The following is a 144179-nucleotide window of genomic DNA, read 5'->3' on the forward strand; positions in this document are numbered from 1 at the left end:
TAACGAAAAGAATGAGAGATAATTCAACGATCAATGATGATAAAATGTTTGAAGTGGTCCTTGGTCTTGGAAATTAAGACTGGTTATTTTGTACGTTTATGCTCTTGAAAAAAGTGTCACTGATTATTTTATTAGGGTCAGACCTTATATAGTCTAACCTAGCTAATTAAACAAGTTGATAGCAGTAAGTTGGCAGGTGTTTTCCAGTGGTTTCATTAGGGTTTTACCAAAAAGTTTCATGATTTTCTTGACTTATATATAATTAATGTCAAGATTGTGTTATCTTAGGATCACCGTCCTTATACAGTCTCTTCCTGCTCGTTCCTTCAATTTTGACAAAAAAGATAAATTATAGATAAAAAATTTATCTCACTACGTAAGAAGTTTGTGTTGCCTTATTATATTAGTCAATCAGTTTTGTTTTAAATCACTTATGACATTGGTGAGTATTAAATCATCTGATAAATAGTTATGTAGTATCATCACTCATACTTCACATATTTCTTAGTTTTACTTGAAATAGAACCGTCATGTTGGATAGCTTCCAATGTGACTAAAAGTGTAGCATATTTTTAAATAATTTGGAAACATGTGTAACTTACAAGAAAAAGGACAATATAAAGAATAAGGGTAAATTACATTAGCACTCCTAAGATTTGGTAAAAGGACAAAAAAAAATAGTGACACTCAAGACATACTAGAAATGACAAACACTTCCCCCAATAGCAGAGCCAAAACTTTGGGTGGGAGACAATTGTGTGAATATCATAATTCACAAGTTTGTTAATAAAGCAATTTCATAAGAATTTTTAACTATATTATATGAAACCCCAAATTTTTAAGCAAAGTCAATAACCAATAATAGAAAACCCTATAAAGATTTTTAAAAGAAATTAAGTGAAGGTTTGCTCAATTGTCATGTACAAAGTCATTATATTCTAGAATCATTGCATAATTGGCTCATTGATAGGAGTGTTGAAGTTATCTTTTCAATACATGTGATCAAGTTATTGTTCCATTGAGCATTGACTTTTAAAATATTTTAATCTTTTTAAGTTGTATTTTATTTCTAGGTATATTAATTTTTTTGTGAAATTTTTATGTAATTATATGAACTAGGTGTAACAAATTGGGACATCTTAGATTTCCCTATGGACCCTTGCCATCTCCATTAACCTCCGTTGCTATTAGCTTGTTGCATAAATTAACAATTTTGTCTTCATTTTTAAACCATCCTCTCTCTCTCTCCATCCCATGGAATCGGATTTGACCCTAGAGACAAACTTAGCGTCTCATGCAATGATGCAAGCCCCATCTTTTTCGATCTCTATCTTAGCCCACTCTTTCTATATCTTTCAAAGACAATTTTAGCATATACAATGGGTTTGATTTATTTAAGATCCGTCAAACCTACTAGGGTTAATTTGCAAAGCGCTTTTCTAATTGAGATAGAACGAGAAAGAAAAGCCAATTGCAATAAGGAAATTTGCCAAACCAAAACTTATAATACTGGGATGGAGAAAGAAATTGTTGGTTAGAGACCCACAACCTTGAAGTGACACAAGCCAAGAGAAAAAGATAGGTCACTATACCAAGATCAAATAAAAATTTGTCACTAGAAAGACTATTGGTGCCACTAAAAGAAGGAGGCCTATCATGCTACCACTTAGGTCATTACTAAGATCAAATAAAAAGTTGTCACTAGAAAGACTATTGCTACCACTAAAAAAGAAGGAGGCCTATCATGCTACCATTGCTATCAATGGAGAGAAAAGCTTTGCTAACTTTTTCTTTTATCTTTCTCTATCTTTTTACCCTTATTTCTTTCCATGAAGAATAAGGACCAATAATAGGTTCTTTTGCCTACGTAGTCACAACTATTTTTTTTTTTTTTTTATTGACCTTTGATCATAGAAGAAGGGTGTTTTTGACATTTACTAAAAATTAGTCATCATTTTCTCATGGGAAAGGAAAAGTGTTGCACAATTAGTAATCTCAACGGAGGTATTTGTTATTTTTGATGCATTAACATTCTTATATTTTTCCTAAACCTTAGAGGTACTTAATATAATTTACCTAGAAAACGAATACAAACAAAAAGATTGACAGGATATTTCACCAAATTACTTTTTTACTTGCGCCCCTTCGAAATCATTTAAAAAAGAGTAGGTTACAATAAACATTCCTAAAGTTTGATAAAATGGCATCGACTCCCATGAGATATTAGAAATGATATGAACCTTCTTAACTGATCTTCATTTCTCCTATTGATCATGATTCCAAGCACTATGAGCTTTTTTATAATGCCACAACCAAGCCACCACTATCATCCCTTCATCCAACATTGCTAGTTTTGTTTTCAATTTGTCTCTAGTCTTTGTTACCTTTTCTTAGTCTAACATTTTCTTTCTCTCTCTCTAATGAGAAAAATTAAAAATAATAAGAAAATGTACACTGCGTTGGTCTCAAGAATAATAAGAAAATATCGAGAATGACAACTACCATCACTATCAATGCTACAACCACTAATGTTTTTCTTTTTCTTCTTTTTTCTCTCTCACTCTCATTGTTGTGAAGTTCTTCAATTTGCAAAAATGATATAGATGTCATCGTTGGAAAAAAAGAAACAATTGCAAGACGGATGGTCACGAAATAATAAATGAGCTAGAAGACGTAGATAATGAGAGCAAAATAGTTATTTTATATAACAACTTAATAGCGAAGAGGCCTTTGTCATTTTTTATATATCAAGAAGATTTACGTCGTATAATCAAATCTCAAAATTAATCGGTATAATTTATTTTTAAAAAAATGAAAATGTTACTTCAATATTCACGACTAATACTCCTATATTAATGTATTGTATACTTTGGATTAATTAAAGACATAATACACTAAATATATAAGAGTATCACACTAAATATAATTTTTAACTGTTTAAATAATATTTTTATAAAAAAATAAGTTAACCTATGAAAAGAATTGCCACGTCATGTACTTCCGCCACGTTTCCCATTCTCACCGTCCAAACCTGAAAAGCGCGGATTTACAGATTAATGGAGTCGGTTCCCGACTCACTGCTGGTTTCGGGGGGCCCACGTAACGGTAACACGCGATTCCAAGAGTGACGGCGAAGGTGAAGAATTCACAGTTAATAGCTGACGCAACTTTCCGTTAACGCCTCTCTCCGACACGACACCGTTTGCTTCAACGCCTCTTCCCCCGGACCCCCTTCTCACCAGACATCATCGTTTTTGCACGTCTCTATATATACACACCCAAATCACCGATTTACATCGATTCTAATTAGTTCTATAGATACATACGAATCCAATTCCGTTGTTTCTAGGGTTCTGGTTTGCTCTGACTTCTCTCCGGCCAGTGCGACCCGTTGGGCGGTGGAAAATGACGTACATCGGGCACGACCAGGACGACGATTGCGTGGTGCCGGAGTTGAAGCTCAGAGTTGGGGGTGACAATGGGGATTACATCAAACTGAGGGAACCGGAGGACTGCGACACCGCCGGAGGTGATCCACAGCCGCCGTGTTTCGGCGGAGGATGGTGTCGTTTATTCCGGTGGGCCAAGATTGTGGCTCTGTTGATCCTCGTGGGGGTTTTGGCCGCTGTTTTTCTCATCTGGGTCGGTCCCTTCTTCGTGGACAAGGTCCTTGTTCTTTCCAACAAAATTCCACATATTTTTTTGAATGCTTATTTATATAATCCAGAGAATTTGTTCGTTGTTTGTCACTGTGATGTAGCCCATGTGGCATTGGGTTGAGTGTTAATGTTTTCAATAATTCCTGTAATTGGGATTCTATCTTTTGTTATCCTGTGCCCAGAATCTGGTAATAGATTGGTTGTGCTAACATGTTTGTCATTTTTCCTTTCATTTTCTTTTTTCATTTTTTCCCCCTAAAAACAAGGACATGAATCTTATGTGAAAGAAAGATTGGTAATTTTGGTGTCTTTTATTGAGTTTGTTGGTAGATCAATGTGGCATACGGTATCACAATAAAATATAGGAGGGTAGAGGTTGACTTCTTGGATTTCCCTGGTTATCTTTCAACCATTGACTAGTATAATTATTTTTCAAATGTTTCAGCTGCCTGAGGATGTTTGGTATATTTTAACTCAATTTACATCATGTCTCATGCTGATTCTGAGTAAAGATCTTAGGTATAGATATCCAAGTGCATGAATTTTCAACTCTAGTTATATCTTATATCAGGATAATTGGAATTGGTATGGAATGCACTCTAATGTCTCTAATACATTTCTCCAACTTTGAGGTGCTTGGTGATGTTACTTCCAATAGATAGTCAAGAGAAAGTGAGAAAAGCAACAATGAATTACTTGTTCTTTGCAGGAAATTATCCCTATCATTAACTGGGAGAGAGGTACATTCAGCACACCAGTTCTAGCTATTTTAATCTTTGCTTCTGTGGCATTATTCCCTGCTTTGCTGCTTCCATCTACACCCTCCATGTGGGTAGCTGGTATGACTTTTGGCTATGGGTTTGGATTTCTGCTAATCATTGGTGCGGTAGCTATTGGCGTATCTCTTCCATATTTAATCGGTTCACTCTTCTATCATAAAATTCAAGTGCGTAATTTCCTTTCCTTCCTGACTTTTGTTTGAAAATAACTTTTTCCCCCATATGGTTTTTCAAGCTAAATGGTTTTGGATTCACATGCAGGGGTGGTTAAAAAATTATCCAACAAAGGCCTCCATTATAAGATTAGCTGGAGAAGGAGATTCATTTAACCAGTTTCGAGCTGTCACTTTAATCAGGATTTCTCCATTCCCATACATAATATACAATTACTGTGCTGTGGCGACAAATGTCAAGTATGGTCCTTACTTGTTGGGATCATTGGTTGGAATGCTGCCAGAAATTTTTGTTGCAATCTACACGTAAGAGTCTCTCTTCTCTACTTATTACAGTGGGATAAGTTCCACCAAAAGTTTTTGACCAATATTACTTTTAACTTTATAAGCAGCCATAAGTGTGCAGCCAGAGGTTAAAAAGAAAAAAAAAAGTTGTTTGAACTGATGTATTATGTATACATATACTGAAACAACAGCCCATTGTTTTCCTAGGATGTCTAGGTGTTTCATTTTCATAACTTTTTAAAATATGATTGTCATGTTGCATTCCTCATTTACTTGATCCTTGCCTGCCTAATGCCATTTTGGTGATGTTTATAGGCGTGAAAACAGCAGAGCATGACATTTCTCTTTCCTAGTGATCACTAGAAATATTTTTGTTTGACTAATGCAAAATAAAGTATACAGGGAGGTTACGGAAATCTTATAGGATGGATATGGTATGATACAGAAAATGAGACATGAGACAGATATGCGGAACGGACAAGAAAGTTCTAAATTAGGGGTGCACATAGGCTTCCCCAGTTCAGGATGATCTGCGGCCCAGAAAGAGACCACCTTTCAAATAGAGGGTGTGATCATTTAGAAAGGAACCAGAGTTCCAAAACATGTACATGAAAAGCTACATTTGCTCTTATAGATGCCAATTTCAAGAGTTCTTTATTATTATTATTTTTTTTGTGCGTGTGTGAAGCCCCTATGTCTACCATGGCAGTCTGTCTCCTCCAAAACAATCTCTGTTATCTGCAGTTTGACATTTCCCGTGGTAACTTGTTAATTGACTAAAAGATTTTCGATGAATTAGATTCTGTGGAAGACTGCTGCCAGAGCCCTGTTATAGAAAGCTAATAGTCCACCTCTAGGCTGATGTATGCTTCTTGGCAGACTGCCAAGCCATGTTATTTTCTAGTGTGATAACTCAAAATATCTCCTGGGATAAGTTTATGTACTGCAATGCAGGTTACATAACCCATCACTGATTGACGGATAGATAGTGGGTTGTGATTGCTGGCCCTGTTGAGGCTGCTGAGATGATCTGTGAGGCATGTTTGGGATTGGACTTATTCTACTCTTGATGAATGTAGCTCCTGCTTCAGCATAGTTATCATTATTTGGTTACAAATAGTCCATGTAACTGGCTGTAGCTTGATTGTAAGAAACCTTTTGTGATATTTCTTTTCTTGTCAAAATGAAAATTTCATAAAACGGTTAAATCCTGTGCAAAAGAGAAATAAACACACCTAAGGGGGATGTCTATCTGCATAAGAAATCAGTCATATAAAAACTGCATAAAGAACTAGCAAAAAAAAAAAACTGCATAAAGAAGATAGTGGAAAGGAAGAAACATGAAATGTGTCTAGAATTTTGAACCCTAAGCAATGCTACCTTTTACAAGCCTCCAAACAAAGGTGGGCGTACATTGGTGTTTCATCTGCAACCATTCCCGGATTACTATTCTGAAGTTTGCAGATCACATGTACAGATAACTATATCATTTTAGAACAATTTGGTTGCCTTCAACTTTTTATTGTTATTTTTCTCTGAGACTGAAAAATTCTGTTTCCTTTTTGTTCTCGAACTCTTTTCTTAGGTTACTAGTGTCTTTCTTTTCTAATGTACGCCAATGCTTGTTCTTTCTTCTGTTCGTGTCAATTGATAGCTCAGATGGTTCGTCATATCTCTCCAGTGTCTCCCATCTAATAATGCTTTTTTTGTCACCGTAGTGGCATACTAATACGAACTCTGGCGGATGCTTCTCATGATCAACGAACCCTTTCAGCTGCACAGATCATCTGCAATGTTATTGGTTTCTTTGTAACTGTGGGTACAACAATAGTAGTCACATTATATGCAAAAAGCCGTCTCAAGGAACTGCAGGAAAAGGAGGAGGACCCGCTACTGCAGTAAGCATATTCTTCATTCTGGTAATGGTCGGAGTTAAGGTGCCAAATCTTATGCCAGCCAAGCAAGGTCAGACCTGCAGAAACCTGACGCATTGCGGGATGGAAGCCAGCCAAGACAGGTCAGCTGAAACTAACACGTTTATGACTAAGCTGATTCACTTGCATCCATTTCCATTTGTAAAAAGAAAAGAAATAGCAATTTTAGTAATGTTGTTGCTCTCTCCTGGTTTCTCTTGTACATACTGGAAATGTTTGAAAGGATTAATTGAAGGCATACAAAATTCTTAAGAGTTCCTGCTCTAAATTGATGCAGAATTGTTCTGATTTGTGGGGTCATGAAGTTGTAGATACGTATGCTATCCTCCTCAGCCTGACGGAGGCCTTTGGATTTGTTACCTTCTCAAATTTCACCTATGTTTTTGAGTTGTTGCTTTTGTTTCTTCTTTTAGTTGACAACTTGTTTCCATGGAGGCATAGGTTCAATTTTTTGGAGTGAATACTAGATATAAATAATCATAAGCAAAAATATAAATTTGAAAAGGCTAAACTACACATATATTGTATTCTGAGATTAGTATAACAGACGGAATACCTTAACATTTCAGGAATTACAATTAAAACCCTTTAAATGTTCAAGACTTGTACATGTTGCCCCCTCGCTGACTTCAAACCAAAAACGATGATGTAACAAAATTAATGTTCAACTTCCCAAAATGCCCCGTCAGTGAGTCGAATGTCTATTATACCCTCAATAGAAATTACCAATCTGCTTGATGAGGATTTTTTTTTTTTTTCTGTAAATGAACAATGGATGGAAACGAAAAGAGCAATAATGTACACAGCTTAAGCTAAAGCATATCTCAAACTAAACCACAAAACAAAGAAAACAAATCGGGCTCGAGCAAAAGGATCAACAAAAATAAAGAAGGCCATACCCGGTAAACGTCACCAAAGTCACTTCGGAGGAAGACTCCAACAATGAAAGAACGTAGCCCCTTGCAACAAATAAGGGAACTGAAGCGTACAGAACCTGGTCCACATGCCATTATATAGATTTGATGTGCCAACTGCATCTCCGTACACTCCTTCCCATAAAAGCACTTGTTATTTCGCTCTTGCCAAAGAAAGTACACCATTGCATGAAGAATGAGGTGATAAGCAATCTACCAAGGTCGCTTCACACTCCACTTTCATGTTGCCCATAGGAACACCAAAATCTCTGCCACCACCTTGTTAAGGAAAGGAAGGTAAAGGCTGAGACGATCCAAGGTGGATAGCCTTTACCAAACGGCAAGCGACAAAATGAGGGCATAGGAGGGAATCCTTGAACTATGCCACACCATTTTACTCCAAGGAACCTTATCGTGCTGCACTGCAAGGACAATGAAAGCAGACTTCACAAATAATCCCATTCCCCACAGGAACCCGCTACAACACATTCAGTCGACCTGTCAATCCGTAGGCAAGCCAAGCATAGACCCCCCTAGATCTCCATCAATGCTTGAGACTCCACCCTTGGCGACTGCCAAGCGCCCTCCTCAATAACATGGACAATCCCAATTCCCAAGGTAATTGCCAAGAGTATTGGTTAGCAAGACTTCGAGCGGATGCCAGCCACAAGCACATAGACTGACCATCCCCCAATATGCCATTGAACATGAGGTCACATCACCTCTCTCAACTGAAGTAGCATTGGCCAGTACCAAGGACAACTGGATGGTGCTCAAAGAAGCCAAAAACACCGTCCCCTAATATGGTAATTGTGGATCCACTTGAGCCAAATCAACTCCTCCTCCCCTTGCATGGTGCACCAGGTCAATTTAAACAGCAGCGCTTTGTTCCAAACAAACAAAGGTCAATGCCCAAGTCACCCTGATCTTTGGGACAACAAACATCCTTCCAAGCAACTTTAGCCTTATGTGTATTCAAGTTAGAACCACTCCACAATAAAGTCCTCAACACACCCTTTTAACTCCCACCACACTCTCTTTGGCAAAATAAACAAAGAAGCCCAATACACATGAATAGTGGACAAGACTGATTGCATTACACCAACCGCAAGCACCCTGCATCCATGGGCATGGCATAAAGATAAAGTACAAAGAAGATAATAGAAACATCAGAGGTTCAAATTCTTGTGATGTCTTATAAGATAGAATTATTGTTGGAATGTAGCATTAGTTGGAAAGCAGTAGTAAAGCTGGAAAACAAGTCACCCACGTGGATGTAAGGTTATGGTGTGTCCTATCATTCCTCTAGAAGTCCAGTTTGCACGACGTAAAGATAGGATCCACAGGGAAAGTAGTCATTTTTCGAAAGTCCACTCCGAGTGTATATAGACTGTAATCGCATATGAATTTACCCGGATGACGAATCAAGGGGAAATATTGCTCTTCTCAGGATTAGTCGGGTAAAATTCAAACACCTAAGTCAAAAAAAAAAAAAAAAAAACAGAAAAAGCAATCAACTCTTTGAACCAGACACCAAGGACCGTTTTCAAGATAGACTTACAATCCCAATAAGTCAACTTCATAGTAAATAAAAGGGACCCCTAAATAACGAATAGGCAGGGACTCCCTCCAAAACCCTGACAACTGATACAACTCCTCGTCCGAACCCCCGTCCAAAGAAACAAACAAATAAGTTACTTTTCCAAGGATTAACCATGAAACCTAAAAAGGAGGCAAATTTTTCCAAGCACAACTTCATAGTAGCTACCAACTCATTGTCATCGTGAGAAAACAAAAGCAAGTCATTGACAAGCATCTTCATCACTGTGCAAGTCATCTCACACCTCCAACAATACTAAAAAGAATGAGCCTTGAGTGTGACGAGCAACAATCCCTTTCAAAAGATAAGGAATTAGAATTAATAAGTTTATTATTTAGATTTATCTTATTTTATTTAGTTTTAGACTTTTAGACTTGACTTGTACATATACATATACATTTCCAGAAGTGATTCATAAAGACATTCCCAAAATCCATTGGATTGTTTATTCTCGACAAGTCTTTTAGGCTTAAAGATTTCATGTTTTACACAAAAGAACAAATAGTCTTTTAGGATCAAAACAAAAGAGACACGAGATCAATAACCCAGGTTATGAAACCATGAGTCTTTCTTTCTTTTTCTTTTTTTTTCTCTCTCTCTTTTCAACTAATGGGAACGGATTCTGGATGTGCTATTGAACTAATGATTACTCATTTTGTATTATGTGCTGCTAAGCAAATGAAGATTGAATTTGTTTTGATGTGCTAATGAAAATTGAGGAACTGATTTTGTTGGGATCCAGCCTAATTGTGCCAAAATTAGGTAGCCACCAAATTGCAGCAAGCAGTTTTTGACAATGAAGCAACAAGTTTCTCTTGAAATCTTTGGGTTGATAAATGAAGGGGGGGGGGGGGGGGGGGGGGGGTAAGCTTCAAGTATAAATACCCTTCTCCCATAAGATTTAGGCATAAAAATTTGAGGATCCAAGAAGCAAGAACAATCTTTACGATAGAGGAGAGGCAAAAAAGCCAAAGGTTTCAAAGTGAGGGTCTTTGAGAGTATGCCACTATATTTTGTTATTTAAGTGTGTTTATTTGAGACCTACATTTCTTTCTTGGAACTTACCTGGTGTACTATTCACGTACATATACTATTCCAGTATATGGTTACTATTCATAGTGAATAGTTAAAGTTAGTTCAAATATGATGGAGGCTAGTACAAGTAGAATAATTAGTTTGGATGGAACCAACTATCACGCATGGACAAGAAAAATGAATGATCTCTTTTACTTTACCAATATTTACTACACAATAGCCCGAATCGAAAATCGATGAAAACTGAAAATTCGAACACGCTCAAGTATGTGGTTTTATTCAACAATAGGTAGATGACAACGTGCTCAATCATATTTGTGATGAGACGCATGCTAAGTCATTGTGGGAGAAACTTGAATCTCTATATGCTCGAAAGACCGGCAACAAACAACTTTTCTTGATTAATAAGATGATGAATTTATACTACAAGGAGGATAGTACTATCTCTAATCACTTGAGTGATTTTCAAGGAGTTTTGCAATAGTTGTCTTATATAGGTGTAAAGTTTGACGATGAGATTCAAGCATGCTGCTCGGTATTTTACCAGACTCTTGGGAGACATTTAGAATGTCTCTTTGTAAATTCGCTCCTAATGGTGTAGTGATGATGGAACTTATTAAGGGTGTTGTTTTGAACAAAGAGATGAGGAGAAGATCTTAAGCTTCATCTTTGCAATCTAAGGTTTTCATCACCGAAGATAAAGGCCGAAGCAAGTTAAGGCCTAATTACAAAAATGTAGAGTGTCACTATTGTGGCAAACTGGGACACATTAAAAAGAAGTGTTTCCAGTTCAAGAAAGATATGAAAAAGGGCAACGTTAAAGAAGAAAAGAAACATTGTGACCACAACGATACAGTTTTCATTGCTGACCTTGCCACCATTTGTGATAAGGAGGTAATTAAATTTTCTTGTCAAGAGACAAGTTAGGTCATTGATAGTGGAGTTGCTTTACATGTTGCATGAAAGAAGGAACTTTTTTCATCTTATACGCTCGGTAATTTTGGGGTGGTAAAGATGGGTAATGAGAATTATTCAAGGGTTGTTGGCATGGGAGATATCCACTTGGAGACCAATAAAGGAGCATGGCTAATTCTCAAGGATGTTAGGTATGTGCCTGATATTCGCTTTAATTTAATCTCAGTGAGAAGGCTTGACGATGAGGGCTATTGCAACACCTTTGGTAATGGATAGTGAAAACTTACTAAAGGTTTATTGGTTGTGGCATGAGGAAATAAAAGTCCTAGCTTGTATGTGACACAAGCTAACATTGTTGGTGACTCCATCAATGATGTGGAAGATGAGAAGATAGCCGAGATATGGTACAAGACACTTAACCACATAAGTGAAATGGACTAAACTTCTTAGCCAAGAAGAATCTGCTCTTAGGTGTAAAGAGAGCAAGTTTAAAGAAATGTGTGCATTACATGGCCGGGAAGCAGAATAGAGTTGCTTTCAAGAGTCACTCTTCTTCAAGACAATCAGATTTGCTAGAGTTGGTGTATTCGGATGTTTGTGATCCCTTGAAAGTAAAATCCTTTAGTGGTAGAATTTATTTTGTGACGTTTATTGATGATCATTCAAAGAAACTTTGGGCTAATGTTTTGAAGACCAAAGATCAGGTGCTTGATGTTTTCAAGCAATTTCATGTATTTGTTGAAAGAGAAACTAGTAAGAAATTGAAGTGTATTCGTATTGACAATGGAGGTGAATATAGTGGTCCTTTTGACGAGTACTACAAAAAGATGGGCATTAGACATCAAAAGACACCTCCAAAGACTCCATAGTTGAACGGTCTGGCTAAAAGGATGAACCAGACCCTAATGTTTGCTTTCAGAAGCAAAATTGTCAAAATCTGTTTTGGGGGTAGGCTTTGCTCATAGTAGTACATGTTATCAACCTATCTCCAGCAGTTTCTCTGAATGGTGATGTCCCGAACAAAGTTTGGTATGACATAGAAGTCTCTTATGATCATCTACGAGTTTTCGAATGCAAGGCGTTTGTTCATGTTCCGAAGGATGAGAAGTCAAAGTTTGATGCTAAGACACGATGGTACATCTTTATCGGTTATGATCTTGATGAATTTGGCTACAGATTGTATGACCCGATTGAGAAGAAACTCGTTCAAAGTCACGATGTAGTATTCATTAAAGATCAAGCCATTGATGATATTGAAAAAGCTGAGAAGAAAGTGTCTAGTGGCAGTAAAGGCTTGATTGATCTAAATCCAGTTCCTATAGTGAACTTGTCCAATCCAATTGATAATGATACTCAAGGTGATAATCAGACTAATGGCTAGTTAAGGATAGATGATGATCCTACAGATGATGCAGGAAATGATGATGAGGTTGTTGAGCAAGGGGAGCAGCCCCCTCCACCACTGCTCAAAAGATCAGAGAGAGAGCGACAACTTTCTTCTAGGTGCCCTAGTTCAGAGTACATCCTTCTTACTGATGAGGGGGATCTAGATAGCTTTGATGAAGTTCAAACTCATAAGGATAGAAGCTAATGGAAGAGAGCCATGCATGGCGAGATGAATTCCCTGCAAAAAAATAATACTTATGAGCTTGTGGAACTTTCGAAAGGCAAGAAAGCCTTAAAAAACCAATGGGTGTTCAAACTTAAGAGGGATTTTAACATGCCAGTGAAGTTTAAAGCTTGCTTAGTCGTGAAAGGTTTTGGACAAAAGTAAGGGATCGATTTTGATGAGATTTTTTATCTGGTTGTCAAAATTAGCTTTATTAGAACAGTACTGGTTTGACAGCTAGCTTGAATCTAGAGCTTGATCAACTTGATGTGAAGACTGCATTTCTCCATGATGATTTGGAGAAAGAAATCTACATGATTCAACCAGAAGGATTTGAAAAGAAAAGGAAGAAACACATGGTTTGCAAATTGAAGAAGAGTTTGTATGGACTGAAGTCAGCTCCAAGACAGTGGTATAAGAAGTTTGACTCTTTCATGATAAGTCAAAAATATACTAGAACTAACGCAGATCATTGTCTATATTCTAAAACTTTTTCAAGTGGCAAATTCATTATTCTTCTATTATATGTCAATGATATGTTGATAGTGGGGCAGGACAGGGAAATGATTGGCAATTTAAAAAAGGAGTTGTCAAAAATGTTTAACATGGAAGATCTAGGGCCTGCAAGGCACATTCTAGGAATACAAATTTTACGAGATTGAAAAGCTAAAAAGCTATGGTTGTTACAGGAAAAATATGTGAAATGGGTTTTGGAAAGATTTAACATGCAGAGTGTTAAACCAGTTAGCACATCGTTTGCCAGTCACTTTAAACTCAATAGAAAGAGTTGTCCCACCAATCAAGAAGAAAATGAAGACATGGCTAGGATTCCTTATTCCTTTACAGTCAGAAGTTTAATATATGTCATGGTTAGTACACATCCAGATATCACTCACGTGGTAGAAGTAGTCAGTAGGTTTCTTTCCAATCCAGGTAGAGACCATTGGAAAGTTGTGAAGTGGATCTTGAGATATCTCAAAGGTAATACAAAAATGTGCTTATGTTTTGGAGGATTTGAACCAATTTTGAAGGTATATATAAATGCAGATATGGCAGGTGACCTGGATAGTAGGAAATCTACTTCAAGATTTTTATTTACTTTTGTAGGAGGAGCTGTATCATGGTGGTCTAAATTACAGAAGTGTGTTGCGTTATCTACAACAGAGGTGGAATATGTTGCCATGACCGAAACAGGAAACAAAATGCTTTAGTTGACAAGGTTCCTTCAACAATTGGAAATGAAGTCGAAAAAGACTATCATTTACTGTGACAGTCAAAGTGCTTTAGATTTGAGCAAGAACGCGATGTATCACTCGCGCACAAAGAACATTGATGTAAGATACCATCGGGTGCGGTTAGCAGTGGAGGAACATCAATTCATATTAGAAAAGATCTTTATTGATAAAAACCCAGTTGACATGATGACCAAGGTTGTAGCTCGGGAGAAGCTTCAACTAAGTGTCGAGTTAGCCGATATGGACTCCATTTAATTGTTTCTATCACTATTCTCCTTACTTATAGACTAGAGGGGAGAATTGTTGGGATCCAGCCTAATTCTGCTTAAATTAGGCAGCCACCAAATTGCAATAAGCAGTTTTTAACAATAAAGCAACAAGTTTCTCTTGAAATCTTTGGGTTGATAAATGAATAGGGGGGTAAGCTTCAAGTATAAATATCCCTTTCTCTCCATAAGATTTAGGCATCAAAATTTGAGGATCCAAGAAGCAAGAATTCAAGGTAGATGAGAGGCAAGAAAACCAAAGGCTTCAAAGTAAGGGTCTTTGAGAGTGTGCTACTATATTTTTTGTATCAGTTGAAAGAGAGTAGAGTGTGTGAGGATATTTGTAATTATTCTTATAATAGTGAAATATTTCTTGGAGCTTGCCCCGTAATTTTTCCCTTAATATGGGAGGGTTTTCCATGTTAAAATTTTATCTTTTGTATTTATATTTGTATTCTATTACGTGGTAGAAAAATGTGATTTTGATAAGCTTCTATGGTTTATCAAATCTCTATTCAATTTTCCCAACAGATTTTCAAATGCCCAATTACTTATTATTTTCAGAATCAATCACCTATATATATAATTTGGAGCCTCCGATGCTAACTTATACTGGATAGAGGTAATATCATCCTGAATATGTGTATTGGATACCTATACATATTGTATATCGAAAATGTTATTTAGGTAATCAGTTATGACAATTTTTATATTTGTATTATATGTTCTATTTTGTGTTATATCAATATCAATATAAACATAGATCACATTAATATGTCATTGTCACAATTGAGTATTCAAATAACATTTTCTTATTGTATGTACCTGAATGAGTGTAAATACATAGAAAATTATTGAGTAAATTACATTAATCATTCTTGAGGTTTAGTATAATTATAGAAACCACACTTATAGTTTGAGAAATTACACCAACTTCATTTAAAGTTTAAAACTTGTTTCAACAAATACCCCTACTATTAAAAAATGATAATTATTATTTTTTTAAATATCATAAACACCATCTACTTAAAATTTGTATGATGGTTGCTCAAAATGTTCTTGGCCTTTTTATCTTTAATTTCTAATTTGAGAAATTAAGAAAAGCTTGGTTAATTTTAATTTTAAATAGATTTTAATTAATGTTGTTTGTTCCTTCCTGACAAAATGATGGTTAGAGGCGAGCCTGCAATCGGTGAGGGATGGGCCTCGACGATTGGTCTGTCAAGGGGGTGGTTGGCATTTGCAACCATTCCAACGCTCGAGTAAGTAAGAGGGTAAAAAGTGGTAGAGTATTAGTGAGCCAAAGAAAAGAACATACCTTGCTCTGAAGAGAGTAGGTTCATATAGAAAGAGAAGAAGTCCTTTTGCATGCATGCGTCGTGTGTTTGCGGGTGATAAGATTGAGTATCCGGAGTCGGTGGAGGTTCTCAGGTGGTAGCATGGTGTCGACGGGACCCTCATTAATGTGGATGGGATCCGCTATTAATGAGGATGAGATTTGCCATAAATGAGGATAGGAATTGAGTGGGCGCACAGATACCAGTATCATGCTGCAATGATGTTGTTGCAGGTTGGCATAGGGCCAGGGTTAGGCCGAGAGAGATGGGCTTAGATTAGGCCAAGAGAGATGGGCCAAGATTGGGCTAGGACGGTCCACAGCCTCCCAGGTCAGATGCTCAAGAAGCGAGCGTTCGAGCTAGAGGAGGGGAAGTCTAGACAAGTTTTGTTGTATATACCAGTGATGGTTGAGTTGACGCATGGTCTCGTGTGGACGGATGTTGGCTCTAAGGACACTTGAAGCCAATTTGGCCTCTATGGTGAAACAATTCTCTTTGTGCTTTGATTTGTGGTGCACGTGGTTTCAAGATTCGAGGCGTTGACAGATAATTGATAGCCCTTTAAATGTGTGACAAGTGGTGGTTTCATAGCGGTGGATCAATGATGGGTGACCCTTAACCGTTGGCTGTGTCGTAAGCGCTATTCAACAATCTTTATAAAGATCCCTTTTGGGCCAGGGTTTCTTCGACTTCTTGCGATTTTTTTGAACTCTTGGCGTTTTCAAGGCTTCTGGTTGGGATTGTGTTTTCCGCTTGTGCTTTTCAAACTACTTGGCTCAAGTAACTCCCTGAATTTCAAAATCCTTTTGCTATCGTAGATTTGTAATAAAAGGGAGTGCGGGGGTTTTGTAAACCTTGCAAGCGGTCATTTCTTTGTTCGTTCTCATGTCCACATACTCTTTTTTGTAGGGAAAATGACATTCGCATTTCGTAAGAAATATCTTAGGGAAGAGATGGAGATACTTGGCAAGGAGGAAAATGAAGTTGCGTCGGACTCTATGCCGGCGGATAAGGCAATTGGGAAGGCCTTAGTTGTGCTGGTGTAAGCTTCCTCTGTTGCACGACCCTCTCATTCGGTTGTTTCCACCAAGCCTTTGGCTCCTAGGCCCGGGGAGCTTACCATTTCCGAGGAACTGGCTCACCACAAAAGGCTGCAGAAAGGTTCCGAAGGGAGACTCTACCATCTGGCGGTTCGAGTCTCGCTGGTCCCAGGAGCTACTTGGTGTCATTTCGGGACCCTGAATTCTGAAGCAACCTTTTTATCGATACTTATCTCAATCCGTTGTCGAATCAAAGGTTGCTGGATCTGGGGAAACCAGTCACGTTCCATCAGGTCGAGTGTCAAGTGCTCCAGATTGCCAACTGCTTGAGGTGGGTACCGTGACCAGTCTTACCAAGATGAAGGCGGATTATAAAGAGAAACTGAATCGGGCCCAAGAGTCAGTACAGGGGGAAGTCAAGAAGGCTGTAGAGGCGGCTACTGTTGAGGCTAAGAAATAAGATGACGAGGCCGATCGTACGGTTGGCATTCTTCAAATCCAGTTGGACGTTGCTAGCACGAAGTTGAGAAAGTTGGACGCGGAGGTGGAATTAGCCAGATCCGAGGAAACGACGATGAAGATGAAAGCGGAGGCCGAGGTGGCGGTTGCTCGATCCGAGATGGCGAGGGCTAAGGTGGAAGCGGAGGAGTCGAAAAGGAAGAGGTATGAAGTGGCCTTGTCCCACGTCAAAGCTATTTTCCCAAAGCTAGATCTCTCGACCTTCGACTTTTTCAAGGAAATCTAGGACTGCTGTCTTATAGACCCGATGGAGGAGAGTCAAGTCGAGCCATGATTTTGTGTAGTAGCATAGGTTTTTTTTGTGTGAATCTTGTAACCTTCTTGGGTGCCCCTTGCTTAATAACAAATTATTTCATTTTCTTCCCTTTTGCAATGTTTTGCTTATGTTGGAATTTTCTTGCGTGTCTTGCTCGGCCATTGTGGTTTTGATGCTTTGGTGGGCTTTTTATGCCCGGGATTTGGTGTCTGTGGGGCGAGGTCGAGTTGGCCACTGTCTTCTCGAGATGTTTTCGAGGGATTTGGTGCCTTTGATTGAGTTAGTGTCGTTTTGGCACCTTTATTTGATTGGGCACGGGCTCCGCAAGCTCTGGGAATAAAGGTGTCTGTCGGAGAATGTGAGGCGCCGCCTGCAGGCATGGAGTGGCCCGCTACCCTAGGTGGGGCAGGCTCGTCAGGGTATTCATTATGGGATACGTGGCGAGATCGCATTGGTTGTTGCTTGTTCATTGGGCATCTCGCACAATGCCTATTAATATGTGATGTCTTTGCATGTGCGTATCTTCTATATTCATCTTCGAACTATTCCCCTATCTTTCCTCTTCTTGGGTTTGAATTTTGCTAATTTTCCTTTAGATTAGTTGAGTGGTGTGCTAGTTTGTTCGCCAATGGCCGTCTTGGCTTCGAACTCTGTTTGCGCATACAACTAGGTAAGGGAAGAGGTTGCCTAGATTGTGTCGAAGTAGACCACTGACAACTCAATGGAGGTGATGAAGAGGGATTTGTCCCTCTTTGGGACTAAGAAAAGGGAAGATAAATTCATCTGTCGTCCTTGTGGTAGGGAAGAGTGTGTTTGCCATTCGGTCTCGGACCCCGGGTTTCTTTATATATACGAGGTGCTCTTTGCAAAGCTACGATTGCAGCTTCCTCTAACCGAGTTCTAATGTTCGATTTTAGAGGCGATGAACGTTGCTCTGAGGCAGTTGCACCCGGATGGTTGGGGCTTCATTTGCGGTTTCGAAGTGCTGGTTGAGTTTCTTGGCCGCAAACCTACCAAGCCGATTTTCTTCCACTACTATTACTGGAAAGGGGCCTGCAAGGGTAGTTGCATTTCCTTAACCGGACGCATGGGGAAGTTGTTGTTGAAGGCCTTCACCTCCTCCCTTAAACATTTTAAGGACGGCTTCTTCAAGGTGGCCTTGAGCGAGAAGGAGCCTAGCTTTTTCCTAGACAATCTTAGCAAGGAGAAATACCCTGTGTTGGCAATCAGAACTGAACTCCCCTATGGAGGTGGAGTATGAGGGTCTCGATTTGGAGAGCCAGGCCTTAGTGGATGCGTTTTTGTCTTCACCCCAACTCAAGTTCGCAAAGCTCGTAGAATTTAGGGGAAATCCTCGGGCTTTATCTGAATACATGGGTACGTTGTTGCTACGTGCCTTTGTTTGGTTTAAGCTAACCATGGCTCTTAATGGCACTTCATGTTTCAGGGAAAATGGTACCAGAGTTGACAGTGAAGGCGGTGGCGAGGCGCGTGCTGAAAAAGAGCGTCGAGGTGACCTCCGAGACTACTATAAGTAAGGGGAAGGCCGTTGCTGCGATGTCAAAGGGTCTTATTCGTACCTGACCGATTTCTGTGGTTGTCACTGGTACTCTCTCCTCACCAGAGGTCGAAAAGGCTCATCTTCAACGAAAGAGGCATCGAGTGGCCAACAAACCGGGGCCTTCAAGTTCGAGTCAAGCTTCTGATGTGCTGAGCTTCTCGAGCTCCAGGCTGGTGTGACGCCTTGTTCCCATTTACGGCTGCCACTCGTGAACAATTACTTGAATTGTCCGTCTGCGGGGCCATCTGTAAAAGGCGGACTATGTTTCAACACGAAACGCCCTAGGTGGGAACTAGGTTTCGTCCTTCCCTTCCCTCAACCCCAGGATTCACTAGCAAAATTGGGTTTTAACTACACTCCACTTAGCAAGAAATTCTCATTAAGATGCTCAATCGTCATTTTTTTTATTTATTTTAATTATTCTTTCTTCTAAGAATTTCACCAGGCTCCATAAATTCACAATTTCAATCAACCCATCAATTTATATCAATTTTGGAGGAAAAACTCATATAATTTAAACTTCTAAAAATTTTTGGCATTTTCTCCAAAATACCCAAAATTTCTTTATTTTTGAAAAATCCTCCAGGGCCCATAATCAACCAAGAATTGCCCTAAAATCCCCCCAAAATTTCAAAATTTTAAAACAATTGGCCAGCGGGGCCTGCTGGAGCACCCGAGGCCCTGCGGTACACCAACTACGCAGGTCGCACGCCCGCTCGCCCAGCGCACTCCAGCGCGCCTGTTGTGCCACCCGCTTCTCGCATGGCCCCCTACCGGCCCCGGCTACTATTTAGGCTATAAAATCGACTTTTTGTAGGAGACTTCCAAAAAGTTAAAGGAAGCCTAAAGGGGCTCTGGTTTTTCGTAATGAGCAACCCTTCAGTAGTTTCGGGATGAAACAATAGCCCGGTGAGGACACTGGGGCGAAATCGTCATTATCGAGTAACTTCGAAGTTATTAATTTTGGATTTTCAGTATTAAAATGCAATTTAATTCAGTGTTTGAGGGCATATATGCAATTAGAATTTTTTTTAAATGGAATAGAAATGAATTTTTAAATTTAAATGTATAATTTCTTTATTTTTATAGTATAATACATAGTTGTATAGATATATACATATATATACGCATAGGAGAAGCCACACCTCTGCATTTCAACCCATACCCTGCAACCTTCACTCCATGTCCTGCAACGTGATAGAGCCTTTGCAAAATCTTTCATGGTCGAGCGAGATTTGCACAATTTGGAAGAGAAAGGTAGCAAGATTTGAGGAAATAACAACAAGATTTGTAGAGATTTTCTGACTAAATGATGTGCGTGATGGGCAAGCATTCAACAGTGATATATATATATATATAAATGTATACGGATGGAGTGGTGGCCAAGGCAGTGGGTCTATAAATTGGGATACATTTTGGCTGATTGAGAGCAGCAAGCAAGTGGGAGATTGAGAGAGAGAGAGAGAGAGAATGGTGGCAATGGAAGCAACCTTGCAATGGCCGAATTCGGCCATGGCAGAAAGTGGGCGACGCGACCAGCTATGTAGAGGAGGCAACACGGGCAGTTGGTGGCGACCTAGGGTGGTCAACGAGTGGAGGCCCAAGCGGGCAGAGTTGGTGCAGTTGTGGCCAGCCATGGCCACCATGGAAATAGGTAGCGAGTAAGGAAGGGGCCACGGCGGAGCAGGCCGTAACGGCGGGAGGTCGGGGACGGCCGAAGGTGGCGCAACAAGCCACCGAAGCGGCCGACGGAGGTCGACTGGAGCGCCGACGGAGAAGCTAAGTTAAGGTAAGTAAAATTCCCTAGAAAATTTTAGAAATTCAAGAATATTATTTTATGAATTGTCATAGTGAAATATTTGAGAAATATTTAGTTTGGATTTATTGAGAAAAAAATAGGAAGAAATAGAGAGAAAAACAAAGAAAATGCAAGAAAGTATGGTAAAATAGGTTTTAATACTTATTTAATCAAATATGTTGATTAAAATGCTTTGAGACTTAAAGTTGAAGTGACTTGTGCGAATTTTGAGGTTAACACGCAAATCAAGGCGATACACAAATTTCGAGATAAACACGAATATCGAGGTAGTCTAATAAGCTTGAGAAGGTAAGTGGTACTTCCCAACTGGATTTAGTTTTATGGAAAATGGTTAGTTATAGGTGATTTATGATTCAAACCTCGATCCTCGGGAATGCTTTCATCATATTGACATGCTCTGATATGTATCCATCACGTAGACTGCATACATGACATGCTATGAAATGCATATGTACACGTTGATATCATTGATCATGCGCATTGTGGCCGCAGGGAGTACGAACTGGCACCGCTGCTTTACCAAGGGTGCACCCATACACCCCGGCTTCGAAAGAGATGGCTGCAAAAATGGTGAGTAGCATGAAGGGCGCAGTTGACCCTTACGATGAAGTAAGACATTGCATTCATGCACGAAATATGTTTTCCGTACCCTCACTTAGATGATTCATCATCTAACTTGGGCTTTACCCTGGAATATTCAAACGTTCCAGATGGAGATTGTAGCAGATACGAGGATGAATGAGGCAGGGAATGACACTTAGCAAAGTGCATGATGAATTAAATGATGAATGAAACGTATGTTATGTAGCCCATATATTTAAGTTATGCTACTTTGAAATCTGAACGGTTTAAGGAATGATGATGTATAACCCTAATCAGGATTAATGTTAGTTGAGGACTTATGCTTTGTATTAAGTTATGTTGAGAAACGATGATGTAAGATCTGAATTTCGATTAATGTTAAGTATCAGGTTCGATCCTTGCTTCCGCATTTGATGTGTATAATAATTCTCTTTCGAGAAAAATGAATGGGAATTCTGGGACGGATTCGAGAAATGATGTGATTTAGGATTAGTTGAAAGGAAAAAAAAAATTTATTGTCCCAGAATTATCCCAAGTTATAACGCGCCCGAGAAAGCGAGGCGTTACAGTTGGTATCAGAGCTTAAGTTTATTGGAAGCCCTAAGTGACTCGGATATAGTTGATATCAGAGTTAAACCCTATTTGAAAATTAGGGAATAGCAAGTTGGAGACTTAAGGGGATCCGATATTGATAAACCCAGTTAGTAGGAACCCTAAGTAGAGGCTTAGGGGAAAGAAATTAATGGTTCGTAAGACGAAATCCTTATTTGGAGATTTGGGGATTATCGGTTGAAGGCTTAAAGGTTATTGGATTTAAGTGTTGTGTAGTGGAAGTGCATGTCTAGGAAAGTTCTGGCTAAGAAAAGACTTTGTATTTAAGTGTCTCCATTTGTGACCTACCTCTCTTTCCTGAGAACTTACTTGGTGTACTATTCACGTACAGACACTATTCCAGCATACGATTACTATTCTCAGTGAATAGTAAAAGCCTGATGGGGGCTAGTATAAGTAGAATGATCTAGCTATTGAAGTTAGATTCGGGTGTAAGGTTGACTTGGTAACCATAATTATGGATCCGAGAGATTTAGAGACTGTTGATTTGAGGTCATTAGTCAAAATCCTTGCAATGAAAAATAGGATAACTGTGGTTATCGAATCATGATGTGACATGATTTAGTTATTGAAGTTATGATGAAATGATAAGTATTTTCGAGGATCATTTAGTGTCTCAGAAATGGGATGTAAAGATCGGGGATTCAACGGATTAGGTTAAGCAAGAGGTCGTAGATGGCCAAATGATGGCGTATGAATTACATGAATTGATGAGGTGACGGTGGTACAACCAAGGTGACTCGCAGAGACGGGATAAGGAACCCTAGTAGCGTGACGACACTACTAGTTTGGTGTTCGCAGTGACGGATCTGAATCTAGGGACCCACGGGCAGAGGGCTAATGGATGGCTTGTGGTAAGGTACGGGAGACCCGTCGACCAAAGCATCATAGCAAAAGGCTTAGGAGACGATCAAATGCTGAAGATCTGGGACTACCCAGTAGGGTCTGTACCTTATATGGGTCTAAGTTTCAATGGTCTAGGGTGCAAGGTGAGCCACTAGCTAAGGTTGAAAGAAGCCTAAAGCCTAGAGAATCAACCCAAAATATGATGGATGGAATACAGACTGAGTGTCATATTTAAAGAATTGTATTAGGGTTCGTGGTCATCTTGAGAGTGGGTGACACAGTGCAAGGCTCGAGGAGTAGAACACCTCGATATCTAGTATGGTAATGGGATCATGAGATGGTCGTGTTTTGGGTGGCACAAAGGAAAAGCTACCCGACATGTGAAATAGATATGGTAGATGCTCGTGAGCCTTGTAAGTGCTACCTATGTGGTGACGTAATCACCGGCCATATGAGAGTCAACGAATAGTGTAGGAATAAGCCTATGTGATCGGGTGGATGGTAGTAGCTTGTGTGCTGGCTGACATAGTGCCTAGGAAGAACTAATTTAATAGGTCGTCTGCCGATAGTCAGTTGGATCTAAAGAATGAAATGCGAGAGTCAGTGGATTCTCAATAAATGAGAGTTTAGGTAGAGGAGTAAAGTAGACCCTCGAAGTAATATTAAGGTCATGTATGACACTAGATGAGAGATAAGTAGATCTTTATTGTGATGCTTGAGGGTAAATGGTCCCGAGATTCTGATTGGACGATAATGATGTCACAAATTGTGTGGACGTTAGAGTCGAGGAGCAAGTATAGAGATTGCGAGTTGGCAAATGAACATGTGCTACGATTAACTAGAAGTTAAAAGAGCCGATAGTCAAATGCGAGGAAAGAAATCAGATGATTTCCTTAGGGTAAAGTATGATTATAGTCAATTGGCATGAGATGGTGCCTTAAGGATCGAGCATGATTAAAGTTAGTTGACATGAAACGTTATTACTCGAGGATTAATTTGAGGATAAAATGATTAATCTGATGATATAAAATGTTATTTGAGGATCACTTCGAAAAGTACGAAGACTTATTTGAGTTATGGGTATGGATGAATAGATATTAGTATTGCTAGATTGGAAGATAACGTTAGGTTTCAAATTGATATTAAAAGTTATATTACAAAAGAAAGATTTGGAGACAGATAGAATCTATTAATTGTAAAGATTTCTTGATGAGATAGTTATACGACATGATTAGAAGATGATTGTGGTCAATTGTCAGGAACTTGAGGTTATATCAAGTGATGAATACCTACGAGAATGAGGAAACAACAGTTATAAGAAACCTTGAATAGGTTGGCTCGAGTAAAGATAAGCAATGATTAAGTTTGTGATGAGTTAAGGTGAGGCATAGCAAGTTTCGAGTAGAATCTTCTTTAGTTATTTGATCAGTCAGGTGTTAATTTCGAGGATGAAAATTTGAGATTTAGCATATGTGGCAAATTTCGAGGACAAAATTTTTGTAAGAAGAGGAGAATGTAAGACCCCGTTTTGGCATAAGGCTGTCAGCCACGTAATTTAAGCAATGTTTAAACATCGAAAAATAGGCTTGACAGTAGTTATAAGTACCGAATCGACTACAGGGAGTGTCTTAGAGTGAAATTGTCCAAGGAAAATGATACGACATTGATGAGCATCCCGAGATAGGATTTATGCTATCGAAAGAAATCAGATCGGGAACGACTTTCGGTACAGTTAAAATGCAGCTGCTATTTAGGCTATAAAATCGAATCTTTGTAGGAGACTTCTGGGAAGTCAACGGAAGCCTGAGGGGGCTTCGATTTTTTGTAATAAGCAACCCTTCAGTGGTTTCGGGATGAAACAATAGTCCCGTGAGGACACTGTGGCAAAATCGTCATTATCAAGTAATTTTGAAGTTATTAATTTTTGATTTTCAGTATTAAAATAGAATTTAATTCAGCATTTGAGGGCGTATATGCAATTAGAAAATTTTCTAAATGGAATAGAAATGAATTTTTAAATTTAAATGTATAATTTCTTTATTTTTATAGTATAATATATAGTTATATAGTTATATACATATATATACGCATAGGAGAAGCCATGCCTCTGCATTTCAACCCATGTCGTGCAACCTTCACTCCATGTCTTGCAACGTGATGAGGCCTCTGCAAAATCTTTCATGATCAAGTGAGATTTGTGCAATTTGGAAGAAAAAGACAACGAGTGAGGGTTGTGGAGATTTTCCGATTAAATGATGTTCATGGTTGGCAAGCATTCAACAGTGATATATATATATATAAATATATAAATGCATACGGATGGAGTGGTGGCCAAGGCAGTGGGTCTATCAATTGGGATACATTTTGGTCGATTGAGAGCAGTAAGCAAATGGGAGATCAAGAGAGAGAGAGAAAGACAAAGAGAGAGAGAATGGTGGCAATGAAAGCAACATGCAATGGCCGAATTCGGCCATGGCAGAAAATGGGCAACGTGACCAGCGATGCAGAGGAGGTCGATCAAGGTGAGGAGGCAACGCGGACGACTGGTGGCGATCAAGGGTGGCCGGCAAGGCTGGTGGCGGTGAGCAGAGGCTTAAGCAGGCGGAGCTGGTGCGGTTGTGGCCAGCCATAGCCGCCATGGAAATAGGCAACGAGCAAGGGGGGGCGAGCAGAGCAGGCCGCGATGACGGGAGGCCGGGGATAGCAAGAGGTGGCGCAGCAGGCCATCGAAGCGGCCAGCTGGAGCGCCGACAGAGCTAGGCCGAGTGCGCGCATGGCAGCGCGCGTAGTAGGAGGCAGGGCAGGAAAAAGAAGGGAAGAAAAGAAAAGAAAGGAAAAGAAAGGGAAAAAAAAAGAAAAAAAAATGGAAAATGCTAAAAAAAATGCTAAAAAAATTCTCAAAATAGGAAATTATGTTTCGGTAATATTCTGGAGATTTTGGCAAGAATAACGGTTTGGGCACGCGTTTCGATGTTATGACACGCATACCGAGATAGCCGAAGAAGCTAAGTTAAGGTAAGTAAAAATCCCTAAAAAATTTCAGAAATTCAGGAATATTATTTTATGAATTGTCATAGTGAAATATTTGAAAATATTTAGTTTAGATTTATTAAGAAAAAATAGAAAGAAATAGAGAGAAAATGAAAGAAAATGCAAGAAATTATGGAAAAATAGGTTTTTAATACTTATTTAATCAAATATGGTGATTAGTATACTTTGAGACTTAAAGTTGAAGTGACTTGTGCGAATTTTGAGGTTAGCACGCAAATCAAGGCGATACACGAATTTTGAGACAAACACGACTATTAAGGTAGTCCAATAAGCTTGAGAAGGTAAGTGGTACTTCCCAACTGGATTTGATTTTATGGAAAATGGTTGGTTATAGGTGATTTATGTTTCAAACCCCGATCCTCGAGGATGCTTTCATCATATTGACATACTCTGATATGTATCTATCACATAGACTGCATACATGACATGCTATGAAATGCATATGTACACGTTGATATCATTGATCACGGGCATTGTGGCCGTAGGGAGTACGAACTGGCACCGCTGCTTTACCATGAGTGCACCCATACACCCCGGCTTCGAAAGAGGTGGCCGCAAAAATGGTGAGTAGCATAAAGGGTGCAGTTGATCCTTATGATGAAGTAAGACATTGCATTTATGCACGAAATATGTTTTCTATACCCTTACTTAGATGATTCATCATCTAACTTAGGCTTTACCCCTGGAATATTCAAACGTTCCAGATGGAGATTGTAGCAGATACGGGGATGAATGAGGTAAGGAATGGCACTTAGCAAAGTGCATGATGAATTGAATAATGAATGAAACGTATGTTATGTAGCCCATGTATTTAATTTCTACTACTTTAAAATCTGAACGTTTTAGGGAATGATGATGTATAACCCTAATCAGGATTAATGTTAGTTGAGGACTTATGCTTTGTATTAAGTTATGTTGAGGAACGATGATGTAAGATTTGAATTTCGATTAATGTTAAGTATCAGGTTCAATCTTTGCTTCCGCATTTGATGTGTATAATGATTCTCTTTCGAGAAAAATGAATGAGAATTTTGGGACGGATTCGAGGAATGATGTGGTTTAGGATTAGTTGAAAGGAAGAAAAAATTTATTGTCCTGGAATTATCTCAAGTTATAACACGCCCGAAAAAGCGAAGCGTTACACCCTATATCACAGGGGACTTCTCAAGCGAAGATCGAGGACATTGGGTCGCCTGGCCTCTCAAGGGCAGGTTATATCTTGGGAGGTCTAAGGAAGAATAGTAAATGTAGGTTTCTCTTTTTATACTTATATTTTCCTTTTTATGTACTTGACCTTAGGCCCTTCTTCTCTTTATACTCAACCTCAAACCCCTTCAATGATAAATAAGTCTCATTCCTCTTTCTTAATGTCTTTTTTTCTTAAAGTTTTAAGTTCTCGACTGTAGTGACTCAAGCAAAGGTGATTCTCCTATCAGCTTTAGGTATCCCAAGTCTAAAGGGCCGAGTTGTGAGTGGGGTGGTCCCCCTCTAAGCCTTTAAGGTACCTAAGATGTAAGTGAGGTGGTCCCCTTCTCAACATAAGGTGCTCGAGGGGTGAAGGGACTTAAGATGTGAATGGGTTTCCCTTCTCATCTTAGGCATCCTGAGAGCAAAGGGACTTAGGATGCAAATGAGGGGTCCTCTTTTCCTCTCAGGTGTCTCAAAAACAAAAGGACTTTGGATGCAAGTGGGGGATCCCCTTTTCGTCTCAGGCATTCTCAAAGAAAATGGACTTTGGATACAAGTGGGGTGTCCCCTTCTCGGCTTAGGTGTCTTATGGAGAAAGGACTTGAGATGTAAGTGGGGTGGTCTCTTTCTCGAGTTAAGCGTCTTGAGGGCAAAGGGACTTAGGATGCAAGTGGGGTGGCCCCTTTCTAGTCTTAGGCGTCCTAAGAGCAAAGGGACTTAGGATGCAAGTGGAGTAGTCCCTTTCTCATCTTACACATCCTGAGAGCGAAATAACCTCAGATGCAAGTAGGGTGGTGCTATTCTTGGCTTAGGCATCTAGAGGGTGAATAAACTTAGGATGTGAGTGAAATGGCCCTCTTCTCATTTTAGGTGTCCTAAGAGTAAAGGGACTTCGGGTACGAATAGGGCTTAGTGTGTTGAGGGTGAAATGACTTTGGATGCGAGTAGGATGGCCCTTTCTTGGCATAGGTGTCCCAAGGGTGAAAGGATTAGGATTCGAGTAGGGTGGTCACATTCTTAACTTTAAAACTCAAGCAACAATGATGCCAATATAAAGGACATCTTTCATTGCCAAATGAATTTCATAAATCAAAAAGGCTTTTGAGTGGGATGGTCCCTTTCTCGGTGGTCTATTACACGAGAGGGATGATGCCCTTCTCTTATACTAGAAAAATTTTCTTAAATTTTTACATTTGAAGTTCTCAATATAGGTCACCCTGGAGATTTTCTAGCCAATATGCACTCAACCTCAATGCTTCTACTACCTAGTAAGGTCCTTCCTAGTTTAAGGCCAACTTATTAGAGTCTCAAGGGTGGCTGATGCTAGCTTAGCCTAAGATGAAGTCCTTTGGGAAGAAATACTTGGATTTCACTCTTCGATTGTAAGATTTGGTGATCCTCTAGTTATAAGCCTCCTACTTGACTCAAGCTTTGTCTCGGTATTCCTTTAGTAGATCCAAGTCGGCTCGTAAAGGGTCCTCATTGGCCTCTGCTTAGAAATATTGTACTTTAAAACTTAGGGACCCAATCTCTATCAGGATGACTACCTTGAATCCATAAGGTTGAAAGGTGTATCCCTATTGGAGGTTCGAGCAGTCATTCGATAAGACCAAAGGATACTTGGGAGTTCTTTTTCCCAACTCTCACTAGCCCTTTTCTATCCTAGTCTTGAGCCCATGTAACAAGATTCGATTAGCCAACTCAACCTGACTATTAGCTTAAGGGGTGTGTAATTGAGATAAAGTGATGCTTGATCTTTAAACCTTTGCACCACTCCTAGATTGTTCAATCCTCAAATTGGGTTCCATAGTCCAATATCAAGACCCAATGAATCCTAAACTTATAGACGATGCTCTTCTATAAGAACAAGCGAACCTTTCTACCCAAAATGGTAGCGACGGGCTCAACCTTTACCCATTTCATAAAATAGTCAATATCGATGATGATATACTTATTCTACCTAACCATCAAAGGGAATGGTCTAATGATATCCACTCCCTATTGTGTGAATGGCTAAGATGGGGACAAATGGAAGACGATCATGGTTAAGACATGAGTCAAGTTGTCATTTTTTTGACATCTCTCATAAGTTTGGATGAGTTGTTTGATGCCAACCCTCATTGTTGAAGGGTTTTTTTATATAGTGTCTAAGTTCGAATATGGTTGTCACAAATCCCTTTGTGAAATTACCTCATGGTATAGTCACCCTCGGTTAGGCCCAAGCAATTTAGAAGGGGGCAAGTGAATGATTTTTCATAAAACTCAGTCCCAATCATGACCAATTTTGTTGCCTACCTTTTTAAGCCTCAAGTCTCCTTCTTTCATTTTGAGAAATCCCTTTTGACTAGATATGCCATTATTAAATCCATCCAAGTGTGCTTATTCTCCAAACATACGTGCTTGGTCACTTCCTCAATGCTTCTCTACTATAAAGACTCAATGAGCATTACTAGGGAGTTACTCAGGAAGCACGAAGAAGAAATCTTAATAAGGGCATCCATCAGAGCATTATAAGATGGGGGATATGCTTGATTTTAATGTGTTTGAGTTTCACAATTAGACCTTTGACTAGCCCTAGGTACCAAGCCATCTCCTCTTCTTAGGCTTCAAACTCCCTTATAACTCGTTGCACAACTGTGTTAGAATTAGGTCATACTTATAGATACTTCGCTACCATTTGCTCAAGCCAACTTAGGTTCGATAATGAAGGCTTTGTACTTGAACTTTTTGTTGGAAGCCTTAAAACTCAAAAGTGTAATGCATACAACTAAGTTTGGTCTTTGGGGTTCTTCAAAATTAGACACACCTCACTGCCCTTTGAGTTTGAGCTTTCATCAATCTCTAGATACCACCATTCATTGGGTGGTGCTTTCGAGTACTTGACCCATATTTTTGCAGTGAAGTCAACCAGGACTTGCCCCTTGATAGCTTGTAATGGTTGATAGTTAATGTCATAGCTTGTGAGTTATATTACCCCACTTGAGTATCCTTCCCAAGAGATCAGGCTTTCTTGCGATTTGCTTCAATAGATGGCTTGTCAGGACGATCACTAAGTGGGCTTGAAAATACAATATGAGATTTCAAGTTGATGTTAACTAGCATAGACAAGCCTTTCCATTGAAGTGTACAAAACCTTCACTCGGATAATCTCTTGTTGGTATAATACACTAGTTTTTACTTCTTATCTTCTTCTCAGACCAAAATTGAGTTGATTGCTTCCTCTGTTACTGTAAGGTAAAGGTAGAGGGGCTTATGCGGTGAGAGCTTGGTCAAGATTGGGGGTGAACTCAGGTATTGCTTGAGCCTATCAAAAGCCTCTTGACATTTTGATAACCAGATAAATTTCCAAGTCTAGGAAAGAGCTTTAAAGAAAAAGAGTCCCCTTTTCCACAAAACTGGAAAGGAAACACCTAAGGGTCACCATTCGGCCCATTAATCTTTACATCTCCTTTAAATTTCTTGACAGGGTTATATCGAGGATGTTAGAATGCACCAACACTTAGTGTATCATGCAAGGGGTTATAGAGGTTTTCAAAACTTTTTTAAAAACACACAGGCTACGGAAAGGATACAAAAACAACCCTTGCAAGACCCAGTGTAAACAACCATATGCTAAATAAATGCATTAAAACAAAAGCATAATTAAGGTTACCTTATGTAACGACTCGTTAGTGGGTCCAGGGCGCCCTGTTAATATCCCTATGGGTGGTATATTTTGTCAAGTATTTTGATCAATGTGTTGAAAGTGATGTAAGCGAGGAAAGTTTAATAGGAAAAAATTGTTGAATGTTGAAAAGGCTGGTAAAATGAAGTTGAAAAGTAAAAATTGTAAGGATGCAAAATGGATATGGATATATGTGTGTGATATATTTTGTTTACCTTGGTTAATTTGATTAAAGATATATAAGTGTGATAGGTTAAATGAAACATGGCTTAAATATGAAAATGGTGGCAGAAGGCAGCATCTGTCGACCGTTGGGTAAGGAACTATTGACCGGTTGCAAAAGGTCAACTATTTCCTTCAAGTTTGTCGACTGATTGCTACCGAGTGGCCGCAAAAATGTATATATATGTATATACATGTGATGTTTATGTGTTATGAATGGGATTTGAATGGAATTTGAAGTCCAAGGGAGTTGGAAAAAGCATAAGCTTGGTGTGTAAGCCTTCTCTACTTCATTTTCTCTTTTTTCTCCTCCTTGTTCTTCTATTCTCTTCCCCTCTTCCTTCTTTCTTCTCCACTTGATTTTGAAAGTTTCAAGAAGGTGAGATTTCTAATAGGTTGTTTATTCTCTTCGGTCCAGCCATCCAAAGCAAGGGAAGTTCTTCTTCCTTTTTCTTTTCGATAAAGAGGCAAGTTCGTCTTGTTCTTCTCTTTCATATGCAAGTTCTTACTGCCTCTTCTCTTTTAGAGGCAAGTTCTTTTTCCTATGAGGCAAGACTCTTTATTTTATACCTTTTAGTGGATGCAAGTTCTTATTTCTCCTTCTTACCATAACCCTATGATATCTCTATTTGTGAGATTTGATGCAAGAAAATCCTTGTTTTGGTGTAAGGGGCATGTTTTTGTTGTTTACGCGAAAAGCTTGTAAATCTCTCTTGTTTCTCATTGATTCAAATTGAACTCCTTTTGAACCTCAAATAGGGTTTTGTGTCACCCTATATTTCTTGGGAATGATGCTTTTATTGGCTAGGGTTGAGAACATGCAAGAGTTTGGTGTATTTTGCATGTATTTTAGCTTTGTGTGTGTCTCCTTCGATGCTGTCTATCAACCACATTGCCTGATCTATTGATCGTTTTGTGAATTTGTGCTATCCGTGAGCTTTTGGCATTCTATCGGTCAATAAGTTGGCTCAAGGCTGTCAACTGTTGTGGAGTATTTAGCCTTGGTTGTCGATCATTACCTCTCAACTATCGACCGATTGGGAGGAAAGGCTTCTGGCGGTCAACATATGCTTTCTAGTTGTTGATCGGTCTGCCCCTATGGTTGCTCAATTATTCCTTTAATGCTTCTATTCTGCCCCAAATCATTATATGAATTAATGGTGGATTCATTTATCGTTTGATATCATGGTTGGTCATTGTTGTGAAGAAGATTAGTCTCATGCATAGAGAAATAAATGCCCATGGGGGGGAGGAGGGTAGAGAAAGGGGAATCATGCAAGCATGCATGATCTTATATGTGTGTATAAAATGGGTTTCATGTCTATGTTAATGAGTTATTGTATGACCATGGGTGAGTTGATGCATGGAAAATGTTTAGAACATATGGTTAAATTTGTTATATGGAGTATACTCGTGATGCTTCCCAAATGTAATTTGGTGCATGGAGAGCCTTGGCTCATGATACTTGCCTAATGTAATCTGGTGCATGGGGAGCTATGACTCATGATACTCACTTGAGAAAGGTCAATACGTGTAAGTTTTAGTTATTGATGGTCACCTGATGAAAGTCGGTGCGTTTGAGCTTCGACTCTTAATGCTCACCTGGTGTAAATCAAGTGCGTGGGAAGACATTGGTCCTTATGATGATATGATAGAATTGTAGATATATGATGCGGTAAGGTATGGAAGGGAGTTATGTGAATCTTGTGGGTAGTTCTTACTTACTGTGCTTTCATTATCCTATTCATGTTTATAATTCATATTACTTCTAGCATACTTTGAATATACTTGTTGAGTCTTGTGACTCACCCTTGCATTACATCATTCTAGATAAGGAAAATGGCTAAGGAAATGGCTGAGTGTGGTGGAGCTTGAGTCTTGGGTAACCTGTGTATGGTAACATCCCAACCAAAGGTCTATGGGGGTTTTTGAGGGCATGAGGAAAGAGTTCGTTTTCTAATTAAAATATTATACCCTTTTTGTTTTGAAATGTATGGGTGGTTAAGGCCAAGAAGATTGTTATTGTATATAGAATGTTATAATCATTTTTGTGGCCTTACCATTGAGCAATAGGAATATGTGATGTTTTGACTCAGTTTGTATTTGTGCCATTTCCTTTGGCCACCCATTTTCCTGATTTATCTTTGTAGTGGGATCTCTGGGAGGTGGGCATCATATCTCATGCCATTGAGATGATGCTGATTGTGCTTGTGATGCACTTGGACCCAAATGCTTTCAGTTTTGAACAAGCTCCCATGAGTAACTTCTTTCCAAGCTTGTCCGCTCCGATACCTACTTCTTTGGCCGACCACGCCAGCTCCCACAATCATAAAGGACTAAGTCAGTTCACACCTAGGAAACAATGGAACCCTTCGCCTTACCCACGTACTAGACAAGTTAGAATAAAGGTGACTCTAAGCTATGCTTGGTTCTTCTCGAAAGAAAACAACAGTTGTCTTACAACCTTTGGATCAACAGCAAGAAAGGAGCAAGGAAAGGAAGAGAAATGGCGATGGAGAAAAAGGAAGAAAATGAATAATAGAATGGAGCCAAGAGCTTTTGCTTTCATTTCTGAAAATAGACAAATGAGGAATGGTCGAGTGTGCGTGTGAAGCAAGTCGCTCCCCTCAATTTTGTCTTCCTTTCCTCTCTCCTCATAAATGCGCCTGAGAGCACATCATTACTAAACTAACAGAGCATTAAATGCTTTGTTGATTGAAATGACAAAAGAATGGAATGCAAAATCAAATCCCACTCACTGAAACTGTCGACCGTTCGAAACAACCGGTTGACCATTTTACAACCAAACGGTCAACTATTCAAGAACATTGTTGATTGTTTCATGCCTTTTATTCCAAGTTTCAAAAAATTGCATCAAGGTCCTCTATTAACTCTTAATGGCCCTTCCATTAACTTTTAATGAAACTAAGACCTTTTGTTAACTCTTAACAGTATGCCTATTAACTCTTAATGGTCTCCCTCTATTAACTCTTAACAGTTTGTTGATCCATTTGTTAACTCTTAATAAGATATCTTTTATCATCATTAACTCTTTATGATTATTGAGAATTCATGGTAGCTAAGAATCACTAATCCAATGCATTACCTAGTTTATGTGTGACCTTCTAGGTTGATGGTCCCGTTGCAATTAGGATACGTCAAACTCTTTGACGCCGACCGAACACTTCAACTTATTATGAGAAACTCTTCATTTCTTCACAGCACCCTGAAAGGTCTAGAGTGACCTCTATACTTTGTGATAGTAATCTACCTAAATACTTTTGAGCAGAACGTATAAATGCAACATGCTATGTGTTAAATAAAGGCTTGCTTAGTCCAATCTTGAAAAAGACGCCCTATGAACTTATGAGAAATAAGAAACTAAACATAGGACATTTTCATGTTTTCTATTGTAAATGTTTTGTTCTAAATAATGATAAGGATCTCTTAAGTAAATTTTATGTTAGAGTTGATGAAGGTATATTTGTAGGATACTCATCAAATAATAGTCTTTAGGGTATTTAATAAAAAGACACAAATAGTGAAAGAATCAATCCATGTGTCATTTGATAATAAAACACCATCTCTTCCTAAAGTTATTCATAATTTAGAAAAAGATGAAATACCTAGTCTATCAAATCAAAGGGAAATAAATGAGAAACATGATGAAATAATCCAACAAAACAACTTGCCTAAAGAATGAAAATTTTCCCAAAATCATTCAAAAGAACAAATCCTAGGTAATCCCAATGAAGGTATAAAAACTAGGTCTTCTCTCTAAACTTTATGTGCAAATTTGGATTTTGAATATCAACTAAAGCCAAAATCTTTTGAGAAAGCTGAAAGAGATGAATCTTCGATGATTGTCATGTAAGAAGAGCTAAATCAATTTAAAAGAAAAAGAGTTTGGACCTCAGTACTCAAGCCCAAAAACCATCCTATTATATTTGTTGAGTTTGTTCTTGAATGTTTTGAAGATGATTATTTTATGCAAAAGTTTAATGTAATTCTATGATAAGGATGCTTTGAGAATATTCTCAAGGAATCTTGATATGTTTATCTATTAATATGGTTTATATATGTGGAAAATATTTTATTGTTCTTTAGGATAGATAAATTATCATATTTCTTAAGGAAATATTAAGGTTGTGTTGATAACCTTAATATGTTATTATATTTTATCTATTTGTAAATAAGATTATTTTTATGTCTTATCTATGCTAATAGGTTGTTTAGGTTTTCAAGGGATATTTTAAATATCCATATTGTATAAGTATCTTATAGATCTTATGGAGTTTATGGTTCTTAAGGTAAACTTAGGATTAAGCTTGTTGTCCTAAGTGATCAATATTTATGTTATGATTCAAAGTGTGTGGATCACATCAAGTTCTTGTAGTAAATAATCACATACTCATGAGATGGTTCTATACTTTTGATCCAATGATCTTAGATTTTCTATTTGATAGTTAATATCAAATTCCTAAGATTATCAATATTCTGAAATTTAATGGAAGAACATTTGAAAAACTTATAATGTTGAATGTTTATTGCTAGATAAGCAAAATCATTCAAGTATTTGAAAGAATTTAAAGCTTGTTGAATTCAACAATATTTGATCAAGTTGCTGTAGATTCTTAAGTTGTCAAATGATTTAAAATAATAATGTTTTGGATTTAAAATGTGTAATATTCATATATGTGTATAATGGTTTAAATGTTATAGAATAAATCATATATATGTTTTGCTTAATTTATATGTGTTTTTGTAAAATATAAATGAGATATCATTATACTCAAACTGGTGCATCTTTGTGTTATATGTTGTACTTTATTGTTGAGTAACATATATTGTGCTCAATAAATTTGCAATCTTTTTTATATTATGTCACGTAAGCTATTTAGCTTATGTGTGTTTCATGTGTGTGTATTTGAATGAATAGTTATTTGGGTAATTGTATTTCTATGGAATATGTCATATTGTGTGCTAAGTAAAATGATCTTTCCTTAATCTAGAAATGAATATTTTTAATTGAATAACATTTAGTGCACTCAGCTTATTATTCTTTGAGAATCTATTGAAATTCCATGCGATGAGAATATCTCATTATCTTGGTCCATTTAGGCTTTCTATATAGCCAAGTGAGTGTGATTAGAAGTTAGTTTTAATGAACTTTCATAAACAACACTTGTGTTATAAATTTTTTGGCTTAATATGTTATATTAAGTCATATATTAAATGTTAATGAGAAAATTATTTTGATAATGTTATTTAAAAACAAAATATTAAAGATGTTTGTTAATGGAGCCTTAATTGAGTAAGGCTTAAATTCAATCGAGTGTATTAAAGTCTTAATCGAGTGAATATTCTATGTTACTTGAGTAAAATGTTGATATCAACTGTTAAGTCTTTGCACTCATCATATTAATTGAGTATAATGTCATTTGTATTCGAGTATGTAAGAGTTCGTATTCAACTAAATATTCTTTTATAATCAAGTAATTATTACAAGGTTCAACTAAATCAAAAGCAATCGAGTAAATTTCTATTTATACTTGAGTAAACTTATTTTCAAATGTATGTCAGAGCATACTCGATTAAATCAATTTTGTAATCAAGTAATTAATCCAAGAAAATATCAAATTTCATTACTTGAACATTAATTGACTAGGAGTTAAGCATAATCGAGTAAAATCTTATCTTAGTCGAGTATTTTTATGCCATAGTCAAGTAATTTTGTTTGGATAGATATTATGTCTTTGTATTTGAAGTATTAATCAACTATGAAAATTTTATAATCAAGTAAGAGTTTAATTTTAATCCACTTGAGTAAGTGTTAAAAATAATCGAGTATTTTTCTTTTGTAATTGAGTAAAAGTTATTGCATAATCGACTAAATTTGGTTTATAATCGAGTATTTAATTTATGTCTCTGTAACTCAAAATTAGTTGAGTATAGAAAAAATTTAGTTGAATAAAGATCAACTTAGTCAAGTAATGATCAAACTTAGTCAAGTAAGCCTCTCTTTGTACTCGAGTAATGTTGTACTGAAGCTAAAAAATATAGTCGTTAAACTAGTTATTGCAAGTGCATTTAATGCACAGTTTTGACCATTAAGGCTCCAAAAGTCCTCTATGTAATGCCCCATTTTTCGAGCGCATTAAAATTCAGGACAATTATAGGATAAAAATTTTCTTAAAACTATTGCTAATTCATATCACTCCTCATATATATATCCCAAAATCTCCATACATTTATCTCGAAAGTGAATTATCATAAACATTAAGTGCGGAAGCTAGAATCGAACCTAACATCTTAACATTAATCATAAATCAATTCTTATATCCTCATTAACCATAATTAAGATTATACATCATCATTTCTCGAAACGTTCAGAATTCAAAGTAACAGAAATTAAATATATGGGTTACATAACATACATTCAACTCGTTATGCAACTCATTATGCACTTTGTTAAATGTCATTTCATGTCTCATTCATTCTCGTATCTGCTATAATCTCCATCTAGAACGTTTGAATATTTCAAGGGCAAAGCCCAAGTTAGATGACGAATCATCTAAGTAAGGGAACAAAACCTTTAATGCTCATGTATATATGTAATGCACATAACATCATAACTCTCATGTTTTGGTCGATTGCACCTTAAAATTACCCACCATTTTTCCAATCTCCTTACTAGACCGAGGTGTATGGGTGCACCCTTGACAAAGCAACGACACCAGTATCTAATCCTAGACCCATGCAACGTATGACCGTGAATCTCATCATGCTCATATGCATATTTTATAAATCAAAACATGTAAATGCAATCTATATAACATACTCATAACAAGGCATGACAACATGACAAGATCAAAAAACTAAATCCAGTTGGGAAGTGTCACTTACCTTCTCAATCTTATCGGGCTACCTCGATACTCAAACGCTTGCCTCGAGATACATGCATCGTCTCGATTTGCGTGCTAACCTCAAAATTTGCACAAGTCACTTCAACTTAAATCTCAAAGCACCCTAATCATCATATTTATTTAAATAAGTATTAAAACCTATTTTTTCATAATTTCTTGCATTTTCTTTCATTTTCCCTTCTAAAAATTCAAATAAATACCTTCGAGTCTATTTTCTTCAATTTTTTTCCACAACAATTCATTAAAGTCTAATGACATCAAAGAAAAATTACTGAACTTACCTCAAACCCTAATTTGCACGCAAAACGAGGCTGGTCGGTGTAGAAACCGAGACATCGAAAAGGCAAACCTCAAAATTTTTTGCACAAACCCCCATAAAATATTTTTCTAGAATTTTTGGGATTTTTTTTTCAATTTTTTGGACCTCTCACGCGCCCGCACACACCCCCACGCGTTAGGGCAACTGGCAGCCCGTGAAGACCAACGCGTGCCGGCCACGCGCTGGTCGTCTTCTCAAGCGATGGTTTACCGGCGTTTCTGGTTTCTTCCACCCCTCAAAAGCCCTCTTCCAGACAATCCTTTTGGCCAATCTTGAAGCTCCAAAGAATGGCCGAAAGGCCTTCAACCATAGGCTTAAAGCCTCGGCCTTCAACTGGAGGCTTAAAGCCTCGGCCGAAGCTTCCGTCTCCCATCTTCTGCCAAGTTCGAAACACCCTCAAACCTCAACCAAAACTCACCAAAATCTGTAGATTTCTTCTTCAAGCCATGGGCAACAAAAGCCCCATGGTTTTGACTCTTAATTTATTCGAAAAGGCGGTCGATTTGAAGCTCCAATTCTTTCATTTTCGGCAATCGTGGAACCCCTATTTATAGGCATCTTCGATGCTTCAAATGCCCAATATCGGCCAACCCATGAGCCTTAAAGCATATACCTACCCTAGATCGACCTTCAAGTGGCCTCAACCGACCAAAAATCCCACTTGCAGGTGCGCGACAAACCGTCCAATTTTCTAGTCGGATTTTTCTTGAAATCCAGCCACCCTAGTGGCCATTGTCAGCCATGACTTGACCCAAAAGCATCCCCGACCATTGCTTGTGGGTTCCCCGTGGCCAATTTGGTGAATGGAATGGCTAGTCAGCCATTGTTGCTTTGGAAGTTTCTTGAAATTGCACTTTGACCCCTCAAACTTTGGTTTTCTCACTTTGGCCCATTTCACATAGCCCCTTAACTTTCCATAATCATTTTCAAGACCCTCAAGTCCTAAAACATCCATTTGACCCCCGAAAATTCTGAAAAAATATCTTTTCGACCTCCCTTCGGGAATTTTAAAAAACTACACTTAGGCCCGAATCTTTGTTTTGGCCTTAAACCCTTTCGTTTCTTCCTGAGACCACTAAAGGGTTGTTCCTTATGAAAAACCAAAGCCCTATCAAGCTTCTGTTGACTTCTCAGAAGTCCCCTATAATAATTCGGTTTTGCAACCTAAATGACAGTTGCATTTTAGCTATACCGAAAATCGTTCCGAATCCAATTTCTTTCGATACCATAAACCATGCCTCAAAATGCTCGACAAAAGCGTATCATTTTCCTTAGATATCTTGGCTCTAGGGACACTCCTTGTAGTCAATTCGATACTTATAATTGTTATCAAGCCAATTTTTCGATATTCTGAACTTACTTAAATTACGTGGTAACCTCATGAAAATATGGGTTCTTACACTCTAAATTTTTTCACATTTTTTATCTCAATTTTTGAATATTATAATGATTATTTTGAGAAGAAAGAAAACTATTTCTTACATATATCATTCTCTTGACAACAAGTATAAAAGAGAGAAAATGTTAAAGAAAAAAGAGCAATTCTTAAATTCTTCTTACTCCTACCTTGAGCTAGAGAACTCTGAAAACATACATCATCTACTAGCAAAAAATAGAGATAGAGTTTTTACTTTCACATTATTTTAATCATTTTTTTTCTTTGTGAGAAATTATTTTCATCATTTGATTTCAATCTTGTAAAAGTTTCTCAAAGTGCTAAATTTATACATTTAACTTATCTTGTTGTGGTTAGTGCTTAAGCCCATAAAAGACACACTGCAAGAGGTTTTAGCTACTTCTTATAAAAGCTATTTGTATTAGGTTATTGCTAAGTCATTGAAAAACAAAGGTTTTAGTTTATCCTGTAAAAGGTATTGTGGATTGTTAAAATGCTTAGTAAGAAACCAAGGGAGTGGAGCACTATAAAATTTATGTATCCTGCATTATTTACTTTTACCTTTCATTTTAGTTTGCAATTTTTGTTCTAAAATTGATCTTGAAAATTCCATTTTCACTCAAAACGTACTCACATCCTTATTTCCTTAATCAACTGAAGTTAAGTCTTCAATAGATACTTTTATCACTATTTTTTAAAAGCTCTCAAAAGGTCAAACATTTTTCTATGCATAAAGTTGCTTCAAATTAAAAAGGCTTTTGAAAACCCAATTCACGCCCTTCTCTTGAGTGTCTATTATTTCTTATAGTATTGCTTTTGATGAAATCTTTGCTCTTGTAGCTAGACTTGAGGCTATTAGAATGTCAAAAGTGTTTTTTGTTTTAAAAACTTTAAAATTATTTCAAACGGATGTCAAAAGTGTTTTTCTAATGAATATTTAAATAAAGAAGTTTATGTTAGATAAGCAGTTGGTTTTGAAAATGAAAAACCAAATCATGTTTTTAAATTATCTAAAACTCTATATGGTTTGAAACAAACTCCCAAAACTTGGTGCCAAAGGTTTAAGCAAATTTCTAATGGAAATCAATTTTCAAAGAGGGAAAATTAACACTACCCTATTTATAAAACATAAAAATTTCAATATGCTTATAGTTCAAGTATATGTTGATGACATCATATTTAGAGCTACAAATGAATAAATATATCAAAATTTTGCAAATTCTATGAAAAATGAATTTGAAGTGAGTATGATAGGGGGGTGGAGTTTCTTTCTAGGATTACAAATAAAACAGTTAAAGGAATGTATTTTCATAAATCGAACAAAATACATAAAAAAAAAAAGTGTTGAAAAGATTTGTTTGACCTAAATAAATCAAGTCCTACCCCTACAAGCACCTTAACCAAGGTAGATAAAGATAAAAAGGGAAAGAAAGTTGATTAAAAGAAAGATACAAAAAGGATTGGATCTCTACTAATTAACTGCACAGTAAACGAGATATAATGTATAGTTTTGGCTTTATGTTAGATTTTAATCAAGCTCAAAAGGGTCTTATCTCCAAGTCGTTAAGCGTATATTCAAATATCTTTTCAATACACAACATTTGGGACTATGGTATTTCAAAGGTACATCTTTTGAACTTATAGGATATACTGATATAGATTTTGTTGAAAACAAAATTGATAAAAAAAGCATAAGTGGTGCGTGTTAATTTCTTGGAATATTCCTAGAGTAGTTTTATCCACTTTCGAGACTAAATATGTAGTAGTCTGTAGTTGTTGTGCTCAAATATTGTAGATTAAGCATCAACTAGAAGATTATAACTTGAAATTGATCATATCTCAATAAATTGTAATGATACTAGCGGTATTCAAGTAACTAAAAATCTTGTCCTCTATTTTAAAACCAAACACATACAAATTCGACATCATTTTATAAGAGAACACATACAAAATGGAAATATAAACTTAAATATACTAAAGATCAATTGACAGATGTATTCACAAACCTTTAAATAAAGACCAATTTCGTCAAATTAGAAAGAAAATAGGCATGGGATCTTGGCTTGATTTGAAAAAGCACAATACTTAGATTCTGCCTTTCCTGAAGCTTTTGAATGTTTAAACAAAAGCTTAGACGTCTGTAAGAAGAACATAGCTATCTAGGTGTGGTTCAGAAGCCCAGAGACAAGATTTAGATCAATAAACTAATTTGAAAATCGAAAGCTTGCCTGGGTTATCTCAGATGTTTGTAACAGCATGCTCAAACGTTCAAAAATATCCATTGGTCAACCAGTCTCATCCGAATCAAGTTTAAACGTTTGAAGATCACATGTTCAGACGTCCAAAAAAGTTGTGTGCCATGCAAAAAGTCACATCTCTCCATCTTCTTCACACACATATATATACAAATATACATAAATTGAGTCCGACAAATCCTTGTGTTTGACGTGGAACATGACAAGTTTAAGAATCATCTTCAAAGGGGCGTACAATCCTCAGCAAAAGATACGTCAACTTTGATAGAATGGACTCAAGAACCTTTTCCAGCATTGGGGGGGGGGGGGGGGGGGGGGGGGGGAGGAAAGTTAAAGGACTAAACTACATTCCACTGATTAGATAATTAATTCTCCATGTTTAGCTTTCAACATCTGTACGTATATGCATATACAGACCCTAGCGGCATTGTGCTAGTTATGGGAGATGATCTTATATATGATCATCTTGGATACAAAAAATCCTTTGGCCACCACCAAGACGTATAAAGATATGGTGGCAGGAGATGGACATTTCAGAAATTATTGGGTCAGATTCTCTAGGATGCCGATGGAGATCGTGAGATCCTCTACAAAATTTCGGATATCATAAGGAAGCCCATTACACTGGACTTAATAACTGTGAGAACAAGTAGAGGTAGGTTAGCTAGATTGAGTGTCAAAAGTGGACGTGGAAAAGCTCCCTTATTTGAAGGGGTAAATGGAAAAGAATCGAATATCAATGCCTGAAACTTTATTTGTTTCTAGTGCGGCCACTGTGGACGAGCATGGTTCTTTACATGTGAGCAAGCATTTTCATTATGTCCCTCATCATTGTCAGGGATGAAGATTTCGCAAAGGAACAAGCAACTGTGAACAACCAACATTGGCGAGAACTTTCTCAGCTTATGTGGGTCTAAAACCAACCCGTGTTCAGCCTATTTTTTGTCGGGTATGATAACCCAGACTAGGAGAAAGGCTGGATCCAACAAGACTTGGAAAAAATGGGATGCAAAGACAAAGGGAAAGCTCAATCCTATTTTGACGATTGAAGAAAGACACCTATCCTCGCCTCTATTCAAATCACACTGTTACATATGAGTCTTTCACTCTTCTCTTATTTTATTCAATTAGATTATTGCCATTCAATTAGATTCCCTATCCCTTAACTCTCCATGATTGTGATAATTTTGATGATTTTTGAATTATGTGTTTACCTTTATGATTTTGCTTGCAAATCTCTTTCTAAAAGTTCCAATGTTTCACAAATTAAAAGTTATATTGTCAAAATAGTTCTCAAATTTCTTATGTATGTCAAAAAGGGGGAAGGAAATGAGTGTTTAAAAATATTTTGCAATATCTTTATTAAAATTGGTTGTTTGTTTTTTAGAAGTTTTGGGAAGCAATTTTGAAAAAATTTCAAAAGGACATAGAAAAACTATTGTCCATTTTCAGTGTTACTGTCAACCATTTTTCATCATTGTCTAAAGAGAAGAAGAAAAGCACTAAATTGTTGATTGTTTTCTTAAAATTGTCGATCATTTTATTAGAAAGTTGACAATATGAGAAAAATTGTCGATCGTTTTGTCGATTACACAGCTATATAAGTCAACATTCTTCATTTTTTTTCTCATTCCATTCCCAAATTAGTCAACAGAAAACCCTAGCCATCCCTTCTTCATTCGATTGTCCATACTCCATACATATTATTTCATTCGACCGATTATAACAACACAAATTGTATTCTTCAATCAGTCTAACCCTTTGATTATGTAGCTCAATTAGCAATAGCACGTGTAAAGAATCCAAGCAAGAAACGTGCGAATGAGAATCGTAACCCTTCACTAAAAAAAAAAAAAAAAGCAAACGAACCACAAGCATACTTCAAAAATGAGCATAAAAAAGAATGGTTCGATTTCAGCTTCAACAACTAAGGGTACTTCTTAGCTTATTCATTGATGTTAATTTTCTTCAATCGATAGGATTCCCATACATAGATATATTTAAAGAATTTGGGTGGTGAAACTTTATGACCATATATAGGGACATTTTGGTTAATGTCATTAAGGTCTTTTACCCTAGTGGGAATAATAGTTACAATAATAGAAAATCAGATAAGAAATTTAAGACAAACATTGGATCCACTACCTTTGAGGTGAACATGAATCTAATTCACAATATGTTTGGGATACCAGAAGGTGGCGAAAGATATACATCTTGGACATTTTAACTATGTAGAAGCCTCTCGTGTAGTTTTTGAAGATAACTCCATCACTAAATTTCTATCTAATACTACTATGATGTCCTTACATAATCGATTATTGCATATCATATGCAATCAAGTTTTGCTATCTAGAAGCTGTAATTTTGCTCAAGTCACTAAGACTTATGGCTTATGTACTTGATTATTACAAAAAAAAAAAAAAATAGGCCCAACCTATGCCTTTTAATAATAAATCAAATGATTCGGGCTTTTTCTAGAAAAACTAGATCACTGCCTCATGGAATGGAAGTAAGTACTATCTTAGAAAGAAAATTGGCTAACTAGGGTAACATAAGGAAAGTCTATGTCAATCCAACCCAACATCTGAATGCCACTCGCACTAGGAGAATTGGTTTTAAAGAGAATGAAAATGTAGAATGGGTAAGAAGTAGAAAAAGAAAGGCCATAATCTCTGAAGAGGACGATCATGAGAATGAGCAACCAACTACTCATGCGACACCGAGACCTTCATCTTCCCATCCAAATGGAGAAGAGAAACCAATAACAAATGATTTACAGTTAGTCTTCCATGAGATCGCTGACCTAAAATGCAAGATGAGCTCTCTTCGTACTCGGCAAGATGAGATGTCTACTCAACAAGATGAGATATCTACTTAGCTCACCAAGGTTATTCCTCTTGTCATATCTATCCTTGCACGACTTCCTCCATCCAATCCATCCTCTCCTCCTCGCAATCCTTAATCTTTTTCTGTTATCAAATGTTGTTCACATGTACTCCTTTTGATATTTTTAAGATTTATTTTTTATGGATGTTGTTGTTGTTAGACTACAACAATTGAATTTGTATGTCGAGGAACCTCAACAAACAATCGGCAGGGCTAGGCGAGAAGGAAGAGAAAGGAGTCGTCGGAGGAAATCAGCAGCCATGGGGGCTCAACTTGTTGTTTGGGGGAGTAGAAAGATAGAGCACCAGAGAGGTAGGGGTGCCTTGGATGGATCTCTGAAGGGTTCCTATAGAGGATGGCTATGGAGGCTATGGATGAGTCTTTTGGGTGGTTTGCAAGACAAAAAATAGTCAGAAGGCAAGTAGAGATTTCTCCCGTACGAGCCCTTGGATGCCTAAGGTAGTAGATGTCATTGAGAAGTAAAGATGTAGTTGAATGCAATATGTTCGAATGTGTCATGTGGATGGAGTCCTCGGGTGCCTTGTGAGGAGGTGTGCAGGTGAGCAATATCAATGAGTTGGGTGGATGAACCCTTCAAGTGAGTAGTTTGGAAGGGTAGAGAGAGAAGCTCTGAGGTCGGGACAACTTGCTTGAAGTTGAGGGCTCGACGGGTATTTATAACAATTGGCCATGACTAGCACGTGACACACAAATGTAGGGAGTGCATGACTCTCCCACTGTATCCGGTGGTCCTAGGGTTAAGCATACATGAAAGGGCCTAGCTGAGAATCCCCCCTCCTCCCAGGAAAGTCCTAGGATGGAGGCTAATCTTATCGCCTTGAGGCGACGAGGGGATCAATCTTAAGGGTTTTTGGGTGACCCAGGAGTGACCAGATACTTGACCAAATGCTTAAGCATATGCCCGAGAGGGTCATCTATAGGTGCTCATGGATGAAGAGCAAACGACATAGTACGTGGCGTGGCAGGGCATGCGGCATGGAAAGAGGAATCATGCAGGTGTGTTAGCTAAAGGATGTGTGACAAACGTCCGATAGGTGTGTAACAAGTGGCATGGATAGGTGCATAGGTGCGGAAGGCATGGCTGCATGGGCATGGAAGGCTATCCGCAAGTGGATACATGTGCTCGTAAGGTTGGCCGCGAGTGGATGTATGGCGTGGAAGTGGTCGTGAATGGCTGGTTGCTAGTGCTAGCAATGCAAGGACGCAGGAGGCTACAAAATGCATGGTCCTTCATAGGGCTCACGTGAGAAAGGCATACGTGGTAGGGCCGCATGAGGCTCATGTGCAAAAAGCCCTCACCTAGTCGCACGTATCCAACTTGGTTACGAGAATTGGGCATGGCAAGCTCAGTCACATGCGTCGTGCGCAGCTAAGGGCATCTACGGGAAGGGCTTACGCCCTTTCCATGACCAAAAAAGGCCTTGTCGCCTTGTCCTTCCCCCCTTTCTTATTTTTAATTTAATTTCCTTTTTATTTTGACTTTACTCTTGCTTTTGGATTTGAAATGATGTGTCCCAAGAAATGCTTGTTCGGCAACGAGCATGTTTCTCAAGGATCTTCTTAGGGACTTCTTCCGGGGAATTGTCTCAGGGGCCAGGCTATAACATATGTAGTTTGATGACCATGTTATGAATATTATGAATGCATTACTTCTTATTGATGTTCTTGTTGAATGTATGATTCCTATTTACATGAGCATTAGAATTTTCATTATTTTGCTCCAATTCTTTTCTTTTTTTTTTTTTTTTTTTTTTTGTTCAAATGGAATAATCTTTTAAAATCATTCCTATTTTTGGCAAAAATGTCCTTTTAGATCATGACAAAAAAGGGGAGAATTTTGGATTTTTAATAAAAGTTTTATCATCATCAAAAAGTGAGAGATTGTTGTTTCGTTTTTTATGATATTTTGATGATGAAAAACTTTATATCTTCAGAATTTGAAAATGAAATATATTTCACATATTTGGACATTGAAAATGAAATATCCAAATAATGCCAAATGATAGATTTATTCTCAATATATGCAAAAATTCTTTTCCGTATAAACTTTTAACTTGGAAGAAGATTTATTTTGAAATCAAGCGATGTGTAAAGAAGAGTTTCAAAATTCATTCAAAAACATAAACACTCTTTTAAAACGCAAAAGCAAATTGTTTATCGTGTTGGAGAAACTATCGATCGTTTTGTGCCTTCGAAAATGGGCTATCGAATCAAGGAAAAATTGTTGATCTGTTTGATAAAACTGTTGATTGGCTTTGGCCTTTAAGCTTAAACAGTCAACCATTCTTATAAGCTGTCAACATGGCATTTTCACACTTTCTATAATTTTTGTATAAGTTCAAAAAATGTCGATCATCACTGTAACATGTCAAAGGTTTTTCAAAACTATTGACCTTTTTGTTAAAGCAGTTGTTATGCTAGGAAAAAATTGGGGGGGGGGGAATGAAAATTTTTTGAAAGAAAAATAAAGGCTTGTCGCGAGGGCTAGCCTTGCTGCACGGTAGCTCGCGAGCGCCCACCTCACGGTAGTCTTGCAACAAGCAACCACGAGGCAGCTCATGGCTAGGGGCTGGCCGCGAGCGCTAGCCTCATGGCAGCTTGCCACGAGGCAACTCGCGACAGCTTCGTGACAAACTCCCCTTCTCGATGAAACCTAAGCTCCACTAAGCGATCGCCACGTGTGTGACGATCTGCAAATTTCCTCAATTATAATTACAATCAGCTAATAACCCAAATACATGGGCGGGGTTCTACCCCAAAATAATACAACAGCAGAAAAAAATAAACATAGAACAATCACTCAAGGGCTTAATCATACATTACAACATAATAACTAGATAAACCAAACAAGCCACACTGTCCGTGCCCCTGATCACAACTCGTACGTCACGGATCTTTATAGTCGGGATTGCCCTATACACATAGTTATTTGCTACTAACACACCAAATAGTCTAACCACTGCGTCAGCTCCTACACTTGAAATGATTGTAAAAACAAGATGAGCCACAAGGCTCAGCAATCATAATAAAAGATTGGAGGTAAGGTTAGGCACAGATCTCCCACACCAGAACACATCCCACTATCAATAGGTAAGACAGACCAAAACTAGAAATAGCCATACTTGACATAAGCCTCACTAGACAAAGTTAATTCATAAATAAACCACAATTGAGTACACCTCGCTACATAACAATAACAAAGCTGGGAATACATCCCTCACCCATAACACTCCCGCACAAAGTGCCATGCTGCATATAAAAATTCCATGCCATACCATGCAACATTGAATAACTAGTGCTCAGCATAGATATAACAATGCACATAATGGTCCTTGGGGCCCACATAGGAAATGCACATCTTGGCACCCAAGCCTAGCATACAAACCTGCCATAACCATGAATTGGCTGGCATAAAGCCCATGAGCCCGAGGCTCCCACAACACGATCCACACGAGCCTGAGGCTCCCATCATAATCAAATGCCCAAGTTCCCGAGTCATAGCTATTTGGAGCCCAGCTCACACTCATAGCTATAGAGGGTCAACTCCATACCACAAACCACAATCGTATACCAAATCAAATGGTAACCACGCAATGCAACAAATAATAAATGTAATGGCTCTTACAACATTAACGTGATGACAAAGCCCCCATAAGTCAAGCATCAGGCCATACTATGCCCATATAAGAACCCACACAGGAAAAATGCTCTAAATGCACATGCTCGCCTATCGTACCCAAATTGGCACTCAACAGGCCAACCGAGTTATGACAATGAGAACACTTTCCCGTACATACAAAGCATGAGCCCCAATGAATGTAAGCCCAATCCCATGCACTGTAATGTCACTCAATATGCCACATAATGGCAAATCCGATTAACAGTGATCAAGTACCGATCGACAATCTGTGACTAGGAACAACTGGTCAACAGCCGCCCTTGGCCCGATGACGGTTCGCTCCAGTGTCACAACCAATCAACACGTTGTATACTCTATAGGCTTTACTTGCATTTGAATAACTAAGAAATGTGCCTTGATTGCTTTTAGCTTGAAACTTTCCAAGATTATCTTTAGTATTTAAGATGAAACATTTACACCCAAACACTCTAAAGTATGATACATTAGGCCTTTACTGAAATATAGTTCAAATTGAGTTTTCTTTATGCCTTGTCTAAGATTAAACTTATTTAGAATGTAGCAAGCAATGTTAACGGCTTCAACCCAAAAATATGCTGGCAAGCTATTTTCTAACAACATGGTTCTAGCCATCTATTGGAGAGTCCTATTTCTTCTTTCTACAACTCCATTTTGTTGAGGGGTTCTAGGAGTTGGAAATTGATGATGGATTCCGTTTTCTTCACAAAATTCCATAAAGAGTCTAATTTCGAATTCCCCACCATGATCACTTATAATAGTGACAATTTCATTTTCTTGCTCTCTTTGGATCCTTTTAGCTAGCTTAACGAAGTTTTAGAATGCCTCATCCTTCGAGGCCAAGAACATAACCCAAGTGAACCTAGAGAAGTCATCCACTATCACAAATGCATAAAATTTTCCACCCATACTTCTAGTTTGGGTAAGACCAAATAAGTCCATATGCAATAATTGTAAGGGCCTTTTAGTTGAAATTTCACTTTTTGATTTAAATGAGGCTCTAGTTTGTTTTCCTTGGCAACACAAATCACATGAAACTTCCTCATTGAAATTTATTTTGGGGAGGCCTATAACTAGATCCTTATTACCTATCTTTCTAATCAGATTTGGATTAACATGACCTAACCTTCTATGACATAAGAGGACTTCTTCATTTTTCACCATTAGGCATTTTACATTAATTATATCAATGTCTGCTATATAAACATTTCCTTGTCCACTAGCACAAATAACAATAGCATTATTACTATCAACGACAAGACAATATTTTTAACGAAATATAACTTCATACCCATCGTCACAAAATTGACTAATACTGAGCAAATTGTGCTTTAAACCATATACTAAAAGAACATTCTTTATAGTGGTGAGATGAGGTCTACCAACCATACCAATTCCAACCACTTTACCTTTAGCATTGTCACCAAACATGACAAATCCACCATCCTTGTGAGTGAGATCCAAGAATAGGTCTCTCTCACCGGTCATGTGCTGTGAGCACCCACTATCCATATACCATTTGTTGCTTATTGTAGCCCTCACGCACATCTGCACATATAAAATCACCTCTTAGATTTGGGCACCCATCTAAAGACGGGTCCCTTGTAACCTACTTCATAATGATCAACAGCTTGAGAAATTTTGGAAGTGCATGCATATGACTCATTTTCAGTTTTGTATCTTTCACTTTCTAACTCTCTCATAGTTTAAGCTACTCCTTTAGGTATCCACATCCTAACTTCTTTGGTCTTCCTAGGTTGTGGCTGCCATCTAGGTTGTCTTCATTCTCTTTTTGGTGCCTTGGTTCTAGGTCTAGGTTTGGTATTTCTTTTAGAAAGCATGGTAGCTAGAGATTTTCCAATAACATTCTTTTCAACCACTAACTTATTGTTTTGATCTTTTAGAGCCTTGATTTCCTCTTTAAGCTTGATAGACTCATCGACATTTTTGGATTCATTCTCTTTTTAGTTCCATTGTCTTCTCTTCTAGGATCCTTATTTCATTTTTTAGGTTTTCATTTTCTTCCTTGAAACTTTTCTTAGAATTTCTTAATTCCTTCTTAATAACTGATATTCCTTGAACAGTTTTTCATAAGCATCTTGTAATTCCTCTAATTCATTTATATCCTCATCTTGATCTTCCATGCCTATAAGACATACATGAGCTTCTTCATCTTTGGATTGGGACGACTCACTAGAGGCATCCGCATCCCATGTTGAGAGGACACGTTTCTTAAATTTCTTAATTTTTATTCTTTTCTACCTTCTTGTCTGATTTCTTTTCTATCTTGTCTTTTCTTTATTCGGGACAATCAAATTGCATATGTCCTACTTTCTTACAGTTATAACATGTAGGAGGAAATCTTTTACGCACTTTATATTTCTTCCTCATTAGCTCAACAAATGTTCTAGTTAGGAGGGCAGATTCATCATCATCTTCTTCTTCGCTAGATTCTGATTCTTCATTTGCTTTTAACACTAAAGTTTTCTTTCCTTTAGGATTATCTTGGTTTGTTTTGTTCAATATCAATTCATGAGTTAGAAGAGTACCTATTAATTCTTCCATTTTTAGCACTTTCAAATTTTTAGCTTGTGAAATTGCAGTCACCAAAGGTTGCCATTCTAGAGTTAAGGACCTAAGAATTTTTTTAACTTGATCTTCTTCGGACACCACTTTTCCTAACATCTTGAGATTATTTATTATCTTTTGAAACCTACCGTTCATGTCACTTATGTTTTCATTTTGAAGCAATTTAAATTCTTCATATTGAGTCATCAAGAGACTAATCTTAGTGTCTTTGACTTGATCTGTTCCTTCATACACTACTTTTAGTTTTCTCCATATCTCATTGGATGTAGAGCACGCAGACAACTTTTCATATTCACTAGGAAGTATTGAGCAAAAGATTATAAATTTGGCTTTATGATCCATTTGATGTTTTTTAATATCTTCTTCATTCCATTCCTTTTCTTCAAACCCAATTGTAACAAACCCATCTCTAACAATCTTCCACAGTTGATAATCTATAGAAAATAAATATGATTTCATTCTCATCTTCCAATATGCAAAGTTTGTACCATCAAAAAATGGTGGTCTAGTGGGTGAAGGGCCTTCAGGGATGGATTGACTAGTGAATAAGTCCATTTCGATCTCTTCTAAGTTTAAATATATATTATGAGTTCAACTACCTAAGAAGCCTACTCTGATACCAATTATCGGTCCCTTAGAGTATGGCCACTCAAGAGATTGGTGAATTGAGTGCTCTTAAAAATTTTATTAAATTGAATCCAAACAAATACTATGATTATTGATTTTAAGATATCAAACCCACTGCAATAACAAATAGAATAAAGAATGAACAATGGAGAATACAACAATATATAGTGGTTCGGTGTCGATACACACACCTACTCCACTCTCCCAAGGTCTTAACCACCATTGGGGTTCCACTAAATCAAACACTAAGGTTTCCACACTAGTTCACCTTGAAAACTAAAACCACATACACACCTAGATTCAAAATTGTTTTAGGTAACCACTACAATCCACGAAAACGTTTAAGAGTTACAAAGATTTCAACTTGTCCACACTTGGACTGAATATAAATAATAAAAAGCACAATAACTCAAAGCAATAAAACATAATAATATACCCTTGATCTAATGATCGAAAGATGACAAGTGAGCTACTATTGCTTTGGCGGCTTGTTGAAGGAAGATCAATACGCTCAGAAGCCGTTTGATATTTTGGATTTTGCTTGAACGCGTTGATAGACTGATTTGTATGCTATGAGAGCTCAGAGTTGCATTAGGGTTCTTTTGGTTGTGGAATAGGGGTTTATATATGAGAAAACAACGACCGGCAAAAGATATACAAAAAATTTGTCCACTAAACCTGTCGAGTCGACTTGGCTAAACCTCAAGTCGACTCGATTTGAACTCGAGTCGACTCGACTACACATCGAGTCGACTCAGTTGGAGCTCAAGTCAACTCGACTGAAATTGAGTCGACTTGGCTGACCGAGCAACAAAACACACAAAAATCACCTTCTCAGCCGAGTGGACTTGGAAGTCGACTCAATCAATACAAAAAGCTATTTAATGCTTTAAAAACATAAGAAATTATTTTAAACCTTTTCAAAAATTATTCAAACAATCTTTTAAAACAATAATAACATTTTAAAAATGTTTTTGCAACATAAAATAATTTATACGATAATTTAGGGGGCATCATTTTACGTGAGCGATATGAATTTTTGTTAATCGTCAAAATTTAACAACTATATAAAAATACGAAGTTGGCTCAACAATGACGACGTTTCCTGTCAAATAAAATCCTTGTTGTATCTAGACAACAATACAAATAATTTTAATTAATTTAGAATTAATTTTTAAATATATACAACTTTTGACATTTTTAGATATCATAGAACTAAAGAATGGGTTTGATCCTTTGAACCCGTAAAGACTAATAATGACAGTGGTGGTTGTTGGCTGACCACCACTTGTTGCAATTTTTTATTTTACTTTTTGTCCTTTTTCTGCAATTACATTGAAAGGGACGAGGAGAAACTTTGACAATTTCTAAGAAGTTAACGGTCTAAAAGGAAAATTAATTCACCATTACCATAAAATTCATGAGGTGTGTATTAATTTTAAAAGCACATGAATAGTGGATACAATAATATGTGAAATTTACCTAAATTGTTCTTAAAATGATTATTTTGTTTAATTATTTTAAAAGCGAGAAAGAAAGATCCTGTCACTTATAATAAGGCAGTGGTGGATTCACGTATGAACTGTCTTGGATAATTCATTATTAAAATTAATTTTTTAGTGTAAAAAAATTAAAATTAAAATTTTAATATAAGAAAATAATTTTTAATAATAATTCAATTAAAAAAATTATAATTCATCTCAAGATTTATGATATGTAGTTCTACAAGTAAAAAAAAAAAATTATCTCCTTATATATAGATTTCTAGATCTTAGATATTTGAGTCATTCGCGAATCCGAGCTTTCCAAGTGTCTGGCCTCTAACTCGTGATACGAGGCACGCGTCTGTTGGCAAAGAGAGTGGAATAGGAGTGTTAGCTCGAGAAATCTTTCATTTGTTCCTTGAAAATTACCTGGGAACTACACGTGTGCCTAACAAATCTTTCAATTTCAAAGGAAATGCTTTATAACAATGCCCTGATGCAAGTAATGTGATTCTCACATTAACATGATTAAAAATCAGTTTGGAGTGAGCATTAAGAGGATTAGATCAGATAATGCTAGAGATTTTTTCAATTTGAACTTTCATTAGAGTATTTTGTGCATCAAAATGTCATCTTTCACATGAATTTGGAATCGTCAAAATCAAATTAGTCAATTTGGAGATATCATTGATTGTAACAAAGTTGTCTCATTCTATATTTTCTAGACTTTCCATTCCAAAAAGAACTTTCCATACATAACTCAAATACTCAAATTTTTAGAAAGTTCTCTAAAAATTTGTTTCCATATATAATGAAATCTCTATATCATGACTTTATATGGAGCACTTCATATCGTGTGTTAGCATATATATGGACATTGCATTCAATATACGCGCTAGACGGTTTGCCCGCGAGGATCCCACTAGTTTCAGTTTCAGTTCAATTTATATGTTGCTTAAATGGCACGTGCATGCACTATAATTTATTTAATTTTATTTGTTAGGGAGAAAGAAAAATTGTGTTGAATTTAAGCCATTTGGGAAGACAAAAGGGAGTGTGGAAAAGGAGATTCAGAGAGGAAGCACAGTCCAGAAGGCAACAGTCCAAGCGCTCGCGCACACAGAGACGAGACACAGAAAGAAATCAAGCTTCAGTCTGTACGCCTTCTCTTTTTCTCTTTTCTTTTTCTTTCCCCTTTTTAGGTCAGCTCTCAGCCTTACCCTTGGGGATGGGAGACGTGGGACAGAGGCTCACTCAGTGCTTCCAAATTATTCGTATTTTTATTACTAAGAATATAATCTTTTATTGCATTTGCTTATATATAATTTTAATATTAATTTTAACATCACTGTGTTTGTCTTTTGTCATAAGAACAATAATAATAATATTCTTTTATTGATGTACTCTTTTTAAAGTATAATATTTAAAAGGTTGAGATAAGATAGGAGGATGAATTAGAAGCCCAATCATGTCCAGCTCACATCACCACACCAGCAGTCAGTCACTTTATTAATAATAATAATAATAATAATAATCAAGGAGGTCGTAATGGCAAACGGCCCCCCTTAAGCTCAAGGTTGAATCAAGTCAAATTCACTATTGTCCATAATATTAATTAATGGATCTTTCTTATTTGGATTTCCCGTTTCAGGAATTCATTATGTACAACCTTCTTTTTGTGCTTCATCTAATTTTTTATTACATAAACTTGTGATTAATAATAGACATGAACATTATAGAGTACAAGCCTGAATCAAAAATAGCCAATAAAAATATGGTGGTGGTGACGTAGGTCGTACGGAAATAAAAATTAAAAAAAAATAAGATACGAAATGAGAATAAAAATGAAAAAATATTTTAAAAAAAAAAAAAGAAACGAAAATGTGAAAAAATGAGTAAATAAAAAAATATAATTTTTAATATAAAAAATAGTTATTCAATCTAAAATAACACATAAATTTCATAATGCATTCAAATAGATTTTAGAAAAAATTAAAATTTTTGACTTGAAGACGAAAAAAATTTAATTTCTATTCATGGATCTATATTTTCCTACTATCACAAAATGGTTACGAAAATTTTTTAAAATTATAAAAATAAGTGCTGAGGTAGGAGTCACACTCCTCCTCCTTCATAGCTAACTTCAAGAAACAAATGTCTCAGGCCTCTAGGGGCATAGTCAAGTGGTAAAGGAGTAGGCTGAAAGTTTGTCTGAAAGTTCTTAGTGTGGGTTTGATTCTTGGGAGAAGCAGAATGCTTCCTTCTGGGGGAGAACCTTAGGAGTGCTATTAGCGGTGTTAAGGCTTATCATCCTGATCATTTGGGCACATCCCTCGATTTATCTTCTCAGTGTAGCTCTAAGGACAGGGTGACTGAGGACGCCAGTAATGGAGCATAATCCCAAAAAAAAAAAAAAAAATGTTTCAGTCTCCATAGGCATAACACAATAGTAAAACACTAGAAGGTTAAATGAATATCGAAGGTTCAAATTCTTGTGAAAGTAAAGTCTTGGTGTGTCATATTGCTCCTTTGAAGATTATGTCTGCACGACGTAAAAGATGATTCACAAGAAAGACAATCACTTCTCAAATATCTATTTTAAGTGTGTATAAACTGTGACCGTATTTGGATTTATCTAGAGAATGAATCAAATGAGAAGATCGCTCTTTTCCGTAACTAATTAGGCAAACCTCGAAATCTGAATCATAAAAAAAAAAGTCTCAACTTCAATTAAAAAAATTGGGAATGCAAATGGAAAGGACGGGTAAATCATACCAAAGATTATTAAACTTTAGTGTGTTTTTCATTTTGATCACTAAACTTTAATTTTTTTCAATGTGATTACAGAAATTTAAAAAGTTTTACAATGTGGTCACATATAAGATTTTTCAGCCACTTTATAATCAAAGTGGATGACGTGGCGCTGATGTGACAAATAATAAAAATATTATGTAATAATATTTTAATATAATACTATTATATATTGACACGTGACACGTTCTTATTGGTTGTTATCGCATAATAATTTTTATTATTTGTCATATTAGTCAGAAAATCTTATATGTGACCACGTTACAAAAAATTTTAAACTTATATGATCACATTGAAAAGAATTAAAATTTAATAATCAAAATTAAAAATACACTAAAATTTAATATTTAACCTGAAAAAGGACCTTCCACCCGACCGTACTGATCGAACACTTCCAGCAAACCAACAAATTGCATGCAAAGTCGTTATATAACCCACCATCCCTCTTAATTCTATTTGTTATATGTTTATGGGCACCACCTACCTCTAAACCCACCCCCATTAATAATTAATACTTGTCGATATATCCTATCCTATTATTATATTACTTTCTATCACCTCATAGATATGTCTTTGTATTAATCATATATTAATATATAGTATATATTAAATATGTATTTGTAGTTATGATTATAATATGCATGTGTTAAATAATAAAAATAAATAGTTGTTAATAATATATATTTATTATATATCTTTTTATTTTGAATCTTGAATATATATATATATATATGCCTTTATTAGTTAATAATAAAGATATTATATTTTAAAATTAAAATCAATATCAATATATAATAATAAATAAATGTCATTATATCTGCTACACTCTTTAACTACTTTTGGATAAATTACACTATTTGGTCTTAAATTTTACACTCCATAACAAATTAATAATTATATTTTATTAAAATTTAATTTCTATTTTATTTTTTTTTATAAATTTGTATTAATAAAAACATCACTTAACATTAAAATTAATCTAAATCTCACAATTAAATAATATTAGATATTATATTAATATATATGACGTTAATTTTTATTGAAAGAATTGGATAATAATTGGAAGAGGTGGTGATAAAAATTAAAATAGAATAAGAAATGTAATAATATTATTATTGTTATTATTAAATTAGAAAAGGAAGGCGTAATTAGGTATTGGAGCATGATTATTAGAAATAAGACATTGTATAATAATAATAATAATAATAATAATAATAATAGTTGATTATAAAAATGTGAAAAAGAGGGGACGAATGAATGAATGTTTTGTCAGATTGAATGGGAATGGAAGAAAACCCATTTAATTCAATTCAATTCAATTGGACCAGCTGCTGTATCGTTTCCCTATTTTAATTCTTTGATTCTTCTGCTCTTTATTAATGCGCCTGCGGTGGCTGTGGCTGTGGCTGTGGCTGTGGTGCCAATATTCGCCTGCTCACGGTGGTGGCAAGGTGGTTGGTGGAGGAATAAATGCGAATGCCCAGACAGACAGATAGAGAGGGAGAGAGAGAGAGAGAGAGAGTTTTTCTTTTTGTTTGTGAATGGAGAAAGCAGTCGATGAAAGAGAGTGGTGACACCGGAGCACGTGGTGGCAACTGGAGACAGAGAGAGAGAGAGAGAGAGAGAGATAAACAAAGAAAGAACGACAGAAAGAAAGAGCAGTCAATAAATTTTCTCGATCAGTTTTTTTCTTTTTCCAGCAAAATTTCATCGCTCGACAGCTCATTCCCCCAACCCCCCCTGTCTCTCTCTCTCTCTCTCTCTCTCTCTCTCCCCCTTCTGAGCCTCCTTCTTGGACCTTGCTTCCAATCTTCGAACTATGGAACACTGATTTTGAGGTTACTTCTCCTGCTCCCTAACAACATTGAATTGGTTGTCTGATTTTCCCCCAATTTCAACTACTCCAAACAGTGAAATATGATGCTCTTTCGCCGAGATCAAGCTCGTTTCGCTCATGATTCGAACCCCATTTAGGCCGAAGCAAAGATCCCCAATCGAGCATGCATAATGCTGGATTGGGAGAATGAATAGGCCTCCACATTACCTCCCTCTTTTCCTGTTCTTTGTGGTCAGTTTTCTCCGATTCTCGGCAGTTTCTCCGGCGACCGAGAAGGAGATCCTGCTGCAGTTCAAGGGCAACATTTCCGGCGATCCATACGGCAGCTTGAGCTCCTGGGATTCAAGCAGAGACCCTTGTCAGGATTTCCAGGGCGTGTTCTGCAACTCCGATGGAAATGTGGCAAAGATTGTGCTCTGGAACACAAGCCTGGAGGGCGTCTTGTCGGCTGCCTTGTCGGGGCTGAAATCTCTACGGATTCTCTCCCTCTTCGGCAACCGGTTCTCCGGCAACATCCCGGTGGAATACGGAGAGATTGAGACGTTGTGGAAGATCAATTTGAGCTCGAACGCTTTGTCCGGGAAAATCCCCGATTTCCTCGGCGATTTGGCCAACATTCGGTTTCTCGATTTGTCGAGAAATGGGTATGACGGAGAGATTCCGTTGGCTTTGTTCAAGAATTGCGGCAAAACCAAGTTCATTTCTCTTTCGCATAACAGTCTCTCGGGTCCAATCCCTGTTTCAGTTGCAAATTGCTCGAATCTTCTCGGCATTGACTTGTCTTTCAACAATCTCAGTGGGGAATTTCCTTCACAATTTTGTGGCATTTCAAGGTTACAGTACCTGTCCTTGAGGAGGAATATGCTAAGCGGGAGTGTTCAAGAGCAGCTTTCAGTGTGCGAAAGCTTAGAGCATTTGGATCTTGGGAGCAATTTGTTTATTGGGTTGGCTCCATTTGGGGTTCTTGGGTTGAGAAATCTTTCATATTTCAACATTTCTCATAATGGATTTGAAGGGCAGATTCCAGAGACTGAAAATTGCAGTGAGAGATTGGAAATTTTGGATGCTTCTGGGAATCAGTTGGATGGGGAGATCCCATTGAGCATCAGAAATTGCAGTGCCCTTAGGTTATTTGACTTGGGATTAAACAGGCTAAATGGCAGTATTCCATCAGGGTTTGGGAGCATTGAGTATCTTCAGGTTCTTGATTTGCATAATCTTAACCTCATTAGCTCCTTTCCTGAAGATATTAGCAACTGCAAGTTTCTTCTTAAGCTGTGAGTCCAATTACTCTCTTCAGGTATTCTGTATAATCAGCACTGAATTTGTTTTGATCTTAAACACGATTTGAAATGTTGCTGCAGGGATCTTTCTGGTAATGCTTTACAGGGGGAAATACCAGAAACGCTATCCAACATGTCATACCTTGCAATTCTTGATTTACATCGAAATCAGCTGACCGGGAGCATTCCCTCAAGTCTTGGAAATTTGTCAAAACTCCAAGTTCTTGATCTATCAGAAAATTCCTTATCTGGGTCAATCCCCGTTTCATTCGAAAATTTGACGGTGTTGACTCATTTTAATCTCTCAAACAACAACCTCTCGGGCACTATTCCTTCCAGTATCCAGCAGTTCGGTTATTTTGCATTTTTTCACAACCCGGGGCTCTGTGGTGCTCCTCTGGATCCCTGCTCGGGCAATGGCACTGCTACTTCAGGAAAAGGAAAACCCAAGTTTAGAGGTCCAGCAATTGTTGCCATTGTTGCTGCGGCAGTGATTCTTATTGGGGTTTGCACTGTAACCATTGTTAATATGAAGGTTCGCAAGAGGAGAAGGGTTGATGAAACGATGGTTGGAGAGAGCACTCCACTAGCCTCAACGGATTCAAATGTGATCATTGGAAAGCTGGTCCTCTTTAGCCAAACTCTCCCCTCCAAGTACGAAGATTGGGAAGCTGGCACCAAAGCTTTACTCGACAAGGAGTGTGTGATTGGGGTTGGCTCGATTGGAACAGTCTACAGAGCTAACTTTGAAGGCGGAATTTCCATTGCAGTGAAGAAGCTTGGCACTCTTGGAAGAATAAGAAACCAGGATGAGTTTGAGCAGGAAATTGCAAGGTTAGGAAACCTCCAACACCCAAATCTTGCAGCTGTTCAAGGTTACTACTGGTCCTCTAGTATGCAGCTAATTCTATCTGAATTTGTTCCAAATGGGAATCTGTTTAATAATTTACATGGACTTGATTATCCTGGCACCAGCACAGGAGTTGGCAATAGTGCATTGAATTGGTCTAGGAGGTTCCGAATTGCGCTAGGGACAGCTAGAGCACTCGCCTATCTTCACCATGACTGTAAACCCCAAGTGCTTCATCTCAACATCAAGTCCACCAACATTCTTCTGGATGAAAATTATGAGGCCAAGTTAACTGATTATGGGTTAGGGAAGCTGCTTCCCTTGCTGGATAATTATGGTTTAACCAAATTCCACAATGCAGTTGGATATGTTGCCCCGGAATTGGCTCAAGGTTTGAGACTGAGTGACAAATGCGATGTTTATAGCTTCGGGGTGATCCTGCTGGAGCTGGTTACGGGAAGGAAGCCGGTTGAGAGCCCGTCAGCAAACGAGGTAGTGATCTTGTGTGAATATGTTAGGGAGCTGATACAGAGTGGCAATGGTTCCGACTGTTTTGATAGAAGCCTGCGGGGTTTTGTAGAGAATGAGTTAATTCAGGTCATGAAGTTGGGTCTGATCTGCACTTCCGAGATGCCTTCAAGGAGACCAAACATGGCTGAGGTATTTCAGATTCTTGAGTCCATTAGATCTGGAGTGGAATAAATACTCATTAGGGTGAATAAAGAAGATTGGGTGGTCACCCGCCGTATGTTTCCCGGGTTTAAGGCTGGGGGACTGATGGTGCTGCTTCGGACCGCTCCTAGCAGCGGTTTTTTCTGGATCTCGTTAGGTTAAGAGACAGTACATTGTGTTCTTGGTCACTCGGGTTGCTCCTTTTGGGTAGCACAAAAAGAAAGAATAAAGAAGCTTGTTGGGCTGCTGCAGAGTGGAATCAACTAGTCCTGTACAGAAGGATAAGAATGTAGTCTGGCCGCAAAAGGGACTTGGATTAGAGGTGGAAAGAGTAGGAGACAGCAAAAGAACACCAGAAATATTCTTTTGTATTCATTTTGAGATTAATTCCATTATTCCTTGTAATTTCCGAAACAAAATCATTTGTTCTGTATTTCTTTTTACATAAATATTAAATCAAACATTTTCCAGTTTCCAGAGGTCTAAGGATAATTCTGCTTGCGTTTGGTCAGTGCTTAATGGCAAACAGGTAAAGGAATTATCAGTCACTGAGAAAAAAGAATACTTTTGAACCGATCCGCAAATCAGTTACACACTTATTCTGCACAGAAGCTTTTCAAATGAATTTTGACCAGACACTTTTGTCTCTACCTCTCTACCGACTTCTGCATTATAACAATTGCCCATCTCCAATAGACAGAAATTGAGGCAGACAGGATTGACATCTTGAAGAATCAAGAAAGGAAGAATAGCAAATGGCAAAGGAGATTAAACAAAGAAAATGTACTTAAGGTAAAACTGTCAGGCCACAACTTCAAGCCTGTGCGACCTCTTACCTCCCCGGCTCAAGTATACACAACTCGAGCAATGCAAGCAAGATCATCTCCCATCTCTATTTCAGGCCTTCTCGGCGATCAAACTTCAAATGACACAATAGTTTCAGGGAAACTTAACCCACTGCACAACCAGATTAGAAAAGCCAAGGTTCTGCTTCTAAGATAAAACTGAAACTCCCAAACCACAAGGATGGCGTCCATGAAGTATCTGTGGTTGACCTGATTCTGTGATTGAAACAAGAACTAGAAGAGTGTCTCAGCTGTGAGATTTACAGGTTTCAGAAACTTTCCGAATGCGCTCAATAACTACTGGAATGTCCTCTTCAGTCAACATGGTAAAACAACATCTGAACCACCCAGGTTCAATACAGTGACACGAAGATCCGGGAGTTACATTGATCTTAGCTATGTTCAGCAACTTGTCCCACAGCTCAAGCTCCCCCTTCTCACTGTATGATCGAATGAACCCGCTCATGTCAACCCAACAGTAGAAACCACCACTGCTTTTTATGCATTCAATACCTAGTTGCTTCAACCCAGCCACAAACTTGGCATACATCCTTCCAAGCCTTTCCCTAGTTGTCTGGATAAATTTCTCGATGAAAACTGTATCTGACAGCATTGAGATAAGCAAATGTTGTGTTGGAACCGAGATGGATGAGAATCTAGCCATCTTTTTAGCAGCAGCCAGAACATTATCGTTGAAAGAATAAATGACCCCCACCCCGGAACCTGGAAGACATAGGTCTTTCGAAAGACTATAAACTATATGAAGCCGATTTCGGTCAAAATCTTCTGAATCAGTGATCTCTGCCAGGCTAACAAACTGCTCACCTCCGTGAGTGGACCCTGCTAATATCTCATTTGAAATAATATGGATGTTCTTTTCTGTAGCAAAGTCTAAAAGGTTGTAAAGTATTTCCCGATTGAACAGATTGCCTACAGGATTTGATGGGTTAGAAATGATAATCCCACGAACTTTTAGACCACGTTTCTTAGCTTGTGTAAATGCTCGATCAAGAGCAATTGCATTCAAACTGAAGCCATCTGCACTGCGGCAAGGAATGGGTATGATCTCCACCCCAGTTCGCCATTTGACATCCCTATCAAGGCTGCATATTGTATCTAAGATTCAGTTTCTAGACAGCACAAAACAGGTGGAAGGAAAAGTCTTGCAACAGAAGTAGAAATTTACTCTGGGTAATATGGTGAGGGAACAAGAAATGCATTTCCCACATCTGCCAGGCAGAAAGCAAGCATCTCAAGGGCTGGGGTTGCACCGGCTGTTAATATTATTTGTGATGGGTTGAAGGACACTGATCTTTTCATAACTTGAGACATGAACCCAGCCACAGCCTTCACCACAAGCGATAATTGCATGAGAGCACAAAGAGAAGCAATTCAAAGGGATAGATTTTTAAAAAAATGTTGACATAAAGGAAGTGGCATCCATACAGCACAAAACTGAAAGGAATAGAGCCTTAAAGCTTAAGGCTCTCTCATGGCACAGAGTGTGGTAGACAGTAACATAAGCTTGTGTTCGTCAAAGAAATCTAGGATCCATGAGAAATGAAGACCATGCAGAGGAAAGAGGAGTGTTAAGAAACTTAAAATAAAAAAGGAGGTACATAATTCATCTAAATCATTCCAGTTAAATACATTGGAGTACTTCATACATGTATCAGGTAGACATAGAGGTGCTAGTGTCTTAGATGGGTTTATATCATATAAGAGATTCTGACAATAAGAGGATAAAAATAAAAGATAAAAAAAGACCAGGACGAAGCAGCACCATGACAAACCTACTATGCACCATGGGCAAGACAAAACAACACACGAAGCGAAAAATGAACCTTGAACATGAAAATAAAGTGTGGCTACTGCAACAATCCTTATTTAAATATGAGTATGATAAAGTATTTATCCCTCTTTAACAAGCTTTTATTGTTTTCCGAGTGCCCAAAGCTTGGGCAGAATGTACTAGTTGCCAAAACTTTCAGCCAGAAGTTTCCATTTGTTACTGTTGCCCTCCCTCCATCTACTTTTGTTTTTTGGGTTGGGGGAGGAGGGGGGATTTTAATATCATACACAAATTGTTGCAGTTTAAGAGTCAATAATCCAACTGCTACAGAAATAGTAACTCACAAGTCACAAGTGCCAAGCTAGATGTAGATATTGAGTATGGGAAGGTTTATCCCCTTTAACTTCTACAAGGTTTAGTGAAGACAATGAATTATGAATTCCCTATACGTGTAGAACAGTCAATTTGAAAACAAGAGAAATATATCAGATGTTGAGTGAGATATTTTGAGATTGGATGATGGTGATTCAGTCATTATCCATATTATAATTTCCATTTCCCAGTAGATTTAAAAAAAAAAGACATTCCCAATTATCTAACTAGGTGGGGTCGGCTCAATAGATTTTAGCTTGCCAATCCCAAAACTGCGTACAGATTTCATCCACTAGACAAAGTCAATGATATAAAATGGCATTAAAGAATAGAACATATTTTTTAGCTATGAGAGAGCAAAATTTCAAAGCCCCGGATAATTCAAGAAGGATGGAAGTAAATAAATTAATGAAATAGTTCAGGAGAATAACATGTTGATCACTCTTTTCTTTGGCACCGGACTAGACAATTGCACAAGCCAATTGGGACAGGATCCAATTGGGCTATGTGATTAACATAACAATAAACACACAGCTTATAGTCCACTTCAGAAGAATTCAAGTTCCAACAAGTTGCAGTTTGCAACTGTACCTCTGAGTTTAACATTGATCCTTAAATTGCAGCAAACTACCATTTTTAGTACATTCATAAACTACTTCAAATATACAATTCAGTCAGCAAATGACAATTTCTATTGGCATACATCATATCAATTTTTTTCCATTAAAACTATAAGCTCAGAAAATTAGTTCCAATAGTGAAAGACTAGCTTTTATGTAGAAAACTGAATTAATATTATTCCGAGACCAGGAACAATTCAATCCGCGAGAACAAACAAGAGTGACGCGGAAATTACCACTTTCAGCTCCATCAATCCATGAAATGGCTGATATGTTGCAATCCTTTCTATACTCAAATCCCCGGCAACAATCGAATTCATCGCATTCTCCGCCAACCAATCTCGAACTAAATCCAGCGACAACTAAAATCACCAAAAACCTTAAAACCCAAAATCATTTGAAAAACCAGCCACAAATTTCAATCGATACAAATACTGAGATACCCACCCTATTTTCAGCCAAACCAAGCTGAATAACGCCGTCTGGATTCGTTGCAGAATCATAGGGGTCCTCCGAAACCTTCCTTAATCCGATGTCGACGGGGCCATCACTCTGTCTAGCGATGGAATTACCCCTGGAAGACACATGGGCGCCTCTCGGGGAGATGACGGAGCGAGAGTGAACCCGGTGCAAGGCGGAAGGAGAGGAGACCTCAGCCGCCACTGCCGTGGGAGGAGTGGGCGGCGGGGTGGCGGAGGAGGGGCGGTGGCGCTTGAGATAGAGTTGCAAGAAGTAGAAGAGAGCGCAGGGGATGAGGGAGCCCAAAACGAGGCCGCCCCTGCCCTGGACTACCCCTTGTAAGGGTACTATGACCCTCATGGCCGTCGTGACGCCGCCGCTCCCGCTGGTGGTTGGCTGGTTAGTATCGTCGTCGGACTGGGTGGCTGGGGTTCGCGCCTGGGTCATAGTGGGCTCATAGTGACCCGCCGGAGCGTGCCGCAGCGGCGGTGGACGGAGAGGACGAAGGGGGTGCTGGAGAAGAGTAGTTTTGCTTGGTTTGGCTCTCTGTCTCTGTCTCTCTCTCTCTTCTATCTCTAGTAGTGCAACGTGTGCGTGTGTGCGTGTGGGTGTGCGTCTGTCTGTCTCTCTCTCTCTCTCTCTCTCTCTCTCTGAATCAAAAGCGCTTTGGGGTTTTCGTTCGTTCGTTGGGTTTTGGTTTCAATTTTCCCCCAAAATGAAAAGACGATATTAGCGCCGTCCCTTTGGTTGGGGCTGCCCATGGCCATTGGGGGGTGGGGTCAGGTGCTATTGAGTTTCCTATTTTGCCCCTTGTACCCATTTTTTTAATAAAATAATTTTATAATTAAAAATAATAATAAATCTATTTAGATAGAATTTATCCTAATAGAATTATTTTTTTTTTATCATTTCAATTATTGATGCTAGAATAATTATCTTATTTATCATTTTATTTACCAATAATACTCTTTTTAGTCATAATTTTTAAATTTTTTATAAGGTTAAAATTATCTTTTTATTTTATTAAATATTATTAAAATAATATAAAACAAGTATTAAATGATCTTTTAGCTAGATAAATTTTAGCCATTTAGGTTGTTCTCTTTTTTTAGTACACAACTAACTACATTAATAAATATTCATAATTTCGTATTTCTCGTGATTCCAAACCTAAATCATTCTTGAATATTAAAGTATTATATTTTTAATATTTAGAATAGTTTGAATAATAACTACTTAGAATATTTTCTACAAAGATAATGTCATGAGTTTTTTATACTTAAACTTAATGTATTATATGATTCAAAATTATTCAAGTAATCATTGTGCAACCTGACCAAATTAGATCCATTTATCTTGGTGAGCAATTTATCACAAGTCTTATCACTTTTTGTTGTTGAGGGTTAGCTATACACAAAGGATGGAGCTACAATTCATTTGGTCTTATTGACATATTGATAGTAGATACAAATATATAGTATCAAGATCTTATATATTTTACGTTTTTGGAGTTGTATATGGAGTCTAACTCGTTATTAATTTAGAAATATTTTAAAATATAATAAAAAAATAGTTTTAATTTTGTATAGCAGATAGGACTGACTTTTGAAAATATTTTGAGTCCCCTCCTTTTGGGGGCCTTAAGTATAGGCTTTAGTGATCTTACCCTTTAGTCGACCTTACATGTTTTAAGTTTGTCAACTAGAAAGTAGGTTGTGTTGAGTCTTTGCCCACTAATAAGTTAAGGCATCTCATGAAAGGATATGTTAGCCTTGTAAGAAACTTTTATTAGTTTTTGACTACTTGAGATGCTTAGCAGAGTATGGTTTATGAATTTAACAATATAAATATTAATAAGTTTTTAATAGCAAATTCTTGTGTGCAAGCAAGTATATAGGCATACTCGTCGTGCAATCAACAACAATTTTAAATTGAAGTATTACATATAGTCTAGGAGTTTTTCCTTAAAATGGGGGGGAAAAATCATTCTATCACTAAAAATATAAAAGCTAAGCATAGGAACAACTCTATTACGGAGGGTTATAAAATAATAATAATAATAATAATAATAATATAATAAGAAATGATAAAAGCAGGTAGGGAGGTAGGAAGGAAGAGGAAAAATACATATTTTCACGCAGTCCAAAGACATTAAACAGTAATGTAGGAATCCAAGGTGATTGACAATTTTGCATTTGAAATCCCAAAGCAAAGAATCTGGCAGGAGAGGGGAGGGGGAATCAATCAAGAATCTGCCCATCTTTTGGCTATCAATTCAAAGCCCACACAACTAACACTTGGCTTCCAGACAAGACGCCTGCTTTTGTCCCTTCCATTCTCAACCACACACACACACAAGCAAGAAGCAAGCTCGCTCTTAGACGCATTGGCTTATTGTCACTTGTCCGAATATGTTTTAATTGGAGGACCGTGGAACAGAAGAAAACAAAGTTTCTTCCTAGTGAAGGGCGTTGTTTCGATTCTTCCGATGGGGGAATGAATAATTAATTAATTAATACCTACACACATATATATATATATATATTCTAGTGAAGGCCCATCCATTATAAATAAATATAGTTCAGTCCCTCTTTGCGCTTTACTTGTTTGGTTCCTAAGAAACAATAATAAGAAATTTAAGTGATGCCACTCTCTCCTCACATATATGCTGGAAACTTGTAGTATTGTAAGGTAGGTAGGTGAGTTACATTGTAAATTTTGCATTTAAAAATTACATACATCACCCATTGGTTGATTGATTTTGATTGAACGGATGCATTATTATTAGTATTAGTATACACTCATAGACGTAATTCAAGCGACATCCAATGATTTATTTTTTTGGGTAATTCAAATAAAATGTAGGTCTCGCAAAACAGATAGAAGGCATGATAAGGGATGTGAACGTTTGAGGCTGCAATGCATGCGGCGGCAGGCAACGCCAAGCCGGGTTGCGTGAGCGCGCGCGCTGCGCATGTTGATGATTGTGTGTGGGTCTGAATCAACTCCACATGTAGTAAAACCGTGTTTTGTCTTCGCTTCGTATCGTCCATCTATCGTCCTTGTCGTGCTTGGAAAAATCTCAGGCGTTTGGTAATCAGAGTAGTGATAAATCATTATTATTATTAAAATAAAGTCAATATTAATGGAGCACAGTTGTCGAAACTGATGAGTGCATTCATATGGGATCTATCATCCATCCGTCCATTAATTAATTCAGTTGCTTCCACGGCATGGCCTCCCTTTCTCCTACTAAGTTTGAAGTTCATGCCCAGATGATTTTTGGCTTCAAACCTACATCTTTTGTTTCATTTCCTTTTAATTGTTTGTGTTCTTCCTTTTGAAAGGAGGAGTTTTTATTGAAACACACTATATTTACCGTCTTGATGTCATCTCTACGACCACTACCCCTATCATCTTGTCTCCACTGTCAAACCATTAGTATCGATATTAATCTTTTTTATGAGAAATTATAGATGTTAAATGGATGAGTGCCTTGTGCCATCCAAGCCTAACACCCTATACAGTCGAGGTAAGGTTAACCCAACAACCCCCAAGGGCAGAACCCAATGATTTGGAGTGTGCATGAGAGGTTTTTTGTCTTTACGTTTACGATGTCTTTATGTTCGATTTTTAATCACTGTACATTCTTTAATTTACCTCTTCTACCATCTTTAGAACTCGGGGAGGGGGAGACTCTGAACGAGGCATCATCCCAAGGCTCAGCCAACAAATTTGACCTTGTGACCCAATTTGGAAAAAAGCTTGCCTTGGCTCAAGCTAACTAGCCCATTGCCCCGCCTGGCAACCTAGCCTGTTGGGCTTCAGCTGTTTGTCTGAGATAATTTTTTTTAAATAAGAATGTTACAATTTTTCATTACAATTTTAATTTTTTTATATCTCATACACAGAATGTTATGATCATCTTAAGCAAATGCTAATTTTATATTTCTTGAATGAAAAACTTTTTATAATTTTTAAATATTTATAAAATTTAATATAGTTTTAAAAGTGTAATTAAATCATTAAAAATTAGCAAGTTGAAACTATTAAAAAATAAAAATTTTAATTTTTAAACTTTCAACTTTTGACTACCAACTTCTAAGTTTTTTTTTTTTATTTTAAAAGTGGAACGTGTACTTTTAAAATATTTTTATATTCTATTCATTAAATACATAAATATAATTTTTAAAAATTAATTTTAAGACTATATTAAAACTGAATGAGCTAAACGGGTTTGTGTTGGGCTCAACATCATGAGCCTGAGCCCAACCTGGTCTATGAGGTTCGTCAGTTGGCTTGACTCAATTTATTGTAGACAAATTTATAAGGTGACATAGTCTTTGTTTTGCACTAATAAGTTGGGTCGAGGTTCAACCCATTTTATGAACGAGTTAATCTTATCCATCCCATCTTTTTGCAACTCATGACCTAACACGTTTGACGTGGCTACGAGAAACTCACAAAAATAGGGTTTTAAACTATATTGTACGGAAACACTTCATAGGAATCGTTTCCCCAATTTGAAAATATTTTCGAAACGTTTCTTATTCCTATTTTGAACCCTATTTATGTTTATTTTTTTAAAAAAATGTTCATTTCCACGTTTTCGTTTTCTATTGAAAATGTTTCTCATTTTCATTTTCATTTCCATACAACATAGATTTTAAACCCTTCACACAATTATCAATGTCAATCCATAAGAAAACTTCATCATTGACTAATGACAATAGTTGAGAGAGAAAGAGATAAAAAGATAAAAAAAAAAATTTAAATACACAGGCAAAATGATCATCTTGTTTGGTGTATTAATAACAAAGGAGATGTATGGTATTTTCAAAAACATAAAAGGTAGTACGTGATGTTATATAAAATTTACCGTTTGTATTAAAATCATATATATATATAATAATGTATTTATGTAACTATAAACTATTTCAAAAGACTGGGCCCAACCAAACCCATTGCAGCCCAATTCAAAAGACCCAATGAGTCCAGCCTAAACGCCTCCAATCCTAAGACCCTAAACCATATGGTAGCGTTGGTTAAAATGAATAAAATAAATGAGTATTAAGATAAGTTCGAAATAATTTTCGGACCAAGATATAGAATGGTCAAGATAAAGTTAGAAAGCATTCTAAAATTTTTATCAAACTGTTTGTTAAATTATTTGAAACGCATTAAAAGACACGTAAGTCATTTTTTCTTATATGTAGGGACCAAAATATGCTTATGTTGAAAAGGACGAGAGATATGCATATATTAAAAAATCAAGATAAGAGGTCATTAATGATATTTTCAAGAATAGTTGGATAAACTTAACAAATATGTTGAAAAAAATAGAAATTCGGGATGCATTCCATATCTTAACTTTTCTACTTAATATTTTGATTAACAAACGTCCCTAAATAAAAGAAGCACATCATCAATGCTTAATCTAATTTTAATTTCTCCCATCTTTACAATTGAGCACATATATATGTATATATATATATAATGCAGTTTTAATCAATCGAGGTCGCCTTCTTTCTGCGCATCAGAATAACCCAGCTGCTGCTTGTTGCCGGAGTTGTGTTTGGCTATGGATGAAACCAGGGAGAGAGGAGTCTTGGTCCAGCGCCTTATGTTCTTCAATGGCGCCTTCCTCTCCTTGGCCTGTCGTCGCTCTGTGATGGCGATGGCGAGGTCGTTCGGGAACAACGTCTGCCAGACGAAGCCGTGCAGCAGCGTCGACACCAGCAGGACGAACACCATGGCTGAGGACATGAAGGAAAGAGTTAAAGCGAGGGCTTTGGTTAGCACCGAAGGTACGTGCTCTGCATACTTGATGGTTGCCAGTGACGCCGTCGTCATGGGGAAGGTGTATGACCACCATGCCACCGAGAACCTGCTTAATTATATGTCATATGTAAGATTATTGACCAGAACAAGATTTACTGTTCTTTTAGTTTTGCTTCTGCCATCATCGAACATCGATTGAGTGGATTCTTTTTCTTTACTAGAGCAATTTTTCCCTGCTTGTTTTTCATCCTGTCAACATTGAAAATCACTTTCCTTTCATTTATATATTGTGGATCATCTTTCTCTTGAGGCTTGACTTTTATGATGTTATTAATCCTAACAAGTGATCATATGGGAAGTATCAAACAAAAATGAGAAAACTCTCACCTAAAACCCCAGAAGAAATTGATGCGCACAACGAGAGAAACATAGAGGAACAAGGCGATGAAGTAACAAGTCCTGGACAACCCATCAAACTCGCCGTAAATGGCTTCCCAAGCAATGCTGGCCGCAGACGGAGCGGCGATGAACATGGAGTACACAGGGTGGAGTTCTTTCGGGAGAGCTTCGCTCGTCGGTAGTCTCTGATACAGCGTGACAAACAACACAAGGTAATGCGCAAAGCCGACTGCCCATAGGAACTTAGCCGGCTCCTTCCACCCCACCTTGGACGCCAAAATCGCCCCCACGAAGTTCCCGACCACCGAGAGATGAGTAGACGGGTTGGCTACCTTGCAGAGCCGCCGCTTCCCCCCGGAGAGCCACTGGCCGTAGATCTTCAGCTCCAGGACGAAAATGGGCGCCATGAAAGCGCACCAAATGGCCGGGTGGATGACTCCGGTGGCGATCATCGGGGGCACGCCAATGGCGAGGAACATGCAGACGACCCATGGGGCGAAGAAGAAGTTGACTCGAACGGGGTGGAAGTATTCTCGCCGGACGGCTTCGAAATAGAAGAGGCATTTGAGCAAATAGGTGGTGGACACCGAGGCGAGCACCCCGAGGGCTAAAAGCCAGAGGCCAAGGTTGATGTACAGGGGGATGTGGAGGAAGGCGGTGGCGGGGCTGGTGGCGAGGGCCCGCCAGAGGATGGCTTGGCTGCCGAGGCCGAGACAGATGCCGAAGCAACCGATGGGGAATCGGAGGAGGAAAGGCCATTTCTCGTCCTTGGGGAGGAGAATGTCCTCGTAGTCCTGCAAGTGTTAGGGGCAATAATGTTAGATGTTCTTTGAAGGGACTAATCTTGAACATGATTACAAGTATATGTGGAGAAGTCAAGTCAAAATCGGACCGACAATATCCATCCTTGATGTATAATATAATGTTAATAATGTAATCAAGGACTATGATTACCTTGACTTGGTCTAGCTCAGGTCCTCTAAGAGCAGCAAAATACCTTCCAGCGGGCACGCTTCTGTTAACACCGCCGCCGCCGCCGCCTTCATCCTGCACAAATCCATGGCCATGATGATGATCGTTCTTCTTCTTCTCCTTCTCCATCACCATCTCTCTCTCCTTCCGGCCGCTAGGCAACAACGAGTTCTGCTTACTGAGAGCCGCCGCTTTGGTCCTGAACATGTCGAAATCCGCCCTTCTTCCTCCATCCGCCGCCGCCAACGCAGCCCTGTGAACTGAACTGATCCCTCCAAAGCTCCGTCCACTCCTCCGAAGCATCCTCCTCTCATCACCATCTCTAACCCCCCTACTCTCCCTGTTGAGCACCGAGAACCCCGTCTCCAGCGACACCTGCCTGCTCAAATTCCTGGGCGGCTGCCGCCTGCTGTCTTCTCGGGTCCTAATAACCGGCCTGTGGGAAGGCCTCTGATCTGCCATTCTTGTCGCTACTGATCTTCTGGCTTCTCCATCCTCAGGGAAGACTTGGTGGATGTCCACGAAATGAGTGTCCAAAGAAGCTGGAGAATTGGTAGCGTCTTCTGTGCTCCCCATATTGTCCTCTACTGTTATCTGTGAATAATTAATTATACTGGGTCTTTGTTTAATTAGGTATCTTCTTCTTATATGCGTCTGGATTGTTTAGGTAAGGTAGGTGTAGTTGTGTAAAGGTGGCATCATGCACGAGAAAGGAAGGAAGGAAGAAGAGCTGCATGCAGCTGCTTCCAGAGAGGTGGTGTGGTGGATCATGCATGGACTGGATGCATGATGAAATTAGAACCAATGCTTTCTCGTGAGACAAAAATTAAATCAAACTATTTGATATTTCTTTAATTTGTGGATGTGGATCGATGTGGTTTATTAGTTAATTAAGCATTACATATATAGTAGTCTCTAGCTAAGGCATATGCATGGGCATTCAACAATATATACAACTTGGCTGGCGGGTGGCGGGAGAAAGAAATCAAGGTTTCTGCATTTCACGGGTAAGCTGCTGCAGTGCAAAGAGTAATTATATTATCCATTTGAAAGAGAAATTAAGAGAGATAATTGAGATGAAAATTGTTCTTCAACAATGCCCCCCTGCCCATAGACAAAATTACATTCTCAAATAAATTAGGTTTACACCAAATCAATAGGGTTTCCAAAGTTGCAATGCAATCTGGAAATTAGATGCGAAAAGTCAAATCTGTAAGAAGAAAATTAAAAAAAAATGAAATTTGGAGATCATATGCAAAATTCAGATATGGAAATCACGCTTGGAAACAAATTAAAATTCAACAACTCCAACTCTAGAAATTAGATCCGGATATTGAAATTGAAATGAATTTTGGAAATCACATTGTAGATTTAAATATATGGAGATCAGATCTCCAAATGGAAGGTTAAAATGAAATGTGAAAATCAAGCTTCCAAAGAAAAAATCGAATTGAAATCTAGAAGAAGAAGAAGAAGAAGAAGGAGGAGGGAGAATAGAGGAGGGAGACGGTGGGAGGAGCAACATTTCATCGAAGAATAAATGCTTGCTGAGAGATTTTGAAAATAATACTATCTTTGAAATTATTTAAGAAAATACTGCTAGTTCCAAGAAAATTAACATTATATTACAAAATATCTCATGTGAGCTTCCCATCTTGGTAGAGGGGACTAATTGGGCAAATAAGAATGGCGAGTTTTTCTCACACAACTGTTCTAAGTTTAGTAACTTAGATCTCGCTACTTCCTGATAACTCACTACACTGAGTAGCAAGTTCACTTTGATCTCATTACTCATTATAGAGAGATAAATGTAATATCCGAGAAATTCTTAAGGTTATAGATGGCGTTTAATGAAAGGTATAAATGAAATTTTCGAAATAATGAGGCTATAGGGTATACTAACATAGTTTTAAGCGACCGAATCAACCGAAGGGAGTACCCCAGACCTTGGATACTTAAGGAAAATGGAATAGTACTGACGAGTAATTCAAGGCATTATTTTAGATGTCAAAAGAAATTGGATCGGAAACGATTTTCGGTATAGCTGTAGATCGGCTTGAAAAATTGAATCGACGTAGGAAACTTTCAAAAAGTCAATAGAGTATTTTGAGGACTTAGATTTTATATATGGAACAATCCTTGAGCAATTTCGGGTTGAAACGAAAGGATTTAAGGTCAAAACGATCAATCGGGCCAAAGTGCAATTTATTAATTTTGCCCAAGGAAGGTAAAAAAGATAGTTTTTCAAACATTTTGAGGATGAAATGAGGAGTACAAAACTTGTGGGCCTTATTGGTATTGTTAGAAAGACTAGGGGCCTCAAGGAAAGGGGTAAATCGAGATTGGAAATTAGTTAGGGGACAAATGTGTAATAAATGGAAAATCTGGTGTGAACACAAAAAATGACCGCCGCACTGCCACCTCACGTGGAGCCTATTTCCGACGATGGGACGGTCGAGAGAGGTCTAGGGAAGGTGGTATACGACGCTAGGATGCTTGGAGGCCATGCCTTGGCCATTGATTGGTCGAGATATGGCCGGATTTTGCTTTAAAAGGGGCCGAGGGTTTCGACATTTTTTGCAACAAATTGGCCGTGTTTTGGAGTGTCTTTAAGGGATTTGTTAAGGGGATTTTGATCCTTGCATCAAGGGGAAGGATTAAGGAGCATTTGGCGTTGGTTTGAAAGTTGTTCGAAGCTTGGTCGGAGACGCGAGGCAGACTGCCTGGGGTCGACCTGCAACTTCCCGTTCAAGGGCTTTTCCGGTGGTGTTTCGATCGGCAAGTGGTGCCATCTGGATCGACTTGGTGAGGACTTCAAGGGGGTGTGCTTGGTTTAGCCATCGGAGCAGTTGCCAGCACTCGGAAACGAGGAAGAAGATCGGCACGTGGTTACACGCGCCATCTTTCACGCGTAGAGGGCGTGGGATAGGGGTATTTTTGGAACTTTGCTTCATTATTTTTCTTAAATTATTTTAGGAACTATCATGTTGAAAAATTTGAAAAAATGCTTGAAGAGATAATTATTTTGGAATTATCGAGGTGTAAACTAGGAGAAAAATAGATGAAATTATGAAAAATTAAGGAAAATGGATTTTGATGCTCTTTTAATTAAATATGGTGTTTAGGGAGTATCGTGGCTCAAGATTGAGAATAAATACAGGTGTTTGAGGTATGACACGAAAATCGAGGCAATGCACGAGGATTGAAGCATTCCGAATACGTTCGAGGTGAATGGTTCTATCCCAAAAATTTGTAGACTTGTGAGTGTTCACCCCAAAACTTGATTTATTGTAGGTGTTTCTACCCCTAAAATTTGGTATTTGTTCTACCTAAATGTGTTATGATTTCATGCAAAATGGTTTTATTGCATGTGAACGGTTTAATCAGTGACGGTTGGTTTCATGTGGGAGGTTTGTTCCAAAACGTTTTATACATGTGCATTAAATTTTGTGCGATAAATTATGTACATGAAATGTTGTTTATATGGTGCATTGAGTTATGAAATGTGGCATTGTCATGCATTTTGTGTTGTTCATATGGGATGTCAGCTTGGAATGTTATCTGGATAGTGTAGCTGTAATTCTCCAAGAGTGTTGCCTGGATAATGTATAGGGGTATCTTGTGCTGGTGTGCATGCTAGGATAACTACTTAGGTTTTCGTGCTGGCCATATGGCCAGGGAAGTTGCACTAGGACGACTGGTGGTACATATGGAATATGAGTTGGGATTGGGTAATGGTTCCTAAATGTTTTTGAGTGGGAACGTAATCCTTGATGTAATTGTGGTGAGCAGGTTTCTTACATTGATGTGACCCTCATGGCCAGGAATGGTAATGATTGTTCCTGAGGTGTTGGGGAGATGCATTGACCTTGCCCCTCTTAAGCTAGGATCATGTTCTGTCGATGTGGTGATATTACCTTTAGAGAGATTGCTCTTTTCTCGTGGTTGAGTTAAGCACTGTGTGAGATTCTCTTGGGCTAGGGCTTGTCAGGATTGTGTTGGTTTGTTCATGTCTTGCATACATTCATGAAAACGTGTTTTGAACTCTCACTTAGATGATTCATCATCTAATATGGATTATGTTCTTAGAATATTCAAACGTTCCAGGTGAAGGCAGCAGTGAGAAAGGAAAAGGGATTGCCAAGGAGTGACGACGATCAGTGGATAATTTATAGTATGTCATTTTCAATTATGTTTTACCTTTTGATGACATCATCTTAAACGTTGGTTCTACTTTATGTTATGAATAAAGTGGTTTCGATTAAGTTCTATTGACGTTTCGATCTAACTTCTGCATTTGAGGTGATTTACCTGTCTTAGTTTATTAATGATTCTAAGTTGATATATTGAGAAGGTGTATTGAGATTGTTGGGGAACGATTTATGTGTTGAGTTTTTCGTTGGAAAAAATATATATATCCCAGAAATCTTACGTAATCTAACGCCCTGGGAAGGCAGGGTGTTACAATAAATAACTCCAAAATGACGTTGTGGAGCACAAATTTAGACTCACAAGACCAAGGGTGAATTTCAATCTTAGTCTTGCATTTCCCTATCTTCCCAATCAACGATATTGCAAAGGTGAACTCAAATTTGCCGGCAACTAAAGCCCCCCTTTTATTAGCAATTAGATTGAAATGACAACAAACTGTAAAGACGAACTCCATCTTTCTAGTGTAACTACGATGAACTACAAAGATGATTAGACGAAATCTTTCCATCTTCCCAATCATCACATGCTTGACTTTATCATTATCACTAGTTGACAATTACTATAGGCTTGGTGTCAGCATCCTTCTTGCAATGAGTAATTCCCTATTGTCGTCATTGTCACCATTGAACTTAGATATCTTTACGTTTATTTGCTTTACAAAATTCAGATTTAGGGTTTGCAATATGGTAAATTGATCTAGGGTTTGTAATTAGGGTTTTTTTTTTTTTTTATAATGTGAAAATCGAAGAAGCTCTAGTACACAGTGCCTTTGGCAACGAGCGTCACCTTCTCCCTATAAATAGTGGACCAGACCCACACGAGCAAGCAAGATGGGCTAGGTAAGTTCGAGTCGAAACCTGTGCCCTGGCCCCTCATTTAGCAATAGCTAATATAGTGCAGCGCTGCCGAAGATTCGAATACACAATCTTGGCATATGCAGCACTTGAATCCCGTGCAGACGATCACTTGTGCTACCCCGAGGTTTTTTTTTTATTTTTTTTTATTTTTAAGGCCTGCAATTAGGGCTATTTGATATAGGGTTTGCAATTTGAGTATTTGATTTAGGGTTTACAATTGGGGTTATTTAATTTAGATTTTTCCATTTTGGGTTTTCTTAATTTGGGGTTCTTTGATTTAAGGATTCGATTTATGGTTGTTTGATTAGGGGATTTGGTTGATTATTTTGTTGATTGTGAGACAAGGATTTATTGATTAGGAATTGGGAAAAAAAAGCTTATTGATTGAGAATTTTGATTTAGATTAATTGGAATTTTGCATGGGTATTCTAGACTATTGTTTTGCTATAAGTGTACAAATTGGTAAATGGGTATTCAATATATATGAAAAATGCTATGACATATTTTTAATTTTGTAAATGTTTACACTAGATATATACCATTAGATGTGAGTACTTACTCTATATGTGGTTATTGGATAGGTGTGAACAACTAATTCTTTATAGTTCAATATTTATTGAATCGGGGAGTAAACTGTTGTGACATATTTTTGGATAAATGAGATAACGTGTTTGATGAAAAACAAAAATTAGAACCAAAAATCCATTGTATTATGTTTCGAAACCTATGGAAAACCCAAATATGGTTTTGGTTCGAAAATTCAAAAGTTTGAAAAAATCTAAAGCTTGTGCATTATGTTTTGAAACTTGTTATCTATATTTTGAAATTTTGCTAAAACATGTTTCTATATATGTTTCGAAATTTAGTTTGATAAGATTTCAGATATTTCTTTGAATATGTATATCATGTTTCGAAACCTTAACATTATGTTTCAAAATTCTATGGACTTCATGTGTTTCGAAATGAGGTTTTGGTATATAAATACACATATTTCGAAATGAGGTTTTGGTTTATAAGTACACATATTTTGAAACATGTATGTTAGATTTTGAAACCTCTGTCGTTTCTGACAGCAAGAGCAAGAAAGTTTGAAATATATTTTTTGTGAAATTTTGTTAAGTTGAATCTAAAAGCAATCAAATCTCTAAACTCTATTTTGGTGAAAGAAAATTCAAATTTGAATTTGTAATCATTGCAAATCTAGATTAATAAATGTTGTTGTTTTGCATTAAATGTTATCCCAGTCTATAGAGCCAACTGTAATGGTTAGATGTTTCGAAACATGGGGTATGTTTCAAAACCTCAATGCAAATTGGGGTATTTTGAAACCCGATTAGTTGTGTTTCGAAACTTATTTTAAAATTTGGTGAAATCTTGTCTTTAATGGCTAAAAACAGCTAAAAGGTGTTTGAAGATGAAGAAAAAGTAAAAGTGAACAAAAAGCATTTATTGAGCTCTCAAAGAAAAATCTCATACATTTTTGTGCATTGAATGTGTAAAAGAGAAGAAAATGAAACTAAGAAATCTCATTGCTTCTAGCTTTTCTTATCTCAAGCTGATATAAGAGGTTTGTATAGCCATTAATAAGGCATTTATTGATATCAAAGCTATTTGGACTATAAAATTAATTTATTTTATTTTACCACTCATTTGTGAGGTTTGAGTTTAGTCTTAAAAACTCATTGTATGTAAAGGTTTTGGGGTGAACCTTGGTAAAACCCTTGTTATTATCTAGTGATTGGGATTGAAAATCCTTCAAGTAGGAAAACTTGAAGGTAGTGGACTAGGCTAGGTGCCGAATCACTATAAAATACTTGTGTACTTATTTATCTTCTATTATGTTATTGTTTTTACTCAAACCCTCAGAAGGGTTTTTGACATAAGTTAAAAAGTACTTATTTTTATCAAAACAAACGAGCATCATTGATTATAAGAATTGTCATTTACTCATCATTAAGAAGATTATCTTTTACAAAAGTGTGATTTTGAAACATAAGCTAAAAATTTCAAAATAGTTAAAATCAAAAACTTAAATTTCGAAATCTATATATTATATTTCAAAATTTGATCAAACAGAAATTTTGATTTTGAAACATAAACAAAATATTTCAAAACCTACGTTTCTTTCATCATATAGTGTTCAAAAAGTCAATTTTTTTTATCCATTCCAATTCACCCTCCCTCTTGGGATATAAACTTCCATTAATCAAACTAACATAAACTGGTTCTAGGGATAATTCCGCGTATGATGGACATAGTGTAATGTTTGAGGTGGATTAGGGGGTCACATATGATGATTTTTTTGGCTTTGGTCTATAATACAACAACAATTGACATTGACTGGTATAAGATTCGATTGAAGGCTAAGTTATGATATTGTCAACATTCTTGGGGTTTTAAGATTACTAATGATGCATCCTTTAGCAAGGCCATTCAGTTACATGAGAAATTGGGGGGATAGGGATAGGTGAATGGATGTATGCTTAACATTGAAACCTAAACGACTAATGTTTAGCACTCAAATGAATGTTGTGAGGGTCAAGTCCAACAATAAATATATAGGCTTTCATTAATAGCCAATAGACTACCAAGAAACCTAATGCTTGACCTACTATTTAGGACACTAGTTATTTTGATAATATTAGGGTAAACAATGTGTAGGACAGATTAGGTGGCTTAGGGAGACCCGAGCCATCTAATCTATGATATCCAATAAATAGTGTTAGGTCAACTTCACCTTCCACAACTCATAGGAAGTCTAATAGACCATCCGATAACTTGATGAAACAACATGAGGAGTACTTAATTAGGTGAGCTGAGGAGTTGCACCCCTTACCCGAGATGAATTTAATGAAGTCAATAATAAAGATGGGGATAACATAGATGTAATTGAGGCAACAAGTGTAGCAAAAAAGTATGGTGATGTTGATGTTAGTATTGATGGTCGATTGGATGATAGGAATGGGCTTGATGAAGGATCAAATGGTGTTGATGTAGATGTTGGTGACATGTCTATTCGATGTGTCCTAACCCCAACACATGAATTCTTAAATGTCGATGGAGCAATATGGTGCTCGATATTTTGGACATTTGAACTTGTCCAAATGGATCGCTAAAAAGGGGTCTAGAATTCAGGAGCAAACAGGAACTTATGCATCACGTGAACATTGGTTAATTCATGATTGTTATGTATATGTCATCGTACATTCAAGTACTAAGTTATGGTATGTTAAGTATAAATTGTTTAATAGTTATATGTGAAAGTTAAGATCAAAATTCGCAAAGAATTATAACACGTGGATAATTAGGAAGGTTGTTGGCCCTCACAATTGTTATAATGCCACACTTAACGAAGATCATGAGTAATTAGATGCAACTTTCGTAGCACATATAATTAAGGGTTAGGTTAAAAGATAGTTGAATGTACACATCCAAAATTTTTAGCAACACATTGGGCAATTTTACTAATATTGGTTCTCTTACGTAATGTCTTGGGCAGGGAACCAAAAAGTTGTAGGCATGATATATGGTAGTTGGGATGAGTGATACAATTTTGAATACGTTTTCCTTCAGGCTACAAGAAGGGTTAATCCCTAGTTAATGTGGAAAGTGCACAAGTCTCTCACTTTGAACAGAGTTCTCTTAGTGTTTTTGACATTTGAGCCATTGATACATAGGTTTCAAATACTATCAAATAGTCATCAATCTTGATTGGATGTATTTGTATTGGAAGTATAAGGGTGACTACTATTGGGAATGGCAATGGATAATTGTTCCCCTTTGCATTTGTAGTTGTGAAGAGCAAGAATAATAATAATGGGTTGGTTCCTTTATGGCTTCTAACTAAGAGTGAGGAAATAATGGATGACTATATGCTTGGTATCGAGAAAACATCCAAGCATTCTTAGTGCCATAGATAACCCACAAAATGAATAGAATAAGCCACTTGGGTACCACCGATATTGCCTCCAACATTTGTTAAGCAACTTCAATGCACATTTCAAGAACACAATGCTAAAGAGGTACTTATACAAGTTGAGCATAGAGAATCAAATATCAAAGTTTGATGTCAGTATGAGATGGATGCAACGCACACATTCGGATGCCCATTAATGGATTAGTGAGATACCAATTGAGAAATAGTCCATGGAATATGATGGTTGTCATCGATGAGGATTCATAACCACAAATTTATTTGAATTGTTTAAAGTTGTCCTAAAGAGTGTAAGGAGACTATTCATTACTACATTCATGTAGATGAAATATCATAAGGTGGTGAAGTACTTTAAATCTAGGCGTCGGATTGGGACCACTAGTTAAGTTGAGAGATTAAAGTATGTACCTAATGTTCATATTAAGCTCCAAAAAAATAAAGGGCATTAGGTACGCAAGAAGTCACACAGTATGACATGGGAGGTGTGCATGAGATCAGGGGTCAATTGTTAATGCTATAATTGTGGGCATGGGAGAGACTACACGTTTCCCAACCATCCAGATTACCTATGAACCCATATGACCATGTTATGGAGCCATTGGGACAGCGTTGGAGGAGACTTCAAGCATGTAAGGGTAACCCTATTGCCCATGCATTAAAAGCTATTGAGATCAGCTTGATCATCAAACTAACTCACAAGTTGCTAAACAAACCATTTGGGATCCATATGCTTGTATCTCATAACCTGTATTTAATCACTACTTGGTATCCATGTGCTATTTTTCTCTTCTTTGAGGTTTACATATTAATTTTTTAATTTTTTTAAACTTTTTTATTATTATCAAGGTTGTTGTGGCTAGGTTGGAAGTTTCTTCAAACTTCAATTCTAGCTATAAAAGAGAAACAAAGTGAAAGGGATAGTGTTAATACAGTTATAGAGGGTTTGTTATGGATAAATAAGTCTTACTATGGGGGAAATAGTACTTCCTTTATTTTGGCATCGTTCTTGAATAAGGAAGAATGGAGTTCATAAAGGTGGCAATCTTTCATATGGAGGTCCATAGTCAGTTTGTCCTTGTTTTCTTTTATTGTAATTTAATCTAAAGCCCAGTAATTATTGTGCCATATTTTTGGATTTGGTTGAAAAGTTAGATGGTCTTGGAGCATCTATTTTCTTTAGTAGTAAGGTTAATTTTCTTCTTTTCTTTGCAAGATTTTAAGGTCCTTAGAGAGGTATGGTTGTGTGAGTGTGTGTGTGTGTTTTTTTTTTTTTTTGTAGTTTAGTTTCTAGGAATTGGTTATTTTTTAGAAAGTACTTATTGGTTTTGTCTAGTTATTTAGTATTGGCTTATCATGCTTCTCACTCAACATAAAGCTTTTCTTAAAAAAAAAAATGCCTTATTTGTAAGGCCCGCTTCCGAATATTCGAAAAAAGGTCCTTATATAGATGATATAGAACAAAACTGAACTGAACTCATTCATTTCTAGCAGCGAAAATTTAAATAAGATTTAATTACATTCCCAACATCTCATAACTCTAGGCTCGATGGCCATGCAAAATAATAAGAGGCTCAAATGCCCATAACATAACAAATTCTCATTGTCACAAACCTCACCAAATCACTAACTAGGATCTTTAAAGTTAGGATGCGTCTCCGTACACCACTATCCCTTGGCTGCAGTCCTATTGGACTCGCCCCCAATAACAGTTTTTCCTTTACCTGGAATGGCAAAGAAGATCAAGTGAACCACAAGGCTCAGCAAGTTCGAGAAACAAGGAACAATATACAGGATCCAAGGACACGATAACACCAAGAAGAGTAATCAAGGACTCCACAATTATATACAAGATTCATAATTCATGAATTTATCAAGTCAACTTAATATATCATGTCACCATGTATCACTATGCAAATGTGCATAAAATTCCAATATCATTATCAATTCTCAAAGTCTCGCAAGCCATTATTCAATACATGCAAGAGTGCATCATTTCATTACCAATATCAATTTTCCCGACTCTCAAGCCATAAATCAATGCATGTGAAAGTGCATAAGTTTCATAAAACCTCACAAATAAATATGGAGCCAACCTATCGGGCTATGGCCACCTCGTCCCGCACCAGGTGCTCTAGGGTACCCTTTCTCTCTCTACGCAAAATATATATCTATATATATATATATATGTAACATGTATATGTATACATCATGTATGCATTTGCCAACCACATGTATTTAAATTCTTATTTCCGCGATATTCATACTCTCAACATTACTTACCCATATCGGGTATTTTTCTATCATCAAATAAATTCAACATATCTTACTTCATAACGTTTACCACATTCAAGATATAATTTATGCCATAGAAATGCTTGATGTAATTCATATCACAAGAATACTTCTTTGAGAGATGTTATTTAATATTAAATATCGATTCACCAGCTGAGGGGTATTATAAATTTAATAACTATTTTTTCCATCATAAGATTGTTGTGATTTCATTTAACTAGTGATAGTATGCATTTACTTGCATTCGTGCATAGCTCAAATTCATGATTAGTCCCCATGCAATCAAATGATCACACCACTCAAAATTCTAGTCAAACATAAATCTGAAATTTTTCTAAGGCAATGGACCAAATAGAACATATTTTGAAAATGTCTTCATTTTGACAAACTAACTCCCGGTAATTTGATAACTAGCATTCATTGTTGTAAAAATTATTTTTAATGAATTTTTTAAGAAACGAAAACTATGTATTTCGATGGTGGTAAAATTGCAAATTCGTGAATTTGTACTAAAACCAAAATTCTAACTTTTTATTTTTATGAATTTTTGATTTTTTTGATTTTTTTATTGAATCCAAATGGGATGAGCTCGGGAACAGCTCGAGGTCTTGAGGTCGCAGCTTACGGAGAGAGCTCAAGAGAGCTCGCGAGAAGGACAAGCGAACGAGCTCGAGGTCATGAACGAGCTCGCGGTCAAGGGGTTGAGCAAGAGCTCGTTGGACAAGCTTGAGGTCAGGCGTGCGGCAACAGCTCGCGGCCAAGAGCTTGAGAGATGAGCTCGTGAGGACGAGCTCGTGATTAAGCTTATGGTCAGGGAGCATATAGGTGTGAGCTCGCGGCAAAGAACTGGAACAAGCTCGCTAGAACATCAAAGAAGTTGAATGTGTATATATATATAACTGGGTTTGTCGAATAGAACAAAATAGGGGCATTCGAATAACTGTTTAAGCATGAATATATGGTGGATTAGCTAGGCAGGGCATGCTCTAATAAGCTTTACAAATCTCTGAGGGGTATCAGCTCGTTACGCATGTTGTATATATGTATTTATAAGTGGGTCTCATATATGGGCAAACAGTATATATATTTCCAGTTCAGCTTTTGCTGTTTGATGCGAGACCTCCAAATACCTCAATGAAATCATTCGAATGGACTAAGCATTTTACATTCAAACACAACACATATACATATAAGAAACATTTGGATTAACGAGCTCATTTGGATATGATATACACACACAAATATATATATATACATTTAACACTGCTTCTTTGGATGCAGAACGAGCATAGATTCTCATCCTCACCTAGCTATATAAAATGCCATTCACGAAGAAATCTTGGGGTGAAAACAAACCCTATTTCGAGATCACAAGGAGATCCATAAAGAGATATAGAAACAAAATGTTGAACACAGTGAGCAAAAAAAAAAATAGCATAGCGAGCTAATATGAGCTAAAATGAATGCAGGGAACCAACATGTGTGCATCAATAGTTTCAGTAGAAGAAGATATAGGCTAGCTTGCACAAGGGTATAAGAATATATAAAAGAAATTGCACTGCAAATCAAAAGGAAGTGTAAGAAGAACTTGCAGAACAATAAATGAGATAGCAGAAATCCAAAGAGTGAAATACAAGCCCTATAAGCGAGCTTGCACTGAAAAAAAATAGGGAGTGCAAGAAGAACTTGCAGGAATGAAGAGAGAGTGAATGAAGGGAACTTGCTTGATAACTTCGCTGTGCAGAAAAATCCTTTCTTCCTGAAGCTCCTCTCGGCCAACAAGAAAATGGGACTAAAAGGTAGAAAGGAAAAAAGAAGAAGAAGTAGGAAGAAAGAGTTGCAAGAAAGGGAGAAGGCAGGCACAAAACAATAAAGGTCGCTGGTACAGATGAAGCATGAGAGGGAAATGCATAGTCTGCACCTGCAACTTGGTCCAAATGACCTGATTACCTTTCACCTTTACAATGGTCAAATGGAAGACCAAGGGCACTATTGACATTTACTGGCCAATTTAATTTATTATGATTTCCTTTTAAAATTTCAAATCTCATTTCTCAATTGGGCTCAGCTCATGCCGTGGGCCATTTCATAGCCCAACTCACTAACCCAAATAAATTATCATAATCCAAACCCATTCATAATATAATTAAAATTCTAAACACATCTCAATGCCCCAATTTATTTGGACTTTCCCCACATTTTTGGGATCCCATTTGAATAGGCTACAAAATTTTTATTTCCACTTACTCTTTATTCCAATAAGCAAAAGAAAAATGTTTTCAACCCTCAATTAATTAAAGAAAAAATTTTTGAACCCAAAATAAAATACCAGAAAGTGCTCAGGCCCTCTAACGGGTCGTTACATTATTCTTCTCTACTGAAGCTGTTAACTCTTAGAGCTCTTTATCTAATGTGAGCTTTTTAGCCTCTAGGTTGGAGGTGCATTCTTTGAGTGTAGCAAGTTAATTGTATAGGATTTTAATTTTTTTCTTTCTCCTTTAGTTGAGCTTTTGATTAAGCAAGTCTTAGTTAAGCGTCATTCGATTAGAAACCTAGCAACTCATTAGCTTGAGATAACTAAACATTTGACCCCTTTAACCTTTCCATTTCACTTTAGTAATCTATTAAGACGTTAAGGGTATTAGAGAAAGGAACAATGGCAAGTTCCATGTTAGATTTAATTTGTTAAAGAGGAGAGAGAGTTTTGTTTTGTTCAATAGAATGTGTGTTCAGAGGGGTGGTAGCTTCGATACTTGCAAATTTGCAAGTGAAGAGATTAAATAATAACATGTTAGGATAAAAGATAAATGAGGGAGCTTTAAGAAGATATATAGGAAGGTCAAAGGAAAGTGTGGCAACAAAGGAGGGAAGCTTAGATAAAGCTTTCCTAGCTTAGGCATTTAGTTTATCAAATTATATTTTTTCTTCTTGAAGGGCTACCAATGGTCATTCCAAAGATTTAATGTGTTCGTCTTCTTTTCGTTTTTTTTTTTTTTTCATGTTAGCCCTTAAATCATCCAAGTTGTAAATGTTGGTCTTCATAGCAGTTCTATCATGCTCTTAGCATATTCTATACTTGTTCATATGTTGGGGATGGAGAGAAAAATGAGCTAAGTACATGATAGTGGAATATGAATGTTAAGTACATACATGAAAAAAGCTAGGTTGCTTAATAATTTTTAGGTTTTCTTTAATGCTGAGTGCTAGTAAGGGAGAAAAATAGATCTCTAAAGGAGCATTTAACTTTACTCCTTGGTCGATAGGGCATGATTATGGAGGAAGGTGAGGTTTGTTCCGAGACTTTTTGCTTTTGCATTTAATTAGGGGGATCTTCGAAAGAGCCTCATTTCTAAGTTTAAAGAGGACTCCTCCAAGATAACCAGAGTTTAGACAAAGGTCTAACTTTGTTGAGAGGATGTGGGGTCTTGTGAGAAGATCTATTGGCTTCAATATGTGGGGGTAATGTTCCCCTCATCATTATTCAAGTAAAGAAAAAAAAGATCTCCAATGGAGGGTTCGAAAGGTTTAACAACCTTCCTTTTTACCTCTTACCTTCTTGTTTTCTTCTACTTGGGAATGACATAATGGTCTAGAAAAGTTTCAAATAGTTGTTTCTTTTGAAAGGTAACTCGCTTGTTACGAGGGTTAGTTTCTTAATGTGGGTTAGGTTGAATGGTACCTTTAGGGGTTGAAGATAATGTAGAATGATAAAGTTTTAGGTTGAAATGTAAAAAGCTTGGTTTAACACCACTTAATGAAGATTGTGAAGACATAATAAGGAAAAACAAAGACAAAGTAAAGTAACCATTCATTTCTAAAATTGCATTTAGTTTACTATGGAAAATCTAGGCATTAGTTGTTTCTTTTTGTATAGGAGCTAATTTAGGAAACTAATTATTTGTTTCCTAATTTAATTTATTTCTGAGTCTTATGAGAATCGAGTTCATTATTTCCCAATTTAGTTATCTTCTTTTTGAGTTACTTACCACATTAGGAGTTTTGTTATTTTGTTTCCTTATTTGGGGGATTCTTGTTACTCTTGAATTATGCCTTTTAAAGCCTTATAATTCTTCATTTGAAAAGAGTGGTGGAATAAGAATTTTTCTTCTCATTTTTCTATATAGTATCAGAACTCTCTCTGTTTACTTAAAAAAAAAAAAATCCCCCAAACACCCAAGAACCTCATCATGCTCGAAAAGAGAAACACATCTTCGAAGATCTTCCCATGCCTTACCAACAACTCGAGAGTTGTATATAACAATTTATTAGCCATCATCGTGTTATATATGAGCCCTTAAGACCAATTCTAGTGACACAAAGGGGCTCGATCTTGTAATTTTTTAAATGTTATTTAAATGACAAGTTTATGATTTATTTAAATTGTAATATGGTTTAAATTATACATATATATATCCTTTAGTATAATAAGAAGTGGATACCATTCTTAATTGTTAAGAATATGCGTGATGAATTATTCATGATTCATTATACTATAAACAAATTCCTGTCTATAGAGTTCCTAATTACTTGGATAGTAGCAACTCGCAAAGGCCAGCACATTGTCTTCTTTCTTATTCAGTATAAGATATTGAAATATAAGGTTGGTGAGTCTCATACCATTTTGTATGATATATAGAAGAAAGATGAGTAGGTGTTCATTATAGGAACGAGTTCACTAAACATGACTGTTAACATTGAATTACGTGGGTTTTATCTTATGAGTCAATGATTCAATATTAACTATGGATGTGTAGCTAGTACTTAAACCTAAGATGACATAGATATCTATGACATGGCTTCTATTCACCCACTTGCTAGAATACATGATGCAAATCGACTAATTGGACCTAATTTCAATGATTGGCTCCATAATTTGAAAATACTTTTCAATTTGGAGAAAATTGATTATGTGTTGGATACTCTTGTACCTGTGCCTACAACCCAAAATAATGATCAAGAAGGGGAAGATATAGCTCAAAATATTACTCAAGAAGAACAAGATACTATTACAAAGTGGCTAGATGATGATCTTATCACTAGGAGTTACACATTTGTTTTGATGAGTAATGAATTATAGTGTTAACATGAAAAGATGGCTGACGCTTACACTATGGTCACTCACTCACAAGAGTTGTATGGTGAGCAGAGTTATAGTGCAAGATATGAGATATCTAAGGCACTCTTCAAGGAAAAGATGTCTTCAGAGGATCAATTAGAGAACATGTTCTCAAAATGATCTCCCTAATTGAGATGTTGAAGAATTTGGGGGATGAGCTAAATCTTTACCTCCAAATTGATTTGATCTTTCAGTCTTTGCCAGATTCATATGAGAATTTCATCTAAAAATTTTATATGAATAAAATAGAGTGTACGTAGAGCTATTGAATATGCTTGCTACAACATAGGGAAACAAGAACACAGGTGTTGTGATGGTTATTGCCTTTTCCAGTAAGAATAGGAAGAGAAAATGCAAGAAAAAGGCCACACAAGTACCAAAGGTGTCCAAGACAGTAAGTAAGAAGAAGGGAAAAGTTGTTGCTGACAAAGGAAAGTATTTCCACTATAGCAAGGACGGGCATTGGAAAAGGAACTACAAAGACTACCCCAGTTCCTTAAAGAAAGAAGTGGAAGGTATGATGTTAGTTCATGAATATTTTTCTGTTGCTCATACTTCTGCTTTATGGATTATAGATTTTGAAGCGACAACTCATGTTTGTGCTTCTAAACATGATCTGGAGCAAAGTATGAGGCTTGCAAATTATGAGATTGTGCTCAAGGTGGCGAATGGAGCAAAGGTTGCGGCCAAGGCTATTACCACTGTTTCTTTACTTTTATTGCATAGACATAATTTAGTTTTGAACGATTGTTTATGTGTTCCGGGAACATTTAGAAACATTATTTATATTCTTGTTTTGGTTCAAGAGAATTATGAATTTTCTTTCAGAAATGATATTTGTGATATTTATTTTGGAAATAAATTGATTGCTACTGGAAATTTAGTAAATGGTCTTTATATTTTGAATGTGAATGTTGATAATAGTAAACAATTATGTGTGATAAATAATAAGAGACCAAGAGATAATCCAAATCCTAAAATTGTATGGCACCATCAATTAGGTCTTATAGGGGATGACAGAATCATTAAGTTAGAGAAAGATGGGCTTTTGGGCCTATTAGGTTCTGAACCATATCCAACATGTGAATCCTGCATCCTTGGCAAGATGACCAAATCGCCCTTTGTTGGGCAAGGGATTAGAGCCATATAATTATTAGGGTTTATACATTCAAACGTATGTAGGCCTATTAGTGTAATAACCCAAGGTGGTTATCAATACTTCATTACTTTTACAAATAATATGTTTAGATATGGATATGTTTATCTAATGAAGCATAAGTTTGAATCTTTTGAAATGTTCAAATTGGTAAATGTATAAAAGCCTTACAATAAGATCGTGGAGGCAAGTATCTAAGTAACGACTTTGAAGATTTTTTTAGGGTCTCAAGTATTGTATCACAATAGACTCCACCAGTGACACCTCAACTGAACAGAGTTTCATAATTAGATATGGTCTGAAGTATGTTTAGTTATTCAAACTTACCATTGTTCCTATGGAGTCATACCCTAATAATTACTATTTATATATTAAATATAGTCCCTCCAAATCAGTTCCTACGACACCATATGGGATGTGGTTTAGTAAGAAACCAAGTCTTAATCATGTCAACATTTGGGGATGTTCAACTTTTATGAAAAAGCTAAAATCAAAGAAACTTGAGACAAAATTCTTTATAGGACAAATTCATAGGATACCCTAAGGATATAAATTTTATCTTCTTGAACTGCAACGAATAGTTGTTAGCAAAAATCACATATTTCTTGAAAAAGAGTTTATTTAAGAAGGTGGAGTAGAAAGGAAGATAGAACTTAGCAAAGAGTTTATTAAACTTGAATCTGTTCCAGAGGATGTTCAAGAACCATATGAGGAACTAATGCCGAGTGTTACTCCTCCCTTAAGAAGAAGTGAGAAGATACCACAACCAAAGAGATATGGTTTTCTAAGTGAACAAGAGTTGTTCCTTGTTTGAGACAATGATCACTCAGATGATCCTACCACTTATAAAGAGGGGATATCAAATATCAACTCAAATAGATGGCTAGAAGTAATGAAATCCGAAATGGATTCCATGTATACGAACTAGGTCTATTCTCTTATGGATCCACCAAAAAACATAGTACCTATTGGATGTAAATGGGTCTTCAAGGAAAAGATAGGTTCAGATGGAAAGGTAGAGACCTATAAAGCTAGACTTGTGGCAAAAGATTATCGTTAAAGGCAAGGCATTGACTATGAGGAAATCTTTTCACCAGTTATTATGCTTAAATCTATTAGGATTTTACTAGCCATTGCCGCTCATTATAATTATGAGATTTGACAGTTGGATGTGAATACACCTTTTTTTGAATGGTTATATAGATCAAGATATCTATATGGAGCAACCTAAAGACTTCACACCCAAGTATCAAGAAGGAAAGGTATGCAAGCTTAAGAGATCTATTTATGGTCTAAAGCAAACATCCAAAAGTTGGAACATCTATTTTGATGATGAAGTCAAATCATTTGGTTTCATCCAAAACGTTGATGAACCATGTGTCTATAAAAAGGTTAGTGGGAGTGCGATTGCATTTTTGGTTTTATATGTTAATGGTATCCTACTTATTAGGAATGATATAAGATTGTTGTCAACAATAAAGGTATGGTTGTCAAGTAAGTTCTCCATGAAAGATTTGGGAGAAGCAACCTACATTCTCGGTATATGGATCTATAGGGATATAACCAAGATATTGATAAGACTCTCCCAAACCAAGTACATAGAAAGAGTGTTGAAGAGATTCAATATGGAGGATTCCAAGAGAGGATTGCTACCCTTTAGACATGGAATTCATCTCTCTCGTGATATGTGCCCCAAGACACAAGAAGAGAGAGAACACATGTCTAGGATTCCTTATGCTTCGGCAATAAGAAGTCTAATGTATGTGATGCTATGTACTAGGCCTAATATTGCTTATGTTATAAGTGTTACAAGCATATATCAGTCTAATTTAAGTGAGAAACATTGGATTGCAGTTAAGAATATCCTTAAGTACTTAAGAAGGACTAAGAATTTGATTTTACTTATGAAGCAGAAGAACTTAAAGTGGAAGGTTACACAAATTCTAATTTTTAATCAAATGTTAATGATAAAAAGTCTATCTCAAGATATGTGTTTAATTGTAATGGATGAATATTCAATTGGAAAAGTTCCAAACAGGATACTATTGCTGACTCTACTACAGAAGTCGAGTACATTCCAGTATCCAATGTTGCAAAGGAAGCTTTCTAGATCAAGAAGTTTGTGACAGAACTTGGAGTGGTTTCTTCTATAGAGTTTGTTGTACCCTTGTTTTGTGACAACAATAGAGCTATTTCACAAGCTAAGGAATCGAGGTCTTACCAAAAGTCCAAACATATTGAGAGATACTTCCACCTCATCAAAGAGATCGTTGGTAAAAGAGATATTATTATGCAGGAAATAGATATATCAGAAAGCGTAGTAGATCCACTAACTAAGGCCATGAACTAGAAGCAACTAGATTTTCATCTAGATAGGTAAGGTATGAGATACCTTGTAGAATGGTCTTAGTGTTAGTGGGAGATTGTTAGATATGAGGCCTTAAGACCAATTCGAGTGACACAAAGGGGCTAGGTCTTGTAATTCTTTAAATGTTATTTAAATGACAAGTTTATGTTTTATTTAAATTGTAATATGATTTAAATTAAACACACACACATATATATATATGTATCCTTTAGTATAATAAGGAGTGGATATCATTCTTAAGTGTTAAGAATATGCGTGATAGATAATCCATAATTCATTATACTATAAACAAGTTTTTAGTCATAGAGTTCATAACTTGGATAAAAGCAACTCGCAAAGGCCAGCACGTCGTCTTCCTCCTTGTTTAATATGAAATACTAAAAGATAAAGTTAGTGAGTCTCGAGTCATTCTATTAACATTGAATTACATGGGTTTTATCTCACAGGTCAATGATTCAATGTTAACTATGGATGTGTAACTAGTCTTTAGACCTGAGATGACATGGATATCTATGTATTGGTGGATTAGGATATCAAAAATATTACATGGTTTTTCTAATCAAGAATAATTATAAGTATCTATGTGCCTAGTTCAGTGATGCATGAGGTATGTGTGCATCAGATATGGAATCTATCATCTCGAGATTTATGAGAGGATATCCTATAATCCAGTAATCACTTGACAATAAATTCTTGGTTGAGGTAATATGATAATGGAATGTATGTTCCATAAAAGCTGTGTCATATTAGTCAAGAAAGGGTTGAGATAATATGATGATGGAATGTATCCTTAGGGGAGTATTTATAAGCATTTTAGTTACTAAAGAAAGGGTTAATATGAAGTTTGAAATTCAAAAAATATTCAGACTTTCTCAAACAATAAGAAAACATGTCACACTTTTAATTAAAAATAAATTTATTTTTTATATGAGAAATCAAGATTTGAAAATTCATATATGAGCTTTTGAAATATAAATGATTAAAATAAAAAAACATCTCTAAAAACAATATCCTTTAATTCAAAATAAATTTACTTTTTGTATGAGTAAGAAAAACATGTCTAAAAATAATTCTCCTTTAATTCAAAATTTAAAAATTCAAATATAAGCTTTTGAGACATAAATGATTAAAATAAAAAAACATGTCTAAAAGCAATCTCTTTTAATTCAAAATAAATTTACTTTTTATATGAGTAAGAGAAAACATGTTTAAAAATAATTCTCCTTTAATTCAAAATTTGAAAATTCAAATATAAGGTTTAGAGACATAAATGATTAAAACAATGAAATATGTCTGAGAGCAATTCTCTTTTAATTCAAAATAAATTTACTTTTTACATGAATAAAAGAAAATATTTATATCATAAAAATATTTTTGTTAATCATCAAAATTTAATTAATATGTGCAAGTTGGCTCAACAAATAAGACTATAAACCTTGAATCAAAAAAATGTGAATCCAATTTCAGTCAGAAAATTTCAAAATTTTTTTGTTTCTTCTCTCGAATCTCTTGGATCAAGGTGATTTCGGGTGGCTGACTCGGCATCCTACACTTAGAGGATTTTACGGTGTGTTACCAACTGGTGGAATTTGATTTTGTCAAAAGGTATTATTCTATTTAGTCTTCGATTTTGTAAATCGTATTTTCTAAAAAATGTGATACCTACAAAATCTAAGATTTATTTTTCTGCATATGATCAAATCATCGTAATCTAACACATAGGTCACAAGTTAAACTAGCACAATTATCTATAATGGTCTCAATTAATGATGATGTTCGAAAAAGGGAAGGACGACTATCTCACTGGAGTTACAAGTTAGCCAAATGAGGAGGAACCCAAGGTTTTGGACGTGGAAATCCAAGAATAATATGGTCATTTCCTAGCTTAAACTCTATGATCAATGAAATTGGAAAAAGTTTCCTACTTTATGAAATGACACATGAGATCTAGTAAGCCATTAAGGATGCCTATTTGCATGTGGAGAAAACATTTGAATTGTTCAAGATCGAGAGTATCCTAGATGATTTGTGTCAAGGGGATTCCAACGTTACCCAATACTTCAATGCACTGAATCGATATAGGCTTCAACTAGATAATTTTGAAACACACAAGTAGGACGGTCCAGGAGATGCAACCAAACACAAGCAGATCATTAAGAAAAAGAGACTTTATAAGTTAGAGGTTTAAATACAAACTTAGACAGAGTGAGAAGAAGAATTCTAGACACAAAACGTCTATTGAGTGATAGAGAGACATTCTCAGAAGTCCTTCAATAGGAAAATTATATTGAAGACTTCTTCTACAACTCCAAATTTGAAAAACTCAACCCTAGTTACTTGGGGGTATCAACAACCAAATTCTAACAATAAAAAGAAAAAGAGGCACCCATGGTGTTATCATTGTCGCAAAATGGGTCAAACAAGGGAAACTTACTGGATATATATGGTAAGCTTGATGACTAGAGACCTTCTCGTGAGAGAAAAAGTCGTGGTAATGTAGCTTCAATAGATGAGACTTTTACAGCATCTGAATCAAGTCTCTTCAGCAACGAACAACTAGAATTGCCGGTGTTGTGGGATACCTAAGAAGGCCTTAGCCAATCATGCCTTAAGAATCATCAAAGAAATATCAAGACCTGGAAGAGCCTGAAGAGTCTTTCTGGCAAAACTTATTTGAAAACTCGAAAAAATCTTTGGAGGAGTAATCCGTGTTTAGTTACCCCGAAGACCTGAAAAATCTTTAGGTAAACCCTTAAATCCTAAATACCCAAAGAGTCTTTGAAGGAGTTTCCTTTCGAAGGACAATCTTTGGGGTACATGATCCCTGATGACACCTTCAAGCCCTCCTGCCTCATTTGCATACTTTTTTCCTGAAAAGTAGAGCCACTTGCGCAAGCAATGTGTTCCCAATTTTCCACAAGGCTGCCCAGTCCTCAAAGCCTATAAATACCCTCTGGATTTGTTCCCTCAAGATCCAGATCTAGCACCCAAAGACCCAAACAAAACTCTTCAAACCCCAACCCATCCAAAGACTCTCACACATATAAGTCATCCTTTTATTGTCTTCTACATCATGACTCCATCTGATTTTGGCATCGAAGGGCCCGTGAGAGAGAGTTCCCTACACTCCATCTAATTTTTCTTCTATTGCAGACATCCTGAACACTTATCCGGAGATAATAGATCAATAGCACCTCCCGAAGACTCCCCAACTCTCTCGGAGCCCCAAGCCATTCGAAGACCATCCCAATTGAAGATCCTAGTCTTAGAGACCCTACTCCTCCCAAAGACCCATTGGGACACTAGGCATCTGAAGACCTTGGGGCATTCATGTTGCTCTCCCAGGCAGCGGATTGAGCCTCGCCCTGTGAAGTTCTACTTTCTCAGATAACGAATTGAGCCATTCTTCAAACTAGACGATTGCTAGTGCTATCCGTCAGCACAGACCTTACTCCATATTTTCTCGCCAATCTCTGCCTGGATGTTTCCTAAGACAAATAAATTTAATTATTGCATCTTACCAACAACAGCTAGAGAAAATGTTCAGACAGTCACAAATTACTCAACACACTATTGTTACCTCTGAATCAATCGCCCATAAAGGTAATTTCATTTGTGCTTTCAATGCAAAATGTAAACAATCAAATGTGTGGATTGTTGACTCAGGAGGATCCGATCACATGATTGGAGACATTAAGTAGTTAACAAAGTTTAACCCTTGTTATAAGAATTGGACAATCAGAATTACCGATGGTTCTCTATCAAGAGTTGCAGGGACAAGTTCTATTGTTCTCTCAAAAGATCTCACTCTAAACTTTGTTCTCTTAGTAAGATTACCCATGCCCTAAATTGTTTTGCTAAGTTCTCCAAAAATTTGTGTAAATGTTAGGACTTGGATTTGAGAAAGACTATTGGCAATGCTAAGGTGTGCTTGGGACTATATCTCCTCAAGATAAATGACCTCTAGCGCAGAAAAGTTCATCATACTAGTTGTTTGGCATCTGAAATTCTAATTTATTCTTTTTTTATTTTGATAATAATAGTGCAATCATGTTATGGCACTATAGGTTAGGTCATCCAAATTTTGTTCATCTTAAAGAATTGTTTCTTTATTATTCAAGAATAAAGTTTCAAATTCATTTCAATGTAAAATTTGTCAATACTCTAAACATATTCGAAACAGTTATCCAATTCAATTTTATAAAGCATCTTATCCCTTTTCTATGATTTATAGTGATATATGGGGGTCTTCCAAAGTAAAAAATGTCACCGATTCTCGTTGGTTCATATCTTTTATTGATGATCATATATGACTCACTTGGGTCTTTCTTATGAAAGAGAAATTTGAGGCAAGTCAAATCTTCCAAGACTTTAACTCTATGATACAAAACTAATTACACACCAAAATTCAAATCTTGAGAACTAATAATGCAAAAGAGTATTTTAATTCTATACTTGGTAATTATTTTTGAGTTAGGGCATCATTCATTAAAGTTATGTGTTGATACACCCTAACAAAGCGGGGTTGTTGAACGTTAAAATATACATCTTTTGGAGGTTGATAGATTACTCGTGTTTTCCACAAATGTTCCTAAATACTTTTGGAAGGAAGCAATACTTACAACAACCTACCTAATCAATAGAATGACAGAATACATGTATGGTGGTGTGGGTAAAATTAATTTTTTTTGCATATACCAGATATACACAATGGAAGCTTTAAACACACACTATACATGATGTAGCGGAAGCCTTCTAATAATCCGTTGATTCACTCACGAATACCGGATTATAGGACTCAAACAATAACTCGTTGATTCTTAAAGAATACTGAATAAATTGAAGAGAATTAAGGGAAAATCTCAACAGAAATTTTATTCAAAATCAATTAATTGATCCGAAACCTCCTATAACAAAGAATTTATAGGCTAAAATTTGAAAAACATTCAAAAACCCTAAATCTCGAATCTTACCAAAAAAAACAAGATTGAGATTTTATTATAGAATTAAAAATCAGCAAGAAATAAGGAAAATCTCTCAAAACGGCATGTAAAAATTCACTCCATAATGAAAGTTATTAGGGAATCCATTATTTCCTAAAATAGAAAGATTGCTAATTTCGAGGCTTAAACGAAGGAATTTGTCCGAAAAAGCATAGGCCTCATCAGCAAAGCTGATGACTCGAAATCATTAGCCCGATTTCCTTAAAGTTAGCCTTTAAAATCGCCCAAATCGCACTTGTCATAAAATGCTAAGGCCATCTCATCCACATCAATACATAACTTGGATATTTAAGTAACACGCTATTTCATCACATGAAATACAATAAATGAATACCTAAAGTCTGATGTCAGGTTGGGGTATAGAAACAATTTCTGTACTGAGACCTTCTAAAAGAATTGTGTGTGTGATTTGTTAAAATTAAGTGTGATTAAAATAGGAGTCAATAATCAATCCTCATGGGTTTAACGCTCTATTCATCAATTTATTACTTGTTACAATTCGTCCACTTGCAGGATAAAATTAGCAAACAATCAACATAAGTGCATCTTAGACCTCCTACAAGAAATAGGGATGATGGGTTACAAGCCACCTAACATACCTATGGATTCCACTACAAAACGTGGCACTGGCAAGGAGAGTGCTCCAATTGACAAAGGGCGACATCAAAGATTTGTGGGAAGGCTTATATACCTATCACACACTAGACAAGATATAGGCTTTTCTATAAGTATGGTGAGCCAATTCATGAATGATCCTAAAGAAGAGCACATGAAAGCAGTGTATCGAATCTAAGGTACTTGAAATCAACTCTAGAAAAAGGATTAAATTTTAAAAAAACCATTAACAGGGATGTGGAAGTGTATTGTGATGCAGACTGGGTCGGATCAGTTTAGGATCGAATGTCAACTTCTAGATATTGTTCATAGATGTGAGGAAACTTTGTTACTTGGCATAGTAAAAAGTAATCTATGGTTTCTTGAAGTAACACAGAGGCTGGGTTTAGGGGTATAGATCATGGCTTTTGTGAAGGAATGTGGTTGAGGAGACTCTTTTAAGAGATAAAGATCCATGTTGAGAAGCCAATGAAGGTGTTATGTGATAACTAGTCTACCATTAGTAGCTTGCAAAAAAAATCCAGTCTATCATGACCGGACGAAGCATGTGGAAATTAACAGGCATTTTATCAAAGAAAAGTTGGAAGAAGGAATATTTCAGTTCATTTATATACTCCTACACCTAGTCAAGTTGCAAACAAACCTACTAAAGTCTTACCGAGAAGAACATTGGAAGACTTGAGTTGCAAGCTTGGTCTGAATAATATATTCAGCCCAATTTGAGGAGGAGTGTGAAAAAATCACAACATTAGTTATTTCCTTTTGTATATGGGTTAATTTAAGAAACTAGTTATTTGTTTCTTGATTTACTTTATTTCAGAGTCTTATGAGAATCATGGTCATTATTTCCTGATTTAATTTTCTTCTTTTTGAGTTAGTTACCATAGTAGGAGTTTTGTCATTATGTTTCCTTATGTGGGGGATTCTTGTTACTCTTAAATTCTTCCCATTAAAGCCTTGTAATTCTTCATTGGAAAAAGTGGTGGAATAAGTAATGCAAAATATTTCTTCACCCTCTTCTTTTCTATGGTAAGGCGTGAATGTAGGACTCGATTTTTTCTTTACTTCCCAAGCTTCTTTTTCCTTTAAGGGAGAAAGATATAAAAAAGCATATTTAGAATGCCCTGGATGGTTACTCTTGTTAGTATATATACCCCTTTTTGTTGAGGGTATCAGCTTATGGTAAGCAGAAAATGCATACACCCACTATTGCAATTGACAAAGAAGAAGTAGTTGAAGAGTTCGGGATGAGATCTAATCTCGACTTTTGGGAAGAATAGGATGAAGGCAAAAAGATGCTTCTATGCATTGGGAGAAAATTGAGAGGTAGAGAAGTCATAGTAATCGAGAATGTCCAATACCTTTTGCTACGAAATCGAGATGAAAGGAGCAAATTTGCCCTTTCGCCTGACTGCATGGGCAATGTGGAGACTTAAAAGTGACGACCCAATCAACAGGAATTTTTGTAGTCGGAAAGGAATTTCTTGCTTTCTTCAAAGGAAAAAGGGTGTGGAGTAGTGGAATTAGTAGGGTGATTAACAAAGTTCACCTTGGAGTCAAGAATGGGTTAGCTTACAAAAGAGCCATGAATGCATTGAAAAGAATTTGAGATTTTGAAGAAAATGGAATTTGAAGGAAAACAGTAAATGCAAATAAGCGTGCATCGTGTATGAAGAGGCCATTATTGTGAGGATTAAATTTGAAATAATTAGGATTAAAACACTACTGATATGGGAGGAAGGGCTCGATAAATAGTTGTGAAAAATTAATTAATTCATAATGATAGGAGATAAAATACAAAAGATTAGGAAGGAAGGACGAACAATTCTGAATTATACTTTATTTGTTCAATTTTTGAACTTTAAAAGTGAAGAACTTGTGATCAGGGTAAAGGTGAAGGGTTTGTCACATTATCGTCAAGTGAAATTTTCACATCTTAAATAACAAAATACGATAGGCTAATTCTGTAAAATGTCTAATCACATCTAATTTAATTTAAATCATATCTATACTAACTAATGTAGTTCAACACTCTAGACTCCAATCATTGTAGTTATTTGGACACTTAGGACCTATTTTTTTTGTTATTTTCGTACCGTTTTCAATTTTTACATTTTCAAAATAGTAAAAACGTGTTTACTTTCATATTTTCAAAAACGTATTTTTGAAAATAAGAAAAAAAATTGTAAAGAAAACTCAAAATAGCAAAAAGTCGTTTTGACTGTTTTTATCACAAATACGTTCAAAATTTTTAAAAATCAAAAAACGCTACAGATAAAAAAAAAAAAAAAACTCATTTTCAGCAATCTCAAAATAAATACTCAAAATACAAAATTGAAAATGAATTCAAAACTTAAAACTAAAATACGAAGAGAAGAACCCCTTAAGTTTGATGCTTATAACTATATTCTACATTGATATTTTGTACTTTATCTCATATCACATCCATGCAAGTGTCAATCCAATTTAAGTGTTTAAATAATATTTCTATAATATATATTAGACATTTACTGTTTCTATTAAATAAGACAATATTATTATTCTTTTTATAATTATATCCCATCTTTAGCAAATACTTTTTAATGCAAAACTTATATAATTTTGTATAAAACTTTTAGATAAAAATTATCATGTCTGGGGTAAATAGACCTTACACCCCTTAAATTTTGATAATTAGATTTGTCCATCTCTTAAACTGTAAAGCTTACCCCATCAATATTTAAGGTTGTGTTCTCTTTGTTTTTCAATTTTTAATTTTGAGTTTTGAATTCATTTTCAGTTTTCTGTTTTGATAATCTATTTTTAGAAAATTGAGAACATATTCTCTTTGTCATTTTGAAAAACTATTTCTTAAAACTGAAAATTAGAAAATGCATAAATTTTGAAAATAATTTTTTTATGATATTTTATTCAATAAATTTGATTATTCAGTAAATTAGAAATATTTAATATTAATATATTATTAAAAATATATATACATTTTAAATTTAATGAATTTTGTAATATTGTTTTCATTACAATAATAAAATATGAATAAATAAATATATTTCAAGTTTAGAGTTTATTTTGGATGAAAACACGTAAAATAACTTTTTGTTGTTTTGAGTTTTCTTTGTAATTTTTTTTTTATTTTAAAATATATATTTTTAAAAATAATAAAGAGAACGTATTTTTACTATTTTAGAAAATTAAAAATTAAAAATAACTTGAAAATAGTATAGAGAACGCATTCTAAAGTTTTCAACATTAGTCACAAGAGCCAAAATTCAGGAGTTTCAAAAGTTTGGAAATTCATTAGATGAATTTTAAAATTCAAAAATGTTTAAACCTAAATATCAAAGTTTAAAAAGTGTGTGAAAAATCTATTCTTACACTAATATAAAAAATGTTACTTAAAATTTAAGTTTGACACTTGAGATAGCACTCTATTATATTGGTGGCTTATATTGTGTTATATCAATATACGTACAAGATACCAATATAAAAAATCACCTTAAGTATCAAAATGAAGCATACAAATAATATTTCTATAACAATATTATAATAATATGAAAAGAGACTATTAATTATTTGTGAGCCACGACTGTTACATGCGAATCACAGAGCATAATAATAAATTAATAATCAACCACGCCAATTGGAAGCTCTACAAATTCCACAAAACCAGGTCAAGAGTACTAGACCTAGCTAGCAACTTTATAATTCATTTGTCTTCTTGTCAACAGTCGCAAGTGATAATACAACAGTCCCATTGTTTTGCCTGGCCACTGTTCAGATGCCATGCCTCCATTAGCCGGCCGATTCTCTACTGTTTAAGCTTAAGCTACACAACTCTATAAATAAAATGCCTTTGCTTTGAATACCCCCAACCAGCTAAGCCGAGGAAATTAAAGAGAGCTTCATTAACATTAATCCACAAGAAATCTGGAGATGGCCTCGTCGCGAATCTTGATTGCCATTGCTGTTCTTGCAATGGTTGTTGCTCCAGCTTTTGCAGTTGAGCATATTGTCGGAGATGAGAAAGGGTGGGCTCTCAACTTCGATTACCAAGCATGGTCCGAGGGGAAAGAGTTTCGAGTCGGCGACAAACTAGGTATGTTGACTGAAACAAAACATTTAATGTAACTGCAATAACATATTGTGTTGATTTGATATCGTAGTCTAATCATATATATGTTACTCTATATATATATATAATCCAAACTTCAATTTGGTGCAGTATTCAAATACCCAGAAGGAGCTCACGACGTCCTCAAGGTGGACGGAGCAGCTTTCCAACAATGTGCGGCGCCGGCCACGGCCGAAGCTCTGACCTCCGGCGACGACGTGATTGAACTGGCAACGCCGGGAAGGAAATGGTACATTTGCGGCATTGGCAGACACTGCGAGGCTGGAAAAATGAAGCTTGCCATAACTGTTCTGCCTGAGCGGGTTGAATCTCCGGCATCTTCGCCTTCCGGCGATGAGGCACCGGGCCCCAACTCGTCTTCGGCGGCCAGCAGGATTGCTTTGCCCAAGTATGCTGCATGGATGGCTGGGTTCTTTGGGATCGTCTTCATGATTATGGTTTGATGTTGGAGAAGCAATTTTCCATTTATATTGCTTTTTTCTCTGTTCTTTTGTGTGGCCGTGAGATGAGAGATCTTATTCACGTAATATGTTATTTCCATGTTGCTGTTTTTTATTTTATTTATTTTTTCTTTTCCTTCAAAAAGAATGATAGTAAATTATTTCTTTGAAGCTTGAATTTTGAGCCTCTTCACTTGTGGTAGATCTTCTATCCCTATCTTTAATAAAGAACAGAGGTCCTTGAACTTGAACTCATCCAAAACAATAATTAAGCAATGTTTATAATAACTTTGTAATACCACTAATAAATCATAGTTATATACAATCAACCTAAATAGAGTTTACACTATTGTCAGGGTTTTGTTAGGATCTAAAACGGTTTTTGAACTTCTTTTTCCTAGTGAGGTGGGTAGAGTGACATTGAATTTATAGTTTTGTTACGATCTAAAATGGATAAAGGCCTTATGATCAGATCATGGAGGCAAGTATCTAAATAACGAGTTTGAAAATTTTTTTAGGGTCTTGGGTATTGCATCACAACGAACTCCACCAAGGACACCTCAACTGAATGAAGTTTCATAAAGGAAGAATCAGACTCTATTAGATATTGTCCAAAGTTTGTTAAGTTATTCAGACTTACCATTGATTCTATATATGGAGTCATGCCCTTTTAACTACTATTTATATATTAAATAGAGTTCCCTCCAAAACAATTCCTACGACACCATATGAGAGGTCGTTTAGTAAAAAACCAAGTGTTAATCATGTTAAGATTTAGGGATGTACAACTTTTGTGAAAAGCTAAAATCAGAGAAACTTGAGACGAAATCTTTAAAGGGCAAATTCATAGGATACCCTAAGGATATAAATTTTATCTTCCTAAATTGCAACAAGTAGTTTGTAGCAGAAATGCCATATTTCTTGAAAAATAGTTTATTCAAGAAGGTGGAGTAAACAGCAAGATAGAACTTGGAAAAGAGTTTACCGAACTTGAACCTGTTCCAGAGGATGTCCAAGAACCATCTGAGGAGCTAATGCCGAGTGTTGCACCTTCTTTAAGAAGTGAGAGGACACCTTGGCAATCTGTGAGATATGGTTTTCTAAGTGAACAAGAGTTGTTAGAGACAATAATCACTCAGATGATCCTACCACTTACCAAGAGGCGATATCAAACATCAACTCAAATAGATGGCTAGAAGTAATGAAATCCAAAATGAATTCCATGTATACAAACTAAGTCTGGACTCTTGTGGATCTACCAGAAGATGTAGTACCTATTGGATATAAATGTGTCCTCAAGAAGAAAATAGGTTCAGATGGAAAGGTAGAGATCTATGAAGCTAAACTTGTGGCAAAAGATTACCATTAAAGGCAAGGCATTGACTATGAGGAAACCTTTTCACCAGTCGTTATGCTTAAATCCATTAGGATTTTATTAGCCATTGCCGCTTATTATGATTATGAAATTTGACAGTTAAATGTGAATATTACTTTTCTAAATGGTTATATAGATCAATATATCTATATGGAGCAACCTAAAGGCTTCACACCCAATAATTAAGCAGGGAATGTATGTAAGTTTAAGAGATCTATTTATGGTCTTAAGCAAGCATCCAGAAGTTGGAACATCCGTTTTGATGATGAAGTCAAATCATTTGGTTTTTATCCAAAACATTGATAAACTTTGTGTTTATAAAAAGGTTAGTGGGAGTGCGATTGTATTTTGGTTTTATATGTTGATGAAATCCTACTTATTGGGAATGATATAGGATTATTGCCAACAATAAATGTGTGGTTGTCAAGTAAGTTTTCCATGAAAGATTTGAGAGAAGCAGCCTACGTTCTCGGTATACTGATTTATAGTGATAGAACCAAGAGATTGATAGGACTCTCTCAAACCAAGTACATAGAAAAAGTGTTGAAAATGTTTAATATGGAGGATTCCAAGAAAGGACCGATGCCTTTTAGACATGAAATCCATCTCTCTCATGATATGTGCCCCAAGACACAAGAAGAAAGAGAATGCTTTCTAGGATTCCTTATGTTTCAGCAATGGAAAGTCTAATGTATGCAATGCTATGTACTAGGCTTGATATAGCTTAAGTTCTAAGCGTTACAAGTAGATATCAATCTAATCTAACTGAACAACACTAGATTGCAGTTAAGAATATCCTTAAGTACTTAAGAAAGACTAAGGATTTGATTCTTACTTATGGAGCAGGAGAACTTAAAGTGGAGGGTTACACAAATTCTAATTTTTAATCAAATGTTGATGATAGAAAGTCTATCTCAAGATATGTATTTGATTGTAACAAATGAGTATTTAGTTGGAAGAGTTTTAAATAGGATACTACTGCCTACTTTACTACAGAAGTCAAGTACATTGCAATATTGGATGCTACAAAGGAAGTTGTCTTGATCAAGAAGTTTGTGACAGAACTTGGAGTGGTTTCTTATATAGAGTCTGTCGTGCTCTTGTTTGGCAACAACAATGGAGCTATTGCACAAGTTAAGGAACTAAGGTCTCACTAAAAGTCCAAACATATTGAGAGACGTTTCTACCTCATCAAAGAGATTGTTGAAAGAGAAGATATTAATGTGCAGGGAATATATACATCAAAGAGCGTAGCAAATCCACTTATTAAGGCCATAAACCAGAAGCAACTAGATTTTCATCTAGATATGTGGGGTATGAGATACCTTATAGAATGGTCTTAGTGCTAGTGAGAAATTGTTAGATATGAGCCTATAAGACCAATTACAGTGATACAAAGAGGCTCGATCTTGTAATTCTTTAAATGTTATTTAAATATCAAGTTTATATTTTATTTAAATTGCAATATGATTAAAATTAAGCCTATATATATCCTTTAGTATAATAAGGAATGGATACCATTCTTAAGTGTTAAGAATATGTATGGCAGATAATCCATTATTCATTATACTATAAACAAGTTCCTAGCCATAGAGTTCATAACTTGGATAGTAGCAACTCGCAAAGGCTAGCACATCATCTTCTTTCTTATTCAATATGAGATATTGAAATATAAGGTTGGTGAATCTCGTGTCATTCTGTATGAGATATAGAAGGAAAATGAGTAGGTGCTTGTTATAAAAACGAGTTCATTGAATGGGATTGTTAACATTGAATCACATGAGTTTTATCTCACGGGTCAATGATTCAATATTAACTATGGATGTGTAACTAGTCTTTAGACTTGAGATAACATGGATATCTATGTATTGATGGATTAGGATATCGACGATATTACATGGTTGTTCTAATAAAAAATAATCATATGTATCTATGTGCTTAGTTCAGTGATGCATGAGGTATGTATGCATTAGATATGAAATTTATCATATCGAGATTTATGAGAAAGATATTCTATGTGATCCAGTAATCACTTGACGATAAATCCTTAGTTGAGGTAATATGACGATGGAATATGTGTTCCATAAAAGTTTTGTTTTGTCATATTAGTCAAGATTGATTTTGGATTTAATCATATGACAAGATTCAGAGATTTGACCTGCTGACCGTAATCTCATATCTTATCAGGATATAAGATGATAGAGGGACCGTATTGCATGGTATCGTAATAAAAAATTCACAATTATCACGTTAAATTGGTAATCATAACATATTGCTAAATGTCACTCATGATTTACAAGAATTAAAAATTGATTAATTCTCATTACAAATTTAATTGTAAATCCAAAAAGTTCCACCCAATACAAAATCACTTTTAAAGAAAAGAATGATAAATTAGTAATTATATAATTACTAATTATGGTTTATTTATTTATTAGATAAATAAGAATAATTAAATAATTATATCATAAATATAATTATTTAATTATTAATAATTAGATTGGGCTTTTTTCTAGCACATTAAACCCAGTCCAATGGCACCTAGGATTTTAATGGTGCTCTATAAATAAGACCATAAACCTTAAATTAGAAAATTGTGAATCCAATTGCAGTTAGATTTCTTCTCTCAAGTCTCTTGGATCAAGGTAATTTTGAATGGATTGACTAGATATCGTACACTTGAAGGATTTTACGACGGGTTACCAATTGGTGGAATTTGATTTCGTCAAAAAATATTCTTTTGTCTAGTCTTCAATTTTGTAAACCGTTTTTTCTAAAAAAACGTGATACCTAAAAAATCTAAATTTTATTTCGTTGTGCATGATCAGATCATCATAATCTAACACATCGGTCACAAGTTAAATTGGCACAATTATCTATAATGGTCCCAATTAATGACGATGTTCAAAAAAAGGAAAAAACGACTATCTCACTAGAGTTACAAATCAGCCAAAGAAGGACCCAAAGTTTTGGACGTGGGAATCCAAGAACACTATAGTCATGTCCTGGCTCATAAACTCCATGATCAATGAAATTGGCAAAAGTTTCCTGCTTTATGAAATGACACATGATATCTAGTAAGCCATTAAGGATGCCTATTCGCATGTGGTGAAAACATTTGAATTGTTTAAGATCAAGAGTATTCTATATGATTTGTGGCAAGGGGATTCCAAAGTTACACATAAGCTTCAAGTAGTTAATTTCGATACACATAAGTGGACTATCTAGGACATGCAGCCAAACATAAGCAAATCATTAAGAAAAAGAGACTTTATCAGTTTCTAATAAGTTTAAATAAAAAATTAGAGTGAGAAGAAGAATTCTAGACACAAAACGTCTATTTAGTGATAAAGAGATATCTCTGAAGTCCAAGAGGAGAGCATGAGGAAAATTATGTTGAAGACTCCTTCTACAACTCCAAATTTGGAAAACTCAACCCTAGTTACTCGGGAGTATTAACAACCAAATTCTGACAATAAACAGAAAAAGAGGCACCCATGCATGGTGTGATCACTCTCACAAAATGGGTCACACAAGGGAAACTTACTGGATATACATGGTAAGCTTGATGACTAGAAACCTTCTCGTGAGAGAAAGAGTTATGGTAATGTAGCTTCAATAGAGGAGACTTCTACAACATTTGAGTCTTTTAGTAAGGAACAACTAGAGTTGTTGGTGTTGTGGGATACCCAAGAAGGCCTTAGCCAATAATGCCTTAAGAATCATCAAAGAAATCTGAAGACTCAAAAGAGCCTTAAGAGTTTTTCTGGTGAAACTAATTTGAAGACTCGAAGAAGTCTTCGAAGGAGTAATCCATGCTCAGTTACCTTGAAGACCCGAAGAGTCTTCGGGTAAACCTCTGAATCCTGAAGACCTAAATAATCTTTGGTGTACTTAGTCCTCGAAGACACCTTCAAGCCCTTGTACCTCATCAGCAAACTTTTAGCCTAAAAAGTTGAGCCACCTACGTATGCCATGTGTCCCCAATTTGCCACGTGGCCTAATCGTCGAACCCTATAAATACCCCCTGGATTCATTCCCTCGAGATCCAGATCTAGCACCTGAAGACCCAGGAAAAACTCTTCAAACCTCGACCTATCCGAAGACTCTCACACACATAATCCATCCTCTTATTATCTTCTGCATCATCACTCCATTTGACTTTGGCATCAGAGGGCTAGCACGAGAGAGTTCCCCACGTGCCTTCTAATTATTCTTTTGTCGCAGACATCCTAAACACTCATATGGAGATAATAGATCAATAGCACCTCCCGGAGACTTCTCAACTCTCTCGGAGCCATTTGAAGACTATCCCAGCTAAAGATCATGGTCTTCAAGACCCTATTCTCCCCAAAGACCCATTAGGACACTAGGCATTTGAAGACCTTCGAGCATTCATGTTTCTCTCCCAAATAGCGAATTGAGTCTTGCCTTGTGAAGTTCTACTCTCCCGGATAATAGATTGAGCAATTCTTCATGTTGAACGCTTGCTAGTGCTATCCGTCAGCATAAACCTTACTCATTTTCTTACTAATCCCTGTCACGTTGTTTCCTATGACAAATAAATTTAATTATTGTATCCTAGCAATAACATCAAGAGAAAATGTTCATACAGTCACAATTTACTCAACCCACTATTGTTACCTCCGAATCAATAGCCCATAAAGGTAATTTCATTTGTGCTTTCAATGCAAAATGTGAACAATCAAATATGTGGATTGTTGACTCAGGAGCATCCGATCACATGATTGGAGACATTAAGCAGTTGACAAAGTTTAACCCTTGTTACAAGACTTGGACAATCAAAATTACCGATGGTTCTCTATCAAGAGTTGCAGGGACAAGTTCCACTACAAAAAAATCAAGGATTTAGCGATGAAAAATTTCGTTGCTAAAACCTTAAAATCCGTCGCTAAAATTTAGCGACGGGGAAAACCAGCCACGGGTGCGGCACTCGTCACTGAATTTAGCGATGGGAACAACACCCGTTGCTGAATCAACGACAGGTGTGCGCCCGTCACTAAATAGAGAAAAAAATTAAAATAAAAAATTTTAAAAATATAAATTATATAAAAAATTATTTAATAAATATTCAAAAAAAATTGTTTATATTTTATATATAAATATTTAAAAAATTAAAAATTTATTTAATTAATTAAAATCATTAATTTAAAAATACAAAATTAACATTCATAGATTCATACAAAATTAACATTCATAAACATTCAATTACAATCATCATTTTGTTCCTCATTATAAAACTGATCTCTCGGTCCAGGTTGAGTACACAATCCAGGATGTTGTAACGCTATCATTTGTCTATTCATCTGCTCCTGCCATGCCACTGACGCAACTATACATTCTCATTTTGCATCTCTGTCACATGGGTCCGAGATGCATGCAACTCCTCGTTCATATGGATCCACGTGGAATGCAGCTCATTTTGCATCTCAGTCACCTAGATTCGAGCGACATGCAGCTCCTCGTTTATCTGGGTGACGCTCAGTTTCATTTGTTTTAATTCTAATGACAACCCATATGAACCACTGGAGCTGCTATCGAATCTAACCGGGCAAGACTGCCTAGCTTGAGAGCCAAGACTGTAGACATGACCCTTCTTGTTCCTACTAGAGACAGCCTAATAAAATAGGTGACGCTCGTCGACTGTAGGTGGAGATGACGACTCGCTACCACCGGCTGATGCTGAAGATGTCTTTGCACTTAATCTCTTGAATGTCTCCTATATAGATTAAAATATTGACTTATTAATTAATAAAAAAATTATTAAATTATACTATTAATTAAATTATACATAAATAAATACAATTATATTGCAATCACCTTTGATCTATTATCAACCCACACTTCTTGTCCTTGATCATCCTTTCGAGTATGGGTTCTCTTGAAAATCTCAAATTCATTAGGCTCGCGGTCTAATTCTTTTGCCTACATGGCAAATGTATAAAGTAAATAAAATAAAATATAAACCACTATATAAGTTTATAAAATTTACATTTAAGTCAAAAAACTAATTACCATCTTTCGGCTCTCAATGAAAGGAATGGATCCACCTCTGTAGACTAACCCACCAGTTTCGGAGGCACGATTCTTTTTATTTTGTTCAGATTTCTTCTTGTATTCGTTTTCATCCCACTTTGCCTGCAATACCCGTCGCACCATCGGATCCATCCACTCACCCTTATCACCACCTCCTTTAATTTTGTTCAAATTATTTCTGAAACTTCTCCGACCATATTTATTTCAAGTGATCCATATACAATCACTCATTGGGTTGCCATTTGAACTCCTTCTACAAAAAGTTAAAAATGAATAAATATGTATAAAATTTTAAATTAAAACTTTCTATAATCTATAATTGCAATTATACTAATACTAAATTCTTCCAGCCACATCTGTCATGATAATTCTGGCACGTCATCCCAATGAAGCCAAGCTTCAGTGTACTGTCTTTTTCAAATTTTTGATTGTACATTTGGTGGGCCAACCTTAAGGAAAAAACTACAAAACCAATATTAATCAAATAAGAATATGCATTTCTGTGTATAATAATAACAAACAATCAATTAAAATTAATATATAAGATACTCATCGATCACAGTTCTGATTGCAGGATAACTCTACTCGGTGATCAACTCGATCGGTATCTACTAGTTGAGATGGAGTCAGCTCAACATTCTACACAAGAAAAGATAACGCAGAAGAGCATGTGGTGTCGGAATAAATGAGTATGGTTATGGACCTCTTGGTGGATGAAAAGTCAACCTATGAGATGGGATGGACTATGGTGCAGTCTCAGGTGGGTAGGATGTGGGTAGGATTGTCATATAACTCGTAGCATATGGCATCCCACCAAATGGCTGCTGGAACTGAGTCATTGTAATGAAAGAATGTGGGTGCGATGATTGAGGATATAAAGGAGTAGACAGGACAGCATGTATGGAGACAGAAAGAGAAGATTGTGAACCAGCACTACTAGGATCTGGGAAAGGTGTGTCCTTATAGGATCGACGTCTTCCTCTACCCTTACTACAGCAACCCCTACTTGGTTCGGGAGATGAATGTCCTAGCATCTATTTTTAAGAATTACATGAAAAATAAAAACATGGTATAACATACAAAGTCACAAACATTATATAATACAAAAGATATTATATCATAGCATATATAAGTGAATTAACATATTCAAAAATAAATCAATCTTCTTCTACATATTTATCACTATGTCATTAGACAATAACTCTTCCTCATCGTCTTCTGATATAGATTCTTCCTCTGCATCATCATCTTCTTCTTGTTGAACAACATTTGAAACATTTATTTCCTCGACTATCCCATCTAAATCTTGTAAAGTACCTCTAAGGTCATCATTTTGATCAATTTGAGGGAGTTCTAGTATCTCATCCTCTTGGAAAGGTTCTTCCATGTTAGATTTTGGAGCAGTAATTGTAGATCGTGCCTTTGTTTTAATAACAACCATCCAATCATGTTTATCACGACAAGTGTCAGGGTACAATGCGTAATACACTTGTTCAGCTTGTTGGGCAAATATGAAAGGATCATATTTCCTATACCTTCTTGATGATTGAACCTCCACAATACCATACCTATCGTGTATTTTGGTTCCCCAAGGACTTGGATCGTACCATTCACATTTGAACAGAACTATCATTTTGATTGGTAGGCCTGCATATTCCAACTCAATAATGTCTATAATTTTTCTATAATAATAGGTTTTTGAAGATCCAACCCCTGTCCCAAGCATGCAAACACTAAAATTTTTGGTAGATCTACTATTAATCTATTCGACGGTATAAAATTTATATCCATTCATGAAATACAATGGCCAATATCACACGTTTGGAGTCGATCCCCATCCTATGTTCTGAATTAATGGATTTGTAACAACTTGAGTACCCAAATTAACCTGATTAAACATTTGAATCACTTAATGTATAATTAAAATTCAATTTAAAAATAATCTAGTATGAAATAACATACTTGATGATGGAACCATTTAGGAAAATATTCCTCGATTTGTTTGTCTATTTTTGCGTCTGTGATATTTAAAGAAAACTAACGTAATAGATTGGTGTACAAACTGAAAAATTAAAATGATGTATAAACCAAATAATATGAAGCAAGTATAAACTTATAAATATGTTTATTTAAATTTTAATTCTTACTCAATATAAGGTTCGACCTCTGGAGTATTCAACAACACATATAATTTGGCAGCTTCAAACTCTTTTGCATCCATCCACTTGATTTTCAATGCTCTCGTTGCACAAGCTAGATAATTGAAGACGAAAATTTGTGGATATGAAGAATCTCCCCCATCATCATTTTGAGGGACTCTCGTCATTCTTGATGGAACATTTGGTGCAAAATTATATGAACCAAATGTGGACGTCTCCTCAATTAAATATGCTTCACATATAGATCCTTTCACACGAGCTTTATTGCGAACCTTCTTCTTTAAGGTGTTGAGAAACTTAAATCATTCGAAAATCTCCTCAATATAGGAAAATTTTATTTTTAAAAAATTAAATAATTCAAATTATATCAAACGTATCATTCGAAGGGATACATCCGTCTGTATTGTACTGGTCCCCCCACCTTTTCTTCGTAAACTAAGTGTATTGGAAGATGCTCCATTGGGTTAAACCATCTCGGAGGAAATACATGCTCTAATTTGCATAAAATGATGGGTATGTTTTGTTCCATGACATCTAGGTGTTCAAACCTCAATACTGTTGAGCAAATGTCTTTGAAAAATTGGCATAACTCAATGATAGGATTCCAAATTCGATCTAATAATGCTGCATGTAATACCCCATGTTTAGATAAGGTTGCCATGTAATTTTAATAAGTTTAGAATACCGAAAAATTTGCTTGATAGCAATTATAAGTACCGAATCAACTGCAGGGAGTGCCTCGGAGTGAAATTGTCTAAGAAAAATTATATGGTCTCTACGAGCGTATCGAGATAAGATTTATGGTATCAAAAGAAATCGGATTACGAACAGTTTTCGATACAGCTAAAATACAGCTGCCATTTAGGCTGTAAAACTGAATCGTCGTATTGGACTCCCAAAAAATTAACGGAACCCTAGGGGGGCTCCGATTTTATGTAAGGATCAACCCTTCAGTGGTTTTGAGATAAAACGATAGCTCGGTGAGGACACTGGGGCGAAATCGTCTTTTGTAACTAAGCTTCGAAATTATTAATTTTGCGTTTTCAGTATTAAAATGCAATTTAATCCAGTGTTTGAGGGTATAATTGAAATTATGGAGTTGCCCAAGTGATATTATGATAAAGTTGAGGTTTAATATGTAATTTTTATAATATATAATTATATATATATGCATTGTGCGTGTGTGCAAACTGCTTCGCGAAGCTTCTAGAAGCGTCATGGCCGAGTGTCAGAGTGATGGCCCAGTTGCAGAGGGCCATGGCCAAGTTGCAGAGGGGCATGGCTGAGGTATGGGCAAGAGTAGAGAAGAGCTTGGCGCCCAAGCTATGGAATGCCTATAAATAGAGAAGAAATGGGAAGCAATGGTAGTAAGTAGCTTCTGCCAAGAGAGAGGAAGAGAAGGCTAGGTGATAGAGGGAGAGAGATGCTGAGTTCGGCTATGGCAGCAAGGGCCGAGAGATCGTGAGGCTGAGAGCGAGCTTGAGAGAGAGATCGAGAGTTCGCATGGGGGAGAAAGAGGTCGGGGCCGATCATGGCTGGAGGCGAGCTAATGCGGCTATGGCCGCGATGCTAGAAAAAGATGGAAGTAGGCTAGTTCGAGCAGGGCAACTATGGCCGAGGCGAGGAGGTTGGCTGGTGGTTCGCGGCAGTGGCGGGTCGAGCCGATTGTGTAAAAGCCAGGAAGGCCAGCGGCAAGGCAGCAACCAAGGGGCCTTGGTGAACCAGTAATGGAGATCGGTGGACATGGCAGCGAGCACGCAGCAGCTCGAGTCGCGCGAGGAAGATGGTTGCTGGTTCCGGCGGCTGTGGCGATGGTCGTGCGGCTGCTAGAAAATGGCCGTGATGGCCGGCGATGGGCGGAGCAGCCGCTAAGGTGGAGCTGGTGCGCGCGGCACTGTGCGCGGGTGCAGTGAAGAAAGAGGAAGAAGAAGAAGAAGAAGAAGAAGAAGAAGAAGAAGAAGAGAAGAAAAAGAAGGAAGAACGAAAAAAATAAGAAAGAAAAAAAAAAGAGAGAGAGAAGGGAGTTGCAGGAGCAGGGAAGGCGGGAGGAAGAAGAAGAAGGAGGAGGAGGAGGAAGAAGAAGAAGGAGAAAAAAGAAAAGAAAAGAAAAAAGAAAAGAAAAGGGAAAAAGGAAAAATGAAATGGGAAAAAATATCGAAAAATCCTAGAAAAATTCTGAAAAATAAGAAATTATGTTTCGGTAATATCCCTAGAGATTTTAGCTAGGAAAATGGCTCGGGCATGCATTTCGAGGAGATGGCATGCATACCGAGAAAGTCAGAGATGTTGAGTTAAGGTAAGTAAAATTTTCTAGAAAATTCCAAAAATTCAAGAATATTATTTTATGAATTTTCGTAGAGAAATATTTTAGAAATATTTAGTTTGGATTTATTGAGGAAAATTAGGAAGAAATAGAAAGAAAATTAGAGAAAATGCTAGAAATTATGAAAAAATAGGTTTCAATGTTTATTTAAATAATTATGGTGATTAGGATGCTTTAAGGCTTAAGTTGAAGTGATTTGTCAATTTTTGAGGTTGGCATGCAAATCGAGGCGATGCACGAATTTCGGGGTAGCCCGATAAGCTCTAGAAGGTAAGTGGTACTCCCCAATTAAAGTTAGTTTTATGAAAAATTGTTGGGTTGTAAGTGACTTATGTTTCTCGAAAATGTTTTCATCATATTGACATGCCTTGATATGTATCCATCACGTAGACTGCATACATGACATGACTATGAAATGCATAAATACACGTTGATATCATTGATCACTCGCATTTGAGGCCGTAGGGAGTACGAACTAGCACTGCTACTTTACCAAGGGTGCACCCATACGCCTCGGCTTCGAAAGAGGGGGCCGCAAAAATGGTAGGTAGCATGAGGGGTGCAGTTGACACCTACGAGGTAAGACATTGCATACACACATGACATAACATTATGTACCCTTACTTAGATGATTCATCATCTAACTTGGGTTTTGCCCCTGGAATATTCAAACGTTCCAGGTGGAGATTGTAGCAAATTCAAGGATAAATGAGGCATGAAATGACACTTATCAGAGTGCATGAATAATGGAATGTATGTTACGTAGCCCCTGTATTTAAGTTCTGCTACTTTAGATTCTGAACATTTTGAGGAATGATGAAGATGTAAGAATTTATTTATAATTAATGTTAAGATATCAGGTTTCGATCATTACTTCCGCATTTGATGTGTATAGTGATTCTCTTTCGATATAAAGAGATGGGAATTCTGAGACAGATTCATGGAATGATGTGATTTAGCTTTAGTGTTTTAAATAAAAAAAAATTATTGTCCTGGAATTGTCCTAAGTTATAATGCGCTTGGGAAAGCAGGGCGTTACACTGCAAATGCCATTGGAAGTAATCGCTCCATGAGAACATGGAAATCATGACTTTTCAAGACAAATAACTTTGCATTTCTCATATCAACGCATTTACCCAATCTTGAAACATATCCATCAGGGAGTTTAAGTTCTTTTATCTACGTCAAAACACTTAACTTTTGTTCCCTTGTGAACATGTATTGAGCCTTGGGTTTCCAATACTTACCACTGCCGCAGTGTATTAGTTCAAGTTCTTTTCGCCTACAATATTCTTTAAGGTTCATTCTAGCCTTGGTATTATCTTTACTTTTACCCTTCAAATCCATTATTGTATTGAAAAGGTTGTCAAAAACATTTTTCTCAATATGCCGTTGGAAGTAATCGCTCCATGAGAACATGACAATCATGACTTTTCGAGCTAAATAACCTTGCGTTTCTCATATCAAAGCATTTACCCAATCTTAAAGCATATCCATCAGAGAGTTTAAGTTCTTTTATCCACGTCAAAACACTTAACTTTTGTTCCCTTGTGAACGTGTATTGAGCCTTGGGTTTCCAATACTTACCACTGCCGCGATCTATTAGTTCAAGTTCTTTCCACCTACAATATTCTTTAAGGTCCATTCTAGTCTTGTTATTATCTTTACTTTTACCCTTCAAATCCATTATTGTATTGAAAAGGTTGTCAAAAATATTTTTCTCAATATGCAGGACATCTAAGTTGTGCCGAATCATATTATCTGTCCAGTATGATAATTCCCAAAAAATGCTTTGTTTCGTCTAATTGTGCTCCACACCATACCCAAGCATCGCACAGTCCTGTAACTACAAGAGTCCAATTGTGCTCCACACACCATACCCAGGCATCGCACAGTCTTATAACTGCAAGATAGAGGAAAAATTACAGACTCTTTGAAAAACGTTATCTCCAGTTAATCATGGTGGTGGAGAAGAATTCTCAACTCTGTTTTTTCTAAATGCACTTGTATTTCTCTGAAATGCGTGATCCATTGGCAAGAATTGGTTATGATAGTCAAAAAATGATGTTTTCCCACCATACTTGAGGTTGAAAGCTTTAGTATTCTCCATACAATATTAACAAGCTAATATATCCAATGTCATCCAACCAGATAATATTCCATATGCAGGGAAATCATTGACGATCCACAATAAAGCAACCTTCATCAAAAAATTATTCTTTGTTGATATATCATAAGTCAAAACACCTTCGTACCACAATAATTTAAGTTCATCAATTAGAGGCTATAAGAATACATCTATCTTATTTTTCGAATTTGATGGATTTGGAATAATAGCAGTCAGAAAAAGAAACTCTTTTCAAACATAATCCAAGAGGCAAGTTATATGGCGTCACAATGATCGGCCAACAAGAATACAGGCGACCCGATTTACCATACGGAGTGAACCTGTCTGTACAAAGACCTAGCCTCACATTTCTAGGATTGGCAGAGAAGTTAGGATACTTCTGATCAAAATGTTTCCATGCTTCCCTGTCTGACGGGTGAGACAATACACCGGGCTTCCTCCGACTTTCATGATGTCATCTCATGCTCGCAGTTGTAACCGTTGAAGCATATATTCTCTACAGTCTTGATGTGAGAGGTAAATACCGCATTTTTTTTATAAGAAATTTGTTTAAATTTTCCCTTCCTACTTCTTATAGGTTTGAAACAAGGATGACTGCAAAACTTACAACTCATCTTAGATTCTTCGTCCTTATAATACAATATACATCTATTTGAACAACAATCAATCTTTTGATAACCGAGGCCAAGTTGGGAAACTAATTTCTTGGTATGATAAAAGTCAGTGGGCACACGATTACCAGTTGGCATTGTTTGATGCATAAACTGCATGATTTCATTTTACCCACCTTCATGTAATGTTGTAATCAGACTTAATACTCAACATCCTAATTGCAGCAAAAAGTTCACTTTCTACTTTGTAGTTCGGACACAATAGAGCTTGTGCAGTAGATAACATGTCATAAAATGCTTGTGCATTTTCATTCGGTGCTTCATCTATATTGTAAGTCTGATAACCACTTCTAATACCAGGATCTTGCATTACATATGATGCATTCGATGGTCCGGCCGCATCCATTACCATCTGTTCATAGAAATTAAACTGCTCTCTAAAATCGTCTTCTATATAATATTCATTTTCAACAACTGAAGGAGTCACTACAGGCACTTCTTCATCATGATGCGTCCAGTAACAACAAGCCTTCATGAATCCATGTTTGCAAATATCTTTTTTCACCTTATTAATTGATTTGAACCTCGGACATTCGTATTTCATACAGGGGCACTTGAACTTTCCTTCTAGTCTTATGGAACTTTCTTAGGTTGACGCAAATTGAATAAACTCATCAACACCCTAATAAAATTCTCTAGTAATCTCGCCTCTTCATAGGTTACACCTATTATCAATCCACTTACGATACGACGGGATTTTCATTTTAACTAAGAATAATATATATGAGAAAAAAAAAACTTTCCTAAAAATCCACAAGGTCATCTTTTAGTAGTACAGACTAACATACTTTTTCATTGCGCAAAGTCATATTTTACTATACTAGGTCAGAAGTTTTTATTTATTTCACTTATGTATTATTGTCTAATTTTGTTAAGATTTATCTTCATTAAATCTAGAGTAAAAATATCTAATTATACTCGCCCATTCATTATTAAAAAATTAGAAACCATATATTTAATATTTTTAATTTATAGTATATAATTTAAAAATATCCCAATTAAGTTTTTTTAATTTATAATAATAGATTTAATAAAAAATTAAGTTAAATAATTAGAAAATAATCTTAACAACAAAATTAATATACAAGTTTTTATTTATTTCAATTATATATTATTATCTAATTTTGTTAAGATTTATTTTAATTAAATTTAAAATCAAAATATCTCATTTAGTGCAAAAACAAATTGTTTTTACCTACAAAAATTATTTAACAACTATATTATTAATATTAATATAATATTATTAATTTATAAATTAAATCTAAATAAAAAATATATAATTTATTAATAAAACATCCCCAAACAACCCCCTTGAACCGCCGCCCCTCCCCCTGTTTTTTAATTTTAATATTTTATAAATAAAAGTAAATACAAAATTTAAATTTTATTTATAATTTTATTAATAAATTATTAGTTAACCCCCCCCCCCCCCCCCCCCTCCACCCAAACAAACCCCCCAGGTCGCCCCCTCCTCTTTGAATCCCAGATCATATTATTAATTTTATTTTAATTATATATTAAATTATCTAATTTGTTAAGATTTATTTTAATTAAATTTAAAATTAAAATATCTCATTTGATGCATAAAAATTTTATTTTTACCTACAACTATATTATTAATATTAATAACATATTATTAATTTATAAATTAAATCTAAATAAAAAATATAAATTTTATTTAGAATTTATTAATAAAACACCCCCAAACAACCCCCCTTGCACTGCCGCCCCTCCTCCTGTTATTTAATTTTAATATTTAATAATTAAAAGTAAATAAAAATTTTAAACTTTATTTAAAATTTTATTTAAATTTTATTAATAAATTATTATTTAACCCCCTCCCCACCCAAACAACCCCCCGTTCCCCCCCCCCCCCACTCCTCTGTCAATCCCAGTGATTATTATTAATTTTGTTTTAATTATATATTAAATTATCTAATTTTGTGGCAATTTATTTTAATTAAATTTAAAATTAAAATATCTCATTTGGTGCAAAATAATTTTATTTTTACCTACAAAAATTATTTAACAATTATATTATTAATATTAATAACATATTATTAATTTATAAATTAAATCTAAATAAGAAATATAAATTTTAATTAAAATTTATTATTAAAACACCTCCCCCAAACAACCCACTCCCCCTTCTGTTATTTAATTTAATTTTCTTAATTAAAACTAAATAAAAAACTTAAATTTAATTGTGAGGTTTGAACAAGCCCCACTAAAACCTTCTAACTCCCCTATTATTTATCTCTGTATAATAATAATAACAGAATATATAATAATATATATAAAATAAACAAAAATAACATGCAATAAATATAAGTAACAGAAATACTAAGATTAACAGTTAATCAATAAACAGATATATTAATGAAGTAATAAACAACTATTTATTTCTTAATAACATTCAATATTGTATTTTAAAACTAAAATGATTAATCACTAAAAATATAATAATAACATTCAATATTACATTTTAGACATAAAATGATTAACAACTAAAAATATAATATACAAAAAATTAAATACCTTCTCATTGAAAACCATAGAACAATGAGAGGAGAAAATTTGATAAGAGAAAGAGAAGAAAAACGGACATGAATGAGGGCATTTAAATATGGGAGGGGGTGGGCGGCTAGTGCCCGCCCCCTCCCCAATGCGCTCGTCGCTAACTGAGGCACCTGCGCTGCCCCTTCCTTAATGTGCATTGGGGAGGGTCAACGACGGGCAGCTGTGCATCGCTTATATTAAACAAATATATATATATTTTAAATTTATCTTTCGAATCAATAAATATATATTTTTTAAATTCATATATAATTTGTTTACATAAATATATTTTTATCAACTATTTTAAAATATAATTGATTTATAAACATTTAATTTTACGATATTAAACTAATTAGAAAAAAAAATTAAGAAATAAAGAGAAAAAAATAAAAATAAATAAATTACTAAAAGTACTTAAATGATTAAGAATAATTATGTTATAAAAATAATAAGTATATAAAATATTTTATTAATTAATTTATAATTTTAAATTATATATATTCTTTAAACTAAAAATTATAAGTCTCTTAACAGAAAATAAAATCAACAATCAATTAGAAAATATAAGTATAAGAGATAAAGAAAGAGGAAAAAAATTAAAAAAAAAATTATGTAATACAAATAAAACACTAAAAGTGCTTGAAGAACAATGACTCAAGAATGAAACAAATTATTTATTTATTAAAATATTTTTCAATAGTATGCAAATTTATTCTTAATTATAAAATGGGAGGTTAACATAAATCTTTTATTTTATAAATGATCAATAGTTTTAATGTTATAAATAATAATAATAATTATATAAATTATTTGACTAATTAATTTTTAGTTTTAATTTATATATATTTTTTAAACTAAAAATTATTTTTAACAAGTCCGTTATTTAATATAGCTCAACCGTCCTCAACGGCTCAATTTTTGGTATTGATAGGTCTGAATTATAAATATTTGATTGGTGCAGCATTTATGGGGTTAGAGAACATTCATTACAAGTGTCCAAGTGTTTTAACTTACAAGTGTTCATATTTTATCTCTCATGCTTTAAATTGAAATAATTTTACTCAAGGCTATTGTTACATTTATTATTATTATTTATTTTCTAAGCCTTGTATCAATTAAGAGATATTGTAACTGAAAAGTTTAATTCTCATATTCTCTCTTTTGATAGACTACTATTTTATTGGTATTACTTAGCAAGTGTTAAAGGCCTACAAATATTGTAGGAGGTTGTATCATTTAACATTCTTCCTAGAAAATCTATCTTGAGGATATGATAAGTCTCTTAAGAGTAAAACAAAATCAACAATCATCTATTTAAAAGTGTTATTTGAGATAAAGTTGAAGATCATTTCATTGATTAAAGAATAAAATTTTATATTATTGTTCAAATGAATAAAACAGTATAGATATAATATAGTAGTAAAAAGACTTTATAGTCTTGCTTTTAAATTTTTCACTAAAAATACCAAAAATATTATCAAATATTATTATTCATCTCAACTATACAATTAATTGGAGCGTAGCATAGTAAAAAATTTAGTTAGCTAATTAAATATATATTTTTGAGTGTGATATTACAATTAAAAGTATGTATCCGCTAATGGGCACTTCTTACTCCACTATTAATAAAAATATATACCTATTATTGGGAATTATTTTCCTAGCGAGCGAGTCATTATTAACTTTTCCAATGATTGAACCCTGGACCTCTCAGCCTCCCAAAACTTACACGCGCATTCACGACCAACTAATCTAAATGTCTCCTTGATTTATTATACGCATAAAATATTTTTATTATATATTTTTTTAAACTTTTCAGAATTACATTTACAAACCACTATATTTAAGTAAATTCATTTTCAAAATATGTTTCAAACTCATTTTGAATTTATTTCATAATTTCATATTCTATTAATTAGCAACTTAAAAATAGAATATTTCGTCACTAATTTTTAATTTAATTGAATTTTTTATAAATTCTATATTTAACTATAAAAATTTTCATTTTCAAATCAAATTTTAAATTTAATTGAAATATTTTATGAATTTCACATTAAATTTTTATAAATATTTTGTTAAAGTTAATTTCAGTAACATTACTAAGTTCCTGTGTAAACTCCTGAATTATATAGCGTGACATCATATAATTAATGATAAAATTTAAAATAAGTAAAACGTATCAAGGATGTTATTTTTATTCTATCTCATATTATTCAATTAAAAAGATGAGCATCTGATTAGTGGTTAATTTTATAAAATTTTGTTATAATTATAACCCCCGTTTTGATTTTAAATTGGTTTAATTGAATAGTTGTGTAATATATATATATATATTATAACATAATACATATACTCAATGGAATACATGCATGGAACATTTATATAATATATAAGTATATAATATACCATATAATATATCATATAAATATATATATAATATATAATTTAATAACACTTAATTATTTGCTTATAGGCATGAAGAAGGTGGGATTGGAGACTCAAATTGGATTAAAGCCCATGAAGAATTAAAGTCCATGAAAAATTAAACCCCATGAAGAATTAAGGCCCAACTTGAGCAAGCCATGGAAGATATCATTTGGAGAAGACCCAAGCATTATTTTTAATCTTAACGAAGATCAAAAACCTAATTGTAGAAATTTATTTTTAAATATTTATTTTGTGAGTGCTTTATTAGGTGTGTTTTTTTAGCTAAAATCTATTTAACTATTAGGTGTGTATTATAACTAAAATCCATTTAACTTTAAGAGTGCTTTATTAGGTGTGTATTTTAGTTAAAATCCATTTAACTTTAAGTGTGTGAGTGCCCATTAGATATAATTATGTTTAGTTGAATAATTAAAATTGTGTGATTTGTATTACATCTTATGAGCTATAAATAGCTCACTTGATTGCATTTGTAAGTGTGATTATTATTCTTGAATAAAAACTTAGTTGTTTTTTTAGAATTCTCTCTTTGAGAATTACTTTTGTTCTTTCTTATTATTTTCTCTATTGTTTTTTATTGTGATCTTACTTACTTTTTCCTTTCTTTCTTTTTTTAAATTCTTTTGTCATTTATTATTACTTTATTATCCATCGCATAAATGGCCGGTTAATTTATGTCTTTAAATTTCTACAATTTTAATTCCTGTCTTTTAATTATCCACCGGCTAAATGGCCGGTTAGTTTCTACTATTTTAATTCTTGTCATTTGAATTCTATTATTTTAATTACGTCATTTAAATTCCTGTCAATTAACTTTTAAATGGAGATGAATAGCTAAATCCAATCTTGGGTTAAGGCAATGATAGCGTCCAACGCCAATGATTCCCAAAGAAAGCTGTGCTTTAAATGAGTAACATTAATTTAAATTTCAGTATGAGTGTGTCTTAATTATTGAGAAATCACTAGATTTGGATTGGAGCGTAAGCCTAACTTAGACCTTCCATGCCATGTATGAGAGTTACTTGAATTGGAAACGCTATCATATCCAAACTCAGATGATTAATTTAGTTGTTTTGTGTATTAATTGCAATTAGATTTATGGTAGTTGCTTAAATTAGAATCCCGCATATCATGTATGGGGATTGGTTAAATTAGAACTATCATCATCTCTAATTGCAGTTAATAACAAACCCTCATATCTGAAATTAAATTAATGTTACTAACCTTGTCTGCTAAAATTTAAGAATTAACGGGTTGACGCTGAAATTGTCTTAACTCAAGTACTATCCAATTTCATATTCTCATGTTCAGTATTTATTTCAATTTCTGTCTTGTTTTATTTCCTAGTATATGTTGTCTAAAAAAAATCATAAAAAACCTTGTTGCCAATTTGTCCAAATTCATGTGCGTGTGTGTGACATTCTTTTTCTTTTGCCATAAATAAATCTCTCAGTGGACGACCTGTACTTATCCAGAAAATATAAATTTAAATTTGAACTACAATTGCACTCGTACACTGACAAGTATAAACCTCTCACCAAAATAAAGAAAAAAATATAAAAATTTTAATGTGTTTTAATTGCAGGGTGAGAGTGCATCCAGTATCCGCTAAAAAGATAACATATTTCTTAATAATGAAAATCAATATCTTTAAAAAATGTATGCGTATATGGGGCACATCTATATTTTTTTTTTATGTACTGTTACGTCTTTTTTATACAATCATTTGAATTTTTTATTTTTAATTACACTTATTTATTTATATTCTTAAGTTAAATTTATTTTTATATCTGTATTTTTAATTCAATTTAACCACTTTACTTTAATGTTTAAAATAAAAATAAATACAAGTACATTGATATAATTAAAATAACGAAAAGTTTCAGTTATCATATATATAAAAAAGTATATTTAATTAAATTGAGTCAAAAATATAAATTTAGTTACTAAAATGTGAAATTAAAGTCTCAATTTAACATTTTATAATTTTTTTATAAATTTTTTAAAGTGTAAAAATTAAAGTATGAAATTATCAATTTTTAATTTATTTTTATTAGCGATGGATTCACTTGGTCGCTAAAGTTTTAATTTTTTTTTATTTTATTCAATTTTTAATATTGTAAGTTTTTAACTCAACTAATGTACCATTTAAATGTTGTAATTAATTAATCTGTTAAATATTTTAATTTTATTTGATTAAAAATTATTTTAATACATATTTGTTATTATAAATTTTACAATATCATATCAATTTACATATTTTGATTTGTAAATAAAATAAATCAAATATACATATTAAAAAATTTTAATTTTTATTTAATCTTTCTTTAATAGATAATTAATAATTTTTATTTTTTTAATCAAATTTTGTCTTCTTTAGCCCGTCGTTAAAGTTTCTAATTATTCATTTTTTTTAATTATTTGGCTATGGAATATTTCGTTACTAAATAATTTTTATTTAATTAAAAAAATCAAAATTTAGCAACAGGATAACACCTGTCGCTAAAAAAGAAAAATAAAATTAAATAAAAAATCAAAATTTAGCTATGGGATAACACCCGTCACTAAAAAATGAAAATAAAATTAAATAAAAATTAAAATTTAACGACGAGTTTGTACCTGTCGCTAAAAAATAAAAAATTAAATAAAAATAAAAATTTAGTGATGAGATCACACCCGTTGCTAAACAATAAAAAAGAATAAATAAAAAATGAAAAGTTAACGACAGGATCACATTCTTCGTTAAAAAATAAAAATTAAATTAAATAAAAAACATTTAGCGACGGGATCACACCCGTCGCTAAAAACTAAAAACAAAATTAAATAAAAAATGAAAACTTAGTGACAGGGCGACACCTGTCGCTAAAAAATAAAAATAAAAATAAAATTAAATAAAAAATAAAAATTTAGTAACGGGATCACACTCGTCGCTAAAAAATAAAAATAAATTAAAAATTTTTAATTATTTAGCAACGGAATGTTTCGTCGCTAAATTTAAAATTTTAATAAAAAAATCTTAAAAACATTTAGTCACAGAATAATCCATGGCTAAATTTAAAAAAAATAAAAAATTTAGTGTTAGCAATGGAATATCCATCATGGAGACGTCTTTAATTAGCGACGAAAAAATTATGTCACTAAATTACGAATTTTTGTAGTGTTCTATTGTTCTTTCAAAGGATCTCACTCTAAACTCTATTCTCTTAGTTAATAGCCTGGATTACAATATATTATTAATTAGTAAGATTACCCATAACCTAAATTGTGTTGCTAAGTTCTCCAAAAATTTGTGTAAATTTTAGGAGTTGGATTTGGGAAGGACTATTAGCAATGCTGAGGTGTGCTCGGGACTATATCTCCTCAAGATAAATGACCTCCAGAGTAGAAAAGTTCATTAAACTAGTTGTTTGGCATCTAAAAGTCTAGTTTATTCTTTTGTTTTTCATTCCGATAATAATAGTGCAATCATGTTTGGCACTATGGGTTAGGTCATCTAAATTTTGTTTATCTTGAAGAACTGTTTCCTTTATTATTCAAGAATAAAGACACAAATTCATTTCAATGTGAAATTTGTTAATATTCTAAACATATTCAAAACATTTATTCAATTAAATCTTACAAAGTATCTTATCCCTTTTCTATGATTTATAGTGATGTGTGGGGGTCTTCCAAAGTAAAACAATGTCATCGATTCTCGTTGGTTCATATCCTTTATTGATGATCATAAATGACTCACTTGGATCTTTCTCATTAAAGAGAAATTTGAGGCAAGTCAAATCTTCCAAGACTTCAACTCCATGATACAAAATTAATTACACACCAAAATTCAAATCTTGAGAACTAATAATGCAAAAGAGTATTTTAATTCTATACTTGGTGATTATTTTTGAGTTAGGGTATCATTCATTAAAGCTATGTGTTGATACACCCCAACAAAGCGGGGTTGTTGAATGTAAAAACAAACATCTTTTGGAGGTTGCTAGATTACTCATATTTTCCACAAATGTTCCTGAATATTTTTGGAAGGAAGCAATACTTACAACAACCTACCTAATCAATAGAATGACATAATATATGTATGGTGGTATGGGTAAAATTAAAATTTCTTACATAAACCAAATATACACAATGGAAGCTTTAAACACACACTATACATATCTTGGATATTTAAGCAACACATTATTTCATCACATGAAATACAATAAATAAATACCTGAATTTCAATGTCAGATTGGGGTATATAAACAGTTTTTGTACTGAGACCACCTAAAAGAATTGTGTGTGTGATTTATTAAAATTAAGTGTGAATAAAGTAGGACTCAATAGTCAGTCCTCGTCGGTTTGACACTCTACTCATCAATATATTACTTGTTACAATTCGTCCACTTGCAAGATAAAATCAACGAACAGTCAATATAAGTACATCTTTAGACCTCTTAAAATAAATAGGGATAATAGGTTGTAAGCCACCTAACACAACTATGGATTTTATACCTATCACACACTAGACAAGATATAGGGTTTTCTATAAGTATGGTGAGCCAGTTCATGAATGATCTTAAATAAGAGCACATGACAGTAGTGTATCGAATCCTAAGGTACTTGAAATTAACTCTAGGAAAATGATTCATGTTTAAAAAAACCATTAACAAGGATGTGGAAGTGTATAGTAATGCAGACTGGGTTGGATCAGTTTAGGACCGAAGGTTAACTTCTGGATATTATACATACAGGTGAGGAAACTTTATTACTTGGCATAGTAATAGCAATCTATGGTTTCTCGAAGCAGCACAGAGGTTAGGTTTAGGGCTATGGATCATGGGTTTTGTGAAGAAATGTGGTTGAGGAGACTCTTTTAAGAGATGAAGATCCATGTTGAGAAGCCAGTGAAAGTGTTATGTGATAACTTGTAACGCCCTGATTTTCAAGCGTGTTATAACGTGGGACAATTCTGGGATAATAAATTTTTTCTTTCAAACTTAAAGCTAAATCACATAATTGATTCTATCCATCCCATCATTCCTCGTATATGTCTTATAATTTCTAATCATTTTCTCGAAAGAGAATCATCATACACATTTATTGCGGAAGCTAGAATTGAACCTGATATCTTAACATTAATTGAAATTCAGTTCTTACATCATCGTTCCTCAACATTCAAATTTCAAAGTAGCAGAACTTAAATACATGGGCTACATTACATACATTTCATTCATCATGCACTTTTCTAAGTGTTATTTCATGCCTCATTCATTCTCTTATCTGCTATAATCTCCATCTAGAACGTTTGAATATTCTAGGGGCAAATCCCAAATTAGATGATGAATCATCTAAGTAATGGCACAAATATTTTATCATGTATGTATGCAATGTCTTACTTCTTCGTAGGGGTCAACTGTACCCTTTCATGCTACTCATCATTTTTACAGCCAATTCTTTCAAAATCGGTGTGTATGGGAGCACCCTTGGTAAAGCAGCGGTGCCAGTTTGTACTCCCAACGGACAACATGCGCGTGATCAATGATATCAATGTGTATTTATGTATTTCATAGTCATGTCATGTATGCCGTCTACGTGATGGATACATATCAGAGCATGTCAATATGATGAAAGCATTTTTGAGGATCGGGGTTTGGCTGCCACCGATCAGTTTCTCCCTTTCGCAATCTCCTTCTTTCTCTCTTGGCTTTCCTTTTGCGAACTCTCGGCCATTGCTCTCAACCTCTTTTCTCTTCTTCTTCTCTCTTTCTCTCTCGCTCTCTCTTTTTCTCTTTGCTTCCATTTCCATTCCCTCATCGCTTGCTTCCTTCTTCCATGCATCCTCTATTTATAGGCCCTCGACTACTTCCTTACCTTACTACCCTTACCTCATTGCATCTAAGACACTCAATTTGTCATAATGATTACAGGTTATGGAGTTTACAGAGGGTATGGGTTGTCAGGCATGGGATTTGTGCGTGAATATATATATACATATATAATTATATATTATAGTATATTAATAGAAAAATTTCACATTTAAACTCTAATTTTACTTCTATTTCATCTATGTAACTCCTTAATTGCAAGTATACCCTCAAACGGAAAATTAAATTGCATTACAGTACCGAAAACGCAAAATCAATAACTTTAAAGTTACTCGATAATGACGATTTTGCCCCAGTGTCCTCACCGACCCATCGTTTCATCTTGAAACCACTGAAGGGTTGCTTATTACAAAAAATCGGAGCCCTCTCAGACTTCCGTTGACTTCCCGGAAGTCTCCTACAACAATTCGATTTTGCAGCGTAAATAGCAGCTATATTTTAGCTATATTGAAAACTGTTCCCGATCCGATTTCTTTTGATACCATAAATCCTATCTCGGGCTGCTCATCAAGACCATATCATTTTTCTTAGACAATTTCACTCCGAGGCATTCCTTGCAGTCGATTCAGTATTTATAATTGCTATCAAGCCAATTTTTTGGTATTTTAAACTTGCTTAAATTATGTGGCAACCTCACAAAAATATGGGTTCTTATATTCTCCATTCCTTACAAAAATTTCGTTCTTAAAATTTTTCATATGTTCTAAATCTCAAAATTTCATCCTCAAAATTACACCTGACTGATCAAATAACTAGGGAAGAACATACCTCAATACTTTATTTCAAATAATCCTATTTTAACTCTTCACAAGAAATCACATATCCCAAGGAAAATTTATACCGACTATGATTCTCATTTGACTTCCTTCACGAGTCCTATCATGGACACAACTATTTCAAAGAGTTTCTTTAGGAACCCCTGACAACAGTTTGCCAACCTCATAAACTTCCAATCATTTCATAGACAGTTAGGGATCCTACCATAGTGCTCCGGTCCCTTTGAACTTGGATCCTAGGCTCAAATCTGCTGTTAACAGGCTACACACCCTTGGTGTTATCGTCATTCTAGAGCCTCCTTGTCCCGTCTTCGAGAATTGTAATTAACCCGACTCCCGTCACTTCTGATACTTTTCCCAATACCAGCCTAAATCTCCAAATCTTACGAATTCTCGATCATTTTCAGAGTTACACTAACTTAGGTTTCCAACCTTTGCTTGAACCTAACCTCTATTCAAAACTTTTGGTTCGTCTCCCAAAATCTATCAAGATATCTGATCTTTCAAAACTTCCGATCCTCGTGGTGTTTATGATAATCAACTTGATTTCACGTTCACCGATATGGAGCCTCATGCTCATCATTTCTTTCTCGATTTGCTTACAACATAGCAAGCCAATCTCGGTTTCAACATCTATCATGATGTTTTCTAACATTATCCTCAATGTTCCTCATGCGTCTCCCTATTCGAGGAGTACACCAATATATCCTCGATAAACACAATCACCAATGCGTCTTTTGATGCAGCTGGTGCATCGGTCAAATCATCAAATCACGACTCCATTGCTGATTTTCGGAATGCCTCATTCCTCGATCACACATCAATCATAGAAATATCCTAGCCTTTTGTAGCTGTTTTATAATTCATCAAATTCGACATAAAGATATCGACTCTTAATTATCATCTATTTCAAAGCCCGATAATTTACATCCTCAATCAAGCCACTTATAGCTAAGTATCTAATAACTTCAAGCTATTATTGGCAATTTCATCATTACGAAATAATTCCAATAAATCTTCCAAGAATATCTCCTGGTATTTTTCATTTTTCTTACTACTTTTCACTGACCGCAAGTGTTTGTACCACAGATCAACAGGCTCCTTATAATCATAACTTGCTGACATCACTTAGCTATACATCTTCTAATTTTCCTACCAGGGTACCTAGACTAACTGTCTAACCATACGAGTTCCATTCTCCAAAATCAAAAATCTCAAATTTCTAATCGATCTAGATCTATCGCTTTTCCTACTGTGACCCATTATCCTGGCACATCTGCCATTACTTGATTCTCTTAATCACGTCCAAGATTTGCACAATCTTTAAAATGGTAATCCATAACTATACTGTCAGCTAGAGCAGGCAGATACTTACATCATCGACAGTACTCTAATCCTCGCTGGATTTCTTCCAGAAAACTCTAAAGTTTCATCATGAATCCTTAGATCCCCAATCAATTCTTTCAAGAAATTTCTCAAGAATCTCAAACCGATTTATCTCCAAAAATCTAGAATCAGATCACGATATCTAGTTCCAATCATCTTCCGTGAACTATATTTCCCTGTAATTATTGCTCTCAATCCACCATTCATCATGGTGCTTCCAAGTTCTCCTCGTCGGGTCAAACATTGACAACTTTACCTGATTCTGTAGGTCTATTTGGCACACTGAACCGTAGTCACAACCTTTGTTGACTAGGTCGCCTCATCATTCCTTTTACAGTCGATATGACATATCAAACAACTCTTTCCTTTTTGGTACTTGAACTCTACCTTGAACTGAGTTTGCCATCTCACAACTTATAGTCAAGGTTTTAGACTAGCCATGCTCCACTACCTAAAATCTCATTTATCGAGAATCCACTGACTTTCACATTTCGTTCTTCAAATCCAGTTAACTATCGACACAAGACTATTAAATTAGTTCTTCCTAGGCACTACACTTACCGTCAGCCAGCACACAAGCTGTCATCATCACCCCGATCACATAGTAGGTTCACTTCTACACCATACGTTAACCCTCACACGGGTACGTCCCAGGTAAAAACTGTATAGTCTCATTGTAGTCCTCCCAGAATTATCATTCGTCGTTCCTACCCCGAGTCTAGCTCTTTCTGCAAGAACATTTATTCTTGGCCCTCATCACGGCCGGAGATTTCATCACCTCATAGGTAACGCCTAAACGACTCACGAGCATGCATCTATCATGTCCATTTCATACGTCGAGTAGCTTTTCCTTTACAACCCAACTCTTTCTTTGAGGCAATTGCCAACACGACCATCTCATGATTCCATTACCATACTAGACACTAAAGCATTCTACTTCTCGAGCCTCGCACTTTATTCATCTTGTCACCCACTCCCAAGATGACCGCGAACCTCGATACAATCCTTTAAATAAGACACTCAGTCCATATTCAATCCATCTCATTTTGGGTCGATTCCCTAGGCTTCCGTCCCCTTTCAACCTCAGCTAGTAGCACATCTTGCACCCTAAACCATTGGAACTTAGACCCCATACAAGGTACAAACCCTACTGGATTATCCCAGATCTTTAGCATCTGATCGTCTCCCATGCAGTCTGCTATGATGCTTTGGTCGACGGGTCTCCCGTATCTTACCACAAGCCATCCATCAACCCTCTGCACGTGGGTCCCTAGATCCAGATCCGTCACTGTGAACACCGAACCTATAATGCCATCACGCTGCTAGGGTTCCGTATCCCATTTGTGCGAGTCACAATGGTTGTACCATTGCCAGCTCATTAATTGATGTAACTCATACGCCATTACTTGGCCATTTTTGGCCTCTTACTTAACCCAATCCGTTAGATCCCTTATTCTTACATCTCATTTCCGAGACACTAAATGATCCTCGAAAATACTTATTATTTGATCCTAACTCTTTAGCTAGGCCTTATTTCATCAGACTAATCATCCATGATTCGATCATCCTCGATAACCAAAATTGTCTTATCTTTCATTGTAAGGATTTCAACTAATAACCTCAAATCAATAGTCTCTGAATTTCTCGGATCCATAATCATGGTTACCGAGTCAATCTTATACCCGAATCATATCATCGGATCTTAACTTCCATAGTTAGATCATTCTGCTTGTACTAGCCCCTATCAAGCTTTTACTATTTATCGAGAATAGTAACCGTATACTGGAATAGTGTCTGTACGTGAATAGTATACCAGGTAAGTTTCCAGAAAAGAGAGATGGGTCACAAATGGATACACTTAAATACCAAGTCTTTCCTTAGCCAGAACTTTCCTAGACATGCACTTCCATTACACAACACTTAAATCTAATAAGAGCCTTCAACCGACAATCCCCAAATCTCCAAATAGGGATTTCGTCTTACGAACCGTTAGTCTCTTTCCCCTAAGCCTCCACTTGGGGTTCCTACTAACTGGTTCTATCAATATCGGATTCTCTTAAGTCTCTAAATTGCTATTCCTTAACTTCCAAGTAGGGTTTAACTCTGATATCAACTATTTCAGGGTCACTTAAGGCTTCTAATAAACTTAAGCTCTGATACCAACTGTAACACCCCAGTTTTCGAGCACATTATAACTTGGGACAATTCTGGGACAATAAATTTTTCTTTCAAACTTAAAGCTAAATCACATAATTGCTCTTATCCATCCCATCATTCCTCGTATCAGTCCTAGAATTTCCAATCATTTTCTCGAAAGAGAATCATCATACACATTTATTGCGAAAGCTAGAATCGAACCTGATATCTTAACATTAATTGAAATTCAGTTCTTACATCATCGTTCCTCAACATTCAGATTTCAAAGTAGCAGAACTTAAATACATGGGCTACATTACATACATTTCATTCATCATGCACTTTGCTAAGTGCCATTTCATACCTCATTCATCCTCGTATCTGCTACAATCTCCATCTGGAATATTTGAATATTCCGGGGGCAAAGCCCAAGTTAGATCATGAATCATCTAAGTAATGGCACAAATATTTTATCATGCATGTATGCAATGTCTTACTTCTTCGTAGGGGTCAACTGCACCCTTTCATGCTACTCACCATTTTTACAGCCACCTCTTTCGAAGCTGGGGTGTATGGGGGCACCCTTGGTAAAGCAGCGGTGCCAATTCATACTCCCAACAGACAACATACGCATGATCAATGATATCAATATGTATTTATGTATTTTATAGTCATGTCATGCATGCAGTCTACGTGATGGATATATATCAAAGCATGTCAATATGATGAAAGTATCCTCGAGGATCGGGGTTTGAAACATAAATCATTCACAAACCAAGCATTTTGCATAAAACTAAATACAATTGGGAAGTACCATTTACCTTCTTAAGCTTATTGGGCTACCTCGATATTCGTGCCTTGCCTCGAAATACATGCATCGCCTCAATTTGTGTGCCAACTTCAAAATTCGCATAAGTCACTTCAACTTTAAGCCTCAAAGCATCCTAATCACCATATTTATTTAAATAAGTATTAAAACTTATTTTTTTTATAATTTCTTGCATTTTCTTTATTTTTCTCTCTATTTCTTCCTATTTTTCCTCAATAAATCCAAACTAAATATTTCTCAATATTTTCTCAAATATTTTGCTATGATAATTTATAAAATAATATTTCTGAATTTTTGAAATTTTCTTGAGAATTTTTTACTTATCTTAACTTAGCCTCTCAGGCTTTCTCGGTATACATGCCATATCCTCAAAATGCGTGCTCGAACCATTTTCTCGCCCAAAATCTCCGAAATATTACTAAATCTCCACTTTCCTATTTTTTCTAGATTTTTCAAGATTTTTTTCTATTTTTCCTCCATTTCTTTTCTTTTCTTCCTTTTTCTTTTCTTTTCTTTTTCTTCCCTCATTCTTCTTCCTCCCCTGCAACTCACGAACAACAGCTTCTTCTTCTCTTTTCTTTTCTTCTTCTTCTTCTTTTCCTTCCTCCTTCTTTCTTATTCTTCTTCTTCTTCTTCCCTTGCAACCGTCTGCAACTCCCGCGCGCACCAGTCGTCGCTGCCGCGAGCCCCTTCAGGCTTCCGTTAACTTCTTGGAAGTCTCATACGATAATTCAGTTTTGCAACCTAAATAGCAATTGTATTTTAGTTGTACCAAAAATCGTTCACAATCCAATTTATTTTGATACCATAAATCCTATCTCGGGATTCTCATCAAGACTATATCATTTTTCTTAGACAATTTCACTCTGAGGCATTCCCTACAGTCGATTCGATATTTATTACTGCTATCAAGCCAATTTTTCAGTATTCTAAACTTGCTTAAATTACGTGGTAACCTCACGAAAATATGGGTTCTTACATAACTAGTCTACCATTAGCTTGCTAAAAATCCAGTCTATTATGACCGGATGAAACATGTGAAAATTAATAGGCATTTTATCAAAGAAAAGTTGGAAGAATGAATATTTCAATTCATCTAAATACTTCTACTACTAGTCAAGTTGCAGACAAACCTACTAAAGCCTTGCCAAGAAGAACATTCGAAGACTTGAGTTGCAAGTTTGGTCTGAACAACATATTCAGCCTAGTTTGAGGAGGAGTGTGGAAAATCTCAGCATTAGTTGTTTCCTTTTGTATATGGGTTAATTTAGGAAACTACATATTTTTTTATTGATTTACGTTATTTCAAAGTCTTATGAGAATTAGGTTCATTATTTCTCGATTTAATTTTCTTTTTTTTGAGTTAGTTACCATTTTAGGAGTTTTGTTATTCTGTTTCCTTATTTGGGGGAAATCTTATTACTCTTGAATTCTTCCCTTTAAAGCCTTGTAATTCTTCATTCGAAAAAGTGGTGGAATAAGTAATGCAAATGATTTCTCCACCCTCTTTTTTTCAATGGTAAGGCGTGAATGTAGGACTCGATTTTTTCTTTATTTCCCAAGCTTCGTTTTCCTTTAAGGGAGAAATATTGAAGAAAATGTATTTAGAGTGCCATGGATGGTTGCTCTTGCTGGTATATATATCCCTTTTTGCTGAGGGTATCAACTTATGGAAAGCAGAAAATGCATACATCCACTGTTGTGATTGACAAAAAATAAGTAGTTCAAGAGTTTGGGATGAGATCTAACTTTGGCTTTGTGGAAGAGTAGGATGAAGGCAAAAAGATACTTATATGCAATGGGAGAAAACTAAGAGGTAGAGAAGTCATAGTAATCGAGGATGTTTAATACCTTTTGCTATGAAAGTGAGATGAAAAAGGCAAATTTGCCCTTTCACCTGACCGCACATGTAATGTGGAGATTTAAAATTGATGACCAAGTCAGCGGGAATTTTTGTAGTCGAAAAGGAATTTCTTGCTTTCTTTAAAGGAAAAGGGATGTGGAGTAGTGGAATTAGTTGGGTGATTAACAAAGTTCACCTTAGAGTCTGAGAATAGGGTTGGCTTCCAAAAAAAAGCCATGAATGCATTGAAAAGACTTTTAGATTTTGAAGAAAATGGAATTTGAGGGAAAACATTAAATGCGAATAAGCGTGCATTGTGTATGAGAAATGGACCATTAGTATGAGGATTAAATTTGAAATAGTTAGGATTAAAACACTACTGATATGGGAGGGAGGGCTGGGTAAATAGTTGTGAAATTTTAATTCATAATGATATATAGGAGATAAAATACAAAAGATTAGGAAGGAAGTGATGATGGTGTGGTAGCCAATCACCTTTGTCTGCCTCAGTCTAAGGACCTGCAATAGAGTTGGGGACTTGCTCCCCCAGAATCACTCCGACGCTCAAGTCAGATTACCAAATTAAGAACAAGCTTGAGATGTGTAATTCCGAACTTTAGTGAAAAGAAAAGAGTTCCATCCCCTTACCCATCCTTCATTATTCCTTTTTATCCCTTTACTAAGGTAAGAATTCTTTTCGCATCACTGATAGAGTACATATTTTCATATTATTTAGCCCTCATATTTAGTCTTTTTGCACATTAGTTGTGTCATTTTATTCATCTTGATGTTATTTCATTTTATTTTATAGGAATTGGGCTTCACACTATTTTACTTTATTTTTTCAGGTTTAGGGCTATGGGAGCATGATATGGGGCATGAGACGTCTTGATGGCAATGAGATATCTTGGAAATTGGAGATAGAGAAGTAAGGGCAATTTTAGCAGATTTAACCTCCTGCACTTCCTTCAGTATTTTGGCCAAGATAAAATTCCAGAATAAAGATGATATCTTTAGAGATACTGTAGAGGACTTCTTGGTCTTTCTGTAATGGTATGGTTTGTCCAAATCCGAGTTCGTTTGGGCCTTCAAACAGCACTTCAAAGTTGGGGCTAGGAAGTTGGGTCAAATTAGGAAAGCTGCACAGATGCTGATTCTTTAAAAGGCCATATCTTGGGCGTCCGATATCCAAATCAAGTGATTCAAAATCCCAAATTCATATAATCTTCCTGATCTACAATTCTTATGAAGAGGCCGAAGCCCAGAACGCAAGTTAACCTATCCGAAATCGGATGTGAAGTTGCAGTAACCTAGGGTTTCCTCCTTAAGCTCTACTTAAGCACCTTAAGAGGCCATTAAAAAAGGAGTATTCTTTTGAAGGACATGAAAAGTAGCCAACTTTCCTTCTCTCCATTGTTCTTGTCAAGATGGAAGGCTAAGGATTCTGTAATCAGTTGCAATACCATCTTTGTTCCCGGTTTGAGTCTTTGGTTTTAATGAAAATCTATTTTTTAGTTTTAACTTTATTGTTCTCTTGTTTCTGTTCTCTCTTAAATCTGTGTATGTGTTGATACCGGTTGGATGAATGCATGCATTGTCTTTGTTTGAGAATCTAAGGTTTTTGTGCTCGGTTGAGGCTTTAACTGGAAGCAAGAACAACCTGTTTGGATGGTATTTCAATCAGTCTCGAATCTGTGCAATAAGGGGAATCAAAACTGATAGATTGAACTAAGAGGTTTCTGAAATCTATTTATTGGTTTTCTTTCCAATCTTTGGCAGTTGTTAAAGGATTTTTCTGATTTTCGATTTGAGGATTAAAACTAAACAAATTGTTTATTGAGAAGGCGATGAAAACTGGGATAGAAGGTTGGTTTGCAACTGATTGCATCTCGATTTATTGTGTTCTTGCTTATTTTGTTTTCTGTTTTTCATCAAAAACTTTCCCCCCCGTTTAGCCTTGTTTTGACAGATCCGTTTGAGGTTCGTTGGGAGACGACTTTGGGTTGCACCCCTATTGCAAATCCGAATCATCATTCATCTAATCTATCGGTGTTTGACAACCCCGATCAATCACTGGGATCTCTATCCCGTCCTTCGCGGAGTTGGAATCTTATCGATATAAATTCCATAATTGCTTCTGAAGAGTTTGGGCTAACTCCCATCTCCATGATCCTGGGGGGAATGGTTGATCTCGTGGAATTCGGAGAATCCTCATCAAGTAACAAGCCAGCTGGTGTGGTGATACATGTCTGCCACGCATCTCCTCCTGGTCTAAGTAAGCTGATGTCAATGGAGTATCTTATTAGGTGACACGTGGCACTACTACCAATGGCTATATTTTCAAGGCCTTGGATTAATTTTGGACCCGAGGATATTTTCCCTTATCACTTGCCCCCCCCCCTCAAGCCCCTTAGTTTTAAGTGGCTCTAGGAGTGTTGAAATCTCCGAAGGTTCGCGCTCCCTTTTACCTCAAGGGTCGATATCCGCGGAGCCCGAAGAGCTTAAGGTGCCTTTTTTTCTTGTGCGTGTCTGAAGGGCATGGTTACCGACTTGCTCTAATGGTAATATTCCTTTCCTAGGCATTGTCCAAACCTTTTCATCTCTCTAGCCGCTCATTTTTCGGGTAGTTAATGCTCATCATTACTTGCCCTTTGATTTTCCCCCGTAAAGGTTTAAATAAACGTCTTTTATTCTTCTGCTTGCCATTTCTTTCGACTTTTTCTTGCTTCAATCTATCATTGTGCCATCGAGTATTCTCTTTCTCTTTACCTTTTCTTATGTTTTCCTTAACTTTTTGCGATGGCGATTACTGTTTTGGAAGGCTTAACTCGGTTGGTACGAAGTTCGTTCAATGGGAGAATCACCCTCCCGCTTCCATTCCATGCAAATGGATAAGTGAAGCGGAGTGCCAACAGTTCTGAGAGAAATATGCGATTCTCGACGAGTGGGAGGTCGAGTTCAACACCAATCTTCGAGCCTGCCATCCCGTCGTCGGCCGCCTCTATATCTACAAGTGCGCCTTTGACTGGGGCTTCTGCTTGCCCTCCCGAGGGAGGGTTATGTCACTTCTGCAATATCTCACCATCGTTCCAGCCCAACTATCCCTTTTTGGGTGGAGGTACTTGATGGGGTTTATTATCATCTGCCATTTTGGTAAGGTAGAGCCTTCGGGGGATCTTTTCGACTTCTTCTTCACCACCAACTGCGACCCAAGGGGCTGGATTTCAATTTCACTAAGGATAGTGAGGGAGGGCAATGTCATTACGCCCAATGAGGATCCCAAACTGAATATTAAGGCCTTGACACTCATGCTGTCTGGAGGGTCGAAAGATTCAGACGACTAGAAGGAGCACTTCATCTTCGTGCACCCCAGACCATTTGGTTCTTCGCAAGAAACTTGGTCCATGTGCAATGGGTGGACTCTGGACACCAAGCACAAACGTCCGAGCGTCAAGGGCATTAAAGAAATAGTCGGCAAGCTCATGAAGATGAGTCAGAACTGGGAAGAGGGATGGTTCTCTAATCCAAAGCTTACCAAAGCGGGCCTAGATGGTGAAACCTATAAGCGCTAGCCCTCACCTTCCTTCATTTCTTCTTCACTTTTTCCCATATTTACTAGTCATTGTCCTTCGTTATTCTTTGTGCACAGTTGAAAATCTTTGGGAGATAACTTATTCTCCTATCGCCAAGGACATGGTGTTGGACTTCACTGCAAGCGTGGGTCCTTCGGCCCTCCCGAGGCAAGAAAACATCTGAGAATGCTTCCAAGCCTTCTCAAAGCAAAGGGCTCCCAGCGCCGCCCGAGAAAGCTCCGAGGAACACTAGGAGCAAAGGATCTTTGACCTCTTCTTGATCGAAGAAAATGGTGGAGGGGGATCTTCAGACCTTCCAAGAGGCTTCTAAAGACGGTGTAGAGGCTTGCACCACGAGCTCTTCCACAAGGTCTCGATGCCAAAAGAATAAGGGGGACTCCTAGCCTGCACAACAACTAGCCACAACAACATCCTCTCATCTGCTAGACCAACCCGAAGGAGACACTGAGACCATCGCCCAGGCACTCGAGGCTACTAGGATGGAAGCTTAGAGAGGTCGGTCACCGATAGGTACGGGGTCCACTATAACGCCTCCCAGCATTCCTATCCCTTCTATCTTTAAGTGGATATTAACGTCATTGGCACTGGAGGGGCACCCAAGATTAATAGGGGAGACTTCGTTGGAAAAGGCTTCCACACTGTCCGCGAATGAGATATTGGCCCAAAGGACGAAGCGACGAAGAATAGAGCATGGGCCTTCCCTTCCTTCAGCCGAAGCGACCTCCATTCCCGAGGCGACCAAGGCCCCTATTAAGTCATTGGCCATTTCAAAAGCTTTACCATCCACGTGCGAACTAGATTACTATGCTGAGATGCTTAGGGTAATTCATTACCACTTGCCTTTTCCTTTGAATTCTTTTCATGCTAATAGGCCTTGGCTCCCACTTTGTCTTTATTTTTCAGAACCTCTCAGGTTTTCAAGATTCAATCGCCTGTCGAGAATCTAAGTTCCAAGCCCGAATTGCCTCCTTGGAGTTCGAGATTGAGAGGCTCTGAGGGCTTGAGTCCCTTTTCTCTAAACTGACGGACCTTGAGCATAGCGTACATATTCTCACCAAGTTCGTCGAGCTAGCGCAAGAAGAGGCTAAACTCACTAATGAAGCTGAAGCTCAAGCTTGCTAGGATCTGGAGCTAGTCCAAAGGAATATGCTAGAAGCTAACCAGGCTAACTCTAGGCTCGGGGAGGAACTGGATTCCACAAAGGGTGCAAACGACCTACTCTGGGAGAATGTAAAGAAACTCACCTTAGAGCTAAAGGAGGCCAAGAAGGGGCAGGTCGAGACAATGGAGTCTTATTCTCGATGCAAGGAGGACCTTCGCATAGCGCACACCCAACTTCAATCTGCCCTTAAGGATGCTCGCGTGGCCTTTTAGAATGGTCGCGAGGACTTTCGAAGTTCCGAGGCTTACGCTGCGGAGTTAGAAGTAGTACTTCGAGGTGGATTTGAACACATGAAAAAACTCACGAAGGAGCGCTTGTCGAACTTAGATGTGGACTCCATCCCCTTCGACGTCTCAGCAGCTTTATCTTCCTTAGAATAGATGCCTTTGTACTCAAGTTTGATACTTTAATAAAATTTAAAATTTTCTTGCTTAGCTTCGAAAAATACTCTCTATTTAAATGTTACCTGCCTTAGATATTTTCCTTTGCTATTAGAGACAAAGAATCTCTCAGAGGTCAGATATGATCCTTTGTTTCCTTTGCTTTCTTCTTTCTTTGCTTTCTGTTCTTTTAGGAGGTTAGGGCCCCCCGAGGATCATATCTGATCTCTTCATTTTGTGCCGAGGGTTCAGGCCCCCCAAGGATCATATCTAATCCATTATTTTTTCTTTTTATCTTAGGTCCGGGCCCTCCTGAGGATCACATTTGTTCCTTTGTTATTCTTATCAAAGGTTTGAGGCCTTCCAAGGATCACATCTGATGGGTTCAGGTCCCTCTGAGGATCACATTTGTTCCTTTGTTATTCTTATCGATGGTTTAAGGCCTTCCGAGGATCACATCTGATCCTTTGTTGTTTTTATCGAAGGTTCGAGGCCTTCTAAGGATCACATCTGATGCTTTGTTGTTTTATCGAAGGTTCGAGGCCTTTCGAGGTCACATCTGATCCTTTGTTGTTTTATCGAAGGTTCGAGGCCTTCCGAGGATCACATTTGATCCTTTGTTGTTTTATCAAAGGTTCGAGTCCCTCCGAGGATCACATCTGATCCTTTATCTAGGATCAAAAGTGGTCCCCTAAAATTTTTCGCAGTGGGGAGCTCTTACCGGGGGGAGAGAAAAAATAAATTTATTTCAGAAATCATAATTAATAAAGGACATTACTGATAATACTTCCTCAAATTCTGCATATTCCAAGTATTTTTCACGGGCACACCCTCAGTGGTCTGGAGCTTGTATGCACCAGGACTGAGGGCTTCCATCACTTTGAAGGGACTTTCCCAATTCGGTGTTAACTTGTTTGCATCTCGAGCCCCTCGAATATCCGCTCGCCGTAATCCCCAATCTCGAGGAAGAAAACTCCAAGTTTTCACCCTTCGATTGTAGTATCTTTTAATACACTGATTGTAGGCAGCCTACCGAATCTTTACCTGCTCCCAAAGTTCATCAAGGAGGTCTAAGTTGTCTCTTAGATTCTTCTCATTAGACTCGGGGTTGAAGAGCTCCACTCTTAGGGTAGGCACTCCTATCTCGACAGGGATTAATGCTTCCGAACCATAACATAGGCTGAATGAAGTCTCACCCGTAGATACCTTCACTGTTGTCCAATAAAACCATAGGATACTCGGCAATTCTTCCACTTAGCTGCCATTTGCCTTATCCACTCGTGCCTTTAAACCATGCAACAAGGTTCTGTTAGCGAGCTCAATTTGACAATTAGCCTGTGGATGAGCCATCGAAGTGAAATGCTTCCTTATTCCTAGCCTTTGGCACCACTCTTGAATAGATCGGTCAGTGAACTGAGCACCGTTATCAGAGATTAGCACCCGAGGAATCCCAAAACGATATCGCGTTCTTCCACATGAATTATTTTACGCTTCGGGTAGTAATGGAAGCCACCGGTTCGGCTTCAACCCACTTTATGAAATAATCTATGGCAACAATGATATATTTGACCTGACCAGCTGCCGGGGGGAAAAGCCCCAAAATGTTAATACCCTATTGAGCAAAGGGGCATGGCATAGCCAAATGAGTTAGAGTAACAACCGGTACATGAACCAAGTTGGAGGTTCGCTAGCATTTGTCGTAGGTCCTGACCAGCTGCTCTGAGTCCTTCACCATCGTTGGCCAAAAGTACCCCTGCCGTAGAGCTTTCTGGATAAGGGTTCAGGCCCCAACGTGGCTTCCGCATATGCCCTCATGAATTTCCCTTAGGATATAATCTGCTTCGCGAGGCCTGATACACTTAAGCAATGGTTGTGAGAACGATCTCTTGTAAAGTTCGCCATTAACTAGTACGAAACTTCGGGCTTTCCTTCTGACTTCTCAAGCTTCTGAGCCATCCTCGGGAAGTCGGTCCTCCTTCAAGTATGATAACAAAGGATCCACCCAACTAGGCTCGTCCTCCACTAATAACTTATCAACGACCTCTTCGATACTCTTCTGTGGTAAAGACTCAATCCAGATTTCTTAGGAGCTCGTAGGAAAAGAGGAAGAAGCAATCCGAGATAACAGATCTGCTTCTATGTTCATGGCCCGAGGGACATACTCCACCTTGACTGACTAAAAACGCGCGATCAGTTCCCTGACCGTGGCCAGGTATCTTGCCATATGATCTTCTCGAGCCTCATACTCCCCGTTCACTTGCTGTACCACCAAGTTTGAGTCCGAACTCACCTCAATCTGCTGCGCTCCCAACTGTTCAACTAACCTCAATCCCGCTAATAGGGCCTCATATTCAGCCTCATTGTTGGATACTCAAAATTCGAAATGCAAGGTATAAGGCCACACTTGCCCCTCAGGGCTTCTGATCATCAGCCCTGCTCCGCCACCGCCTGAGGTCGAGCTCCCATCCACAGATAATATCCATAGCCTCTAATCTTTTTCCAAAGCTTCTGGGGATCCGATCTCTTTGGCAATGAAATTTGCCAACGCCTGGGCTTTGATAGCTGGCCAAGGTTTGTACTCAATATCAAAAGCTGTGAGCTCCATTGCCCATTTCAACATCTTTCCTGAGAGCTCGAGTTTGCTAAGAACCTGCCTCAACGGTTGATTAGTGAAAACAATAATGGTATGAGCTTGAAAATAGGGTTGAAGTTTTCTTTCTGATACCACCAAGGCAAAGGCTAGCTTCTCCATGGGAGAGTACCGAATCTCAGCTCCTGTCAACCGCTTACTGGCATAGTAGACAGGCCTCTGTCTTTTATCTTCTTCTCGGGCCAGCACCGAACTCACGGCTTCTTCGGCTACCGCCAAATAAAGATACAACAGTTCTCCCTGCTGGGGCTTAGTGAGGACTGGAGGTGAAGCTAAATGTTCTTTCAGCTTACTGAAAGCTTCCTGACATTCCTCATTCCAAACAAAATTCTTTGCCTTCAACAAAACCTTATAGAAAAGAAGACCATTTTCTGCCGATCGAGAGAGGAATCTCCCTAAGGTCGTCATTCTTCCGGTTAGGCTTTGTACTTCCTTAATGTTCCTTAAGGCTGGCATATCCAAAATGGCTTTGACCTTTGCTGGATTAACCTCTATCCCCCGGTGATGAACTATATAATCCAAGAATTTTCTTGCAGAGACACCAAAAGCACATTTGACAGGATTAAGCTTTACGTGAAACTTATAAAGGATTTGGAAACATTCCTCCAAATCTATGGGATGATGTTTGGCAATGAGGCTCTTCAATAGCATGTTATCCACCTAAGCTTCCATATTTCGCCCTTAGCTGGTGCTGAAACAGCTTATTCACCAGGCGCTGGTAAGTGGCCCCCGCATTCTTCAACCCAAATGGCATTACTATATAATAGTAAGTCGCTTTGTTGGTGATGAATGTCGTCCTCTCCTGATCTTCGGGGTGCAATGGGATCTGATGGTACCCCTGAAAGGCATCCAAAAAACTCATTAGCAAACAATCTTCCGTCCCCTCAATCAGGGCATCTATCCAAGGAAGAGGATAGCTATCCTTCAAGCAAGCTTTATTAAGATCAGTGAAGTCAATGCAAAGCCTCCACTTGCCCTCTTCTTTTGGTACTAACATCACATTTTCTATCCATTCAAGGTAATCAACCTCCCACATGTACTGCACTTCCATCAACTTTGCGACTTCTGTTTCAATTACCCTAACTTTTTTTGGGGCAAAACTTCGCTTCTTCTACTTAATAGGTTAGAAACCAGGACGTGTTCCCAACCTGTGCGTCATGACCTCTGGATCAACTCATGGCATGTCTTGGGCGGTCCATGCAAAGACATTTGCATACTGCCGAATGAGGGCTAAGACCTGACCCCTTATCGGCTCTTTTAACTCGGCACTCAACTTTATGCAACGATCTGGGCAATCTTCCCTTAAGGGTACTTCCTCCAGCCTATCCACTGGTTCTACCATCTTTGGATCCTCCGACCCTTCCAATAGAAAACTAACCTCCTGTGAGGGACTCCCCACCCTATCTCTCGGGCAGTTCTTTCCCTCATCGGAAGCTTTTTGTGGGGATTTTTCCCTCGTTTGCCCTCGCGAGGCTCCTACACTTTTTGCTACACCTATGGAGGCCATGTAACATTTGAGAGCTGAAAGTAGATCTCCTCGCACCTCACTTATCCCGTTAAGCGTAGGGAATTTTATCATCATGTGATATGTGCTAGGAATAGCTCGATGAGAATTGAGGCCCGATCTCCCTAAAATCATGTTATAAGCCGCGGGAACATTTGTTACCAAGATATCCAACATGACCTGAGAGGTGCGGGGACCCTTTCCCAAGGTTAACGGAAGCTGGATGACCCCGTCTGAATATACGGCTTCCCCATCAAATCCC

General features: G+C 36.3%; 5 protein-coding genes across 12 annotated transcripts; 3 read left to right on the forward strand and 2 right to left on the reverse strand.

Moving 5' to 3' along the window:
• The first annotated feature begins 3173 nt into the window (after positions 1 to 3173).
• LOC127813881 (uncharacterized) lies at positions 3174 to 54451 on the forward strand. Of its 7 annotated transcripts, none has more exons than XR_008026239.1 (5): positions 3179 to 3666; positions 4369 to 4605; positions 4700 to 4917; positions 6615 to 6913; positions 54263 to 54451. XR_008026239.1 is itself a non-coding variant. In XM_052354983.1 (4 exons), the coding sequence occupies exons 1-4, from the start codon at positions 3406 to 3408 to the stop codon at positions 5353 to 5355; spliced, it is 780 nt and encodes a 259-aa protein (XP_052210943.1). In that variant the 5' UTR covers positions 3174 to 3405; the 3' UTR covers positions 5356 to 5830. The 7 variants fall into 7 exon arrangements, 5 of the variants coding, with proteins under 5 accessions (XP_052210943.1, XP_052210944.1, XP_052210945.1 ...); XR_008026238.1 differs by lacking the exon at positions 54263 to 54451 and adding an exon at positions 7108 to 7331 and having other exon boundaries at positions 3180 to 3666; XM_052354983.1 differs by lacking the exons at positions 6615 to 6913; positions 54263 to 54451 and adding an exon at positions 5292 to 5830 and having other exon boundaries at positions 3174 to 3666.
• A 2871-nt stretch (positions 54452 to 57322) lies between these two features.
• On the forward strand, positions 57323 to 61184 carry LOC127786822 (probable LRR receptor-like serine/threonine-protein kinase At1g12460). Its single transcript, XM_052314508.1, has 2 exons — positions 57323 to 59184; positions 59272 to 61184. The coding sequence occupies exons 1-2, from the start codon at positions 58094 to 58096 to the stop codon at positions 60740 to 60742; spliced, it is 2562 nt and encodes an 853-aa protein (XP_052170468.1). The 5' UTR covers positions 57323 to 58093; the 3' UTR covers positions 60743 to 61184.
• Positions 61185 to 61261: 77 nt separating this feature from the next.
• On the reverse strand, positions 61262 to 65464 carry LOC127786823 (1-aminocyclopropane-1-carboxylate synthase 6-like). Its single transcript, XM_052314510.1, has 4 exons — positions 64789 to 65464; positions 64578 to 64703; positions 62744 to 62904; positions 61262 to 62660 (listed from the first exon to the last, which is right to left on the reverse strand). The coding sequence occupies exons 1-4, from the start codon at positions 65245 to 65247 to the stop codon at positions 61805 to 61807; spliced, it is 1602 nt and encodes a 533-aa protein (XP_052170470.1). The 5' UTR covers positions 65248 to 65464; the 3' UTR covers positions 61262 to 61804.
• A 4652-nt stretch (positions 65465 to 70116) lies between these two features.
• Positions 70117 to 72546, reverse strand: LOC127787019 (guard cell S-type anion channel SLAC1). 2 transcript variants are annotated; one of them, XM_052314854.1, is made up of 3 exons: positions 71935 to 72546; positions 70969 to 71774; positions 70117 to 70687 (listed from the first exon to the last, which is right to left on the reverse strand). In XM_052314854.1, exons 1-3 carry the CDS (start codon positions 72526 to 72528, stop codon positions 70309 to 70311), a joined length of 1779 nt encoding a protein of 592 aa, XP_052170814.1. In that variant the 5' UTR covers positions 72529 to 72546; the 3' UTR covers positions 70117 to 70308. The 2 variants fall into 2 exon arrangements, with proteins under 2 accessions (XP_052170814.1, XP_052170815.1); XM_052314855.1 differs by having other exon boundaries at positions 70545 to 70830.
• Positions 72547 to 101435: 28889 nt separating this feature from the next.
• LOC127787507 (blue copper protein 1a-like) lies at positions 101436 to 102077 on the forward strand. Its single transcript, XM_052315567.1, has 2 exons — positions 101436 to 101598; positions 101725 to 102077. Exons 1-2 carry the CDS (start codon positions 101436 to 101438, stop codon positions 102075 to 102077), a joined length of 516 nt encoding a protein of 171 aa, XP_052171527.1.
• The last annotated feature ends 42102 nt before the right edge of the window (positions 102078 to 144179 follow it).

Source organism: Diospyros lotus, chromosome 12, assembly GCF_014633365.1.
Source record: "Diospyros lotus cultivar Yz01 chromosome 12, ASM1463336v1, whole genome shotgun sequence".
Classification (NCBI taxonomy): Eukaryota; Viridiplantae; Streptophyta; class Magnoliopsida; order Ericales; family Ebenaceae; genus Diospyros; species Diospyros lotus.

Excerpts from the sequence above, each read along its gene's own strand:
- LOC127813881 (XM_052354982.1), top strand. The coding sequence starts at position 3,406 with ATGACGTACATCGGGCACGACCAGGACGACGATTGCGTGGTGCCGGAG. Across the intron at positions 3,667-4,368 it reads GTCCCTTCTTCGTGGACAAG|GAAATTATCCCTATCATTAA; the intron begins GTCCTTGTTCTT and ends TGTTCTTTGCAG. Across the intron at positions 4,918-6,614 it reads ATTTTTGTTGCAATCTACAC|TGGCATACTAATACGAACTC; the intron begins GTAAGAGTCTCT and ends TTGTCACCGTAG.
- LOC127786822 (XM_052314508.1), top strand. The coding sequence starts at position 58,094 with ATGAATAGGCCTCCACATTACCTCCCTCTTTTCCTGTTCTTTGTGGTC. Across the intron at positions 59,185-59,271 it reads TGCAAGTTTCTTCTTAAGCT|GGATCTTTCTGGTAATGCTT; the intron begins GTGAGTCCAATT and ends ATGTTGCTGCAG.
- LOC127786823 (XM_052314510.1), bottom strand. The coding sequence starts at position 65,247 with ATGACCCAGGCGCGAACCCCAGCCACCCAGTCCGACGACGATACTAAC. Across the intron at positions 64,704-64,788 it reads TTGGTTTGGCTGAAAATAGG|TTGTCGCTGGATTTAGTTCG; the intron begins GTGGGTATCTCA and ends TGGTGATTTTAG. Across the intron at positions 62,905-64,577 it reads GATTGATGGAGCTGAAAGTG|GCTGTGGCTGGGTTCATGTC; the intron begins GTAATTTCCGCG and ends CTTGTGGTGAAG.
- LOC127787019 (XM_052314854.1), bottom strand. The coding sequence starts at position 72,528 with ATGGGGAGCACAGAAGACGCTACCAATTCTCCAGCTTCTTTGGACACT. Across the intron at positions 71,775-71,934 it reads CTGAGCTAGACCAAGTCAAG|GACTACGAGGACATTCTCCT; the intron begins GTAATCATAGTC and ends TAACACTTGCAG. Across the intron at positions 70,688-70,968 it reads AATTTCTTCTGGGGTTTTAG|GTTCTCGGTGGCATGGTGGT; the intron begins GTGAGAGTTTTC and ends ATAATTAAGCAG.
- LOC127787507 (XM_052315567.1), top strand. The coding sequence starts at position 101,436 with ATGGCCTCGTCGCGAATCTTGATTGCCATTGCTGTTCTTGCAATGGTT. Across the intron at positions 101,599-101,724 it reads TCGAGTCGGCGACAAACTAG|TATTCAAATACCCAGAAGGA; the intron begins GTATGTTGACTG and ends AATTTGGTGCAG.